Below are 144,179 nucleotides of genomic sequence, written 5' to 3' on the forward strand. Positions count from 1 at the left end.
TCTAAAACTTCTACAGGATTTAGGCCTCTTTATTAAAAAGTCATTTGAACTGATATAAGCTGGCTTGATAAATGTTTAAGTTCTTGTTTAGATCTACTGTGTGTTATGTACGTGTATGTTTTGCTATCGATCCTTTTTATGGATATAAGGAAGCAATTAAGTTGAATTGAATTGTATAGAGTGTCTTTATTGGATCATCAATACAAATGAACTTGATTTTATTTCTGTGTAATCGTGCCATAGTTTTTAATATATGAGAATCAAATCCAAGAAAAAAAATGCCAATTGAAATCTCTGTTTTATATTCTGCTGATTAAACCATTATCAACGAATCGAAAATAAACAACTGACATACAATCATGTTCAACAAATATTCCCTATAATGCATACATGTGAAATGACATCTTCGATATTCAAGGGGTTGCGATCATTAATGATCTCTACACCCCTGGACTATATCATAGTAAAACTGGAGGCAGCAGAACAGAACATGTAATTTAGTCGTTTTATGTACATGAAAAGAGTCGTAAAGATTACACTGTGGTTGACTGTGTGGCTTTGAAGTTGGGCATAAATGTAGAGATTATGTAATGTCTACTTTTCAAATTACATACAAACAAACTTTTCTTTGGACATCAGTATGGATATAGTATATCTAGACTTCCGAAAGCCCTTTGACCTCACCAACACTTAATGCTAAAACTAGGTCAGCTAGGAATCCATGGGAACATAGGGAAATTGATTGAAACCTTCCTTAAAATAGGAAACAATGAGTAATGGTCATGGGTGCCTGTTATATGAGGAGTTCCTGAAGGAAATGTGATGGGGGGCGTTTCTCTTCTGATTATACATTAAAGGCCCTCTACCTTTCCAGAGTAAAATTAAAAGGTTTGTTGAAAACATTTATATTATAAGAAAATACATATCGATAGCCTTAGATGAGGTAATGATACCAAACAAATGTAAAGCCTGCGTAATATATGATAACTATCGAGATTTATTTCGCTGTTCTGCTGTCTGGCGCAGTAACAGTCAACTAACGCGCGGTGTTTAGGACGACGCCGGGAAACATAACACGACCCATGTTATGAAAATTAACTTTCCATTCATTTTCTTTTAAGAAGAAGATGATGATAAATGACTATAAAAAATCATCGACCTCGTTTTACATGCTCATCTTAAAAATTAGAACCCGTTTCGGAAAGGTAGTGAGCCTTTAACGATCTACTCCACAACAGTCATGTTTGCTGACGATATTTAAGTCTATGGACAAGCTTTTTCTCTGGAAGATTTTAACCTGATGCAGAAAGACTTGGATAGCCTCCTTTCAGGGACAAAGGGAGGACAGATCAAGTTAAATACGGAAAAGTGTAAAGTGATGCGCCAAGTGGCCAGTAACCTTCACGCAAGCTGTAATATGAAAGGATGTGACAGTGCAGTGATTCTGGGAAACACCAAGGAAGTAAAAGATTTAGGAGTTATATTTGAACCTTCACTTAAATTCAGTGTTCAAGTATCTCAACCTGTGTTTAAAAGCCAGCAGACTGTTAGGAATGGTACGGAGAGCTTTTACAGTACTCGATAAGGAGATCTTTCTACCTGTTTATCACTACTGGAATATGCAGTTACCGTGTGGAGCCCGAAACAGGTAAAAAGCATGTATGACCTGAGCTACACTGAACGACATATTGGAGAGACTGTGTTACTAAATTCAAGACAAGCTTTTTCTTAGGATGTCGAGTGAGAATTTTGAAGAGCTTTAAGCAAAACTCTTGACATTTTAACTACCATAATGTTTTATCGCAAATGCGCACCGATCAACTATGTGTATTGATGATAAATAAGGGTCTAGAAGCACTAAGTGCTTATTGGACCAAATATCAAGTAAGACAGATAATAGATTCTGCAATAAAGGACACATGATGCGTCGCAAGAGGATGTTGATATTTCAAGTAATACGTACTTACCCGTGCTGCTTTTAGACATGCTTTAAAATATGAAGTATCACATACCAAACGAATTGTACTAAAATTAAATATATTTGCATTTTGCTAATAAGTTAAAATTATATGTTATTTTTTCATCAGTAATCTGAATAGTTGGCTAGACTGGAAAACACCATTAAGATGAAGCGACATGGTACGACTAATTATTAAACCGTCTTTCTCTGGGTCGCCGGTTTGAAGCAAATATGCATGGACAATTACATGTACCATGTACTGACCACATGTCGATGATTTTTCTTCTAGTGATTTAAATTTTCTACCTCATATGCTTTGCACGCTGTTAATTAATATGTTATAGTAAGTATGTTAATTAAATGCAATAACGGCAACCTGATTGTTTTAAGGTACTGTGCCGCTGACGACCGCCTATTTTAGGCCATGGGCTAGGAGGGTTCAACATACATCCCCCCAAACCTCCGAGCCATTATTTTTTTCTGAACCCTTATAACCCACTGATCACAAATCGAAGTGCTAACATTGTAAAAACTGATGTGAATTTCCGGTTATGACGTCATCAAGATGGCCGCCATCTGGAATTGGACTAAAAAGTGAAAAATAGTCACAACATTGACAATACCAAATAATCCAATATATGTAGTGATCTCTACGCAGGAAATAAAAAAAATAAGATTTTAAGCTCAAAAATGGTAATTATTTAGCAATTTTTCAATTTTTTGATTGACGCAGCAAAAATGTTTCCCAACAGCAAACTATTATTTCTAATCCGTTATTTGAGCTCTTATCAATCAGTAAAAACAACAGCAACAAAAATATATGGAAATGCAAAGAATAATTGTTTTACCATCATTTGGTTTACAAAACATCGATTGGTGCGTATACTGGGCAAATGATTTTAATTTTTCGAAATCTAAACCGCTGAACTACAGTTTTCTGGTTATCATAATTTCCTTAAAGCCGCATAATCCGTATCTTTCAGGATCCGTAAAACAAACAATGACAAGATATGGTGTAATAGCCCTAAAAAGTTATTAACTTTCCCCAAATTACAAGTCTAGAAAGTCAAGAGGTCCAAAGATATAAATATGCAAAATTTTATTTTAGACTTATGAGCGGTCCGACAGAAAGACAAAAGTTACCGCCTCCAAAGCCAAGAAATGCTACTTTGCGCATGTCCGGAAATAAAAGTTGTTTACCGCAATGAAGCGAGCTTTGCAGTGAAAGCTCGCCGGCTTAGAATCAACTGCTGATTCGAAGTGAATAAGGAGATTATTTAAACTTAAAAATGTTGTGAATTGCTGAGAATATTATATGGAAACGAATTCGAGCTATGACAACAACTATAATATGTGAATGATCTACCAAAACCACATAAACTGACTTTTCTCCGTCTCAATAAGGTGAGTGTCAACAGTTTATATTTATGTGTTTTGTCGCTTTTTGGAATTGGTACCATAGTGAAATAGATATTAGAAATCAGGAAAAGTGTTGATAAATTGGGGAACATATAACATATCTAATTTTGGATTACAACAGAAGCATACATAGAGTAGTATTATACGCGTTTCCCTAAAAGATGATCGCATTCTTCAGTGTTATGTACGATATAGGCCTACATGTAGCTACTGTTACAGCGTCAGGAGTGTGATATCTTTTCCGTTATCCTATCTGCTGGTCTTAATTATATAAAATTCATACCAATGCATCACAAGTGGTGTAAGTAAGGAATAGTAATTGGCTTTTTACAATATGTTATATATACATTGTATTATGTCCAAAACATTTAGGCTACATAAATTCTGGCACTAGTACTATTAGTACCATTATTCTTGACATGAAAATGCCTTGACCTCTGTAATTAAGAAATGACTCAATAGTATCTAGTGAGGTTTGATTTTGATAAACTTGTATTCAAAAGATTTGTAATTGTTATAAATTTGTGTTTGACAAAAAAATGGAACTAGTTTGTTTTACATGTAGGCTTACACTAGAAGATGAATTTATGTACATTAAGCAATAAACAGTTACCAAATTGTAGTATATAGTCAATATGAATACAATTTGGGTGACAGATAAATAATCATGTCGCCCTAACGGGCGACATTCAATTTATCTATCACCCAAATTGTATTCATATTGACTATAAACTACAATTTGGTAACTGTTTATTGCTTATATTTACATTCAACTATTTTTTGAAGAAACGTCGGTAATAACGCGTTTAAATTTGGCGCTCGTCACATCGCTGACAACAGCGGATATTTTCCAAATATAATATAGTTCCTCAGATTATCATAAATAAACTAATCAAAAATACATTTTGTACCACATCAAACTTTATTTTAGCAATTATACGTATAAATCTACAAAATTATATACACTTTCAAAATATTTATACATTATATCTCTTGATGTGACAGTGAAGATCGCGCAATGTAAATACCCTTCAATAGTAGTGATGCGGTTCCAAATCAGCGCTTGGGGGAGGACGCTGCTGAGGTGATTTTGGCCTAGCTGATGATGGAATTCTATTCCGCGAGAGATAAGATAACAAAGTTATTATTGAAACCACTCATTTTGAAGTAGGATAATGGGATTTTTTTGCGCAACTAGAAAGGTAAGATGCAATCTTATTTTAACCTGACTTTTGTATGATAGTTTTGTAGGATTGAGTTACCTGATTTCGCTTTTTAAACTCTTCTACTTCTACCGGTTTTCGACCTACTTCAACATGGTGAAGATTATGTCGAGTAGTTGTGGAGCATGAAATGAGGGAACTGGAAATTAATATTTGTGTTTTGAGATTGCGGATTTGAATGATGGTACTGTTTCAGAAGATAGAATTTGTGTAGATAGGCCTATCTGTATCTGTAGATAGGCCTAACAGAGATCTGTTTTATTTGTCTGTCAGACATCAGTCGATAACCCCCACTAATGTTTATCAAATAGTTATTGTGATAAAGTAGGTTCTCATTAGCAATGTTGTCTTTTTCTTCGGTCAACATTCGCCGAGCTGTTGTAGAATCTGAGGGTTATTCCCCTTTAATCATCAATTCACAACACTACTGTACGAATCAGTTTCTGTTCTCGGAAGATACCTATGCTTTGTATTACAGTCGCTCCGGAATCTATATTGCTGAGTACATTTTTATGCTGTGTAAAGCTCAAACGATGTGATTGTTCTTAAATTAAGTTGAACATTCCATTAGTTTAAGCTGAGTTTTATCTCGAAATTACACGGCGTAATTCTACTTCAAAAGCTTACCAGGTACCTTGAAAAACTTATATAAGCCCCTAATCCAATAATATTAGATCTCGATATTGAGAAAATTCTGATGTGCAATATCGAGATCTAATGCCCGAACCCTATACGAGTCTTCGCAAGTTCCGCCCTCGAATTAGAGCGGAACTTTGACGCTTAATTACCAAGTGAAAAACTCACCAGAATGTCAAAAAACATGTATAGCGTGAATCAGTAGTTATCCATGAACACATCCTGGTATAAGAATAGGTATGACATAACATTAATCCAAGGAATAATCACACATTTAAGAGCTGACCCATAGCATCGCTGTATAATCTAGGTTAATTCCTATTCAAATTTTCGTCACTTCCGGTTTATCAAATTATAGTACGGTGTATCAAAATGGAAAGATAATATTAATAGTGGTAACCAAGGTTGTTTATATGCACGGAAACAAGTATTTTTTATTAGTTCTGATTGATTATGGAAATATTTAAATAAATTAATGCATTTTAGTCGAAATACTGCAAAATATTTCATAGATAATGATACTTTTACTTTCCGTCACCATTCCGTAATTTGTAACAACCGAGTAAAAATGGCGACCGGGTAGACTTACAAATAGTGGTGGGGGTATAGAAATGTCTAAATTCGGTATAACAGTGCAATGGTGACGTTTTGAATTTTGGATTTAACATGATTTGGGATAATTCTTCCAGGGTATAAAAGGTTAGTGTGAACACAACTTGAAATTTTGAATTTATATCGAGCCCATTTCTGCGCCGTGTGAATCCTGCCTCGATTGTTAGAGGTTAGACACGACGTAATGATCAAAAGTGTCTCGTCGTGCTATACCTCTAACATTGTTGGAGTAATAAGCCCCATGCTGTATTTTTCCTTTTGTTGTTCGACTGCCTCAAATCAAAGTGGTTTTAATTTTCTTTTGTGATCCAGAAGGCCTAACAGACGACGTTCTAAGACGCCGGACGACGTTTTTATGACGTTAAATTATGATTATTTTGTATTTGGAAAGCGTCTACATATTACTGTTCATAACTTCAATATTAAATGTTCTCGTCTTAATTTTCATTTTATTTTCATTAATGCCAACATTTTGAATTTAAAGTTCAATTATTTCAAATACAAATCCTATATGCTGCTAGCTTTGTTAATTGTTTACTGACGGCCATGTTTGTTTTCATTGTTTGTATTCCTATACAAAGACGTCATCACTGTAAATTGCAGATATACTCTCATATACTAAAATATGGTATACATGTATACTAGTGGTATATATGCGAATGCAACATGAAATGTAAATATATATGTATATACAGTATTTATCTCTGTACATTAACTGACATTTACTCCATATTTAATTTCTTTATAGAATGTATGGGACCTTCAACCAGATGACGGAAGTGCAAGATGTGATGGCAGCTCGCCCAAAAATCTCTGAGATCAAAACTGACAGTTAAAAAAATAAAGTGTTTGTAATATACCCATTATGAACCAGAAAGATATGATTTTCAATAAGGAAGGACAGATTCAGACTTGTAGTACAAACCTAGCATAATTCTTTACTACATTATTATCACCAGGATATTTTTAAATAATATATTTCTTCTTCACACAAATGAAAAAGGGAATAATAATGATTATTTCATGTTTACATACCTAGTATGCATAACTTTTGAATAATTTATGAACAATAAACCAATTAAAATAATATATGTCATTTGTCTGAGTTGTTTAATTATGTAGTGTTCATTTTAGAAATGTTCAAATACAGAAAATAAATAGCAAACAAGACTGGGGCTTGATCAAATGTTATTTGGATCAAAAGTCAATGTCAAATCCCAAGCTTTTGGCTCTATAGATATACAGATATCCCTATGTGCACACATATTGCACATATATAAGAATATCCATATATCTGTAGAGACAATAGCCTGTGGTGCCTGTTGTTAAATTGCATTATTCATTATTGACTATTTTCAAGTTCCAAAGTTTTGATTGAATTAGAAAAGGAATAGAGTAAGACTGACAATAACTTTAATTAGTCCAGGTCAATCAAGGTCTACAGGTAAAAGCTCTTAGCAACTCCACTTAACTCACACTAAAGAATTAGGATTGCTTTGAATATATAAAAATAAACTAACAAAATAATCTGATAAAGTTAGATTTTCCACCAGGTTTGACTATATACATACTAAAAAATTGAATTTTTACTGCAATTACTCTGATGACATGAGAATCACATGCTATGGTCAGCTTATTTACTACTGGATGCTATTTTGAACTCCGGTCATTTTTATTGACTTAAAATTCAATGCATAATATGTGTACATGTACACTATACAATGTATATGAATGTGTATGAAAATGATTGTATAAGAAATACCTGAGTCTTTCATTATATACCTGTTTCTGATTCATTTGATTCAAATTCTGGACATCATATAATATGATAGCTATATGGTTCCTTGGCAAGCTATATCCTTTGGACGGCCGTAACGTATTTAATAATTCATTTGCCCCATTTCATGCACCCTTCTGGAGCCCCACTGAGACCGTTGAAAACTAAATACTAGTTTTTTGAAAAGAAGATGTTCATCCCTATATAGCATGTCAATATCGATTCGGTCATTGCATTAGTGACGTCACAAATAAGTCAAAAATTGAGATCTGAAATCCGGATTTTAGTGTGTGACCGGAAACCTGTCGTTGTGAGCTTAATTATCAAGATACAAACATGCAGACGGTCTTAAACGATAGAAGAGATATCAAAGTAAGAGAAAATAGAGAGAAAGGGAAAATGAAGGGGAAAATAGCACCGATTTCAAAAAAAAAAAAAAAAAGTCCCACGCGCAGGTTTCTGCCTCCTATGACCCGTGCGTGGTAACCTTTAGGGGACTTCCGGTGACTGTTTGTTATCATCGTGAAAATGGCATAAGACCGAAATCTAGATGCAAACTGCTTTCATAGATGGCATTTGTAACCTACTATCAAAATTGAGTCAAGTTCGAATCCTGCCGGCCGTCGAAAGGATATGTACATGTACATGTACATCACAAATTAGACCAAGAGAGCTGTCTTCATTATCTAATAATTAATTTTCTCTTTGTTTCTGGCTTTCCTATTCATTTTTTTCATTCCACGATGAAAAAAATCCGAAAATTTCGCCGAAACCCGACGTTATCATGACGTCACAATAGAAACATTGACGTTGCGTATTGATTTGGAAAAAATAATCCCTTGTAACAAATTAATGGAATCGTACGTGTAAACGTATTTCATTTTATAAAGTAGCCTGGAAAATTAATTATAAGCATTGAAGTCACTATTGTTTAATTTCATCGGGTTATGAAATAAATTTTGTGACGCGGATTTCACACAGTTTGCAAAAAAAAATTCTTTCATACCCCGATGAAATTAAGAAATAGTGACTTCAATGCTTAACACAGAAAATATATACATAATTGCATGTTAGACTTTCAGAACCTTTAAAACACACTAAACCGCTTTTCAACCTCAACCCCTATCTTTCTTTTTATTTTTTCTTTAATTTTCTGTATTCCATGAAATCATATAACCAAATGTTTATAGTTTCACCAGAAATTTATCATCATGTTTTTGACGAACATGGAGCTTTTCCAATATAGATATCAGAAATATACATACATGTATAAAGTTTTTTTATCCTGCAACTGCCATACATACTGACGGATAACTACAGCCGGATAAACTTGTGCTTTATCCGTCGATACGAAATGCTTTATCCGTCAATATGATCATGTGAATTTGTTCCACATCCGACAGAACATTTTCTAACTTGACCCCGAACTTTTACCTTTCGGTGAATCGAACGTCAGTCATTCCCGCTAAAAACGTGAAGTCACATTCACCGGGATGATGTCATTTTTACGATATCGAAAATCTCGAATGGCGATGTCGTCTCGTATTGTAAAGTACATAATTGAAATTCTTTGATGGGTGATTATTGTTTTTTGAGTATTTTCATATTGTTTCAGTCATATTACACACTGAATAGAATTACTGGTACTGTTTGTGAACGCGCTTATATATTTCCCACGACAGTGAAAAGGAGTAAACACTCATTCCGTTTAATGAATGAATGTTTTCCTCCGCATCAAAGACGCGTCTCGCTTCGGGCGAAACCAAGTGAATAACTGGCAATTTTCTGCGTTTTGAATGTCATGATAGTTGCAGGATAAACAGAATACACGGTTAGTATCTTACAATACAAGGTTTATTTTGGTGCTCGACACGGAAAGCCGAGATGACTCGGCAAACGTCATCTCGGCTTTCCTAAGTCTCGCACCAAAATAAACCTTGTATTGTAAGATACTAACCATGTATTCTCTATATACTAGTTCATGGCGGTACATCCTAATTTTTTTATCACACATAGATATGTATACATATATACACATATGACTTTGAACAAAATGCATATAATGTCAAGTTTGCTCTCTGTGCTTATGTTACTCGATTTATTAATGTATTTCATTTGGACCTTTATAAAATAAATGGTTATCCAAGGCAAGTCAAATATCGTATGAGATATTTATTTAAAAAAGTATCACCAGAGATTTACATGTAGATAACCATTTTTGTCTCTATCTAGTACGATGTATCTTGTCTATTTAATTAGTTGTCAATACCATTATTTTATATCTGGTACATTTTTGTACAATTCATTATCTAGTCTAGTACGATTTATTGTATCGCGACACGTATTTTACTATTTTATACGAAGTTTAAATACCGTTCCAACAAAAGTCCTTCCGGTGGCCCCTGGAAATTAGGCAAAGCATAGTCAACCGATCGCCGTATTGTAAACACTCAAAATAACCGAATGGAACTGCATGTATGTGTACACGACGATAATGTACATATATTGTTCTGGGGACGCTTTAACTTCACCACATAACCAAACATTCATATGTTCATGATAAGTAACAAGTTCTTCCGTAGAAGTTCTTGCTAACATGAACGACATACTTTTGACTGGGCACGCCATTTCGTTTGGGTCTGGAAAGTCACGTGTATCGTCTAAGCATTGAAAATGGCGCGGTATGCATATTCAAACACTCTGGATATCGAACTTTCAATCATTAATTTCTTTTGAACTCGGGACTTTTTTAGTGTGTAATTAGGGGAAAGTTGATAACTTTTTATAATATATGTACCCTAATTTTCTTTTGTTGATTTACGGACCCTGAAAGATACGGAGTATGCGGCTTTAATTAGAGCATTGACTATTGACGATTTATAAGCGTAAAACATGAATGTACATTTGACAGAATATCTCGGTGTGACAGTCACAGTTTCCTAAATTCAAAATTTCCAAACATAATCCATTTTCATGTTTGTAATTTTGTAGACTAACAGCGTCTCAAAAATAATTATTATAACACAACACCTACTGCGTAACAAATATAACCTAAGCTAAGCCTGTGTTTCCGTTCATATCCTTAACAGGTTTCAAAACGCTTAAGTGTCTATGAAAACGAGCACATCCATTGTTTATTTCCTATGCATATCATAAGCAAAATGGCAGATATTACTAGAGTGTCACATATTTATTTCACTGGTTCTGAATGGTAATCGATATCATTTTGCGTGCTTTCTCCCCTCATTGCTCTATCCACTGAAGTGACTCGGCATGTCTGTTAGCTTGTACATGCGGTCCGAATCGGAGTAATCGAGGTATCAGTATCCAATTCGTCGAAAACCAGAGCGTCTTCGATGTCATTTCGATGAGCTGATTTGACAGTACATTACTAGTGTTGCTCTTGCCTGTCATCTTTCATGACCATCCATGGCCAGAGTTCATATCAGGAACAACGGTTTCAGGGATGAGGGAGCTCTTCCAGATTCGAACATATCATATATGCTGTTTCAGACTTCTCCAGCATAATGGTAATTATACCAGGATCACATTCTTCCAATTGTGGAATTGGTTCTCCTTAGCCGTAGATCCATAATTCGTATGAAGCACTATTTATCAACCTTGTCAACACTCCTGCGACCATAGATGTCACAAGTGATATCTCCTCGAGGCCTTAAATGTTAAATGTTTTACTCTTCGCCAAGCCTGGAAACCACTTGCAGCAAACTATTGAGTTTTCTGGAGAGTCTTCTCTGGTCTGACTTTTCCCACTAACTTGAAGGTGCTGGTTGTGTCTCATTTGGTGTATGCGTAGAGACACCATTAGGGGTTCGCCAGAAAAAAGTTCTCTAAAGTACGTACTACCGAACTTTGCAAAGAGTTGATCTTCACTGCAGATCACATTTATGACTTCAATGAATTTACCTGTGCCATCTATGGTCGCTGAAGGTTCACAAGAAGGAGGAATTGTGCTATATACAAATTAAGGCAACCAACTCAACCCTTCGAAGAATGTGTTTCTGGTGTGTTTTCCATCATGAAGGGGAAGTCTGGAATACCGCATACGATATGTAAATCAATAAGTTGGAAACAGGAAGAGCTCCCAGATCCATGAACCCGATATTCCTGATGTTAACACTGGCCATGGACGGTTGACATGTTAGAGCCACGATGGTAAACCGGTATTGTAATGTCACATCAGCTCATCAGCTCATCAGCTCATCGACATCGCAGACGACACGAGAAAGCACGCACCATGATAATGATTATCATTAAGGACAAGTGAAAGAAATATGTGACCATGTGGTAATCCATCTGATATTTCCTTACGTTATACAAATGAAATAGACACAAAGCGTTTCTGAAACCATCATGATATTAACAGAAACACTGACTTACCTAAGTTTTAATTTGATACCTTATAAGTTGGCGCTGTGCTTAAATAATTCTTTTTGGGACGTTACTTGTCTGCAAAATTTCGAACATATAAAAAATGGATTATGTTAGGAAATTTTGTCTCACTTATAGATATTCAGTCAACTTTAAATTCAAACTTGTTAAGAAATATATCTTCAATAGCCAATGTTATATTCCGGAAATTCTAACATACCAGGAAACCAGTGTCAACGGTTTGGAAAAAAACTAACAATCATATGCCCATTATACGCACCCGGTGATGTTTTGTAAACCAAATGATGGTAAAACAATAAGTCTCTTTTGCATTTCTATATTTTTTGTTGTTTTTACTTATTGATAAGAGGTCAAATAACTGGTTAGAAATAATAATTTGCTTTCGAAAACATTTTTGCTGCTTCAAGCCAAATACAACATGTATGAAAAATTTGCAAAATAATTATCATTTTTGAGCTCAAAATCATATTTCGTCATTTCCTGCGTACAAATCACTACATACATTGGATTGTTTGGTCCTGATATGTATTTGTTGTTCTGTTGTGGTCATTTTGATACCTCATTTGTCTACTTCGGTCGAAAATGTCAATGTTATGTCTCTTTTCCAGAGATGGCGACCATCTTGATGACGTAATAACTGGAAGTTCATCCTAAGCTATGCAATAATAGCATTTGATTTGTGATCAGCGGATCATAAGGTTTCAGAAAAATATTGCTTTGGAGGTTTATGGGTTCTGGCATATGGAACGAAGGGAAATGAAACAACTCTGACAGTCTTATTCAGATTGAAAGTATACATACATATTCTTATATTGCTATAGGCATTTTTTAAAGTTACATGTGCCGTATTTTTCATACTCACGAATCAAAATGAGCTTTTAATATGTAATTCATCACCAAAAATTACCAACTTTTTGAAAATTACAGTGCTTTCAATGCATAGGTTTTAATTTTACATGTACAAATAAGAGCTGAAAATGATTTTTGGCAGTACTGCCAAAAATCATTTAATGTTTTTACATCAATAGTGAAGTGAAATGAGTACATACGGTGAGACCATGAAGCCAAATTGTGGCCTACAATTTCATTACACATTTTTACAATGTTTTTAGTAATTATAAAGTGACTTCTGCAGGTATGTTTTCATTTAAACATATTTAAGGCATAAAAACAACAATTTTTCAATACAAAATTTCTGTGTTATAACTAATGTTTATAAGTCATCTGAAGCCATTTTAAAGGTTTTTACAGCTTTATTCATCAAACCTTATGGTTTTTAATAGATTAACGATGAAAAAATAGCATGTCAAAATTATCGCCTAGTTACGGCACATATAACTTTAACATTTATTTTATTTCAAAAATGTATCAAAACAAGTATTTATTTCTGTGAGACATGGGATATTTTTACGAACATCAAATAACCCCTCAAACTATGAGAATTATGCTTTATTAATGTTTTAATTGTGCATTAATTGATAATTAGCAACATTTGAAATGGTCTTAACATGTCGAAATGAAGTAGACATGTTTGTATTTTTAATACGACATTTGAATAACCGACATTATTCATTTATTTTCCATCCATTGTGTGTACCATTCAGTAAATATCATCTTATGAAACGCCTAACCAAATTTTGGTAATTAATTCATATATGTTCACAATCTCGATCGGTTCCTGTTGTCCAGACGACAAAATCTTTCTTTAGAATGATTGCTACTACCGTAATATTTATGTCAAGCTTCCTAGACTTTTACACATTTACCTAAAACTACCTAGATAAAAATCTGTTAAGTATTGTGTTTAGGCCCTGGTCCGTGTCGAAGTGAGTTACATGTAGGAGACGGTTAAAAGGTAAACACAAAATATATAGGGTACATGTTAGAGGGAACTACACAGGACGATGACTGCAGGTGAGCCTGAGTTAGATTAGGGAAAGGGCTCATAGACAGCGAAACCTGTACAGAACGGATGGAATAATGTTAGGGTCACAGACATCGGAGCCTGTTTACAACGGTTATTATAACAGGGTTACAGACAGGGAACCTGTATATAATGGTTAAAATAATGTCTGGGATATAGACAGTGTAACCTGTGTGTAACGAATGTAATAGTGTTAGGGTCACAGATAATTAAACCTTTGTATAACGGATGTAATATTGATATGGTCACAGATAGTAAAACCTGTATAAAGCGGATAAAATAGTGTCAATGTCACAGACAGCGAAACTTGTGTATTACGGATGTAACAATACCAGGTTCGCAGATAGTGGAACCTGTATTTAACGGATGTAACAATATCGGAGTCACAAATAGGGAACCTGTATACAACGGATAAAATAATGTCAGGTTCACAGACAGTGATACGCGTATTATTATAAACGGATGAAATTATGTTAGGGCTACGGACAGTGAAACTTGTAGTTACCGGATAAATATAATGTCTGGATCACAGACAGAGGAACCTTTGTAAAAAGGGAAATGTATAATTACAGAGACACAGATAGTTAAAATTCTTTATCAGGACAGAAAACAATAAGACCTGTGTATATCGGACACTCATTTGTCAGGACAGAAATCAGACCTATGTATATCGGACACTCCTTTGTTAAGACAGAAATCATACATGTGTATATCGGATACTGCTTTGCCAGGACACAAATCAGACCTGTGTATGTCTGACACTCCTTTGCCAGGACAGAAATAAGACCTTTGTATATCGGACACTGCTTTATCAGGACAGAAATCATACATGTGTATATCGGATACTGCTTTGTCAGGACAGAAATAAGACCTGTGTATATCTGACACTCCTTTGCCAGGACAGAAATAAGACCTTTGTATATCGGACACTGCTTTATCAGGACAGAAATCATACATGTGTATATCGGACACTCCTTTGTCAAGACAGAAATCATACATGTGTATATCGGATACTGCTTTGCCAGGACACAAATCAGACCTGTGTATATCTGACACTCCTTTGCCAGGATAGAAATAAGACTTTTGTATATCGGACACTGCTTTATCAGGACAGAAATCATACATGTGTATATCGGACACTCCTTTGTCAGGACATAAATCAGACCTGTGTATAGCAAACACTCAAAGGGTCCAATGAAATGCACAAAATCAGATTTCAAATGTAAAATCTTTTTTCATGTTAAATCTAACGGATTCACTTCCTGCTGGTATTTCTGTTTAAACGTATACACTTATGGTGTCATCGTGCGCCTGTGTTATTTACCCACTAAGTTAACATTCAAACTACAAATAAAAGAATCTCGACTCTCCATATACAGAAACAGAACAGCTGTAGCGGCACATGTATACAGCCTGGAGTTGGCTTTAATTGGCTGATAGCGCCTAACTATACTTGCCCCTGCTGGGTTGATATAACGCGATAGAGACCGGAGGAACAGATTTGAATTTAATAAGGACTCCAACACTCGAGGGTGACAACACGACCGAAATATGGCGTGTCCGATTTTTTTCAGGAGTTTGTGGGCTTTAAGGAGTATAATCCTCATTGTCATCGCATTTCTTCTCCCAATAAGTTTTCTCCTGGATGGAACGTTGGTAAGTTGTATATTTGTATAAACGCTTGTCTCATTTTTGTTCCCTTATCAGTTAAAGCGAAGGTTAGAGAGGGTGTGTTTTCATAAGAAGTGTATGTCTAGTGACAGTAGTGTCAAGGTCAGAAACACTATACAGACATCTAAAGGCCAGTTCATACTGTAGAAAGTAAATCCCGTTGTGTGAATTAGCCTATTCCTCTTTAGGGCAATCCTTGTGTCTCTCCACCTCTTTGTCGCGCGTTCGAAGCCCATCTGGGGCAATTGCCATATTGACAGGTGGTCTGTGTTTTTTTCCGGGTACTTGAGTTTTTCTCCACCATCAAACCTGGTACGTCATTAAATGACCCTGGGCGGTTAATAGGGCGTTAATTAATAAAAAAACAAACATTCTTGTGTTATAATCCCAGTTTTTGGAATGAAAAATATATTGTTACAGACTTTGATCAGACTGACCAATCGGTGACCAGCTCACAGTTGGTTAGGGATATAGGCATGGTAGTCTGCAACATATAAGCAAAGAAAATAGCTGCAGAGAGTGTGAAAAAGAAGTATTTTTGACAAAAGAACGTATGGGATACCTAATTCATCATTACATATCAAATCAGAATTTATAACTATAAAACAAAGATGGCAGATCAATAGTACTGCACTAGAGAGAATTAACTAACGCGCAGTAATTAGGACGACGGCGGGCAACATAAAACGACCCGCGTTATGAAAATCAACAATGGATTCATTTTAATAGATTTTTTTCAGAAGGTGATGATAAGTGTAGTTTTTGCATTAAGCCTATAACTTTTGAAACTCTACAATATCATCAAGCTCGTTTTATATATTCCTATTTCCAAAACTGTAAGCCATTTCGATCCAGGTATATACATCTTTATATCTTTAACATGCCTTTTTTGTTAGAGAAATATTCTTATACTTAAACCCATGGACAAACGGAGGCTACATAGGGTTTATTATTTAACAAGTTGGCAACATACTATACGATATGATTTTAAAGATGTTTTTGTGTTAACTGTTCCGGGTTGAGTGCACTGAGAACACAAATGAAAGTTAATTGCCATTTTTATTCTGCAAAAATAACTTAAAGTGCATTTTAATCAATGGTAACATTAGCAACATTTTCGTTTGTGAATGGGGTACCTGTAAAAGGTAATTGTACGTGAAGATCGCTAACGAATACACTGTGAATAGTGATACAGGATTTGAAAGTTCGAAAAATAAAAATCAAGGACCGCATCACAACCGGATCGTGTAAGACCAATCAGAACAAACATTTTCTTTTCAATGAAATGCACTAAAGCAGTAAGCGTGTTGATTTGCCACCGTTTTATACTTGGTATCCGCTTTTTCATTTAAGTTTGCAAACAAAATGGATTTCATACCCCGATGAAATTAAAAAATAGTGACTTCAATGCTTATAATTTATTTTCCAATCTACTTTATAAAATTAAATACGTTTCCACTTACGATTCCATTGATTTTTTCCAATGGATTATTTTTTCCAAATCGATACGCAACGCCAATGTTTCTATTTTGACGTCGGGATTCCGCGCCATTCTCGATTTTTTTTTTCATCGTGGAATGAAAAAAAATTATAATAATAGGCCAATCAGAACGCCAGAAACAAAGAAAAATTAATTATTTCTTTTTAAATGTGGAAAAATTTAGTACAATATAGTCACTTGTGTTTGCTATCGACGTCTGTATTGTTCCTTTGAAAACGTGTTAACATGTTCTCAATTTTGATCACATCAATTTCAAATACATATGAAATGTGTGTTCATAACTACAAATTTCAAGTCCCTGTGTCTTCATCTGTAACTGGTATACGTCCAAGTATATATACTAGACTGTACATATAATTTTTAGGTCCCTGTGGCTTAGGATAGATCCAAACACACAAACTGTAGTTGTTATCTCCTACACCTAAAATCTTTATTATTTTGCGATTCTATCCTGTTGGTCCGAAGACGATCGAACGGACTGCCCAACACCCTTTTCAAATAGACAGCCAGTCACCAGTCTCTACATGTAAAATATATAAAAAAATCACTAAATTTTGGCATGATAATTTTTGTCTTTCTAACATGTCTTCTCCTCAAGTTGGGGGCCGCATTGGCCGTGTGTAATATGATAACTCTAGAGATTTGTGCTGTTTTGCCGTCTGGCGCAGTGATAGTCAACTACCGCGCGGTATTCAGGCGGGAAACATAAGACGACCTGCGTTATGAAAATGAACATTTTATCTATTAATGAGTGTAATATTAACTGTAAGCCCATAACTTTTACTGCTCTTCAAAGTTATCAATCTCGCTTTACATTCCAATTTTGAAAATTAAAAGCCGTTTTGGAAAGGTAGTGGGCCTTAATTAAGGGTCTGGTAGCCAGTCTAACTATGCATACGTCGATTGAGAGAGTAGACTTGAACAGAATGATATTCAAGAAGATTTCTATATATCCTAAATAATTTCATGTTTATGTAAAGGATAGATTGGTTCTGCAGGGATCGACTGTATTGGTAAACTGGTTCCCTTCCCTTTTTTAGTTCTCCGCTCTCCGCCGGGCGTACGCAAGGGAGGTAACCGAGGCGGGAACCAGTCTTCCGTATTGCCGGTAATTTTCGCGAGATGATATTTTCGAGATTTCGCGGTAAATTGTTATGTGTGGTCACCCAATATTATCCACAAAATACTCAATAATAGATGATTTCGACATATTAAAAATTATATCGTGTAATTTTCATTTGCTAAAATTAGATTTTTCTGTTTCAAACAAAAATCTGGAAACATATAGATCTATGCTATTTGAAAATTTCCGAAGATTGCAGATCGCAGATTGCAAAATTATCTCCCTTGTTTCTCCTACTATCTAGGTCATTACATTTCTTCAGGTATTATCTGGGGTTTTTTCATTGAGCTAGCTTCATATTCGGTAGCAATGTGATACTCTTTGTTAATTATCTACAGAATAACATGCAGTTTTTGACACTTTTTAAACCTTGTACTGGCATGAGAATAATAAATATGTTATTATAAAGTATTTCACATGTAAAAGACAATACATGTGGTACCCAAAAATATTGTACATGTGTACAGGAAAATTATCTTTATCCGTCATGGACGTATATATAGGACAAGTATCTATATCCGTCATGGACGTATATATAGGACAAGGCTAAGGACTTTTATATAGGACGAGGCTGAGGACCTATATATAGGACAAGGCTAAGGACCTTAATATAGGACGAGGCTGAGAACCTATATATAGGACAAGGCTAAGGACTATATATAGGACAAGGCTAAGGACCTATATATATAGGACAAGGCTAAGGACTATATATAGGACAAGGCTAAGGACCTATATATAGGACAAGGCTAAGGACTATATATAGGACAAGGCTAAGGACTATATATAGGACAAGGCTAAGGACTATATATAGGACAAGGCTAAGGACCTATATATAGGACAAGGCTAAGGACTATATATAGGACAAGGCTAAGGACTATATATAGGACAAGGCTAAGGACTATATATAGGACAAGGCTAAGGACCTATATATAGGACAAGGCTAAGGACTATATATAGGACAAGGCTAAGGACTATATATAGGACAAGGCTTAGGACTTCATATAGGACAAGGCTAAGGACTATATATAGGACAAGGCTAAGGACTATATATAGGACAAGGCTAAGGACTATATATAGGACAAGGCTAAGGACCTATATATAGGACAAGGCTAAGGACTATACATAGGACAAGGCTAAGGACCTATATATAGGACAAGGCTAAGGACCTATATATAGGACAAAGCTAAGGACTATATATAGTACAAAGCTAAGGACTTTATATAGGACAAGGCTAAGGACTATATATAGGACAAGGCTAAGGACTATATATAGTACAAGGCTAAGGACTATATATAGGACAAGGCTAAGGACTATATATAGGACAAGGCTAAGGACCTATATATAGGACAAGGCTAAGGACTATACATAGGACAAGGCTAAGGACCTATATATAGGACCAGGCTAAGGACCTATATATAGGACAAAGCTAAGGACTATATATAGGACAAAGCTAAGGACTTTATATAGGACAAGGCTAAGGACCTATATATAGGACAAGGCTAAGGACTGTATATAGGACAAGGCTAAGGAATATATATAGGACAAGGTCAAGGACCTATATATAGGACAAGGCTAAGGATTATATATAGGACAAGGCTAAGGACTATACATAGGACAAGGCTAAGGATTATATATAGGACAAGGCTAAGGACTATATATAGGACAAGGCTAAGGACTATACATAGGACAAGGCTAAGGACTATATATAGGACAAGGCTAAGGACTATATATAGGACAAGGCTAAGGAATATATATAGGACAAGGCTAAGGACTCTATACAGGACAAAGCTTAGGACTTCATATAGGACAAGGCTAAGGACTATATATAGGACAAGGCTAAGGACCTATGTATAGGACAAGGCTAAGGACCTTTATAAAGGACAAGGCTAAGGACTATATATGGGACAAGGCTAAGGACTATATATAGTATAAGGCTAAGGACTATATAGTACAAGGCTAAGGATTATATATAGGACAAGGCTAAGAACTATATATATAGGACAAGGCTAAGGACTATATATAGGACAAGGCTAAGGACTATATATAGGACAAGGCTAAGGACTATATATAGGACAAGGCTAAGGACTATATATAGGACAAGGCTAAGGACTATATATAGGACAAGGCTAAGGACTATATATAGGACAAGGCTAAGGACTATATATAGGACAAGGCTAAGGACTATATATAGTACAAGGCTAAGGACTATACATAGGACAAGGCTTAGGACGTATATATGTATGACGTACCGTACTCGACCCAATAATCACTCCCATCTCTGTAAGCCCCCTCCCCCCCCTCTTCAGACAGAAAAAATGAAAACTGAGGAAATCATTATTGATTTTATTTGCAAATTATAGATTACTTTTATGAAAGGCTCGTCTAAAGTTGGTTCTTTTAACTGCCCCTTTATTTGTTTCAATTCTTAAACGCCCTGGCGCTTATTGGGTCGAATACGGTATATCAGATTTATCCTCGCGTGCTGTGGTTATGCATGTTACAATGTCTTGGTATCAATGAAAAACTACACCTCCGTGTAAGCTGATTCCTAGTCTCTTCAAACTCCTTTGTTCATCCATGTACTGTGACGAGAATATAAAGAATGCGAATTTTGCTTAGATATGCATTTCACATGCGACGGACAACCATAGTTGTATAGATACGATCAGACAATGACTTACAGGTACATATCACAAGGGCGTATATATAGGACAGTGGTCTGTATAAAGGACAAGGACAAATATATAGGACAGTGACATGTATATAGGACAAGGACAAATAATATAGGACTTATATCGGGACCCAGTTGTTCAAACGATGATTAGGCTAATCACAGTTTAACGACAATTTTTAAATTAAAATAAAACAATTTCTGGAGATAAGAATTTTATAACATTTTAGAAGAATCTTTAGAACTCTATTTTGTACTGACGTGCTGAGTTTAGTTAAGATATAATCACAAGTTTTGCAGTAATTGAGAAATGAAAATTTCACAAATAATGTGATTAAGCTAATCATGCTTTGAACAATTGGGTCCAGATGTCATCGCGTGCAGTCATCTGATTTTTACAATGCATTGATATCAATGAAAAGCTTTGTTATTGATAAGTTTGTTATATAATGTTCATTAAAGGGATTAAGTGAGGCTAATTCTGTTACATAATCACGAGACAAAATATGGCATAAATATATTGTTCTATATTCCTTATGAAACATGTAACATAAAATTTTGACAAAATCCACGTCATTGTTAAAGTGTTTTAATCGATACCGTTGAAATTCCAAATGGTATGGCAAAACGATTAAGCATGTACAATATGTAAGCTGTACCCACACCCGGGCCAAATTAAAGTCACGAAAGTTAAACAAATGCGATACATAACCATCGAGGAGTTGATGAACATTGTTTTTTAGACAGGAGCATGCACCTAATGAGGTAAACACTGCAATAGCGATTTGAGTAGTACTGGACAAAAGTTGCATTACTCCATGAGCAAGGGCCAGGGTTCGGCATACAAGACGTCCGACCACAATGTGCAATGGCGGACGGCAAGCGAGTTTGAACACTTAACACACATTTCACCACCTTGGACTTTTCTGGCATATCACAGTAAAACCAAATTATCTAAATTCCAGAGAACTGGTTTATTTCCGATATATGTGCAAATATTAATGTTCTCTCGGAATGAATTGTCCCTTGAAGTGATGTTCAGACAACAGATAGGTAAATATTATAACAAACACACTATCAACAGATTACTTCTTTTACATATATAATTTAATAGACCATTGTAAATAATCCTTCTATTTTATGTTCTATCATGTTCTACCGTTAATACTACACTCGTCATTATCTTCTGAAAAAAAATAATTAAAATGAATCAAATGTTAATTTTCATAACGCGGGTCGTTTTATGTTTCCCGCCGTCGTCCTAATTACCGAGTGTTAGTTGACTATCACTGCGACAGACAGCTTTACAGCGAAATGAATCTTCACAGTTATAGGTATTTTCCAAGGACGAATATATCTGTATACAGGATTTTTATCAAATATCCTCGCAAGCTGACATTTTATTATTATAATGCATTGATATCAATGAAAAGCTACGTGTAACCCATTTTAGAAATCTTTTCTTGTGGTAAACAAATGTTAAATATTTTACATTGACAGTTACTTTGACAAGACGAAATATTTATCATTCGAAAGAACAGAATTTGACATTGATTCACTTAACGACTGGAGAATCCATCATTGCCTTTGCCAAGGACGTAAAATCCTTGCATTTGCTGATGACAGGGAGCTCGAGACTGCTGGCGATTCTTTCTATATTTCAGTGACCTTGATCACTTTCTTATCATATCCAGACCATCTGACCAGGGGTCAGCTGCGGACCACACAAGGGGTACAATTTAACGAAATGTGTCAATTACAGTCACGCAGGAAGTTATAATTTATGTCCGGCTGAGTTTGAAATGGCGCCCGATAATTGAGTTATTGCGGAGTTCCTTCAGTTAATCTATTAAGAGGTAATAGTATATATTTATTATTCCAATTAACGAAATACTAACGAAAGGAGGTGGGCGAGCGGTAAAGGGGATAAAAAATAATTCCAATTTTCATTACTCAGGTGACCATTAAAGGTCCACAACGTTACCGAAACAAAAATTTAAAGTTTATCGATATGTTAGAATATCTAGTTATGTTGAATGCCTAAAATAAAGTTAAAACACCAAACAAATGCCAGATTAGCTGTGCAATCTAAAGGTCATCCTCGATACTCTAGTGGTTACTACCACAAACTGGAATATGGCATAGCAAAAGTGTTAAAGGAGAAAAAAAACTTTAAAAACTGAAAAAAGGACACAAGTACTTTGGTGTACATAAAAATAATCGAATAACGCAAAAAAACATCTATATATGTTCTATATTTCTATATGTTAGCCTAACAGTGAAACTTCATTTCGCTGTTTTGCTGTGTGTCTCTGTGATAGTCAACTACCGCGCGGTGATTAGGACGACGGCAGGAAACATAAGACGACCCGCGTTATGAAAATTAGTGCAATGTTAACGGTAAGCAAATAACTTTTTCGACTTTTCAAAATTATCAAAATCGTTTTACAGTTAATTTTTTAATTTAAAAAGCCGTTTCGGTTTAGTTACGACCGTCTTGTCAAACACGTGTACAGTCGCATGTCTAGGGGCTATGCTGATGATAGCATTGTGGAATGTTTGACATCTTTAATAGCCTTCCCAAGGACATTTACAATATAACAAACCTAGATATATGATAGCGCTATGATACACTCGACCTTGATACTTGAGAAGCCAAATATGTATAATGAATGAGTCAAAATATAGCTCCTTTACCAGAGGGAGAGGGTCAAGATTTCTTCTCCAAATTGTATTTTATGCCTTTGTTTGTTTGTTTGATTAAAGGATTTGTGCAGCCAAACTATTTTTTTTTGATAATACGTCAGGATATTGCTTTGGATAAATGAAAAATTAAGTCCCACCCAACGAATCGCCTAGCTTTTAGCGCTATCGGTTGGTTTTGGTCGTGATTTACGGGTAGTGTCGACTAGGTTCAGAGATAATGAGCTAGGTGGTCACGTGGTCTTGTGATGTCACACTAGTCCGCGGTTACACAAGGTAAGCCTATAGCACTATACATCTATACAGCACATACACGTATATGTTGGATCTACAATTGGAGTTTTTTGAGTAAATGATTATTCTAACTTTATGACGTCCTATTAACAGCTATGGTCATGTAAGGACGGTCTCCCATGTATGCGGTGTATTGCGTGTATGTTGTGCGAGGTGCATGTTTTGGGAGACTGCGGTATATTCATGTTGTGTCTTCTTGTATAGTGGAACTTGCAACACATCCCACCTGGTCACATTATACTGACACTTTTATGCCTGCACTACAGTTTATATAAAAGGCGCAAAAAAGGAAAGAAAGAAAAAGAAAACTGATTATAATATAACAAGTGTTGCTAAACCTGTTCTAACGCTGATTCCTTTCAGATATATAGCAAACAAATAAAACTACTTTCTGTCTAAAACGGAAGTAGGGTCTACGTGTTTGAATTATTCTGAAGTGTCAGTCATTTCCTTTGATATCCCAGTACTTGAATCTAAGTCAGTATGTTTAACAAGTAATCATAAATTCATTATGGAGTCTGGAAGATGGATTGATATGAATTATCAAGATAGAATTTGTACTTACTGTGATACTAATGATAAATAATATAAAAATAATGAGAAAATTATGTAAATTTATCAAAGTTAAAAAAGTCATATAATTTGTCCTCCTATTTTGCATTTCTTGACTGTTGTAAATATGTTTCTCTACACAATATATTTTGTAAAGAGACTAATAAAGTTTGAAGTTTGTGAAAAGCTGGTTTATTTTAATGTCCTATAAACAGCTAGGGTCATTAAGGAATCATATGTCATTGTCTGCAATACGTCGTGTTTGTGAATGTCTATATATTTTGGGAGGCTGCGGTATATTCGCTTTGTGTCTTCTTGTGATAGAGAGATTCTTGTACTTTTTGTAGTGCTGTCTCACTGAAGCATACCACCAAAAAACCACACAAGCCCATCCCACCGGTCACATTAAACTGACAACGGCAATCCAGTCAAGTCTACTGTCTTTATGCTGAGCGCAACGCAGGAACATAAACTGCCACATTTTTCATACAAAGAAGTTCCTTTCACTGTCGTTATATCCACCTCTAACAATCTCACAGTAAAATTGAAGGCAGTTCAGTAGAAAAAGACTGACCAATCACAGGCCTGAATAGATTTACTGTTAAGATAACAGAGAGGGCGACGCCCGAGACAGCCAACCACAGTGTACCGTTATGTAATTCCTTTGATGTATATCTAAGGACCAAACTACCTGTTTACTTGTTGTCAAACACAGAGCCTTCAGATATGTTATGATATAGTCCAGGGGTGGATAATGCGACAGTGATAGTCACCCCTGTAGTATCGAGGATGCCACTTTTGTAGAGAGCTGCATTGGTTACTTCAATCTCTAGTATTAACAGTACATGGCAAAAATAATAAATAAAAAATAAAAATAATAATAATTACAACAACAACAACAGGACGAAGATGTTTGGATTTCATATTGTTTTCACACATGTACAATAATGTATAGCGTTCTGACTAAAAAGTTCAAGGGTTATACATACCCAATGTGTTTTGATAAGTTTGGGTCAATGACTCACCAGTACATAAAACTATGGATTTAAAGATATAAATATAAACCAAGGACGTGAATATCTCACAAATACGTCATTGATACAATATACACCATAATAAAATCATAAAAAACAGTTAGCTTATCCTGAATCATCGTCGGAGACACAGCGACTTGTAATGCGAACCAGAAACATACGTATATACATAGAGATTGGAAACTCCTTCTTTGTCTTTGCTGATGGCAGAGGGACCTCTGATTTATGGGCATTTTCCCATGGCTAACTACTTTTAAGTGTAATTTTTATCAACTTCGGTAGCCAAGGGTATTTAGTCTGATATTCTCCCTACAACTAAATACCCTTGGCTAGCGAAGTTGATTCTTTATATACTAAGGCCAAAAAAAGTAAAATAATAATAATACGTCTGTTGAGGGTTACATTCGCTTTTTTAGTGTCTTTCACTCTTAAATAATGGCCGGAACCAGAGTCTGAGATCGAAATCCCGACTTTTGATTTTGTTTTTGAAGAAAACTGGGAAAAATAGGGTCGGGGGTAAAAATTAGGGTCGGTCGGGTAACCTTAAACAGACACATTATTTTTTTGGCCTATGATATGTTTCTGTGAGATCTTATGGATATAAATGTAACACTATTGGAAATCACATGACCACAAAAGCTTTCCATAAATCCAATATGGCAGAATCAACTGTAAAACAGGAAAATCAAGATTTAGACGATTTCTTGTCTTTGTTGATATGTTTCACAATGCCGAGCACACCCTGTGACCAATACCGATATCATAACGTGAATTTGTGATAGAATTAGATAACTTTACGTCACAAAATGAGTTGAGCGTTTTTCCCAATAATAGCATCAATGGATTGACTCGAATTTTGTTTTTATTGGTCAATGTTTACAAATTTACTCTATTTACGCCAAATATTACAACTAGTGATGTCAAACCTGCTAGTAGTGGTGATGTTGATAGCTTAGTTCTGAAAAAGAATCTTATTGAAAATGTTACCATGGGTAAATAAACGACAACACGTTTTGCTTCCGGGACAGAGGTTGCCGGAGTATTATAGAAGTCTTCGTAAATTTTCTATTTTTGTCCTACAGGAGGCACGATGTGCTTACGTCATGGTATCCATGGCGATCCTTTGGTTGACAGAAGCCATACCTATCACAGTAACAGCCATGATACCGATGTTCCTGCTCCCAATGCTGACAGTCCAACCGGGGAAGGTGGTGTGTGGAAACTACTTCAATGTAAGTATAACCATGCTTAATAAGTACAAGTATACTATATTTGATAAATGGGATATTGCCATGGCGACTGGAGGATGTGTGACGTTGTGCGATGTTTTAGGGGCAAAGATATATGCGATGTTGTGAGCAATGATATTTTTAGACATGGTGATCAGTGTGTGACGTGTAATTTTGTCAGGAGAATGTGTGATCAGCGTGATGTTGCTAGGGAGACTTATCGCAGTGTGAGGTTGCTAGGGAGACGTGTCGCAGTGTAAGGTTACTATGGAAACTGATCGCAATATAAGGTTGCTAGGGAGACTGATCGCAGTATGAGGTTGTTAGGGAGACTGATTGCAGTCTGAGGTTGCTATGGAGACTATGATCACAGTAATATGTTGCTAGGGAGATTATGATCGCACTGTGGTGTTGCTAGGGAGACTGATCTCAGAATGATGTTGCTTTGGAGACTGATCGCAGTGTAAGGTTGCTAGGGAGACTGATCTCAGTGTGATGTTGCTATGGAGACTGATCGCAGTGTAAGGTTGCTAGGGAGACTGGTCACAGTGTGATGTTGCTATGGAGACTATGATCACAGTAATATGTTGCTGTGGAGACTTATCATAGTGTAAGGTTATTATGGAGACTGATCGCAATATAAGGTTGCTAGGGAGACTGATCTCAGTGTAAGGTTACTATGGTGACTGATCGCAATATAAGGTTGCTAGGGAGACTGATCGCAGTGTGATGTTGGTAAGGTTACTATGGTGACTGATCGCAATATAAGGTTGCAAGAGAGACTAATCACAGTGTGATGTTGCTATGGAGTCTATGATCATAGTAATATGTTGCTAGGGAGATTATGATCGCACTGTGGTGTTGCTAGGGAGACTGATCTCAGCGTGATGTTGCTATGGAGACTGATCGCAGTGCAAGGTTGCTACGGAGACTGATCTCAGTGTGATGTTGCTATGGAGTCTATGATCATAGTAATATGTTGCTAGGGAGATTATGATCGCACTGTGGTGTTGCTAGGGAGACTGATCTCAGCGTGATGTTGCTAGAGAGGCTTATACAGATATGTTGCTGTAGAAACTGAAAGGAACTGCAAATGAGAAAAGACGTGGCCGTAAATCATCGAATGATCTTGTTGGCTTTGAGAGGGTATGATCTTGCTCTAGTGTATGTTTTCTGGATAGTAAATGACAATGTTTTCTGTTGCTAGGATACCAGTATGCTGTTTCTAGGGGGACTGATTGTAGGCGTGGCGATGGAGGAGGTCAACCTACACAGACGTATCGCCATGGGGATCACCATGTTACTCGGCTCAAGTCCAAACACGTGAGTGACGTATACATTACTATGACATCATATTATATCCAGTATGACACTTTAACGCAGCACCAACTTTATGTTTCATTTTGTAATATATTTTTGTGAATATACCACACATTGGCTTTAAAGTTAAATATACACGTGTATTATGTGTAATTTTATGCACAAAGTACTACACAATTCTTCAAGTTTTAGTGCTTTCAGTCGATGTAATATATTTATGTACAAACGCCGTAGAAGAGTATGCTACATGTATAAGTTGCAACTAGATAGAAACTTGATATGTCTAAAGACTCGAACGACATAGTTATCGCACTGATGTTAAGGTAAACAATTTTCCGTCGGTTATAAAAAGGACTTGACATGGTGCGTCGACACACATTGGTTTTGAAGTTAAATATACACATGTACACATGTAATTTGCTTACAATTTGCATATTCATTGATGCTGTATTATAATTTTTCGACTTATTTTTTCTTAAATTGACTGTAAATGCTTAAATAGAAAGCATACATTTGAACGTTCAGCACAAATACTACTACCATAAAGTTGTACAAAATTTTCGAGGATAATTTCGATATTAATACGGCACTTTGTTGTCGATGAGAAAATTAAGGCCACACAATATTATTAATTTAACATAGTGAAAGTTAAATTATATATGCATTATATGTATATCAATATTATTAAAATGAACACGAAAATTTTATTCGTTCAGATATTGTCGTTTTATATCAAAATCTAATTTTTGACTCTCGAAAATATCGTGCCCTTAACATTTCTCCTTCCAGAATGATGCTCGGTCTGATGCTGCCCACGTGGTTCCTGTCGATGTGGATCAGTAACACAGCAGCGACATCTATGATGCTCCCAATCCTGGTCGCAGTCTCCGAGCAGACGTTACAAGTTGAAAAGGATAGCGAGGCTGGTGGAACAACTGAGCGTGCGTTTGTGACATTCAACTTTCGGCAGTTTCCGTACACGAGAAAAGTGTGACATTCCCTTGAAATCCCTTTTCCATTTAAATAATGCAGAAATTGGTCATCCATTTCTTTTTACCTTGTTGATAAATTTAGCTCGCCTGTTTTGTGAAATTTCAGAAATGTATAGTATCCCTGGAGATACAATTTGATATATACATGTATTTATAAACAAATTTTTTTTTTCTGTAGCAAAGTCAAATGGAAGTACAGATGTCCAAGACATCCATCTCAAAGAAGTAGAAAATAGCAAATCAAAATTAGATCCACAGTTTGATGACGCAAAAAGGTAGGTATACAAAACCGACACTAGTACATGCTCTCAAACTGGCACAGGATGTACTGACTCTGGCAGTCTATCTGAATTTCGCACGAATTGATGATTTTTGTATACTTTTTTTATAACCAAGCTCTCTAAACTTGGGTCCATTCTGCACATTTTTTATAACGTGAATTTGTAAAAGAAAGCTTTTTTGCAGACCAAATAAGCATTTATGTATTTGTTTGATTGAGTACAATGTATCAAAAGTTAATTTTAACATTTGCTTCTTTTTTGCATACTGGCCCTTGCATACTTTAGATTTCAAAATAAAAGAAAATAATAACTTTTTATTTGTTTTCATACTAAATCCTACTTATGACTGGCAGATAATTTTTCTTCATGTACTGTAAAGAAAAAAAATCTGATAATGGCGCGAAAACCAGACGTTAACATGACGTCACAAAAGAAATGTTGACGATGGGTATTGATTATTTAATTCCATATGTTACACTCATTTCTATTCGTTAGATCTTTGAGGTTATTTTTCCATATACCGAAATAATTGTACATCAAGTATTATGACGTCATACATACAGAACGGTTTCGCGGGAAATTTTAAAAGCGGCACAGTCATTGGCCAAACTGAATTATTGGATAAGATATCAATGCGCCTCAACTCAATTTGTTTTATTGTAAAAATAGCCTAAGTGAAATCACGAAAATTCGCGTCTATGAAGATTGTCCATCTGTTTTTTGTCTATGACTTCAAAACCCCAAAAGATACTGAAAATAATGCGTAAATAATCAATCATTCGGAAAGTCAATCGAATCGTACGATTAATTGCATTTATAAACATTGATGTAACTATTTTTTAACTTTATCGGGTTATGCGGATTCACACAGTTTGCAAACAAAATTTCGTTTATACCCATATGAAGTTAAGAAATAGTAACATTAATGCTAAAAAATGTTCATTATTTATTATTTGACTCATTTACTTTTGAAATCCTTAAAGTATATTATGTTCGGTAAAAAAATACGGAATTTTCCTAACTTTTGCTACACAAATAAATATATGGTTATCTTTGCCGTGAACAGTAATACTTACCGAAATGACAAATGAAGGGGAACAACTCCAACTACCTTTCCCAATTTGCGGAAGAATGGTGTGTCGCTATGCAGATAGCAATAACATACACAAAAGCTCAAGGCTCTTTACTATACTTATGTGAATAGTTATTTGGTTGTTTGATTTAGATATAAACAGCTAATGGCTCCACTGTATATGCAGTGGGTTGTGTGTGTGGATGCCTATGTTTTAGGGGGCTACTGTATATTTCATTTTGTCTCTTTGCAATAGTAAAAACTCTTATCCATTTTACAGTGCTATTTGAATGAAGCATACCGCAAGAGACATCACACAGCATGCACGCAACACAGTCACATTATACTGAAAACACCAAAACCAGTCATGATATTTATACATTATAAAAGTAACAACCATGCCGAACGTCTCCATTGACACCACCTCACTTTTAGCCTTCGGTTGACCGCTCGCCTCTGTGAGGAAATATCTGAGTTCTGTTTCCTGGCTAATTTCTGTTGCTGCATGGAGCGAGTGGGACGACTGGTTTGTTCGTTGTCACTACAAAGTGATCGCATTGGGTTTGTTGCTTGTTGACTTCGGGGGCATTCTGCAGTGGAATATCACCATAAAAAGACATTGATGATATTCCTTGTTTCTTGACGAATAACACTTATATTTCATTTTACTGGCATTCATCAAGAAACATGGACTATTCTGTTTGTTACAATTTTTCTCGCTTCTATTTACAGAAGACCATCACAACTAGTTCCACCAAATGCTATTCCGCCATTTTTTACACAGTTATTTGCCCTTGCGATTATAACGTCGTATTTTTGTGAGCATAACGTCATATTTCTACACAAAATATGTTCATTTCGCGCACAAACTCATCACGTAATAATCCAAATGATATTTTCACTTATATTTCACTGCGAAAAATGTAATAAAATAGTTTCTTCTGTTAGAAGAACAAGAATATACCACAGTCTCCCAATATACACACAACGCACGTCACATATGCAACCCATCGCGTACATAGTAAGCCGTCCTGAAATGACCCTGGCTATTTATAGGATGCGTACGTAAATCAAACAAATAAGAATTTCTGGAACTGACTACGCTGGGGTCTTTGTCCCTTTGTTACAGTGGATCCCGACTACAGGACAGTATTCGACTGAACAAAGGCTTTACTTTGAGTGTGGCATACGCTGCGAACATTGGTGGGATTACAACACTGACGGGAACGCCCCCTAACCTAGTGCTACAAGGACAGGCTGATCAGTAAGTACTGTTAATAAACTTATTTTCGAGGGGACATATTCTCGCAGTTTTATGCCTTAAGATTTTTATAGACGTCTCACAGCCATAGGTTCAATGGTGCTTGTGCTTTAAAAAAAAATTACGGCCATTGATTTTTTTAGATTTCTAAATTAGTTTTACAATGAGAAACTGAACAGTACATTATCATGTATGTACTGTTAATACATTTATAATTGCGGAGATATAAATTTGCGATTTCGTATATCAAGAATTATCAATGCGATTAGATTTTCGCAATTTAGAGTTATGTGTTCAATAGTGCTTGTGCTTTAATAATTTCGTGGCGGGTAATTTTCACGATTTCTAATCTAGTGTTACAAAAGACTGAACAGGACGTACTGTTGATAAAGTGTATTTTGTGGAATTATAATCTCGCGGTTTCATGCCTGAAGACTTTTAAGACGATTCGAATTCGGAAATTAGATTCAGGCTGGGTTTCACTGGTGCTTGTGCTGTAATAATTTTTGCGAATTTTTATTGCACATACATTTTAATTTAATCACGTTTGAAAACAAGAACTCTTCATCACTTTGATATTTTCATTGTTTTGCCATGAAATAGAATTCAGATTATTTGCAAATTCCTAACGTGTAGCTGACATACTTTTAGCAGCCACGCATTAACATCTGACAGAAAGATACCGCCTACTCAGCATACCATGAACTAGACCAATGTCTTTATAGCTACTGCTTTGCCATTTGGGACTCAACTGCGACATTATTAAACAGGTGGTCTTTATAAATACAATGTAAGTTAAGTGGTCGCTAAAGCAGGTTGTATATACTGTAACTCAGCTTTCTTTCGCGTGCAGTTTACATTTGCGAGATGTTATTGCCGCAAATTAATACTACATCACTTATATTGATATTCATTCAGTTTTTAATTACGCAAATTTTAAACTTCGCAAACTTGTTTTGAAGAGAAAATCGCGATATTTAGTAATCGCGAAAGAAAGTTGATTTACATTATCACTTTCCTTCTGATTTCAGACGTTACCAAGACGCCGGGGCGCCCGACTCCGGGATAACATACGCTAACTGGATGGGTTTTGCCTTCCCGTTGTCTCTGATAATGGTCGTCCTGGCCTGGTGCTGGCTACAGCTTGTCTTCATCAGATGTGGGTACGTATACAATTATTAACCTTTTTCAATATAGATACGGTGAGTTATCAACCCGAGGAATTGGTATACCCTGTGACCGAGTGTAAAGTATCGGCTAAACATAAAACAGCGAAACCACCAGTTATATATGTAATAATACACGCTATTTGTTTTAGTATGGCTATATGCATTATAATGCAAGCAGATAATTATTAGTAATGCATGCACTTTGTATTTAGTTGCTGACCATTTTCAAAAGCAATGCAAGGCAACAATCATTTAGGATATTTAACAAAAATGGACCATGTCAGCGTATTAAGGCATTCCATGAGACAAAAACTGCTTAACTTCTGAGTCATTTTTGTTTCCATACACAATGTATTTTGCATTTATTTCATTGAAAGGACCTTCGATTGGATAAATCCTTTTCACATTGTGCAAGTGACGCAATATTTTTTCCGTATTAGGTCACTAACAAACTGTAACTTACATTTTATAGACATGATATATAGATTGTTATCATTGAAGGATGGAAGCTTGTTGCAAACTGTGCAAATACTTGTTGAAATAAGTATATAGTTTTTATTGTATACTTTTTTCCCATCAAGGTGTTGTAAGACAGGTGACAAAGCCAAACAGAACATGATGAAGGCGATAGTCAGACGGGAGTACCACAAACTCGGACACATCAAGTATGATCTTACACTGACTAGGAGAGTCGTTGGGGTTGTTGAATATGGTATTTATTTCACACGAATCAGTTTTTTTTAAAGTTTCAAAAGATAACGACCGAACCAGTCATGGAGTAGAGTTAGGCATTCCGTAGTTATGCCAAATAAAAGAACAAGTGTGAAAAAACTCATATCCAATAACCCCGAGTTGTGTGTCCTGTTTCTACCAAAAGAAATTAATCTAAAAGAGATAAATGTTATTTATTGTTATATGCAAATAAAGTGTAGTTATATCTTCATAAGCAAAAAGGCACTCATTAATATTAAAAAATCGCAAAGAATGTATAAATAGCTTTTATATAATGGTCTAAGAGTGAAATAATGGGAAAATAGTGTTAGAGTTACGCTAGTTCAATGTATTTTGCCTATGCTATTTGATTATCGGATAGAGTACTTAGGTAACGAGAAAATGGAATTGATACGTTAGTGTCAATGTAGTCGAACTCGCTTGGATGGAGAGGGTATAACCAGAAACATATATATAGAGATTGGAAACTCCTTCTTTATCAATGTTGACAGGCAGAGGGACCTCCGGTTTATAGGCATTTCCCCTTGGCTAACTACTTTTAAGTGTTTTCTTTTATCCATGACATTTTTGCATCAACACAAAGTTTAAACATTATATCATGGTTTGATATGATCAGTTTTCCTAGATGATGTTATTTAATGTGATTTTTGAGAGTATGAAAATCAGCAATTTTATCTGGTTTTTCGAAAATCAGTCATTCAAAACCGGAAGTGCATTTTGTTTTATTAATATATAGTTGAAATATTATTTTTTCTTTCCCAAAATTGTACTCAAACCATCTGAAAATAACTTAACGTTTATAACATACCAAAATTATTCTGCTGTATTTAACTATTTAAGAGTTTATCTAAAAGCCCCTAGGGACATACAGAGGTAACGCTGCCGATCGTTAATATGGCGAAGTTGCCATTCTCTATGTATATATGTTTCTGGTGTAACTAGGAAAACGGATAGATGAGTTAAAGTTCCTGTAACGGAACTAACTTTTGCTTGCAGTTATATCATTTATTTCGAGGTCATTTACAACTTACAAAAACTGAAAACCGCAAAATGCTTTTAATCACGGGGAGCGTGGAATGTGAAAAAAATGATCAGGTATGAAAATGTAGAATTTGCTTTATAATTGCTTTATTGTTCTAATATCTGTGACAGATGATAGATGTAAGAATTTTTGGAGTGTTTTTTATGATATCAAGTTGTAAAATATGGATGAAACTGGACAAGGTGTTAAGGATGTATTCTTCTGAGGTTTTGGTCCCGTTGAAGTCTCGTTTCAACATAGACCAAAGAAGTTATGAGATTTTCAAATATAATTTATCAGTATCTGTAGCAAGTTGCCAGATGCAAATTTTGTCAAAAAATTACATTTCTATTTTTAGTAGATTTTTTTTATACGGGGATTTTAAGAAATGGCCCATTTGGCGGCCATTTTGAAATTGTGTCTTTTTTTGCTTCAAGTAGAGCCACAGTTTTACCATTTTTTACTGAAATTGTTTTTACTTAAATCATTACTGCGCCGGCATTTTTAGCTGTATTTAGCTAATTTTTGTTGCAAATCGTTACTAGGTTCGTAGTAATTAAAATATTGAGCACTAATATGTGAAACGATACACTTTTGTGACTTTATTTTTACATTTAATGGTAATTTGGGCACTTTTATTTTTTACTCTAAAATAATGAAAAATAACAAAAATTCAAATGGGGCAAAAAAGTAAGCACACGGACCCCCAATTTTTCTTCCTGATTTAGAAAGAACAACCGTTTCCCTATTGATATGCAAAATAATAACAAAAGTTTAATACCAGAACTTTTTTTATAAAGGGTTAAATTTGGCAAAAATGGCTGAAAATGGTGCATTTGGTAGCACAAAATTAAGGGGTAGGGGTAGCATAAGTTGTTATTCTGAGAAAATATATTAGTCTAATTGATCAAAACTGGTATATTTTTAAAGAAGACTACTAGAAAATGAATTCTACAAACATTCATACATGTCAAACACCTCATTAGGAAATTATGGCTTTAATCTCTATCTTATATGGTCAAAACGGCAAAATTCCCATAAAATCCAATATTTTGTCAACTAGGTGTCTTTGAGTGACAAAAGCTCAAAAACGAGCACACGGACATATGTTTTTTCTTTCATTTTCTTTTATGGTATGAACTCCTTTGTCCAAAAATCTATATGAGAAAAAAAGTTTAATACAAGAAAATTTTGACTTCTCAGAGGTGTACATCCTTAAGATAGACATTTATCCAGCTAAACACCGTCAATTCCCGATGGTTGTTTTCATACCTCCTGTTTTGTAGGTTTGGAGAAATCATGGTCCTCATCTCCTTTACAGTACTGGCGTTACTATGGCTGTTCCGGGACCTCCCAGACGTCGGAGGCTGGGGAGACGGCTTCATCGACACCAAGGGGTACGTAATGCGAGTTCTTTACTCTTAACCTACTATTGTGGCACTCTCGCAATTTACGTAAAGAAGGTGGATATATTATGGTAAAAATGATATTTTCAAAGGGAATGCAAGTAGTGCTGAGTATGTTTTCCATGAAAAAATACATTTTGTACTGACTTTCAGACAAAAACAAAAACAAAAAACTTTTGTATACATTTGCAATAACTTGTGTATGGGAATATTTTATATTCATATTAAAGTTTAATGATGTTCCATATTGTTTTCGTTGGGACTTGAGAAGAACAAAGAATCCAAGCAAAAAGCTGAACTCTGAATACATATTCATCACAAAAACAAATAATTATTAATGTTATATTATTCTATTGTATATTTCTTAAAAAAAGATTAGGACAAGCAACTGAACAAATTTTAACCAACCTATTCTTTCTTTCGTACAGAAAGAGTACTGTCAGAGATTCCACGGCGTCCATACTCGTGGCTTCGCTATTGTTTGTATTACCGAAACAAGTACCTAATGTGCTCTGCTGGAACAAAAGGACAGGTATGTAGAAGCTGACTTTCCATTAGACATCTCCAGTTATGAGCGAAGAGTACTACATGTATTCCGAATTTGCATATTACAGAGTTATCTGCCCTTGCGGGTAGGTATTAATTGTGACGTCATGTGTTTGCGAGCGTAACGTCATACTTTTCGGAGAAAACGGCGTGAATAGCGCTCATAAAATAATGACTTAACAATCGAAACCTACCCGCAAGGGAGTTAACTCTGTAAAAAGCAAAGACGGAATAGTAACAGTATTGACAGTAATAAGGAATATGTACATCATATTACTATATGTATACCATATTATTTCAGCTAAACAGCTAAATAGCACAATTTCTAAACAGGTTTTTTTTATTATACAAATGCTAAAATAAGTACATTCACACTATCGAAATTATTTTAGCACAAATATAATAAAAAAAACCTGTAAATTATAATTTATTGGCGCGATATAAATCTGTGCAATTCGATGGTTCATTATCGGAAACACCCTTTTACAAAATTTGGTGTTGTACATGAATTAGTGCTTCATAGACAGCGCGAAAAGTGCTTAGATAAATGTATTATACATTATCGATATCTTGCATAAGGTTGGGAACCGTGTTGGTACAAGGAATTTTAATAATATTCTTATAGAGTCCGGAGTGTTAGAGATCCCGAAATATACGCCAATCCTCACGTGGAAGGTAGCAGAAAAGAAGGTTGCTTGGGGAGTGCTTGTGTTGCTCGGAGGGGGCTTTGCTTTGGCTGATGCATGCACTGTAAGTGGATATAAAACAATGATGTTTTCGCATGTATGGGGTACATTTGTGGGAATTATCGCCCCTGATTTATAGGTGGCGCGCGTCACGTTGCGACCCCGGAAGTAATATAATGTAGATATCTATTAGTTGACCTGCAGTGCCTGTATACTGTTTATATATTTTCTCAGCTGCAATTACATACCATATTGTTTCGACGTCAAAGAATTAAAGCAGAAATTCTCTTCTTTGATACACTTGAACGTTTCAAATAGGACGTCATGCCAATATTAATCTATTAATAGTTGATTTACCTCTAAAGATTTGGTATCGAATGTGTATATTATGGTCTACATTATCACATTTCTGCATTATTTATATTCTAAACGTAAACTTAATGCAAAGATCGCAAACAATATTTCATGACTTGGAATTAAAAAAGAAGCACAATCAAACGTGGATTTACTGAAATGTTGAGGACCAAATGTAGATGTGAATGCAGGTTTCCATTAGACGAAAGTTTGGTCATCATGGTAAATAAGTCACTATACAAAGTTTTGGGGTTTCATAACCAATATCTCATTGACGCTTGGATCACTTTTATGGTAACACACATGGATTTCACAATTTGACAAATGTCAACTGCATTTACTATGGAAGCAAATTAGAGGCACAGATTACTACCATGGTCTCAGATGCGGGATCAGGGGTACAGTTACAGTTCTAGTTAAGCATGGAGTAATGTTTATGATGTTGTTCATAATCCACAGAAATCTGGTCTGTCCCGGCTGGTGGGCTGTGAGCTGAGAATTCTGAAAGATCTGGATCCTTGGGTGTTAAACATGGTGTTGTGTTTTATTGTTGCGGGGGCTACCGAAATCACCAGTAACACGGCGACCGCCTCCCTTCTCATGCCCATCATGTTCGAACTGGTAAGTTGCTGTAAGCCAACCCATTGTCGCCTCCTGCCTATCATGTTCGAACCTGTAAGTTGCTGTAAGCCAACCCATTATCGCCTCATGCCTATCATGTTCGAACTGGTTAGTTGCTGTAAGCCAACCCATTGTCACCTCATTCGCCTCCTGCCTATCATGTTCGAACCTGTAAGTTGCTGTAAGCCAACCCATTATCGCCTCATGCCTATCATGTTCGAACTGGTTAGTTGCTGTAAGCCAACCCATTGTCACCTCATGTCTATCATGTTCAAACTGGTAAGTCACTGTAAGCCAACCCATTGTCGCCTCATGCCTATCATGTTCGAACTGGTAAGTTGCTGTAAGCCAACCCATTGTCGCCTCATGTCTATCATGTTCGAACTGGTAAGTTGCTGTAAGCCAACCCATTGTCGCCTCATGTCTATCATGTTCGAACTGGTAAGTTGCTGTAAGCCAACCCATTGTCGCCTCATGACTATCATGTTCGAACTGGTAAGCTGCTGTAAGCCAACCCATTGTCACGTGAGATTAAATCTCGCGTATTTTGTTGGCAATTAGAAACAGACGAAAAATCGCTCCTAAAATGTTTTAAATACGTGTACATTATATGATTCTAAATACTGCATTCTTGCGAAAACACGAAATTAAATATAAGTCGTCGTAAAATAAGCTGGTTATACTTTTAACTGATTTTCACGATGACTTTTTTCAAAGGTGTGAAATCCACATTATGCGCGTGAGATTTCCCATTTCAAACTTGTCCAAGATTCAAAGTTGCCTCCCTATATGTTCTTCATGATATCCCTTTTATCTGAAGTTTACAGATTTCCATCAGCTATTATTTCAGTTTAGGTTAACACTTCGTACAAAAAAGGACAGAATAAAATCTGCGTCATCACTAACGATATGCACATAATATTGAATTGATTTTGATTTTTTCCTGCAGTCATTAACGATGGGGTTGCATCCTCTGTACTTAATGATATCGACCTGTATCGCCTGCTCATTTGCCTTCATGCTGCCAGTGGCAACACCTCCTAATGCCATAGTGTTCTCAACCGGAACTGTCAGGATACCGGATATGGTAAGGGGAGACAACTCAATCTTAAAAGCAAAATTAAGGATGGAAATACGTTGCATTATATTTTTTTTAATATATACGAAATACGTTTACGGGAGATAACTCGATCGTCAAAGCAAAATTATGGTTTCAAATACGTAACAGTTTAATATACAGGATATGGTAAGGGCAGATAACTCAATCGTTAAAAAAAATTGAACTTGGTAATATGTAGCAGTTTAGTAATATTATAAATTACTTCCACGAAAATATTTGTTCTACGTTATTGAAATATACCTCCGTTTTATTTTAACCTACTTTTATCTTTGTATTCTTCCCTTTTTACAAATCAAAGAAAGATCAGTTTTTTTTTTTATTGGATTCTGGATAACAACGAAAGAATCAATAAAATCGAAATATTAGGTATGACAAATCTCATCAGCTAATACAATTTGTCCGAAATCCTCGTGTAATTGATAGATCTCATTATATTTGTACAAAGAATGCACGTCAATTTATAAAAAAATAATACCCAATGAAATCTTTAAAGTATGAAATTTATATATGGTTGTGAGTTGAATGAATCCCGTACTATCCCATAAATTATGAATAAAATATGATTTTGTACATGAAAAAAGAAACTTACATTATACATGGATAATCTCAAATATAAAATTGTTGACATTACAATTATGATATCGTTCTTTATCTCTGTTGCAGGCTACGACGGGTCTTGTACTGAATATAATAGCAGTAGGGGTCTTGACCCTCGCTATCAATACCTGGGGGTCAGCGATATTCAAACTAGACACCCTTCCGGCTATCTTCGTTAATTCAACATTGGCCTCGTCATGTCCTGGCGCCGTAATAGTCCCGGAGGCTACTTCAACGGCAGCTTCTATAAACACGACATTGTCGGTACTCACATCTAGTACACCATAGAAAATTTAAATGGGTACATACTCTGGTAACTCTCGATCAAAACACGCCTTAGCAAAAGTTGCTAAAACCGTTCTTTTTTCTTTAGCAAAAAAAGAAATGGTTTAGCAGAACACACCTAGTGCCCAACAAAGTCACTTTTTTGTCTTTAAAAATTATGATATACACAATAGTGCATAGGGCAAAATTTGCAACGCTTTTAATTGCTAAATGTATAAACTAAGAAAATAACGACAGAACAAGAAATTTTCATACTATTCCACATATCCCTCCCTATTCCTCAAGGCCACTGTTTTTTCGGTGTAACACTTGGAATAAAAAATGTTTAGGAACTTGAATTCCATCTTAAATCATATGGATTTGATAGCTCAGGTATAAAAAATGAAATTACAAATTCAATTTCTTTCTTCAGACAAAAACATGGCGTAGCAAAAAATGCTAAAATGATTATTTTTATTTTAGCAATTAGTGTCTTCCATAAGCAAAATGCCCAAAATGCTATCCATATAGTGAGCACAGATATACTGTATTACATCATGGACTATAAATACGACATTGTCGGTACTCATATCTACTGTGGCTAGTACTACAACATAGACAATTTTAATGGTCACATATACTGTTCTACATCATGGGCTATGAACACACAATTGTACTCATACCTACTGTAGCTAGTACAACTCTTTAGACTGTAATGGATATGCGGTACTATATCATGGAGAATTCAATCGTGAATACAACGAATTTTACTGTACTTGCATCTTCTCGAGAGAGCGCTACTCTATCAGCCTTTGGGATGGGATCAAATACAACGTTTACTCTACTTACATCTACTCTAATAGCTAACACGTATCCATGGACTAGTATGTATTAACGTTAGCGGTACTCGGATATACTATACAATGTACGACATTGTAGACCTTTGGGATGAGTATAAAGAAAACGTTAGCGATATTCACATATAATATATAGCTAGTACTGCCCAATAGATTATTGCGGTGGGTATCAAAAGTAGCCTGTACTTTAGAACATTTCAATGGATGCATACATTGTACTACATCATGGATTGTTAAAATGCGATTGGCTCATATCTGCACTAGCAAACATCAACACATGCCATATACGTTTGGGGTGTGAATGAATACAACGTTAGCACTTTTACTAAAGCTTGTAATATACATGTATAGTAGTTGACGAATGTGTCTTGGACACAAACACTACTCCTCTAAAAGCACTGGTTCTATGACCAACTAAATTGTCGTGATGATGTAGTAAATGTTTGGTGCTATTTGTTAAGTTTAATCATTAGCTGCTAGCTCTATAAAAATCATGTGTTAGTTGCTTTATGCTCAACACATTCCGTTCATCCAGAATCTCAGCAATTAATTCTTTTTATGTCATTTTTTATATCATTATGTGAATTCGGGTACACTTATACAGATGAACTTCTATTTTTTATAAAATGCTGATATTGTTTAAAGTATTTCCTTTTAACCATGAATGTTCCTGCGCGGGGACCGACGTCCAGTTGATAGCTACCCAATGTGTTCGGTAATTAATTAATTTGCCTAATTCTGCGATGTTATAAATTGAGATAATTATTGGGTTAATTTGACTTAAAATATGTGTGGAATTAGTGTGCACCGACGAGCTTTCACTTTTATTTTGATAAAACGCTCATATTTCAAATATTTTATTTCTTCATCCGTGCTGGATACACCGATATCAATAACACCTTACTAGGAAAAGTCACTATCATATATAAAGTCTTGGTCTCCAATTGTATATAACTATGGGTTGATAATGATACATGTAACAAAAACAAGTCAAATTCGATTTTCCTTAGAAAGGAGCTAACAAAGAGGAGTTGTTGAATTCCATTGAACCTTAAAATTAGAGTGTCTAGCATCGCTGTTGTGTCAAAACGTAATTGCAAAGTACATTTGTCTACAGGAAGAATAAGTTACTGTAGAAAATAACTACAACCATAGATGTTTTGTAAATAATTATAGTATATGAAGTATTATATGACTGGGATCCCAGTTTTATTCGACGCCATCGATTCGAACATGATCTAATGTGTGTAACTGGTGTAGTCAGTGGTATTTTCCTGCTTCTTATTAATCCATGTGAAGAAGGATAAGTAATATTTCTGTTAAACAATTCCGGGTCATTTGCAACCATTTAATATGTTGCTGACCACAAGGTCATGCCAACTATTTTGCTTATCACTGAGTGGTCGCAGAACGGCCCAAATCGATACCCCCTCCAAGCTTCTGTTTCACTGTTCAAAACTTTAACTCTCGAAAATAAGCGGTTATACCTATATTGACGTTATTTTACTGCTATGTGTGATATTAAAACAAGCTGATACAACATTGAAAATCCACATACATTGTATTTCATTTCTGAGTATTTTGATTTTTTTTTTAAAGATTTTTTTTGTATACACGTCAGCATTTTTTCATATGGATGTGTTATTAATGAGAGAATGAGATATATGTGTAAGTCATAGGTCGGATAAATAAATATATTTGTATACAATTATGAATTGGCCAAACATCTATTGTTTCTACACGTACAATATATATTTGATTTGATGTAATGTAGAAAATTTTGAAACAGTGTGATTTATATGATCCTCATACAAGGAACTTCATGCAAAAATTATTTAAATGACCTCTCCTTCAATATAAGGTATATGTAATACATTCTGCCATAGGTTTTATAATACTGTTATAGTAGTATTATTTGCGATGAGGAAATTTTCGCTTCTATCATTTTCATCATATTTTAAACATATGGTCACCTGGACATACACTTGTGTATATCAAGAGATTATCCAGATTGTTTTGTCATACATGAGTGAAAACTTTTTACAGTAATAAGCAGAAAATAATCAATGCTTTAATACATTTGCAGAGTAACAATTATTAGTATTCAAATGAAGCCAATGTATAGATGTATACATATATCGGGTAACTGATATATTCTGCAAATAATACATAATCAATCTGTTTTTATGGCAACAGGTGAAAAATAAAAAAATATTTTAAAAATATCTGCAAAAATTATGTTTTCATATGTTATGCATCGACGTCTTTGTTCTATGATGTATTACTGTTTGGCTCATCTGTTAGGAAGTCGGACGGATGGTTTACCTGATGTTTGGTACTAGCTTTTGTTTATAGGACGTTAAATCAACCACTCCAAACACATTACTAGTGGCATGTAACGTAATAAGAAACATTGACTATCTAAGATAATTGTTGGAAACCTTAATAAATTTAAGTTATTCATAATGACTTGCAAAATGTATCGATACTAATATCATAACACGAAAAAGCATGAATTTTCATCATCAATAAAATAATTATTTATGGCTGTAATTTGGAATTAGTGATAGCGATATGGAGTGACATTAGAACATAGACTCAAACGTATCAGTGGTAAAATTATCGCACGAAAAAGCTTGAATGTTTTTGAAAGGGTTCAAAAATGATAAAGACTTATTGTCGTAAGTTATGGCGCCTAACTTTAAATATGTGGTTTGGTTTGTTAAGTTTTACGTCCTATAACAGCCAGGGTCATGTTAGGACATGCCAGGTTTGATGGTGAAGAAAAATCGGAGAACCCGGAGAAAAATCACCGATCACCGTTCAGTACCTGGTACATGTAACTGGCCCACATGGGATTTGAACACGCGACCTGGAGGTGGGGGCTTGTGGTAATACGTTGGTAATACGTTGCGACCATGGCCCCTAAAATCAATCTTGCTACAAATCCTCACTACAATACAGCACAAGCAGTGTGCTATTGAAAGACTTCCATACTTCATGATTGAAAGACACTGCTATCTCTCGATGCCTCGCACTTTAAAAGACACGTATACCCGGACCCGGGGTTTGTATGGAATGTCAATCCTCACCCTGGCCAACAGATCACCGCCTCCATTGTACCCTTTGTTAAATTATCACCAATCAATTTAATGTGTAATTAATTTTCATTAAAACGCGCTGAACCGCCCTAGTGAACAGCGGGCCTAAATTGATGTTATCGGCCTTTATATAAAGGGGTAACCGTTCACGATTTATAAAATTGTAAAATTTTAACATTGCTGTAATCATTTTGTCACTACACATATGTATAAATATCGGTGTGCTACTTTTGAGGAAGTTTTATATCAAACTTATCGGTACAATATATGCGAGGCGAGGTGTTTTGAATCAAGATTTGAGCGTCCATTGTCTTTCATAAATATCTTTGTTGATACATATAAACCAAACGTAAGACGCGTGATAACTAAGGTTGATATATATGTGAACAGTTGTTAAATGTTGATTTTTACCTTTATATTTTAATAATTCATATCATAACATCTGCATTTGCTAAAATATAATTTAATCAGCCCATATAGGAAAACTGACGTTGGCTTTTGTAACGTCGCTTCTGATTGGCTGCTACAACGGCGTAATGATTTCATAGAGAATATAGTACCACAATAAATTTGAAATGTTGGCGATTATGTATTCATTGTAGATTAATTATTTTAATATATAAAAAATATGCGTATACTCCATCATAACAGTATACACTAAGTTTGTTTTGCTATATCTCTATATCGCACAAGTTAATGAGATACAAGTTAACAAGTTATTCAAGTTAATCATGAACAGTATACCTTAAAAATCTGAGATTTTTAGATCAAGGAACTAAACCATGTTTCTTTGATCTTCAAAAGAGTTGACGACGAATTGATTTACTCATCTCTCGCGTCTGAAATTTGTATTTGTACTTTCCTATATCACGATGCAATTGGTATTATTAAGACAAAATCTATCATTGTAAGATTTTTTTTTTTTACATTTTTTTTCATATGAATTTCACGTGATTTTTTGCCTGTGTAAATAAAGTAGATTTTGGGAAATTAAGTTAGCCTATCTCAAAAGAAGCGTTGATTTTTATACTGAAACAGTCTATTAAAACACGAGTTAATTTAGCCAGGGGAATGCATTTTTCTTGAACTCCAATTTAAACCCGTCTGTATGTAAACATGGATAAGACACAGGAGTCAATAGCTAATTCAAGAGCCCACCCCTCGCCAGCCCCAATACACATATAGACATATGTAATAATGGTCTGGAGTTGAATGGTTCGACACTTACTCGACTGGGTCCATCCCTTGGTAACCGGCCTGGCTATCCTGTGTTTATCGGCCGACTAGATTGAGGATAAGATGGTCGTCGTAATCTACAGATAAATCCACGTTGAGAGATACAATTCTAATGTTATGGATTTGAAGTGAGAAAAAAATTCCCATCGCAGGGTAAAAAAGATGCAATAAGACTGTCACAGTGCGAATTTGGTGAATTGTGAATGTGTGATTTTTATTTCAACATTTGGACGGATTTTATCTCGGAATTTTAGCTAACATAAAGAAAGGTAAGTTTAAAGAAGATTATATATCACTAATATTGGTTTAATGCCCAATATTTACATTTATGTATATTATAAAAACTATCTTATATGCTGTAAATCAACTTTCTTTAGCGTGCGATTTACTTTCGCGATTTTCGCAAAAAAAAAGTAATATCGTGCAAGTGTTTTTCCGTCAATTGAATTTTTACATTCGTTTCACTTATACTAGAAGGAATTTGCATGGAATTTTAGAACAGTTCGAATACATTTGCAAAATGGTTTTGAAAGGGAAATCCCGAAATTGACAGGTGATGGAAACGTGTGTTGGGTACAGAACTAACAGGATATGATGAACTATCATAGGATTAAATTTTAATCATTGAAAACATGAAATGTACATGTAATACTATTCTGATAATGTTTCATATAACATATATAAAAGAAAACTTCAATACATATAATATTAATTATCAACTAAGTCACAGTTCCCTTTTTAATGAAAATCATATGAACAGAATGCGTTTCTAGACTACCAAGAATGTTTCCTTTCAAAAAACCAGAACGGCAGCTCATAATATTTATGATCATCATTGTCATTAAAACTATAGATAAACTAGACACTGCTACACAAACCTACATGCACACATATGACTACCATATTGTATAAAAAGGCTGAATCATCTCTTAAACAAAGGATAGTTTTTCTTAATAATCTTAATAACTTGAAAATGGGAAAAACGGCAAAACAATATATAAAAAATCTCATAAAAATTCGATTATACGGGATATTAAAATCATGGTTCGAAATTTTGTCATACTGTGTGTTTTATTTAAATTTAATTGACATGAATACATATAGTAATCTTTAATGATGACAATTACACATTTGTCACAATGTCTCTAACAGATTGTACTATTGTTATAGCCGTGTCATACTATCTCACCTAAACCATCATAACAGTATGACACACGGAGACGAGATAGGTTTGTAAGTGTTGTAATAGACTATTCATTGTTAACTAGGAGATACCCCGCATGTCTCCTGAACCAGGGGAACACCAGTCAAAAGGACAGTCGTCACCGCCATAGACGGCGTTAGTATATAATGTGTTATACTGCCAACGAATGGTTTGTTTGATTAATGAACGTCCGATTAACAGCTATGGTCATGTAAGGACGGCCTCCCATGTATGCGGGTGTGTTGCGTGTATGTTGTGCGAGGTGCTTGTTTTGGGAGACTGCGGTATATTCAAGCAATAATAATTCTTATCTATTAAAACAAGAGCAAATTTATGTTTTTCTTCAGTTACAAAAGTTACTTACATTACACTATAACCATCATAGAATGGAGGCCGTCCTTACATGACCCTGGCTATCAATAGGACGTTAAATTAATCAAACAAACAAACTTCTCATTTTACATCAATATAAAAGTACAACTTATTGCAACCCCAACAAATGCATGGTAGTATGGTCACTATGGAATGATGAACTGATTACAAAGACAATTTTTGTGTTAAATATACACATGCGGTGGAACATCTTTCTCATTTCGCCTTTGAGTCAAGTAGCATTAGAATTTTCAAATACAACAGTTGCCCTTAATGGCTGCGATTCTCTGTGAAAGCCAAAAATGTCCCTTATGACCAGATGTAATTTACGTTTTTAGGAATTAGGGGTTCATGGCAATAGCGGAAATGTCAGATCATTTTTAACTTGGGTCTTCAAATTATACCTTTCTTTTTGAAAATTCAAAATATTACTCCTCTTGACTTAATACCCGATTTCCTCCTAAGTTAAGTAGATACATGTACAATATGTAAGAACAAAAATTAGTAGTCTGTCGAAATATAATGGCGTGTAATAAATATTTGATCTGTTATATTGCAATATTATACAACCAATACCATGGGCGGATGAAATGTATTGAATCAGTAATTAAGAAATGTGGATATTAAGTATTAAAAATTATCATTACAGACAAATCGGATAACACGTGATATCGCAATACATCTATCTGTCTGCCGTCGTCCTCTGTGATATAGGATCAAAACACGATACATGATGGTGTTAAAGAATCTGTATAGAATATTTGCACGAACAACTAAACTATGTAGGTCATTTAAACCTTAAAACGGCACGCGTCAAACCTAACGGTATTATTTGTATTCATGATGCATATCTAACCTGCAAGTCAGTATGTATTATACAGAATAATATCAGTTATGCATATGATCATATTCTATAAAGACGTGTTTCAATACAATTCTTATATCACAAATTTTAGTATATTTACCATCACACGGCCGACTACAATGTTACCACACAAATCTATCGCCCGTATTTGTTTATCAATTGTATCATTGTGAAGTTAAATGTTCCCAGGAGCTCAGGAGATCTTCAAGTGGCAGATAATTCATTCTTATCTCGAGTTAACCGTGTGAAGTATGTACACCTCTTACGCCTATGGGCAACACAAACCGATCTTTCAAACACATTTATCTCAAAACAAAAGTATTCAATCAAATTTGCCATACACATTATGCGGTAATGCTTTTTATTGTTTTTAAAATGCATATTAATTATGTGGAATGACGGTTCTTTTTAGACAACTTTAAAGTGTTTCATGTAATGTAGGAACCTTTTTAGTAATATGTTTTTTTGGATTTATAAAACATCATGGATATGTATATGCATTTGTGAATGCATATCCTATGTAACAAATAGCTATGTATGTTCTATTAGAGTATACGTGTCCGACCTACTATACCTTTCGATCAAAAACAATATCCACCGCAAAAGTCTTTAAAGGTACAATATCGCAGCTAATGTTGTGTATACACCGTGAAACATTGTAAATCGTAGACTTAACCTTGGTTCCACTTCTAATAATCAGAGTCATAGATTTGAGTTTAACGAAAGTACAGACTAAGGTACAATATAAATAAATAATCAGTATCGATACATCGTTAGTAGTGACAATATTCACTTACAACGATGTGGATTGAGCGAAAACACATTTGCAAAAATTTGTTAATTTAGCTAAGGTACATATAGACGTGAATTATGGTGGATTAGTCGGTTCGTTGGCCATTACGCCCTATTCAAGCTAGGGTCATTTGAGGACACCCGCTATATGGATTGTGGTGGGCGTGTTATAATGTATGTGTGTTTTGGGAGACTGCGGTATACAATGTATTTGTGTTGAGTCCCGTTGCAATAGTTAGGTCTCGTGTCCTTTGTCACCAAAGATATCAAACATCACACCCCATCCGTCACATTACGCCGACAATGGGTAAACCAGTCGTCCCACTCCCTTTATGTTGAGCGCTAAGCAGAAGCTGTCATTTTATACGGAAGGGTATACGTATCTCGCCCAGGGAGCAGAACACAGAGCATTCACATTGACGAACGTTCACCTCCTGAGCTAAAGTTAAGCGGGAAAAGTACGTTTCGAAAAAGATCAGATAGGACTGTAAATTTAGTCGCCTTTTACGATCATGTAACTCAATATGGAGATGTGATTAGCATTTTGAGCACCTAAAATAACGTCTATGATACACGATCCCTAGTTTAAGAGAAAATGAACTAAACTTTATAGTACATTGCATTTCACAAGATTATGGAATTGAAATAATACCTACGTTGCCCCCAATTAGAGTCGCATTCTGGGTTACGAGACCAGTGCTCTTACCACTGAACTATTGGAGCTATACATTTATGTAAATTCTTATCTTTATTTTGTGGTAACATTTCGAGATAAAATGCTAAAACATTAAAGAATATGCCCCCAGTGAGAGTCGAACTCACGACCCCTGGTTTACGAGACCAGTGCTCTAACCACTGAGCTATAGGGGCTTTAGCTGTGATGAAAGTCAACTAGAATTTGATGATAATATTTCCATGTTAAATGCTAAAACATTAACTTGAATGCCCCCAGTGAGAGTCGAACTCACGACCCCTGGTTTACGAGACCAGTGCTCTAACCACTGAGCTATAGGGGCTATAGTTGTGATAAAAGTCAACTAGAATTTGATGATAATATTTCCATGTTAAATGCTAAAACATTAACTTGAATGCCCCCAGTGAGAGTCGAACTCACGACCCCTGGTTTACAAGACCAGTGCTCTAACCACTGAGCTATAGGGGCTTGATATTATTTAGATAGTCTCCATCTTCACAGATTATCGTAACAGGTATGATGAGGTATTATGCCATCTATATTAGGTAAAACATCTTCTTGTTCTCTATTAAGAAGTGAACATCAGTCAGTCCTAGATAAAAGAAAGCCATACGGACTTATCGATACATGTCGGTCGACTATAAAATGTGCGACTATAAAAATGTGATATAAAGAACATTTATTCTCCGTAAGTTAAAAACAATTGTCTTTCATTTGTCATACGTGGTAATAAAAGGAGGAACAAACTCAACAGGTATCATAAATATCTATGTTTAGTAATATTATGACAAATACATAATTAGAGTATGGTTGATTATAAATAAACACAGAAAAATACATTACGACCAATAGTTTATATTTCTTTTGCGTCTCTTGCAATAGTGATGACTTGTGTCCTTTCTATATTGCTCACTGAATCCTGCCACGAATGACAACAAACAGCACATCCAACTCGGTCACATTATACCGATGATGGGTAAACCAGTCGTTCCACTCTCATTATGTTAAGCAGGGGCAAAAAAATTACCATATTTAACGACTACAATTTGTATATCGGCCAGAAAACAGACCACTGAGCCTTCTTCACTTGAGCGAGCACTCGACTCTTGATCTTGAGGCACTGTCAAGGGAGACGTTAGAAAGTACAGATAAGATATAGTGTCGTGAATTTAGTCGCCTTTTACGATCATGCAATGCGAAGGCAACGGAACATGGAGATGTGAATAACATTTGGAGTCAACAAAAATAGCATCTGTGGTGTATGACTCATGGCTTCAGTTTGAGAGCCACCGGCCGACAAAGACTATTTAGTATATCATTAGATGAACATTTTACAATATAAAGGAACTAAAATAAATACGTTGCCCCCAGTGAGAGTCGAACTCACGGCCCCTGGTTTACGAGACCAGTGCTCTAACCACTGAGCTATAGGGGCTTCACAACAGCTAGGTAGATTCTATATTAGTATATTTCTACTAGCAGGTGTGACTGTTAACTGTTCTCTTCTAGAATTATTTTAAAATGTATATCTGTCAGCCCTAGAAACTTATCGGTGCGTGTCAACCAAAAAATGTACGATAACAAAAATGTTTGTAAAAGAACATCAATTCTCAGTAAGTCTTGTTCATTCGTAATACCAGTTAATTAAAGTAGGTACAGGTCCAATAAGTACTAAATTATTTATGTGCATCAATGACCACGAAATACTTCATTAAAAACTGTCGTTATATCTTTTCGTTTAATATTTGTACTCAAGCATGATATATCAAAGCCCTATTAGCGCAGTCACAATTACTTTTCAGGCATCATTAGTTAGGTCAAATATAAATTTGTAAGGAAATACGTCTATTAATTCACTGTTTTACTTTCGCTTTCATTTTGACAATATTAAGAAACATTACTCACATCAATACAAACGAAACTTATTATTTTCGGAATTGCTCATAAACACAGAAAAAAAACCCATTACGACTAATAACTGATTTAAACTATTTAATTAAGAACCGTCAACCAAATTCAATTTAGTAAAATTATGAAAAAGATATTCATGTCCATACTTCGATTAAATTTGTGTATTCTAGATCAAAGGTATGTTAGTGGCAGTTATAAAACCGCCCCTTGTCATAAACCACATTAATACTTTAAATATTACACGGTTTTTATACGCTGACCGATTTGAATCAAGATGCCTGTAAATCAACACTTTAATTAACGTTTCCTCGTGTACCCATTCACCGCTCACTCACAGTTAGCTTACATTGACTACAGTATCTAAGCGCAGAATAATATGATTGCGATGTAAAGATTCTACATAAGGAATGTGAAGTTACACAGTTGGAGCGTTATTCGCCGTTCGCAATAACGAATAACTCAATCGGAACTCCTCGGGCATTCTTCAAAGAATACATAGTATTTTCTCGTTTACGGAAAGTGCCGAAGGTTCCCGCTTGACGAATAACCCTGTTTTGTACATGGGCAATTCCTTCCTTTTTTTGCATTTAGGTAAACAAACTCTATGTTTTTTGTCAAAGGAGTAAAACTTTTCTCTGGCGACCAAGAACGATAAGCATTATTTTTTGTTAACAGTGGCTACAGACATCAGGATTTGGCATGTGATTAAGGTCAGGTCGGAGTCCCTTGTGAGTTATGGGAATTTAACAGGAGAATCAATTTTCTGTGTCCAGTTTTTTAGGGACTAAATCATATATTTTTTGAACTATTTTGATAAATTATAACGCATTTATATGTTGAAAAATAAAACATTCTGGAAAATATAACGTATTGTTAAAATAGACAAATTGGCATAATTTTTGTAAATGTCAATTATGTAAGATTATAGTTTATCTGGTGCCATGATATACCAGAAAAATGTTATATATCATATCAGATTCTATTGAGCAATATATTTGCATGCTATAAACTTAGGCAAAGAATGTTATGGATGGGGTGGGATCGGGAGGGGGAGCATGGTGGGGGATGGATGAAGAAGAAGGATTTTATAAGCTTTAAAACACCAAAAGCGAAAGCCAACTTATTCTAAAATAACGTGCGGTAATTAGGACGACGGCGGCAAGCATAAAACGACCCACGTTATGAAAATTAGCATTTAATTCATTTTCATCAAATTGTTCAGAAGGAGATGATAAGTGTAGTATTAACATCAATCTAACAACTTTTGCGAATCTATGAAATTATCAAACTCGTTTTACACTTCTATTTTAAAAGTCAAAAGTCGTTTCGGAAAACTAATGAGTCTTTAACCTTTAATGGCACTCTGGTGGTCAAACAGTAGTCTGAATTTAGGACAAGTCATTTTGAAGTGTTCGACACAAACACGACGGTGAAGCGCTCACGTTTTAAATGCTTTGTAAACAAAAAAATAATATCTGAATTAAACATTTTAAACGGTAAACATCGGGTCTCTTAATAAGTCAATATAAAAAGGAAATAAATTTACATCATAAAACGGAATATCACCTTTATATCAACATTTTAGTCCGGCAGAAATCATAAATTTTTTTTTATCTTCCATGGTTAAAAAATGTTGGTTTAACTTTCCCTAATTTCGCTGATGCTATAATTAAGGATTTCGTCGCTCATTCTCGACAGCCAAAGCATACCACTTGACACTGGCTGGACGTACGGTTGTTTAAGGTTAAGACCTAGGCTGTGACGTCTACTCAAGACTCAAGTTAGTAACTACTCGACATTGTATGCTTTTGGTATTATGTAAGGGGAAGTAACTGTGATTTAAGAAAAGTAAATTGATAGATTTCTGATAAATATGAAATATAATGTATGAAAAATAAATTCGTAAATAAACTTAATTCATCTTTAATTTATTCATCTTTATTCTTTTCTAATTAACTTACATTGTACTTTGCAAGCAGTGTGTAAGCAGTTATGAATGTATGCATCATCAAAGCTACAATGTCCCATTATTGGGACATTTCTAGCAGTGATTTTGCTTCGTCATTCTTATATCTACTAATTTGTCCATAAATATTTGATATCAAACAACAAAGCCAATTCAAAACTTTTATATATTTCCATTTTTCCACTCCGCATAGATCCTTTGAAAGTAAATATTTATTTTGCGCGATGAAAAGTACATTAAATATTGACACATTAACCACTTATAAGGATTTAAATGATTTGTTTAGTGTCATACATTTAATAGAAAGTGTCTAACTGATGTCAAAGTTATACAAATGTTTATTCAAAATCTGACATCATAATCTGTTATTTATTCTGTAACTGTTAGCTTATTAGAAAACTAGACGATTTATATATATTCATGTAGTTAGTCAATCGAAAACTTCGGTACTTTCCGTGCACAAGAAATAATTGTTCACGGAAAGGTCCGAACATTCCCGTGTCAGTACTGGAGAACGATGGATAGTTTTCCCTGCGCCGGTTTTATTCAAGTCGCCTTAGGAATCTTTAACTCTTATTTTAATCATATTTCTTTTATTTCATTATTTGTATTTATTATATTTTCCTCTGAGTTTCAAATCAAAGTTATATGTGCCGTAACTAGGCGATAATTTTGACATGCTATTTTTTTCATTCGTTAATCTATTAAAAACCATGAGGTTTGATGAACAAAGCTGTAAAAACCTTTAAAATGGCTTCAGATGACTTTAAACTTTAGTTATAACACAGAAATTTTGTACTGAAAAATTGTTGTTTTATATGCCTTAATATGTTTAATATGAAAACATACCTGCAGAAGTCACTTTATAATTACTAAAAACATTGTAAAATGTGTAATGAAATCGTAGGCCACAATTTGGCTTCATGGTCTCACCGTATGTACTCATTTCACTTCAATATTGATGTAAATAAATGATTTTTGGCAGTACTGCCAAAAATCATTTTGTCAGCTCATATTTGTACTTATAAAATTAAAACCTATGCATTGAAAGCACTGTAATTTTCCAAAAATTGGTAATTTTTGGTAATGAATAACATATTAAAAGCTCATCTTGATTCGTGAGTAGAAAAAAATACGGCACATATAACTTTAAGCATTTATTGAGTGTTTTCTATTCTTGTATGCGATATATTGGACAGTGACACCAGAAATCAAACTGCTTCTTTCAACCGAACACAGAAAATTAAATACGAAATATAATATATATCTAATACTAGAATATATTTCTACCCAACTCTACTAAAGATATTATTTTCCTATGTTCGAGAGACAAATTAAAATTTGGAATGTACATCTTCAAAATAATAACTATTTCCGTGGATCTTATTGAGATGCTTTTTTTACAAACATTTCTTGGATGAGTTCATAAAAATAAATTCATGCAACATTGAAAAAAACTATAGTAAACTGGTCCCAATTATCAGTACGTTTTAACAATTATTATCAAATAAAGGGAGATAACGCATATAGTCCGTGATATCTATCTGATGTATACATGTACATGTGTACATTTTAATCACAGGCTTTTGGTTCTATAGAAATACGAACACCTCTATATATGCATATAAACTGTGTCACTAATACATATATAGTTTTGTCTGAATATCTATAAAGCCAAAAAGCCTGTGTATAACTTTTGACGGCTATCATCGCCAACGTGAAAAGCTCGTTAATATAAAATATAAAGTCATGGCACAGCGACTTGACTGATCCCTTAGAAAGTTAATCCATAGACGGATTTTCAACAAAATTAACTCGAACACTTGGGTAAATCTGGATTTATCAATCAACGCGCAGTCAAAACGAGGGATTAGCCTGGCATAGTCCGGAGAAAATCTTATCCGGGTCCGTCAATTGTAATATCGGATATTTAAAGAAAAGGCGTATAAATCCAATCTGATACGAGTGTAATGAATGCGTGCCCACATGTCCAAAACAGAGAGACTCCGGTTTAAGATTTAATCTGTTTTAGAAGAAATTATGTCTCAGTTTTTGAATTTTTATTTTTTATTTTCTCAACTCATTAAACTTTGTTCCACTTCGCAGCATTTCATTTCTTCTATTCGTTGTCTACGGGATGGTATTGTAATTAGACCTTTATCAGTTTTCTAAATATTGCGGTATTCAATTTCGACGATAATCCCCTGCTTTAGTGCCCCGTATTAAAGGGATTAAGACAGGAATAATTGACAACAAATAAAGATCTAACTTTCGTTCTATTATTAAATCTTAAGTTACATGGCACGTACAGTGATTTCCGTAACCGCGAAATCGACATCTAGAATTTATGTTTAGTTTATTCAGACATAGTTTTGAATGGTGATGAAAGAAATATCATCTTTAATTCAAGAAACAATACCTATTTTGGATTATGATGTTGACTTTGTGGACTACATTTTAATGCGAAGGTCGTAAATGACCCGGATTTGATGTAATGGTATTGGTGTGAATGCATGTGTTATAAGTATATTTAATATTTATGTCAACAAACAAATCGGAATCATGTATAACAGAAAACAGTAAGGTCACCGTATGTACTCATTTCACTTCAATATTGATGTAAATAAATGATTTTTGGCAGTACTGCCAAAAATCATTTTCAGCTCATATTTGTACTTATTAAAATTAAAACCTATGCATTGAAAGCACTGTAATTTTCCAAAAATTGGTAATTTTTGGTAATGAATAACATATTAAAAGCTCATCTTGGTTCGTGAGTATGAAAAAATACGGCACATATAACTTTAAGCATTTATTGAGTGTTTTCTATTCTTGTATGCGATATATTGGACAGTGACACCAGAAATCAAACTGCTTCTTTCAACCCGAACACAGAAATACATAAAATATAATATATATCTAATACTAGTATATATTTCTACCCAACTCTACTTAAGATATTATTTTCCTATGTTCGAGAGACAAATTAAAATTTGGAATGTACATCTTCAAAATAATAACTATTTCCGTGGATCTTATTGAGAATGCTCTTTTTACAAACCTTTCTTGGATGAGTTCATAAAAATAAATTCATGCAACATTGAAAATAAACTATAGTAAACTGGTCCCAATTATCAGTACGTTTTAACAATTATAATCAAATAAAGGGAGATAACGCATATAGTCCGTAATATCTATCTGATGTATACATGTACATGTGTAATCACAGGCTTTTGGTTCTATAGAAATACGAACACCTCTATATATGCATATAAACTGTGTCAATAATACATATATAGTTTTGTCTGAATATCTATAAAGCCAAAAAGCCTGTGTATAACTTTTGACGGCTATCATCGCCAACGTGAAAAGCTCGTTAATATAAAATATAAAGTCATGGCACAGCGACTTGACTGATCCCTTAGAAAGTTAATCCATAGACGGATTTTCAACAAAATTAACTCGAACACTTGGGTAAATCTGGATTTATCAATCAACGCGCAGTCAAAACGAGGGATTAGCCTGGCATAGTCCGGAGAAAATCTTATCCGGGTCCGTCAATTGTAATATCGGATATTTAAAGAAAAGGCGTATAAATCCAATCTGATACGAGTGTAATGAATGCGTGCCCACATGTCCAAAACAGAGAGACTCTGGTTTAAGATTTAATCTGTTTTAGGAGAAATTATGTCTCAGTTTTTGAATTTTTATTTTTTATTTTCTCAACTCATTAAACTTTGTTCCACTTCGCAGCATTTCATTTCTTCTATTCGTTGTCTACGGGATGGTATTGTAATTAGACCTTTATCAGTTTTCTAAATATTGCGGTATTCAATTTCGACGATAATCCCCTGCTTTAGTGCCCCGTATTAAAGGGATTAAGACAGGGATAATTGACAACAAATAAAGATCTAACTTTCGTTCTATTATTAAATCTTAAGTTACATGGCACGTACAGTGATTTCCGTAACCGCGAAATCGACATATTGGAATTTATGTTTAGTTTATTCAGACATAGTTTTGAATGGTGATGAAAGAAATATCATCTTTAATTCAAGAAACAATACCTATTTTGGATTATGATGTTGACTTTGTGGACTACATTTTAATGCGAAGGTCGTAAATGACCCGGATTTGATGTAATGGTATTGGTGTGAATGCATGTGTTATAAGTATATTTAATATTTATGTCAACAAACAAATCGGAATCATGTATAACAGAAAACAGTAAGTATATGTATCTTACCATTTGTTTACGTAATAGTAGTATAAATTTATATTTGAGTGTAATTGATGATAATATTGTATATAAACATTGTTGCTATGTTTACAATATAATGTTTACATGTCAAAAATGAAACTGAATATTGACACACATTCATATGATCATAAACAGAACTATGATTTTTTTTTCGTGTTTTACTCAAAAATTTATATGTTATCACAATTAAATTTTTGAAACAATCATCTTCCAGAAGGAAAATAATTTACGTTTCAAACTATATAAATATATCTCCTTTTTTCAACTGTTCGGACTCTAAGCCATATTCTCAAGCACAAAAAGCAAAAAACAGCTCCATATGTATGTAAAATATATCTTGAATTACCTCATATCAAATATTATATAATCTTAACCCATTCTTCAACAAATTATTATCTTAACCAGGGACACATGTCCCATATAATTTGTCGTTTGGGCCTTGTTAAAGGTTGACTGATTATTTCACACTGTTTTTAAACGGCACACATTTCTAGAAAAAATATCAGCTTATTAACCGAAGGTTTAGTGTCTCTTTCGCTACAGAGTCAATATTATTTCATTTGAATTTTACCTTATACTTTTTACATGATACTGATATGAAGCTTTGAAATTCACACAAATTCCATACGAATTACAGGCGAATAGAATTATTTGTGAAATTTCACTTTTTATTTCACGTAAAATTTACATAATTTTTCACATGGAATTTATATATCTATAAGATGAAGATAGTTCAAATGTCATGCTTATCGGTCATCAATGTTCAACAAGTAAACATCGACATACAGACATCTTGATTTTGAGTTGCATATATTTAATATAGTGTCTCTTTCCTTTTCTTCAGATTCGTCAGGATGCCCTTACGGGATACTTATAAAGTCCAGCTAAAGCGGGTCAAAGATGGAATAGATAAAGAAAAGGGCAAAATCCCTAAAGCTCCACCTAAGTAAGTAGTAAAGGATATCACTATACAGGATTGACAAGGAGCCAGTATATATCCCTAAAGGCCCCCATAGTAAGTTTTAAAGAGTGAAACTATATAGAATAGATAGGGAGCGAGGCGAGATCCCTAAGACCCCTCATAGCAAGTAGTAAAAGGATTAAACAATTGGGATTACATAGGGAGCGAGGCGAGATCCCTAAAGCCCCTTCTAAGTAGGTAATGAAGGATTAAACAATAGAGAATAGATAGAGAGCGAGGATAGATCCCCTAAACCCCTGCTTAGTATGTACTGAAGGTTTAAACAATAGAGTATAGACAAAGAGCGAGGCGAGATCCGTAAAGCCCCTTTTAAGTATGTAGTGAATTGTTTATCAATAAAGAATAGATAGAGAGCGAGGACAAATCCCTGAAGTCCTTCCTACGCAGGTAATATATCTTCAGGTCAATTTGGCCTGGAAAAATCTTGACCTGAAATTGACCTGAATTTAACTGGAGATAATATGTCTGCTAGACAAAAGAGAATAAATAGGGAGCAGGGCGAGGTCCCTAACGACTCTCCTAAGTAAGTAGTGAAGGGTTAAACTATAGAGAATAAATAGGGAGCAAAGCAGGATCCCTAATGACCCCCATAGTAAGTAGAAAAGGGTGAAAATATATAAAATAAATCAGGAACAAGGATAGATCTCTAAAACATTTCCTTGTGAGTACTAAAGGCTAAAATGAATGTGGGAGGTATCGATCAAGGAAACACATTTGGGATCCCTCCTCATTTAAGTGTTAAGGAGAATGATGTGAAATCAACAAGGACCAAGGTGTTATCCCTAAAGGGACCACAAAACAAATTATTTCCCATAGACGACAATATTAACGTTTGCCACTGTCCAGGTTAAATTACAGTTTCAAGCCGGGTTATTAAGAATGTATTCTTCTTAGATTTCAGTTACGTTGAAGTCTCGTTCCGACGAAGATAAAAAAAAGTTATGAGATTTTCAAATGAAATCTATCCATCTATCCATATCTATAGCAAGTTGCTAGTTGCAAATTTTGTCCAAAAAAGTTAAAAAAAAAATGTTTCTATTCTTAGTAGATTTTTTTCTACGGGGATTTTAAGAAATTACTCATTTGGCGGCCATTTTGAAAATATACCCTTTTTCGCTTTGAGTGGAGTCAAAATTTTACTATTTTTTTGCTTAAATTGATTTTACTTAAATCATCACTGTACAGCATTTTTAGCTGTATCGAGCTAATTTTTGTTGTTATTCTTTACTTATTTCTTGGAAATTAAAATATTATGCGTTACTGTGTGAAATGATACGCTTTTGTCACTTCATTTTAACATTTAATGGTCATTTTAACACTTTTATTTTTTACTTTAAAATATTGAAAAAATAACAGATATTGAAATGGGGCATAAAAGTAAGCACATGGACCCCCCATTTTTCTGCCTGATGTAGAAAGAGCAATCTTTTCCTTATTGCAATGCAAAATATTTTCAAAAGTTTAATACCGGAATTTTTTCTATAGATTGTTAAATCTGGCAAAAATGGCTTAATATGGTGCATTTTGTAGCTCAAAAGTAGTAGGGATAGCATATGTCGTTATTCTGAGAAAAAAATGTGAGTCTTATTAATTATAACTGCTATATTTTTAAAGAAGACCACCGCAAAATAAATTATGCAGACATCCATTCAAACACCTCAACAGAAAATTATGGCTTTATTCTATGATGTATATTGTCAAAACAGCAAAAGTCCCATAAAAGTCAATATTTAATTAGGTATGTATGAGTGACAATAGCTCAAAAACGAGCACACGGACATATGTTTTTTCTTCCATTTTATTCTTTAAGTATGAATTTGTGAGGAAGGCTCTGGGTTCTGTCCCCTGGCCGAGACACACCAAAGTCTATAACAGTGGTAGTTTCTGCTCCTGCTTAGCGCTCAGCATACAGGGAGTGGGATGACTGGTTCGCCCGTTGTCAGTATAATGTGACCGGGTGGGGTGTGTTGCTTGGTGTCTTCGGCGGCATGCTCCAGTGATATAGCACTATAAAAAGGGCAAAAGTTCCACTATACAAGAAGACACAACATGAATATACCGCAGTCTCCCGAAACACGCACCTCGCACAACATACACGCAACACACCGCATACATGGGAGGCCGTCCTTACATGACCATAGCTGTTAATAGGACGTTAATTAAGCAAACAAACAAACAAACAAACCAAAAATCTGTATGGGAAAGAAAGTTTAATACAAGAAAATTTTGACTTCTCAGAAGCGTACATATTTAATCAATAATTTTGAGGAAGTTAATCTCACACAACTGTGAATAAGAATTGTTAAAGAAGTAAAGAAATCTTTGCCAAATATGACCAAAATGTTCATAGAATTGCAAAAAAAAAATGAAAAAATTCTCTACTCATTTTACATCTACATATGTATTGTCAAACATACACATCAACTTTTGATACTGATGCACCCTGAACCGAATCCCTTACCGGCAGGCTATATAACATTCACATCACAATGAAAGCTTCTGTCCATTCGGGGAGTTTTATAAATATATATTGGTGTGATTCTGCGGTTCCTATAGAGGATAAAATAATAGGGGATCCCCCCAAAAAACCTCTTTTCGGTTCTGCGCTTATTGTCGAAGCCAGCACTTTGACTTAGATTTGTAGATAACACAAATATGAATTGTAAACTTAGGTCAGGCAATAATTTTACAATAAGATTGGCTATTAATCTGTCAGGTTTCCAAGGCAAGATACATTGATGGACTGCTCTTCTTACAAGAAAATATTGTATTAAAACACATTCAATGAATGATAATACTTTTACACGAAGACCGGCTATTAGGTCCCCAATGGAAGATACATTGATGAACTATCCACAAAAAGTACAAGTTTACCTTTCTTCAAGACAATATTTTATTAAATTCTTTATAATTTTGGTTAATCGAAGATATATTTCTTTCGCAGAGTAAGTTATCCTATGTTAAATCTATTCAATATCTGTACACCTCTCCTTTTTGTTTTTGAAGGGTCGACAACAAAATTCTATTTATTAATTATTTAATTTTCTGACGTATCCCATGTTCACTTTCAGAGAAGGCTATAAGCCGTTTATATGGAACAGTTTGGAAGGCTATTATGACACGTCGGTGCCAGAATATGTCATCAACTGCGTAAGTAGATAAAATACGTCATAATTACGTCATCAATTGCGTAGCAAGTATAGAATACGACATTTAGTATTCCCTAGGGTTTATTTTTCGAAGATAACATTTTCGCTTTTAGAACAAAAATTCGCTTTGTTTTTACTTTCAAATTGGAATTTAATAATTTTTAGCACTCTTTCTCGTTTCTTACACAGTATCATTGGCTCGATGTACAGATGTATATACGTAGACTATTAATAATGAGTTTGATGCTTTGTTTTAGCCAAAAGAAGACATGCAGCCTCAAATTCCCTACAGCTGGGTAGATAAGGACGTAAGTGGAAAAAGAAAAAAACAAACACAAAAATGAAAACAAATACTGATATCTGATAACAAACCACAGATTTTTAAAATATTATGGACAAGAAAAGTGGAAATCAGAGCTTCGTAATTGATTTGTTTTCAAAGAGTGAATGTCAGACTCATTTTAGAATTATAAAAAAGTAAGGAACCTTCCAAACCTGTTTAATGCTTTCTGATGGAGAATGTTAAGATATAGAATTTCTTAAAAGTTAAGGAATGTTCGTGAAACTGGACATTGTTTTTATTTTTTAAATTTACTATTTAACTTTTTCCTCAGTTTGATGACTCCCTCATCGATGTATCGACAAGGAAAACAACACTAAGGCTGGTGGACCCTCTTGAGGATTTCAATATGGCGAAAGAGATCCTCCCAAAGCTACGCGACAGCAGGCCTTCTACAAAGAACTCGAACTTCCGATCCAGTCAAAGAGGAAGTCGACCTCCAACCAATGATTCGGCCGATAGACAACGGTCAGTATTAGTCAAGAGTCAATTCTTTAAAAGAGGAGTCAAAGTTGACACAACAGAGGACATTATTATATACTGAGAGGTCAAACGAAGCATAATGCAGCAAATCATGTTGTTTCAATCTGTCAAATGATGAAATTGGGGCATGTTTTATATCGTTATCTTCATCTTCTCAACTGCTTTGCAACATTGCAATAACATAAATGATAAAGACAAAAATATCAATTTATTTACGTTGTAATATATATTTGTATATAAAATATTTGTAATAGTGTGAGCTGCCTGGTAGAGGAAGAACCGAACATCGGGTAATTTTCACGAACGCTCAATAAAGTATCAAAAATGACAACTTTATTCGCTATTAATTGACAGGATTGAACTGTTTTTTTCATGACATAATTTAATGTTCGATTCGTTATTTGCAACGCATATTTATTATGATGTAAACAAATCGTTGAACTATTTGTTTACGTTCTGAAGTCTGCAATGGTAGAAAAAAAAATAATTTTCGTTCAATATGCATCTCGTGAAAGTAACTCAATGCACGGTATTATGTTTGCATTACACTTATTGAAATGTTGAAATTGAAGTTTTTCTGTAACTGCTGTTGAAATATTGTGCAGGTGACAGTTGTTTTCTCGACATTGTGGATCAGATTTTTTTGAAAGTGTTGTTTTTGTTCATTACGGGAAAGTGTCATTTTGTAAAGAAACAGCTCCATTAAAATCGCCCATACAGAGTGTTCAGTCTTGTAATTGAAACGATGTGATGACAACGAAGACGTTATTTTCAGTCAAAAGAATTAGAAAATAAATTAAATAACAAATATGAATATCTGTCACTTTATCTGGCATTTTATATTACTCTTATACAATTATTTGTTTCGTATACTGATGTAGTTCTGATACTCTTAATGGATGCTTTAAGACCTCTCTTATCATCTGCAGATATCAATGCATCAGTAAACACATATATGATAAAATAAATCAAGAAATCACTATATCAATTAAGTCAGAAGTGGAGGATATCATATATACTCTATGGACAACAAAATGACATTTCCTCATTGAGTGCTACAAAAGTTTGAACCTCTACGAAGGAAAGGGGAAGAGTAATATTTTTTTTATTAAAATTTACACATTTTCATCTTACTGGAAACCATTTGTATGATAAAGAATATAGCATACCCTTTTAATGCCAAAAATACATCCCAAATATTTTTAATAATACTTATATTGTTGTGTAAATTGTATGGAAGGTTTCTATATAACTATTAAATGAAAACTATAAATATGACGAAGTTGTATATGATCATTAAAAGTTGAAAAAATGCTGCTTTTTACCATTCGATGCTCTTCTCCTCTCGTCTCGTTACTTTCAACCTTTGGTGTAGAGTGACATTGAAAACATATGACGTGCCAGGAAACCAATGGGTCATGAATGCAGATTGATTGAGTTGAAATACTTTAATCAATGTCTAATTATTACTTTTTCTAGGATTTGGGAAAACATGAATTTGAGATTGCCGAAAGTGTCACCCGAAAGGTATACTTAATGAATATAAAATGTAGTAGAGTTTACCGTATAGCTGATGATTTTCGCAGAGATGATATTATATTTGCAATTTGGCGAGACAAATTTGCTTTGGTAAATATATTTTCTCATCTTTTCGTATTAAGTTAAAATTGTGAGAATTTCGTATTTATTGAAAACATGCTTTTCTTTTCGTTTTAAGTCAAAACTGCCAAAAAAAAGTTTTGTTAAAATTTCTGTTCTTGTCGTGTGACATTAAAATCGCGAAATTCTAGACACGTGGAAATGACCGGCTTTACGGTATTGTATGTAGAAAATCTGTATTACGTAGTAAAAGTTCATCGTAGTTAGTATTAACTCATTTTATTGTAGTTTTTCACAAAAGGTAAATCAAACACAGTGTAGTATTTTGTCGTTTAACAACTAATACATAACCCATACAACTAGTAATTTGGGTATTTTAATGGAATTTGGGTTACGGAAGATAATAATGGGTGATTGGGATTCTGGTGAATCGAAATGACGGGAATCTAACAAAATGATTTTCATTCTGGAATAATTTAACGCAGGTGCTACGGTTGATAGTAGAGATCGATGGTGTTTGACAGTTTTGTAACGTTCAACTTAAAAAGTTAATCATAGAAAAATGAAAAAGTAAGATTTTAGGTCGATAAAAATGTTGATTAGATAGTATTAACAGTGCTAATATTTGTTTGAATACTAATTATTGCAGAGGAAGAGATACCGGACGAACAGCACAACACGGGTAAGTAAAGGGATATAACTCTAGCATAACAATCATTAAATAAAATAAGGATGTCAGAGTTGAACTCGCGGCGTCTTGTTTTTGTGATAATTCCCGAGGCTGATGAAATATATTAGGGCATAATTATTACGTTTGTTTAACCTAAAACGGTAAAATAATATCTTGGTTGCCCCCAGTGAGAGTCGAACTCACGACCCCTGGTTTACGAGACCAGTGCTCTAACCACTGAGCTATAGGGGCTATATCTTAAATGAAAATGAACATTTCGATTTTCTATTAAGGAGAATTTTTCATAAAATACCAAAACAATATCTATTCTGCCCCCAGTGAGAGTCGAACTCACGACCCCTGGTTTACGAGACCAGTGCTCTAACCACTGAGCTATAGGGACTATGCATATCGATTGAATCTGATTATTATTTTGACGGTAGCATTTCCATGCAAAATGCTAAAACATTAAGAAGTATGCCCCCAGTGAGAGTCGAACTCACGACCCCTGGTTTACGAGACCAGTGCTCTAACCACTGAGCTATAGGGGCTGTTAATACCTCTCGGTATTCGTAATGAATATTCAATCAAGCTGTTAAAATCAAAATTCTGAAAACAGATACATGTTACTATATCACTATTTATAAACCTTTCTAACCTTTTATGATCTTCTAATATCACTACAGTTTGACGATTTTAATGAACCCTGCATAATTTAACAAAATTACACAAAATATCGTAATGTAAAATGATTTCCAAACATCCTACCCATGATATTGAAAACAATACCTAATTCTGAAGATTGCTTAAAAATCCTCCATGTTATCATAAAGTCTGCACTGAAAAGTTTAAAATCATTGTAAAGCTTAATGTATGATAAACTATTTTGTAATCTACGCAATGTAATTATGAATAACCAAATTATTTTTTTTCCACAAAGCTGATATAATATGATGACCTTTTTGTTTGTGGTCACTAGTTAATTATGAATATTACAATTGTTATTTTGTAGCGAAGAGGAAGGTCAAAGCAAGCAGCGACCGCAGTCTTACAGGTAGAAAAAAATGTGTGGTTTCAATTAACATGTAAATTAATATCTTCTACAATTCATTGCATACAGTGTACCATCAGCTTGTTACGATTATTATGAATGGTTAACTTAAGGTACTCCCATCCTTTTCTAATGTGATGAACCCCATCTAACCTGTTAATTTTGACATGTATATTTTGCCGCAGTTACCGCCAAAATTGAAATAAAAAGATGAAATAAGGATTGACTTGCACAAACGCATAACGAAAGACTATTGAAACATTTCCGAATTCAATGTATGCTTAAAATTATAAACCTGTGTTATCATAGTTATTTGTTGTGAAAAAATCGTGTATCAAACTATCAATGAACAACCAATTTGTTGTGTTTAGAGTAAAATGTTCGTTGGTCATGACTGTCTTAGGTAAAACTATATATATTTCAAACAATGAAAACGTTTCCTACGCGTTTCTGTTCAAGACAAGTGTATAGCTGGTTTCAAAATCAATCCACCTTTGATCTCTTTACTCAGCAAAATTATGGTTTGAATAAGTCCTTGTCCAAACATTCGCATTCGAACACTACAACTTTTAGACTAGTTTGACAATTTTTCTTAAGCCACGGTTTAATACATTTACAGTAGACCAATTTATTTTCCTACTTTTAACGACTTTTCGACGACAGTTAAATGTCACAATTTACAGTTACGATTGTACTTTTAGTCAAAACCGTTTTCGCAGCGCTGTATGTATGCGAATTCCAGTCAGCTGCCAAAACACGAAATTTCATAGCATACGAAAATAAGATGGTTTATTTTTATGAAGTTAAATGGAAATAATTCACATACCACATGATACCTAATAAGGTTTATAGCGGACTATTGTTTTAATGGTGATGGAATGACGCTAAAATGGATATCCCGCGCAAACGTCATTTCAGCAGGATTAGTACGAAGAAATACGTTCTATCACCACTACTAACGCACAAACGATATTGGGTATCACGTGATGCGGAAATTAATCCCATTTTTTATGTAATATATCACTCCTCCCTGTAACCACACGCCCTTCTTTTGTTTCACTGTTTTCCCTGTCACCTTCACAGCCAACTAACAGAGGAAAATGTTACCGAGGCAAACGTTCAACAGGAAAGTAAAAAGTAAGTTGATGATTATTCAGTGACGTCCACTTTCTATATCTTCACTTAAAAGTCATGTTGATCATCTCAACACCTTTACCATTGTGTTACACTACACGGGCAATATTTCCTCACGTGGATTTCATGTGAAAATGTTCACGTGAAATTCACCTTTTTGCCTCGGCTTACGTATAATTTGACGTGAAATTAACATGAAAAAATATTGCCTGAGAAAATTTTCACGTGAAATTCACCGTTTCGCCTCAGTTCACGTGAAATTCACGTGAAGAAATATTGAGTAATATAGTATCTTTTGAACACCCACCATCGCAATATATTGATGTAATTTTTATTTAGGTAGAACTGAAGATGATGTCGTTATTGACAGGTTGTTACCAATACTTTATTGAATAAGCTTACCAAATGGTTTATATTACCTTGAATGTTGTGGATGTCCTTTGAATTTTTTCTTATGAGTATTTATTTTGTGACTAACTTTATGTGCAATTCAATAATCAATATTAACAAACGAGACGCGTTACAATTTTCAGACTTTCTGATCTATCAGATTTATCTCCCTTTGCTTCACTCCGTCTGTGAGTAAATGAACTCAGAAGTAGTTAAGCGAAGGGAGGAAACTCTGATATATAATTGCTTATCAGACTTTCGACATTCCGTATTTGTTTTTTCTTGCAGAGATCCAGAGACGAAAGTCAAACTACCCAGAAATCTTTCGGCGAATTCAAAGTAAGTAACCCGGCGATGATTACAGAAGTGATTTCAATGGAGTGGTATCAAATGTTATTTTATCGAAATGCTACAAACACCATTAGTGACAGAGGAAAGCAAATTACACCTGTTGTTGTTTTCATTTTTGAATCTCTATGTAGTATTCAGTATGTACAAATGGAATAGATTCTCCTCTTTTCTATAATTTTCTAACAAATATACATGTACAATAAAATATGGTTCAGATACCACCTCAATAAAACGATTACTTGCTAAAACGTACACTAACCTGTGTATAAAGACCAATTGGCTATACAGACCTTTTTCATAGTCCTCTCAGTAGTCCTCAAAGACAGTGTTTTGACTTCAACCTTTGATATTACGTACATATAAAATGATTGAAAAAGCAGAAAAGAGATTAACATTTCAATACTTACTTATAGACGACGAGACACAAGCCCATACCGAACAGCTTATCACGAGGCTGCCCTGCGGACCTCGATCTCACAACATCAAAGTAGGCATGCGCAGAGACAGAAGTCATCCAAGACATACTCATCAAGGTAAACATAGTACATTAACAAAAACGATTTTTTTTACAGATTTTCAGTCGAAAGTCATACTTTAATCACAGAACACAAAAAGTTGCGGAATGGTGTTTTATCGAAACGGGTTCCGAATATATTATTTTAGGTGACTGTTGGGTAAGATCTGGTTTTTTTTTGCAATGTTATGAAACCTTATCGTTACAAATATAATAAAATAAAATATCAACTATAATATGTACAATGTAGAGTTTGATGTTATATAATGATATCCATCTCTGGTTTTAGGGGAAGTTATTCTCCAGAGAGAGGGCGAATTCTACTTCCAGAAATACATAAAGTGGAGTTCGATGTGGTTAATGATAACGCTACCAAGGAGTTCCCATACAGCGGAGTGCCTCGATTCAGGTACGTCTGATCGAATTTACATGTCAATGTTTTGCAAGCCAAAATATAAAATAAAGTTTGAGATATCTATATCGACATCTCAGACCCTTATTTAGGTCCTGTTAGAATATATATTAGACTGTCAAGTAGACAGGACTGTGCCATCATTAATGTAATATTTTGGCTGGTCAGCGAAATGCTTGCCATGTGTTTGTCAAGCAAAATATTAAATTGATTGAGATATCTATATTGCCATCACAGACCCATATTCAGGTAAGTCTCATGATTTTCACATGAGACTGTCAATCAGATAGTAATCGCTCATCCATTAGTATAACATTTTGGATGGTCAGCGAAAGGGTTGCCGAGTGTTTGTCAGCCAAAGTAATAAATGAGGCTTGATATATCTTTTTCAAATCACAGACCAATTATTAGTAAGTATTCTCCCATAATAAAAGATTTTTATTAAGTGAATGTATGCCCCTATGATGTAGTGGTATATTAAGTGTGAGCTGTCAAATATCTTCCATTGTGTGAAAGAGTATTTTTCCCTAGCAACCAAGAGGTAATCATGTTACAAGTGGTAACAGAAAACTTGTAATAGTCTTATAACTTGAGAGACAAGATTTTATAAAAATATGCATCTTAAGTAAACGCGGTACCAATAAATACATGTTAATAATTCATTTTTGTTTCACAATCAGTGTATACGTGCTGAAAAATATTTACCTTTGAAATGTCATTTTCTCTTACAGAGAAAAAATGCATCGAAAATATGACATAGACACTCCAAGACGAATTGACGAGGATTACAAGAAAACAAAGAAAGATTTCTACCTAATGAAACTACACAAATTATCAGAAGTCCATCCGTCAAATCGGTCGGGCATGCGCAAAGCCTACTTTGCGTACCTCCAAAATAATCCTGGATCGAAAAAAGCCGTAAAAGATTGCGTCAATCAGCTGGTATCAGACGAACCACATCTTCAAAACACATCTCCGAGAGCAGCATCGACGTCTCCTGTTCGGACAGGTGCAAATTAAGCTATTTTGCTAGGACGACAGGATCTTAGACCAATCATTTAGACTATATTGGTTCAATAAATATTCTTATTTTAATAAGCGTATTGAAAACCAACTTTCTTTTACGACTACTATGCTTCGCTATTTCAATGTCAATACAATCTCGCGAATATTTTAAAAAAAGTGGATGAAATTACATATCAATATAAGTAAGGTGTATGTACATTCGCGAAGATACATTTTTGCGAGTTCACTGTCATCGCGAATTTCGCGACGATGAATTGCACGCGAAATAGGGAGTTGGTTTGCAGTATTTGCCATGGATGTAATGTGTAATAGTATCGCTGATGACTCATCAACTTAATCTAGTTACTTGTACCCGGTTAAACTTTTCATTATGACATCTCGAAATTTATTCAAGAATCGCCACAGTCGAACGTTCTGAACTGGTTAATCTCAGATTTGTGTCACACATAGCTAGACTATATATGTAATGATTAATCATGATGTACTAATTAGTTTAAAATACCAGTATTTAAGTTATAGCTGATTTTTTGCATGTACACCAAGTCATTTACATTCCCGTGCTGGAGTTACTCAAATATAATTTAAAAGGTATATTCCCTAGAAGAGGTGATTAAATACAGATATTTCATCAGGATTTGATTCTTGTAGTGAAATATCATTTATGGTTGAAATCAATTTTTTAATAATCCCAAATGATAAAAGTGGTAATTTTGTATGAGAACACACAGACTGGTCCTAAGTTGGCATCACTGTGACCTCTCCGCAAATGTCTACTATCAGTGGACAGTATGTACAACGTCAATGATAACTCTTTCGTACCGGTAGTGATGGGGTATGTCTAGAACTACTCAAATCGCTTTTTTTTGTTGCTGTTGTATATCATACGGGAATCCGGCTTAGAGTATAGCTATATTGTATGAATTTCAACAATATCAATAAAAATCACTGACATTAGCGAGGCATTTGTCAATATATATTTGTTTATGTTTTCACAATTCCCAGGTGGCTATTTGTTGCCTTGATGATCACATTACGGAAATCCTACTACAGCGGAACAGTTTGATCAGCTGTTGGTTAGAAATTGCAATTGCATATCAATTAAAACAGTAAACAATGGTGCGGAATTTATCAATATTTTTAGTTTAATTTTTCATAATGGCTGTAAAACAATAGTGTTATGTAGCATTTTGCTTCGTTGTCATGTGGCAGAATATATTTCACCGAAATATTTAAAATATTGGATGTATATATACATATCCCCAGATATTTACAACTATACATCTTATATCTTACCTAACACATTATTGAAATATATTATATAAGGAATACAGAAAAGTGTTATATAAATTTTCCAAACTAAGATCAACGTTATTTGAGTAAAACATTAAACTAGGAATTGCATTTTGTATATCTGTATCTCTTTTTCAGTGACATTGTTTATTGATTTCGGTGCCTTTAATATTCATTAATATATCATGTTTTTACAGATGATAATAATTTGTAACGTGCAACTTTTTTTTCATTTTTTTTTCTTCATCCGATATTTTAGTTTCGATTTAAAAAAAGTTCAAAACAAACACAGCACATGTACAAAATGTTTCTATCTACCTTTTTTATTCTCGCCACGGCAATACTTGTACTTGAATAAGAGATATTAGATACTTGTGAATATCACAATCTCTTGTAATGTTATCTTATTTTTGTGTCTGAATATTTGCGATTACATCGAATGCAGAACTGTAAACTGTAAATTTCGCGATTTGTATGCATAAAAACTTCCCCATGTATTGTTATTGATTTATCAACTTTTATTCATACACGTACAAGATATTACGCGCGGGCGAAAGACACACAATTAAGTGATCTTCGCGTAATAAGTGTAAATTTTCCCTCGCGTAGACTTCCACGCTTACAGCATATCATATATATATATATATAGAAACATGCTAGTCTTTTAGGTGTTACATTTTGATATGTGCGATTAAAGGAAATTTAGATTTCGTTTTAAATGCAATGCAGCAAAATAATGACTTCCTGTTTGGGTAATTAAATTGATTCAATGCCATATTCGCATGTAAGCTTCCAAATACTCTGTGATGTGAAAGTTTTCACGATGTGAAGTATTCAAATGTAAAACAAATCACATACAGGTATTTTCTTGCGTAAATATTTGCGAAGGTTAAATAAAAGCGGAACAAGCAAGTCTTCCTGCCGTTGATATTATCGCTTTCATGGTGTTCTGGTCGACTTTGTTGTTCATCTTGAAATATTCGAATAGCGAAAACATGATATCATATGTTTTCTTTATTTCATTTTTGGAATAAATTTTTTATTGTTTTATTCGATCTTTTAAAGACTTTCAGTAAAAAATTTTGTAATTTCTGATGAACCTGAGGGAAATGTATATTTGTCATTATTTGTGCATCTCCTTCATGCGTTTTCATAAATGAGATGAATTTAATTAGCATATAAGTGAAATTGTACATATTGATATATGGTCTGGAGGCGATATTATATCATAAAAATAAAATGTTTAATCTTTTCCGTCTCTCTTTGCATTACAGAGCTATCTCCGTTACGATAAAACGTCGTTTTCTCCGGAAAATTTAACATTATCCTTGCAAACACATATTACCGTGACTAATTCCTGCTATAAAGGCAGATAACTCTCTTTAATATGCAAAGACGGGACAGATACATCAGTTGTTTTTATTTTATTTTATTTTATCTGCAGTATTTTACTGTAAATATTTTGTTGATATTTATTTAGTTAATTGATTTATTTGTAATATATATGTAAATAGAGATGAAACTGCAGTGAATGACTGTTAATACATTCAATAAATACATTTCAGACGTTGAATTTTGTTCTGTGTTATATCTACCTTTAGGCTATATTTGTGTGTTTTTCTGTTTTGTATCACCAATACGCCAACCTGTTCTAGATCGCCTCACTAAAATTTGGTTGCGCCAAATAAGTGATACCTCAAAAAAGTGGGGATATAGTTTCCCATTTGCTTTGCGGCATATATCAAAACAACTCTCAAATATAATGAATAGGGAAGTTTATTTTCGTCGCTTACAACAAAATAAAAACTTGTCATCATAATGATATTTGGGTTAATGTTTGTATACTCAAACATCAGCTATCACATTTGCTTGGGCAGTCTTAAATAACAAAAGGAAGTATACATTTATATCGACAGCAAAACACTTCTTCTCTTACTCTTACAAAATCTTCATAGTCTTCACCATTTAGGTATTATGCTATATTCTAACTGTTCTGTTCCTTAAGTAACTTAAAAAAAAGAAATACATACAAACTATCTAGGGACAATACCAAAGGACGTCTTACTATAATAGAAATTCATAATTAAATAGCACAATGTGAATAAAAGCACTGGTTATATATATCTATACGGCTAACCACCTTTCTTTTGCATTTGACTTACTTTCGAGATTTTCGCGGATCAAAAAATAAATTCTGAAATATGTTTTTATGTGAATAAATATTGATCTTACTTACATAAACAACAATGCTATCCAATGTCCATTTATAAAAAAGTTTGTAAGTCTGTAATAACTAGAGGCATCATCAGTAAGGCACATTTACTAGTGGGTATAGGCTATGTATTCAATATACTGTAAGCCACTGTATTTTCGCGAGACACGCATTTTTGCGTAATTTCCCAAAAAATCCCAATTATTGTACGGAACGTAGCTACAGAGCGAAACTATATTGTAATTTAACAACTCTTGGACGCAAATTTATGAATTTGCAAATGTGTTGAAATTAACATATAACTCGCGAAAATAAAGTTGCATACAGTATACAATTATTATAACAATAAAACAAAAAATCATAATGTTAAAATATGAACAAAATATTTTATCAATTTGTTCAAGAGCACGTTGTACATTTAGGAAAAACACTACAGTGAAGCATACAAGTTGTGCTTTAGGCTGGGCCATAATTGTGATTTTCACAGACGTGCTATCTTTTGTCATATAAGCAAAATCATTACATCTTTTACATGTTATCATTGTGACGTAATTACGTAATGCATGTTACATCATATATACGTGTGCAAAAAGTAATGAAGTAAAAATCGATATCGGAATTTTCTAACATAAAATATAGGATACATATCTGAAAAGAATGTTTTGGTAACTTGTTGCTTTTGTTGATATCATTTAAGTCTTTTTCACGGAGTTTCATTTCGTTAACATGCAGATGTTATTTCATAACAAGATTTTCGTTCCATCAGTCGTCCAATCGTTTTCCATTTTCTATCTCCATTTCATGAGGGTGATTGTCAATATCTGTTATAAATAACTACAATTGCACATAGAAAGTGACACCTGGAATAAATAATGAAATGAAACGATTAAAATTCCATTGATATATCTTAAGAAAACTATCAATAAAGTTAACAGAATATCAAATTAAATTCACTAAAATTACAACTAATTATTCTTTTACAAAGATATCTTACTAACAGTCACCTAGATTTGCCACACATATTAGAAAAAAAGTATTGGAGGCATTCATTCCCTTTTCAAGAAATTTATAATATACATGCACATTACATTTTTTGGCATTTCATTATACAAGTATTATAATTTAAATTATGGACGGCACAATGCTTGGGAATTGAGAAACACACATAAAGGTGTGTTAATATAAATATTGATAAGGGATAACGCTTGTCTATGGGTAACACTTATACATCACTTTCCGTACCATATTGTCTAGAAATTTATCCATAAATAAAACTCATAATGGGTGTTACTAAAAGCAACGACGTCATATTATATTTGTAGTAATGACGTCATATAATGCTCATAGAAACTTATCCATAAACTCATGTCATATTGTTTTGTAATTCAAATTAATGACGTCATGATGTATTCGCTGTTAGAGCGTCATTAAATCCTCGTAGAAACTTATTCACAAATATACATAAACTAATGTCATATTGTTATATAATTTAAATTAATGACGCCATGTTATATTCGCTTTTATGACGTCATGAAATGTTCGCAGTTACGATGTTCACTGTCTCAATTTTAACAACAATTATGAACCATAAACGTCAGCAATAATGTTGTCACGTGTGTGTAAATGTTAATGACGTCAGATTATCAGTTGGCTGCCACAGCCTGCTGTTGTTGTGTTTCATCTAAAGCTGGAGTTTCCTGTTGTTGGTTTTCTGTTTCTGTACCCTCCTCGTTCTCCAAGGTTTTCACACAATCTTTTATAGCCTTACGAGATCCCGGAGTGTTTTGGAGGTATGCAAAATATGTTCTGCGCATGTGCGGCCGATTGAGTGGATGAATTTCGTCTAATTTATGAAGATCCATCCGGTAAAAGTCGTCCTTTGTTCGTTTATAATCCTTGTTGACCTTCTTCTTTGCGTTTGAGCTGAATCTGTCTTTCAATTCCGTCCTGCCAATATAAAAATAATATTGTCTCAGAAACAATACTTATATATGATTCGAAGAAAATGCATAAAGATACTGCAAACTATTTTTCCGAGTGATTTTATTTTTGCGATTTAAGTTCCAAATCATGGTTTGAAATACTTTCGTATGTATCGTTTACTTCAATGTTTTCAATGAACGTTGGTGTGAAATGTTTCTGATTAAGTAATCAAGATATCAATATCACAATAAATGAAACTGTTCTAGCGTTTTCACAAAGCATACAATCACAAAGAAGTATGTGTATCCAAAAACCGAAGTGGCGTATTAGAAGAACAAGCATATACCTGAATTTCGCCACTTCATTGTAAGGGAACTTCTTGGTAGCATTTTCCTTTCCAGAATTGAAATCAACAACTGGGAACTTAGGGAGCCTTGTACTTCCTTCTTTAGGGGCGGCATCCTTCTTTTTCTTATGCCTGATAAAAGATGATATATCTTTATTATTATACTGCAATGATTGCATTAACTATTTACTGTCGTCAGTGTCCGATTTTCACTGGAAACGTACATTTTAAGCGATAATCAACCATGAATGGAAAATAGATGTCTTAATATTATACGATTATATATTTACATCTTTGTAAAATGTGCGATCCTAACGCACGAAACCTTTGAATAACAACATAAGCAGGAAAACTCGATGCATTCTTTCTTTAGCGCATTCAGATTGTTTAGACCTGGTTAGACCTGGTGAGATTTTCTTTTAATCTTTCAAATTCTGTTTATATCATTATATTAAAAATTAAAAGAATTATTACGATTTAGGTTTTTCCCGGCCTTGTCCTTTTGGTTGTTCTAACTTTGGTAGTACATTTTTGTCCATACGAAGGTCAATCCAGGGGTCACATAGTCCTATCGCCGTACTCCTGGTGGTGTAGCCTTGGTGGAAATCGTCCCCTTGCTGCCAACAAAAATATCATACATGTGTATAACTTCTAGCTGACACCCCCTGACAAAGGCTTACAATTCGTCTGTTTTTCATGTTTTAGAAAACGTGGATAATGAGTGTTTAAATGTTGAAGATATACTGGAAACTTCTAAAAAGATTTTCGTTCGTTTTTCGCGTCTGTTTACCGTATAGACGTTTATTTTTGGGAATCAAATTTTTTGCAATTTTGACAATTTAGAAAATTAAATTTAAGCGAATTTTATTTTTTCGATTTGTCTCCAAGAATATAATATTATATAACTCAACTGTCTCTTAATATTTGATTTCTCGAAATCACGAAAATGTCATCATAACCGAGTTTACGATATATCTAATATTGATTTATCGTAGAGCATTAAGTAAGATAGTTTTATGTGTAAACAAAATAAAACGGTTTTTTCCCCAATAAAATGATATCCACACTTAATGAGATATTATCGTGGCTAAGTAAGGGGAAGAATGGCGAGTAATACCATTTAGCTAAAGGGAAACATCGTAATGTAAGTACAGGGTTATCTAAATATATAAAGGGAACATCTAGGTCCCAAATAACTACCGTTCTTATTTGATTTACTGACCATTTTTTTTTTAAAAAAAAAAGGCATCTAGCGTGTAAAACCCATACGCCTTTTAAAAGGAGATACTGAACAAAATAGAGGTAAAATAGTTAGTAAACTACATCAGAAAGAACAATTTATGTGAAAACAACCCAAAATGGTTTTTAGTTTAAATCTAGCGACATGTTAGAAACAAAACAACACCGCAATTTAATTGTCCGGTTCACACATACATCTTAATCTAGGGAACGAAAAACATTATAGAGACAAATGTGAAAATTCCAAACACTATGCCGTTTTTACATATTTCGGAGTTCCCTCCCTTTCGGATAGGTAATCTGATGTCATAATTTTGTGACGTCGTTTTCTCTGTAAAAGTATGACGTTAACGTTAGGCCCATAAACACATGACGTCATAATCAATATGTACACGCAAGAGCAGATAACTCTGTAATATGCAAATTTGGAACACTTCACATCAATGATCTCACAGAATTATTGGATTCTTTACGTGCTAATGAAAATGGAGATTTAACTCTTGAGTTACTCATATAATGGATAGGCCCTATTACTATAGATAAATTGACATCAAAGAAGCCCTGAACGTCTTGTAGATTTGATCAGGACAATGGAATATGACCTTCTACTTGGATACAAATAAAGCTAAAATGAAATCGGGTAAAAGAGAACTTTGATTAGTGATGGTGTATTATACGTGATTTTCTGCAGCTCCATTTGGAAAACGAATTATCATGGCTTTACAAATGGAAGGTGAAATCATTGTTGGTGTAAATAGAAAATACTCGTGTATCTTTAAGAAATCTAACACATGGATAAAAAAATCGTGTTAGATTATTGGTGTTTTAAAAGAGGTGAATAAGGGAGGTAACTCGGTCCCTAAAAGTGTTTTAAGAAAGAGTGAGGAAGGGAGATAACTTCGGTCCCCATAAAGGTAACCCATTGCCAGGAAATGTGCTGGAAGGAAATGTAATATTAGTGAACACATATAAATGTACGTCAACAATTAATAAAAAACCACATGGGATATAATAACGAAGCTGAACCAATTAACTTTCTCTCATTGATGATAAATCAACAGCAAAAGTATGTTTATCTTAGGAATGTCCAAAGTCCTAAAATTCTGAATAGCGACAATTTGTCAAAATTTGCATATTTAAAATCAATAACAGTTATAAACTTTTAACTTGAATTTTAAGCCTAGAAATTTGATGTAAACAAATGGTTTAGCGATGTTACATAAAATTCTACATTCTGAAAGTACAGGGTATCTAGTGACCCGTCAATTTGTTATTTTGAATGCGTAAAATCTTGCTTATTTCAAAAGTAATCGGATCATTTAACGGGGCTGGAGTTCATTGATAAAAGCTTTACGTTCAACAACCAACTGCAAACAAAACCACAACAGGAGCAACTTTACTTTGCCGGTCCCCTGTTACTGTATAACATGAAATTTTCGTTGTGTTAAAAAAATCTTTGTTTTCATGGTTGCATTATTTTTATCGTTGTTACATCGTCTTACCACAAATATTTTATAAAACGAAAGGGTTCGAAATATCCAAACCTCCAACCCACGAGGAAAAGAACACAAATACGTCATGTTATACAGTAGGCACCTATATTGTTTTATCACTGCTAAGGGCGCAAGAGCCTTGCAAGACCGGCAAAGTAAAAACAAAAACCTCAGCAAGCATTTCTAACGGAAAAGGGAAGACAAAGAGCAGGAAACCCAGCTTACAGGAGGACGGCCACGACTGACAGGCCTCTGGGGCTGGAGTTCTTCATCAGGCTACAAAGATAAGTATGGAAATAACAAAACACCGTATACCGGAATCCCAACGTCAAGGTATGTTTACATCAACAACATGCCGCGTACCCTGGCTCCAATTTACGTCAGCAGCGTACCTCAAACCCCGAATATAAGCGCCCATAAAAAGCATAAGCAATTACAACGTAATGTCAAATTGTTTCCAATAATGTTTTATGATTAAAGCATTGTTTGACACCAGAACCCCAAAAACAATGTCAGTGCAAGGAAAAATTCAAAATACAACATTCTAAATTCTGAAATGCATTAATGCCTTTCGTGAACATTTCATTGAAAGTATGTTTTACATAACATTTTTCTCCCTTTTTGATGAAATATAGATTAACTGATAATTCAATAATAATAACATAGCGAGCAAGCTAAAAAAAGTTTTGAATAACATATGGTATTAGATAATACAATGCATATGCAGTATATGTATAGTCCTGTCACGTAGCTCGGACCGTACAAAGTAGTAGCAGAGGAATAGAGATGTAGATACATTAAGCATGAAACTTACATAAAGCTGATTATTGTGATTTTAAGTATTGTCATAATAAATTCATAAGGAATAAATAAAAAACATCAACTATATATTTTAGTCAGGTTAAATACTACATATATGTCATAAGAGTGAGAGGAACAGATTAAGGCATTTATCCGAATTCCCATTGTAAAAAGATTTTAAATTCAAATATTTTTAATGAGAAATATTGCTTTAATAATAAGATTACAATCTATTTGGTTAAACCAGTATAGTGTTTAGGTAGACTTTCAACGGTTATCTATATAACCAGATATTATCCCGGCTGATTTCGTCGTTTCATATTTCAGAATTAGCTCCCTTGCGGGTAGGTATATTCATTGTGACGTCATTATTTTGTGATCGAAACTCTTTGAAAAGTGTGACGTTACGCTCGAAAACACATGATGTCAGAATCAATACCTACCCGCAAGGGCAGATAACTGTAATATGCAAAAGCAGAATAGTTTAATAGAATAATACCACTACAGGAGAACAATGCATTATCTACTTACCAGGTTGATCAGGTAGTTAGGTACGTATGTATTGTAGTACGGCTCCAGGCTCGTCCAGACGAACGGCACGTGTTCTTTGCTAAAAAAAAAAAACTCTTCTTCAACGGTGATATTTACATGTATCAATCAAACCAAGTGATTCTTAATATACCGAAAGGTCGATATGTTTAATCTTATAATCTATGTACTTTCAAACACATTCGCTAATGTAATGAAAACAACTATGTCTTCCTTTTACCAACTGATTTGTGCGGGGACGTAATTTCGAATTAATATGGCTATAAATTTCTTCACTGGGACTCAATTTCACGATTTATATATATTCAAATCTACTGTACTAAAAACTGGAGATTTTAAGACAAGATTTCGAGAGTTCTAATCAGTCTAAAAATCAGCTAGTTGATTGTTTGGTTAATTGGCCTTAACGTCCTATCAACAGCTTAATACAGCTAAGGAGAGCCTCCCCTGTATATGATTTGTATGTGTAAATGTTTTGTCGGTTGACTATGCGTATTTTAAAACAGCCAATATCTTTGTCTTTTAAGGATGACATCCTGTGTATGTATATGATGTGTTGTGTGTGTGCATATCTATGTTTTGGGTGGCTCTGATATATTAGTGATGTGTCTCCTTGCGATAGAGACATTCATACCCTTTTATAGTGCTATCTCACTGAACCGCTATTATTTCATAACAATCACCTCCTTTTGTGATAACGAAACTTACAATTGAGGTTTCTTAATGTTCTCTGCTTCCTTTCCGAGTCGTACCCGTAAACGTCTGAGTTCCTCTTGGAAATAATCTCGCTTCTTGTTGCCATCTGTGGAGAAATAAAGATGTTCATTTCATAGGAATTTAATTTCGCTTTCTTTGAAACCACATAAAAGGTTAAATGTTAACGCTTTTAACACAGGTTATATTAAACAATGAGGGATTGAAAAGTATTTTTCGTAATAACATCACGAGTAAACAAGTGAAGAATATGTTTTCGGTACATGATGACCTATCCTTATTTGATTCAGTTTATATTTTATAAGCAAAAAGGAGAAAATATCGAAAATTCAAAACTTTTCATCTTCAGAATGAGTCTGCTATCTTTGTTGTTGAGATGAATTTATTATACGTATCATTTATTAGCTTTAAATTTTGCCATCTATGATTTTGTTGTTGAATACAACGTAATTGATTAACATTGAACATATTGCAGTATTGATTTTTTCCTCAAGTACAGATATATATCGAATCCAAAGTTCTAAACTGTCTAAAAATTGATCATTGATGGCACCAACCTTCCGACATTCTCTGTAGTCCGGATAGTAATTGACATGTCATTGACATGTTATTGACATAGGTATGTAATTGACGTTATGTAAATAGGTATTTGGCAAGCATTAGACTATTAACTTATCACCAAGCTTATCTAAATCTAGGATGGGATTTGGATTAAGATATAAAAACTGGAAAAACAGGCATATGATGAAATATATTTATGACTTGTATGAATATCGATTATGTGATTTATATACACATGTATAATTAATATCTAAAATCTAATGTCAAATATAAGTTGAAATGTTAATTCCAAATGTTACATATGTAATAAAAATCTGGATTAATTTCACTAAGAATTTAAAAAAAAATTACAAAAATGTTTTTTTTTTCTGCCCGCAATTGAGGTGATTTATCAATTTGCTAGTTCTGGTGCTCATCTGTGAACTTTATGCAATGTATATATGTGTGTGTTTTGGTGTCTTATATCTATAATATGAATATTGTTATCTTTCGAGTTTAAAAGTAAATGAAACAGACAAAATATGAAATGATAATGAAACCACAAAATGAAATATAAAATGATTATAAAATTCACAATGTAACGTTAGCAGCGAAAACATAAAACCATGACATATAACTATAATGATATATATTGTGTGGTATTAGTAATACAATGTATACTGATAATAGAATAAATATAAAGATAATCCATTTTTCTACAAAAAGCTAACTAACACATATACATACAAGATAATAGATATACAGGACAATACATTACAGAAACATATTATGATTTTCCGTGTATATTTAAAAAAAAGTAAATGTGCATTTCATATCTTTAGTGGAACTAACGAGAGGCACCTTGGTGTCAAAGCTATTGTACAAATAACATAGTGTTTTCCTGAAAACAATCTATGAAATTGTGAAAAATAAATTCGGAAGTTGTAAAATTGTTATCCTTGGTCACTTGGTCATATAAGCTCACATAAGTTTGTTAATCTAATACTTTCGGGTTAACAGGAGGATATAAACCATTACGATATGACAAAACACAATTTATCGAATACAGTCAATACCATGACATCTAAGGTTGTTTTTTTTCACAATTACATTATTTACATATTGTAACTCTACTGGAAGTGCGCGAATCGATCATTCCGCTAACAAGTTCAAATCGATTCTACTATTCATTTTGAGTCCTTTCACAGTATTCTTATGATATCCAATAATTGATAGTGAGTTATTATATTTGTATAGAAACTTTCAGTCATGAAAGATATGCAACACCATACTACAACATTATAATCAAATAAATAAATCGTATTATCGCATGACTTCAACATTAATTATTACATATGACCTATAATAAGTTATAACAAGTTATCTCCCCTTTGTAAACTAAAGTGTTACTACAAGACGCATATCGTGGGTAGAAGTATATGCAGATGCGCATGCATTATCTACCTTTGCCTGTTTTGGTATATTATCGTGTGATTTTAACATGAACTAATAATATAACCTATAACAAATTATAACAAATGATTATAAATTATCTCCCTTTGATAATATAAAGTGTTACTACAAAACGGATACCGTGGAGGGTAGTATATGCACATGCGCATGCATTACCTACCTTCGCCTTTTTTGGCGGGTTTGTTCTTCTTATTGTCTCGTTTTTGTCCTAGTTTGTTTAAGAAAACAAACGAATGAGGCACCAGAAAAATGGTTTAGTTCAAAATATACATTACTGTTAAAACTGGGCGACATCAAATAAAATTAAGCACAATGGAAAGCAACAACAGTAAAACAAATAAAAATATATTGCAATTCGATGATGAAAGACAATAATAACGGTATTTGTTGCGTGATAGCTCTCCTATAATTCAATAATTAACTTTCTTTGCCAAGAATATCAAATACAAAAATTACTTTTTGATGGCTATATATTATACTATATCTAAGGATCGCTAAGTCTTGACAACATTTATAATCGATAACTATATTGAAATAATGTAAATGTATCATTCTGACAATAGCAACATTCTCTTTAACAAATACATTCTTTTGTAGCGAAATTGAAAATACATGCAGGTGATTCCATTCTCAAAGCAAGCATGTTTTTACATTTGTTCATTCAAATTTCTCTCGCACACGTAAATATGTAAATATGACAATATGTTATTTCATATATGATATGTATATCACTAAATATGTGTTATATAGTGATATTAATACGGTATTAATTCTAAATTACTACGCATGCTATATAGTGAGAATATACAAGTGATTTAATCCTTATCCTCATTTAGCTGAACCTCTTATTTTGTTTACATCATTTGTGAAGGTCCTCTACCTTTCCGGAGTAAGATTTAAAGGTTTCTTAAAAAACATTAATACCATAAGAAAATACATATCGATGACCTAAGTTGAGGTCATAACACCAAATAATGTAATGATTCCTGTGTAATATATGATAACTGTTGATTCATTTCGCTGTTCTGCGGCTGGCGCAGTTATAGTCAACTACTGCGCTGTATTTAGGACGACGGCGGGAAACATAAGACGACCCGCGTAATGAAAATATTACTTAAATTAAATCAAATGAATGAATACTGCCTGGTCTAGGGCAATACACTCATGTCGCCTGGGGCTGTAATTGCATGGCTACTCATGCAAAAAAGCATTGTAACACCACAGCGTCAACAAAATTACTATTTTCTAAGTACATTTTTTTCAGAAACAAGGCAGTGTTTACTTTAAAAGATGCAAACAATGAGATTTACTTTGGAAATATCAAACATTTTTCATGTATGGAGATTTGACTTACAGTCGCGTTTTTTCCCCAATTTATCCTAAAATGGCGGAAAATGAAAGTAGTGAAATTGCCATAAAACGTCTAGGTATGAGGGAAAAATACTTCCTACGTAGATATGACGGATAGGGATAAATTATTCCTACGGTATCACAAAATGTTGTAAGACCGTCGGCAAGCCTCAGCTTTTACAACATTTTGTGGCCCTTGAATAGAATATCCCTGTTTTCACGAGAGTATCGTGTGGCAAGATTGAAAGGGATACTTTTACGATCACCAGATCTACTTGTTTGCCTCGAAATTTAATTCATTAAAAATAATTCCTATATATATATATCATGACAAAATTCTATAACGTCTTTTACATATTGTTTCAGTGAAAATCGCAAAAAACACTCCCAGCTATGCTGTGTAGCCTCACATTTGTAAGTTACGCCTGTTGCTGTATGTAAATTGTTTTAAGTGATATGTTTTCACCTTCTTAAGGCTATATCATCAGTTAATGATATATATCCTTGTAGTTTTACTTGCACTCTTTTTAGTTGCCCTATAAAAGATAATTTAGATGCTTCCCCGTATTATGACCGCATTAGTTAATAATATAAACCTTGTTTAATTACATGTACCCATTTTAGTTGGCCTTCAAAAGAGACCGCAACAAACCGTCAAAAGCACGATAACAACAATAGCAGTTGACATGTTGAGAGGGTTAGTGAAAGCAGTCTAAAAACAGAGCTATCTAGTCAGCAACTGTGAGTGTAAGAAAAGCAAAAAGCCATACATTCCTATAAAAAGAGTTCATGCGAAAAGTATTTAGTTACAGAGGACCATTTCAGACTGAATGCGTGCGCATAAAAAGACAGGAAGTGGTGTTTGCAGCGAGAAAATCTATCGGAACAAAGAATGTCGGAAGGCATTTCGGAATCGTGTTTTGGGAATCCATGCGGTATATAAAGAATTCAGGCAGAATAATCACCTCTGCTTATCATGCTGCCGGATTGAGAGGTCTTTGGACGTCTGAGAGAGACAAAGGAAGTAGACTTGACAGTAGTTTCTGGTTTATGTTCGGGTCTTCTAAAGGGTGCACTACGTGAAGTAGTTCGAGATGCATGCTTACGTGCTGGCGAGGATGTGTCGGACGTCGTATGCTTACGTGGAGTAGATGAAGAACTGGACACAGACGAGGAATTGGTGTTACCTTTGGTTTTCGTTGCGTTAGGAGGAGCTTTTCTTGTCTTAACATTATCATCCATCCTTACACTCTTTCTAGATTGCTGTATCTGAGTTTGATTATCAGGTTTTGGTTTTTCTTTCTGATCGCCAGTTCTTTTGTTGCTCGATCTAGAAGACATGGAACTTGCAGATCCGCGCGATTTCTTTTCGTCGTCTTTAGTTTCTCGGTACGTTTCGTCAGGTATTTCCTTGTGTTCTTCAGTTTCGCTATCATCTACCCCCGAGTCCCTTTCCTCAGGTTCTTGTCTAACCTGGTGTTGTCTTTCAGCTTCTTTATCGTTCGTCTGCCGTTCATCTGTATTTGAAACTGTCGTCTCGTTTGTTTCTTCGTACGTCTGGTCCGGTTTATTATCCTCTTCATCGTCGTGTTTCTCCTGTTTAGTCTCAGTTGTTTGTCGTTCTACGGCTATTTCCTCTTTTTCATCATCTCTGTCCGAATGATCCGTTTGGCCTTTCAGTTCTTCTGATGAAACATTGTCATCGTCTTGTTTTTCCTGCGAAGGTATTTGGATAATTTCTTTTTCAGTCGTTCGTTCATCAGAAGTTGCCGGTTCTGAATAATATTTCTCATTTTCTTTAGATGTTTCCTCTATAAAATAGTCATGGGATGTTTCGGAAACATCGCGATTATCTTTATTGTTAGTATCTTCCTGTTGCTCCATCATGGCGTGTGATTTTTGCTGATCTATAACAGTGTTCTGATTATCTGATGAATGGGATCTGTTTCTATTCTCGTTTGTCGTCGAAGATTCAAGATTATGTTCAGAATCAGATTCGGTTTTAATAACAGATTCTTGATTATTTTCTCTATCATTTATGGAAGTTCCTGATTCTTCTTGTTGACCGGAAGTATCAGATTGCTCTTTAGTTTGAACAATGGGAGTGTCGTTATTAGAATCCTTCTTTACACTTTCATTCTCTGTTTCACTCACATTAGTCGAGTTTATGTTTGCTTTTTCTAAATTGTCATCTTTATCAGAATTCTCCACTTCTGTGCTACTTTTCTCGTGTGGTGGTTTATTAGATCCAGCCTCTCGATCATGTGATGTATTGTTTCGCTCCTCAGTTTTAATGTTTTCACTCTCTTTGTTTATATCGGATGCAGCTTCGTTTGTGGTTTTAAAATTTGCAATTTCAACACTCTCAGACGGCATAGTCATTTCTGCAGTTTCAACAGATTGCACTGGTTTAGTGTCAATTACCCTATCCTCTTCCAAACCCTCTTTGGGTTGTATTTCATCAGCTTCTTTAGATTCAGCATAAAAATCTTTAGTTTTTTCGTCAGAGTCTTTTTTCACTGAATCATTTGTCAATTTTGTTTCTTCTTCGGTGCTTTCCTTTGCTGAATTATCGGATTTTAACTCCGATGCATCTGCTGTTTTTGTCTCTATGCTTGATTGATTTGTTATTTCAGTCTCATCTGGTTCTTCTTCAATGCGTTCATTTGATCCATGTAGCTGTAGTTTTTTGCTTACTGCCTGAAGTAGGTGATCTGTATTGAATTGTCCTAAAGAAAGATCAAGATCTGATAACATGTTTGTTCCATTCTTTCTCATATCTATTTATAATCAAAAACGAAAACGTATACAATATTAGTGTATAGAATTAAACCAATGTCTCCATATTAGGTGTTATGCGTAATATGGCGCCGCCCCTAAGATCACGTGCGCTTCAAATCCTTATTAGGAGTGTTACTAATTGATGACTCCATCACCAAGTACCGTACACTGACCATTTAGTATCACTCACATGTTTGTTTCAAGCATATGATATTTCATAAAAACACATTTCACGACCACGCATTGAGGAAATATTCAAAAATAAAGGTTTGAGCTTGCTTTTTAATCCCACGCATTCAATTTTTTGTACGTACATATATCGATATATGAATAAATGATGTTTAAAATAAGATATTTGAAAATGTTTACTCCGCACATAATGAAAAATTATATACTTTGAATGTTCCGTAATTAGGAGTAAATATTACCCATTGTACAGTGTATAAGGATGTTCATTACCAAATTATATAATTAGTAAGTGATGATTCAATTTCAATTGTGGTTTTTGTATATTTTAAATTCAAAATATTCCTGAAAGACCGTTTAAAACTCAATAATATATACAATGCGCCAACCTTTTCTGTTGCATGAATGCTGAATACACATATTATATGAATTGTAATGAGGAAAGTGCGAATTGTTGATGAAACACTCATTAATCTTTGTAGTTTAATGCAACAATGTGTCTTAATACTTACATAAAGTATAGGTGTTGTGAGATTTAAAAAAAATACTACATTAATAATCAGTTCATAGGTAATTACCCATATAAATACAAATATGTAACTCATTATCGTGTGTACTGTATAGCAACTAATACTAGCGAGGTTTTAATTTCGCTAAATTCGCCTTTCGTTATTCGATTAAATAATCTTAGTAAGAAATGTACCAACTCTCAAATGTCAAATCAAATATTTATTTTTATTGATAGGTAAATACGGATAAACAGTGCTTTAAGTTAAATGTTTTGTGCCCAATAAAATATGTAAAAAGGTGCATGTGAAAATAATATATATGAGAAGTGTAATTTTGTGGTGTTGAATTATTGCATAAATAGAGTTTAAGCATATATTAAGCCGTAAGCGATTTCTTGTATATTTCAAGCGAAACAGTTTTGAAAATGTTGTTAAAATCACGAAGATGATAACGTAAAAAGTTTTGTATGTATCTTCTAAGTGCTATGTAAAAAAACATAAATGATAGTTTTTATTGAAAAATGAATATATAGTTTTCTACATACTACGGCACACATATATAAAATATTTAACTTCTAAACTAAATTAAAAGTATACGTAAAAGAAATTATTCCATAGTATGTTTAAGAAATACTGATTCCTTTGTAAAATTTAATGCAAAGTGAAACATATGTTTTGTATGAATTTACGAATCATAATCATAACGATCGTGACCGAAAAAAATTTCCAACACAAGATGATAGTCAAGAAATCCTTAATATGTCGCAATCGGAATTCATCGTAAATAATATAATTTCATGCAGTGAAACGATATCTGCATATGTATATCCCTAATGGAATGTTTGGTTAAATTTAAATTTGGTATATATGCATGCATTTTTTTCAAATGTTGATGACGTCATACCTGCATCTTCGTCATCCTGGTCTGGTTCTGTGTCGGCGGGCTTTTGTTTTTCTTCTCGTGGTGATTTTACTTCCTCCTGTTGTTTTGTTTTACTGTGTGTTGACTGGGCGTCCTCGTCTCCCTAAAACAAACAAATAGATAAACAATTAAATAAATATCTATAGGATCTATATACCAAAATGTATATAGGTAAGGTAATATAAAAGCAATGAATTAATTTTACGAGATAAACAATCACTTATATTTCCATAGGTGACGTCCTTCCCCCCCCAAAAAAAAAAAACAACAACAAAAAAGAAATATTATAAAATAAATCAATAAACAAAGTTATAGAATTTGCTAAATGAATATTCACTAGCACTTCCAGAAGTATCAGAAATGTTCTATGGAATCAAGTTTGATATTTAGTCTTCGTTTTGCCTTTCGTAAATCTTTGAAGAATGCTTTTTGTGACAAGTTTCCAGTCGATGTTTTATTTACAAGTGTCTTCTTCGTACAGATATCCAAATTTTAAGGTCAAACGTAAAAAAATAATCCAGCAAAATTGCATTCTCTCTCAGATCTAGGGCACACTCCTTGTCCTTGTTCACAGTCCTAGCGTAGGTCTAAATCGAAAATGGTAGCTGGTATCTAACAACGGTCTATTATACCAAACCATTTCACGTATACATATGTGTTTAACGAATCAGTGTCCATAGCATGACGCATTGAAAAAGGATACGCTTTTGATAACAAATGAATAACCTATATAATTTTCTGTAGACTCACAAATTATGTCAATTATACACAGTAGATATTCTTCGTCAGTAAGCTAGGGACAATGCTGGTCAAATATTTAAACTTTGTAAAAATAAATCTAAAGAGAAATAATTGTTGTGAAAATTCTAAAGGTTTCCAAATTTTCTTTCGGGATAATATCTACAGTACCCCGAATTTACAATTTAAACAACACCATGTTTAACTATATATTCATTTACAGTACCTCTACAACAATAGCTTTGAATGTGGTCAAGAAAATTGATTTATCAAAAGCAAAAATTATCAACTTTGAGAAGAATTTAGGGCTCGTTTGATTAAAGTTACTGGCATAAAGGGAAGTGTGTTCCCGAAAAACAGTATACTGGCAAAGGTTATTCCGATTATAACCTAGATAACATGCATGTATTGATGAAAAAAGGTGTTTCTGATTCTAATTCACATTTTTTTTATTATTTTGTTAATTATCAGCCCATATTAAAAAAAGCGTATTTCCTAATGAGACGGGACGGTATCCTATGTTATAAAACATATCTATAAAAGTCACCAAAAGGGTATTATCAAATGTCCTTTATAGACAGGTGTCCTGTATACAGATGTCAATTATAGAGTAAATTTCATCACATAGAGCTGGTATGTCTGCCCTTCATAGACAATCGTCCTTAACATAGAGGTGTCTTTATAGACAAATATCCTTTATAAAGAAGTATCCTTCATATAGGTTTCCTCTATACACATGTGTTCTTTAGAAAGAGTTATCCTTTATAGACAAGTATCCTTTCTATAGAGGTTTACTTTATAGTAGATTTGACCTATTTGTCCTTAATACATATATTTCAAGTACCAAAAGCTAATATTCTACTGGGTATTTCAAATGGGTACATATATATTCTAGTAAACCATATCACATCTATTGGGAGTCTACTAGAGTCTTGTGTATTTGATTTTGTAGAATTCCGTACGTACTGAATGCTCATCGCGTCTCTAATTCTCGAAAAAAAATTAATGCATCTGTCAACTTTAGAATATAGCAATGACTTACAATATACTACATGAAAATCCTTAACAAAGGACAATATCCTTGAGAGTATACTCTTGTGTATATGATTTTGTGGAATTCCATATGCAATGACTGTTTAGTGCGGATCTAATTATCGAAACAAATGACTCCATCCGTCCACTTAAGAAAACAGCAGTGACTATTATATAGAAATCATCAACAAGGGAAATATCTATTGAGAGTAAACTAGTATTTTGTAGAACTACATATCGAATGGGACAGAAGACGTATTGACATAAAGTCCTCTCGGTGGCAATCGACTTGCGCTTTCTCTTGAATTACTGACGTGTGACTGGGTTATTACCTTTTATCCACAGTTTATATTAACCGTTACATGGTTATGGAGCATTGATAACCTCTTAATGTCGATTTATATTCAGACGCACTCAATAAATCTATCGACGTGTATATTTTTATGTAATTATTCTAAATTATTTATCATTTACCACTATAATCAGACATATTGGCGTCAATAGGCAGCATGTAAATTTCTATAGCTATGCTATGTTTATATAAGTTAAAATTTATGGGTTTTTTGTTCTATCGATTAATGTATAATTTGAATTTATATAAAACGTACTTGTTGGACTTTCAAAGAATATTTTAGGAATATGAATGTATTGAATATTATTTATTCATTAAATGTGGAATATATATGATGTTCTACGGTATCAACTACCCTGTGCTAAAAATACATTCGTTTGTTGTCCGCCCGTCCATTTTCAAGAATCAATATAATCATCCATTCATTCATTCATTTTATCAATTCATCAATCCGTCCGTTCACCCATCCATCCATTCGTCCGTCCGTCAATAATTCATCCATCTCTCCATCATCGATACATTCATACACCATCATCCAACCGTCAGTCCGTCCGTCTGCCCATCATCCATCCATCCATACATCACCCATACGTCCTTCCGTCCGTTATCCATCCATCTATCCACCGTCTCATCCATATTCATTTCATTCACTTAATCATTCATTCATTCATTCATTCATTCATTCATTCATTCATTCAATCATTCATTCAAAGACGCCATCATCTTTTCATTTACCCAAACGAATTCGTATGTCGTTCATGGTTTTGTAGTTTCCACCAATACCTATTTCATATTTCCAAATCCCCAGCATTGATCATCTTCCCGTCGTTATAACATTTGCCCACATTCACCTGAACACTCTGGCCTGTAGATATAATCGATACCACACACAACAGTTGTAATGAGCTCGTTAATGCTATGTAAGCTCATTTGTTTTACAAACTCTAAGCTTCCTCGGTATTGATTTTTTAATATTTCCTTTTTGGCTTTGTTTGGCGTTACGTGTCATTAGTAAATGTTCATATCATGATCATATACCGATTTTACAGGGGTGACCTTGTATCATTGCTTTGACGTGTTGAACAATGAAGTAAACAATGTTGCTATGCAGTGTGCAGTTTACGTGTTTGATACTGCACCAATTTTCTGTCACCACTCACCAACTTACATCGTTTCTATGAATATATTTATGATGAGTAATAGAGAAAAGTACTTCTTTGTGATCAAAATATCAGATTTCTCTTTTCAAAAACATATATAACCCTTGATATTGTGGGTCTGACACTAGACGTCGACATTATGACAGATAGATGTTACCATATATATATTTGGCATACTGTCTAGGTCTGGTGTCAGGACCAGCGTTTCTCGGACTAATCTTTATGCTAAAAATATCAGATTTCTTCTTTTCAAAATTAAAGTTCCCTCTTTCAACCGACCCTCGATAAATTGGCATCTTAAACGCTAAGAGTTTGTCTATGAATTCGAGTGTACAAAATACGTGTTTTCCGACTCTAAATTATACTTTACTATCCACTTCTATTTGCATGTTGATAAAACACGGCGGAAATGTGTCTGTAAGCAATTAACAAACATTTAATAATTGCAGTAGCACTTATGCGTTTGTCAACTATATATTTTTCCACAGACGTAGGATAACATATATTTATGGTTATAAAATACTGGTATACGAGGGGATGTTCCAAACGTAATGTCACTTGCCTTATTTCTCCAAAACTGTGAAAGTTTTAATCATTTTATGTTTCCCTGTCCTTCAAAATATTCACCAGCTGTCTGAATACACCTTTCAAACTGCCAATAAAATTTTGAAAGCATTGTTCATAGTCTTTAATGGGCACAGTCATAAGAAACTGATAAACAGCAGTCATAAGGGCATTTCTTGACTTATATCTCTTGTCCTGACAGTTGACATAGGGTACGATTTGCACGAAGTAAAGTCTAGATGGCATTATTTTGGAACACCCCTCAAAAAACTTATTGTTTGTAAGTTTTTTTCCCTGTTTTCTTTTTTAATGTGTTGACCTGGATATGTTGCGATCTAGATATATTGACTTATCTGGAATCAGACCATGATCATGTGATAAAACGATAACTAGTAAAACATGCATTCAATATGCATAAGTCAACTTCGTCTGATTCAATATTCATAAGTCAACTTCGTCTGATGTATAAATAATGAATCGAGATAAGCGGGCGGTAGTTATGTAGTTGTTTACATTCAATGGTTTATTACCACGGCATCAAGTACTTTTTTAAGAGATGAGCTCTTCATTAAGTGGAAGACTATATAGTTACTTAACAACATTTTCAAAATTAGTTTTACAGAGAAAAAAGTATGCTAAACATGGAATATCGCTAAATAAACCAAGCACATGACATACAGTAACGATTACGAGGACGGATTATCATACCATGTATATCAACGATTTATACCAATGATGATAATACTCTTAATTTGTTTTTGAACAGTAGAAGCATTGTAATAATAATTAACATATGCATTAACATTAAGTATCACCAACAACCAAAACCATTCATTTCCATCATCATCATCATCATCATCATTTCCATCATCATCATCATCATCATCATCATCATCATCATCATTATCATCACCAGCATCATCATCATCATCATCATCATCATCATCATCATCATCATCATCATCACCATCATCATCATCATCATCATCATCATCATCACCAACATCATTATCGCCATCATCATCATCATTATCATCATCATCATCACCACCACCATCATCATCATCACCACTATCAATATAATACTATCATTACAGAAAGTGTAATAATTCTTAAAATCTTTAAAACCATTTTAACATTGTAAACAAGTGTAAATGTAATATCTCTATATAAAGAGACCAGGTAAACTGAAACACAAGTAAACCAGTTCTTAAAAAATGTAATTGAAAACTTAGAAAAAATATGATAACACAATAGCATTTAAATAATTGAATACATTAGACTCAATCTACATGTTGATAAAGTTGTGTATCAACGTGTCTAGTAACGTATGCATTTACACATCAATTGATTCTTATATTTACACAACAATTGATTTTCCCATTTAAATTAAACCTCAAATCCATTCGTTGCATATAAGTAAAAAATGAAATACGTGTTTCATAGTTAACGAGACAATTCAGAACAAAATGGAGAAGTCAATACACGGATTGTTTTAATGTTTTGTACCAGTTGCTACGCTTCCGCATTGTTGGCATACGGTACTGTGTGTTTGGGATAAGTTTCCAATAGCTACAAAAGGCAATCACGTACAAAATATAAGTGGTATATTGTTGTATCTGTATGGTATATTAGTGTTAACAGTTGTGATAATCAATATGGAGGTAAAAATTGGCGAGAATTTCGACACACTGATAACAAAACGACATTTTTGAAATGAACAAATAACCATGATGAAAAGAAAAACCTATTATAGTTCGTTATTAATTTTAAACGGCAATTTGTTCTTGTTGTTCTCATGCATCAGATATAAATCTCAACTTTTTAATGACAATGAAAATGATCGATCGGAATATGTTCAAATAATTAGTAAAGGTAATTAACATTACAAAATAAGCACAACTAGCGCAAGGAGCCTCCAGAAACACAAAAAAAACCAGGCAACATGTTGCATACAGGGGAACCGTCCTTTTAGGACGTTAGCTCTGTTAATTGGACGTTTAAGCTAATCACACAATCATACAACTAATATACATTTTCTCGTATTAACCTTGATCAAAGTTAATAATTTAATATTTCTTTTACACTAAAGTGATAAGGTCATGAGCATTTATTAATAATGACAAATCTCATATTCTTGTATTCGTATGTAGAGTAAGAAGTTTTTTTCCAAGTTTAGTCATCATTGGTACAATAAGGATGATATACATCACAACCCTAGTTTAAACCATCAAACACAGATTTCATTGATCCCGCAGATTTACCAACGCGAAAAGACCAACTTAATGGTAAATGGCTAAAGGTAGGTTGGAAAATTCGCCGTGAACGTTTGTGTAGGCCGGTGGCCTGTATCGATGTGTTGGCACGCAGGATTGTTCAAACCTATCCAATTAGAACAAATGAATATACACACAACAAACCCATAGGGTCACTCTCGTTAGGGCGTTAAAAGTTTAGTGTCCCAAAGGCCGAGAATATTCCTAACCTTTAATAGTGCTACAGGGATTTAAATATACGGTTGTCGATAATCTGCTAAGCGTAAGCAAGTAAAGACCTTTTTCATATATGTTCGCAGTTACAACCTCACATATGTGTATAGGTTTTTACTACTCAAACGCAGTTTATATGTATTTAAGTATCGGTTTAGAAATCTCTATATATACCTAAATATTTTCACTGTAGGTATTAAGTTATAAAATGGTCGGGTCGTCTCCTTTCGCAGGTGTTTTAATTGCAGTTTATATATTAACCATTAACAATTAAACCTATGACCCCAGGCTAAATTACAAGTAATCAATCCGTGTATTTCGTTATATTATTTATTGATAATTATGATATTTGATGACTGGAAATGGCACAAAAAAGTGTTCTGGGCATATTTCAAATAACGAAACCTAACACAACCGTTAGTTCTTTACAGAAATGTACTATCAAAAGTTAAAAGGGTCAGATTAAGTATCGACGGGCGTTCGGTATGAGTGTGTTAGTTTGTAAAATATTTTAAGCCGTCTATTTGTTAAAGCAATTAATTATACAAACGTTTTTCTTACAGATTGATCTAGTCCAAAGGGATAAGACGACTTGTATACATATATAAATATAGACCCTGCCTGTTGTCAAATTCAAATTGACGCGAACAACTGCAAAAAATTCTCAATGTTCTGAAATATCAACGCACTTGAGTATCTTCAAAACAACATTTGACCATTTGACAACATTTCAGCCACTGCTCGCTCGTGTGTTTACTTGAAAAATCCTGCACGGTGTTTCCGATATCCCTAGCACCAAACTCGGACATTTGGACAGATAAAGTCTTGGATTAGCCTGACGTCCCATTAGCTTTAGCACCACACTTAAAATTCTGACAGGTGAAAAAACAAAATCACGTTCATACAACTATTTTGCACATACACCGATAAATCCTGCAGGGAGCAAAACAGACGGGCCAGAGATAATGTTATCTTTAACACATGTTTGCTGAGTTATAAATGTCAAATACTACAATGCAGGGATAATAAATTTACGTAACATGCAATTGGAAACGTCTTGGTGGTATCGGCAAGGTGTTGACATTGCCCCTGCGTGTTATGTAAAGGTCAACGCCCTGACATTGGTGCTCAGCGATATGTCTGTCCTGTCAGCGATAGCCTGTCGCGTCGCTGGGAGGGGGTGAATGGAAGCTTGACGTGGACTGCGGGTACTTCTAGATAGTGAGATGCACAGATTAACAAATTCATGGGTTAATGGTGCTTTGTCATTGAAAGTGGTGTACGGTTTGCATTGTAATGAGCATGCGCGTTAAACATACGTTAGTTACTACACCATGGAATGATGTATTTGGACTGTTATAGTTCAAAGCCTTGAGCAGTCCAATTTGTGAATTTGCATTGGTGAATGGAAGAAATTAATGCTATTTATTCAAGAAAAAACTATTAAAAATACCGCTTCATTAATTGAAATAATTTTAAAGAAGTTACAAAAATATCATCAATTTGTTACACTCTCTAAATTTATTGGTAAGCATAAAATATAATGATCTGAAAACTGTTATAGTGTATAAATGCATATGCAGCCTTTTTCTTCTTTTGTTGTCTGGATAAACACACCCAAAATGTTTCATTTTGACCATTGACGCCTATATTGCCAATTGCATTATTTATCCTACACATAAATGACAGTTGATAGAAGGTGTACGCCGGATATATTTCAATTTGAATTGATTGACATCAAAGTGTTGAAAGTTATGCAGCATTGCATTGTATACATGTATCAATATATCAAAAAATTGTTAATACAAGTCTGACAATCGTTTCATGATTTATTTAAATCTTTTAAGACTCTCCTAAATTGTTTTTTGTCATTTCGACCAATGCTATTATACTACTTATATTTTCTAGTTTTGATTTTTATGTATTGTTCTATTATTCATGTAGTTACCGGGAGAGGGCCAACGCAGTGATTATCTGTTACCAAAGTCCTATTGTATTACCATTTTACAATAAAATATTCTGAACTGAAATAAAGCATTGTATCCAGATTCTATATCAAACTAGAAAAGTGACACATTAAGGACGTCACATATGAAAGTAATGTAAAGATCTACTTTCACTTTCAACTTTAAAGCTTTACTTATGTATATTGGCATTAGGACACACAACATGTTTCTTTTCTATCATGAACATATACATCGATATTGCGAAAGTAGTTTATCATAAGTGTTGGCAGAGCTTAACTTCAAATATATCACTGACAGAATTTTTAACAGGACGGTAGAAAAGATTTAAATCGATCCGATTATGAACACCTTTAATTTAGACATATAGGGCGGTTTTAAATCCCGCTGTAATGCATACAATGTTTATGCATGTGTTACCTGAGTGAAAGACTGTCGGAAAATATGTTAATAGGACGTTATACATACCCAGAAAATCCACAAATTATCAGACAGTATTGTCGTGCAACTTGCCGAGGTTTTTGGCATCTTCGGAAATTATGACTAAATCTATTTCGACGAATTTATATATTATGTAATTTTTCTGTAATGTGATTTTTAATGATCCAACAATATCCCTTGATAACTACCCTTTTCTATATAACATTTCTATACTCATTTTAGATGTCCTAAATAATAAGATATTGCTTACAGTATTTGCCTATTTCTAGTAATACTAAACATTGTAGATGACGGAGTGTGGTGGTAAAATACTAAATCTCAGTAACAGATTAGTAGAACCATCTTGGGGTAATGTGAATATTTCTAGGGGTTTCGATGAAAGTAAAAATTGAAGAAACAGGTGAAATATATTATCTTAAAGAAATTACTCTGGATAAGGTAGGGGGGTTCCCCTCTAGATTCATACTGAACCTTGCAAAATTCTTATCGAGAATGTAATTTATATAAAGACTAATAATAAAGGCAGAAATCTGTACTCCGTTAAACGGCAAAACACAAATTGACAAAGAATAATTAAACGTTCCAATGTTCGTATTACGAAATACGAATTCAGAAAGAAGGAAGAAATTTGTACTCCGTTTTACGGTAAAACACAAATCGATGAAGATTAATTAAACGTAACAATGTTTTTATTAAGAATTAAAAGAAAGACGGAAGAAAATTGTATCCCGTTTTTCGATGAAGATTAATTGAACGTCCAATGTTTGATTAAACTGAACTACATGTCTATCGTACACATAAATAGGTCCCGTATAATGGGATGCACACATGTTATTTACACTGGCTATAATTAACTGTAGGTATATAGCGAACCTCTGTGCTTGATATTGGGTGATAGATTATTCCAGACAAACAAAGAACTGTCGGTATCAGACATGAATGCCAATACATACTGTCTTATATAGGACTAAGGTGTAGAGTATAGTTAGTCTGAATCTTTGACAAATATTGCGTTTTTGACGAGGCTAATGCTATACAAGTTAATGTTATAAAATATCTAGAATTATTTCAAATGTCTCTAAGGGGTTCGCAGAGACGGGCATGTTGTGGACAGCACACAACATACCCCTTTCCCTATCCTTCCCATTTTTACTTACCAAAACACTGGGACAATTGGGCATAAAAGCTACCTTAACACAAAGTTGTCTGATTTCTGAAACTTTCTCCATTCTTAATGACTTTCGGACAAACAAAGAAACGAGCAATTGTGTCTTTTCAACTACCAGCAGATAGATAGAATGATATAGAAATATATTTATCAAAGTTAGAATAAATAATCTATAATTAACCCTAGCTGGTAGTAGTGAAGTTGTTATAAAAACTGAACCAGACAGCAATGTATTCCTACAATTTACTGTATGTCAATTTCAATGTTAGAAATACACAATGCTTTTGGACCTAAATTTAAATTCTGAATTACATGTTTGCATAGCGGTTCTTCTCTCGACAAAGTCAACATCATTATAACGTACAGAAATAAAACATAACTTATTGTTAATATAGATCGCTCAGGCACTGACATATTAAGATGATCTGCTGGTTAAGATATAAAATCAACATGTAGGTTAAGTTTGAATTGTCCCGTAAACCTTATGATTAGGTTATTATTTCATCAAGAGCAGTACGAATTAGGAAGATTTTGTAAAAGTGGTGAATGTGTTATTTTGTCTTTTTCAATGATATAATCTATAGAAATTGAAAATGTAACACGATTGGATCACAATCAATACTGTGATACATGTAAAATAAACAAAAGTCTATTCATACACATAACTTTGTACAATAACGATTTTACTAAAGAATTGATATAAACTTTGGTTTGATTTTTGTTTTTACCCAAAAATATCTTTCAGGTTTAAGTGTATGATTTATAACTTTATAAAATCATAGTTCTAAACTCATAAGTCAGGAAAATCCTCTTGATATGATCTTGTGAAAAGGAACGGGCACACACTCGTTATGGGGTCTCTTATTATCACAATGTACCTCTGTTTTAAAGGTTTTAAGATCTGTCACTTTATATGTATATCTTCCAACACAGTTAACAATAGAATTCCTTGTTAATTGTAGGTAGAGTTTCATGGAACATTGGTACCACTTTCTCTACAATACAGGTAAAAATGTTAAGAACTTTTGGTTCGGTCTATGATACAAGAGAAGCATTGTGAATTGAATTTTGCGTTAAAACATTTCCTTTTATCATCCATTAATCAACAAATGAAATGTGCAACACAGTAGAGAAATTAAGATGGTAGGTTTTTCTTTCCATAATTTCGCAATATGATCAAAGGTCTTTTTGAAATTCTGAAATTAGTTTTTGGAAAAAATGAAATATCTATTTGCTTACTAGACGACAATGTTTTAGAAAATCAATTAATTCTATAGGGGTTTTAGAAGTTTTAACATAAAGAGTATAAAATATTTTTATTAGATAGATATTTTGTTGTCAATCTGCAGTCTCATGATAAACGTGTGTCTTATCTCTGTCTGTCAGACCTATTCACACGTTTAAACCCTTCTAATTCAAAGGCTCGAACAGTCTATTATGAACTTTCAGGGGTGAATGGGTCAAATTACCGAAGATGAGTCTGATAGCTATGATAGACACTATCAGTCGATCACGTGCGATAATGTAAGTATAATACTCTTGTGTGTTACGTTACACAAATAAGGAATGTTCATGTAGCCAGGCGCGAAAACGATCATTACAGTGTAGATATTACTGCTCGCTCGTGTGTTTACTTGAAACCAAACAAACAATCTAAAGGAGTAAAAGGGGGGGGGGGGGGGGGTGTAGGAGGCTGAAAATCATATCACAAGACAAGCAATTTTTAATTGTGTTATTCAACTTAACTTGATTTCACAAAAGCAAAAGGCAATGTCAACAACAAAAAATTTGGAATTTTGTAAGATTCTGCGCTATTTATCACGTTATATGTTTGTATTCTTATCTATTATACCTGGTATACATGTATAATTTACAAATATAATACTCTTGTGTGTTACATACACAAATAAGGAATGTTCAGGCAGCCAGGCGGGAAAACGATCATTGCAGTGTATATACATAACTGCTCGCTCGTGTGTTTACTTGTAACCAAACAAACAATCTAATGGTGTAAACAAGGGAGGGGGGGCTGGAAATCGGGAACACAAGAAAGCTATTTTTTAATTTTGTGTTTCAACTAAACTTGATTCCGCTAAAACAAAAGGCAACATACATTAGGAATTTTGTAAGATTATGCGGCATTTATCACGTTATATGTTCGTATTATTAATGATACCTTATTAACAATTTACCATATACGTAAATACACTGCTTCGTCCATTTTATTTTCCTTTCTTTTTTAGTAATCATTCTTTCTTTCTTCTGTCTTCTATCTTTCATTTTACTCTTTTCTCGCTTTCATTCTTCCCTTTGATTGTTCTTTCTACTCTTCTTTCTTTTTTTTCTTTCTGTTTAGTGTCCTTTATTTCTTCTGTTCTCTTTCTTTCCTACTCTCTTTTCTCTATTTCTTTTTTTCCTTCTATTTAGTGTCCTTTCTTTCCTTCTATCTTTCATTTTTTTAATCCATTTTCTTTCTGTCTTTCTTTTTGTTTCCTTTCTTTTCTTCGTTTTTATTACCTTATCGTTCTTTCTATGTATGAGCGAGAACACCAGTTACGTTATTTTATATATTATAAAACCGAGTGTATACAGAATTGCAAAGCATCCACATTTGTTATGAATGAAATATAAATATTGATATCGTCCATAATTGGATTAGTATGTCAATAGATAAATAATATATAAATGAAAGCAATCAAGATAAAAATTGGAAACCTAGAATAAGCATTAATATTTAAATAGAAATACATCATTTCTTATACGAAACTATTCCATTTCACACATTCAATGAACTAGTGTGGGTATGACAAAAATTGATTTCTAGATCAATTTGCATTTTAAAAAAACATTGCACTTATAACAATAGATACATTATTAACTTCAATATTCACCTGTGTACTGTGTCACAGAATACGGTATAAGTATTTAAAGTTTATAGTGGAAGTTCACCTCTCAACGAATAGAGCTCTCGTGACAACGCCCAGTTCTTATCCTAACACGTTTGTCTATTTTACTTCTAAGTAATCAAATATTTAAAATTAAAAACCCATTCGTCCCCAAAGCAAACATTGAACTCTCCTATATCATGGTCTAGAACTGAAATTAATTGTTTGTTTGGGATTGTTTATTAAACTTTTTGTTATCGCAGACGACACTGCAGAGACTTGGAAGGTAATTTCATTTCCGTTGAGCCACCGGGGAGATAAACTACAGACATACTTCACAATGTCGTATTAAAAAAAACATATTTTTATTTTGGGGCCAAGGCTAATATTACAGGGACCTGAAAACAAATTAGATTTAGGAGTCTGGTTTACTTATCTTCTATTTTGTGAATATTGTTTATATTTGGTGTATAGGTTTTATGTGTATCATGGGTAACAGGACAAATTGGATTTTAGAACTATATCCAATAGCAGTTGAGTAAAATGCACCGATCATATTCCATTATCATGTAAACCAGACATAGTTTGGAACATGATAACAATGATATTTTTTTGTTATCCTGGGAACAAATCACAATTAAGGATCTTGGGAACCAATCATATCCAATTATCATAAGAACCAGCCACAGTTTGGAACATGAAATCCAATAACATTTTTTTTTGTATTGAGAGAACCAATCGAATTTTAGGATCTTGCGACCGATGAGACATGCATGGTATTTCTTTCTGACTTCTGTAAATATCTATCTGATTTGCAAAATCATAATTAATGACGGATTTTTGACCTTTAAGACCAAGCATCACTTATTGTAATACCAATAATCTGTCACAATCAACTTCCATTCTCTTTATTAACCAATCATATTTGAGCAGCCGTTCTGACTCGGTCATCTTTTCCCTTCCAGAATCCAATCTTGATCTATAAATTGTCATCATTTCCAAACTTTGACTTTTTGATCAAGAAAACCATCTCTCTAGCGAAATACACGATAATCAACACGAGTTTTTTTTTATCCTTTTATCAAATCACTAATCACTATTATTTGTAACTATCCTCTTTATAAACCAATCATTCTTAGGTAGCCTTATGAACCAATCATATTTCTTCGTTCAGCCGCCAATCCTGACCAATAATAATTCGCCTTTTCCCAATCTGATTAAAATACAGATCCTTATTATCCCATAAGGGGTCATGTCCAGGTGACCTTTGGAAATGGCCAATGAAATTGCTACTTGCAAAATTTTGACAGTGAATTTTAGGGACGAAAAAGTCTGAAAAAACTGTCAGAATTCTTTTCGTTTTCGTAGTCATCTCGCCCAAAGAGCACTAAAGCTAATTGTATATGTATACTGGGACGAAATATCGTTAACAATGGATGTGACAAGGTGTAGAAAATGTATCTGATATGAAGACCACGTGGTGTAAAGGTCATCTGGACGTGACCCCCTACGGGATATTGTCAGATCCTTTATATAACGGAGTGGTTATAAGGATCTGTATTTTAATCAGATTGGCCATTTCCAAGTTTCGGCTCTAATTTCCAGAAAGTTTTGATGGAATTTGATTTTCGTTAAAACATCAAACACCTGACATTTTTAATTATAACTTGCACATCGATATTGAAGTGTCTCATATAACTCTAAATCATGTCATCAAAGTAACTGACATCACTTCAATAAGCGTATAATCAATACCAGGAGTTCAGAGAGCTTTTTTTACTATAATAAATAAATTTGACATGTCGACGCTTTAAGTGTGTATTGTACACTAAAGTTGCGTAATAATTTTCCGAAATCAATATTGCATATTTAAGAAAGTAATAAATACATAAGACTGCCGTTATTGAGGTACCAGTGCAAATATTACATAATTTTAGTGAGGTTGTCACATTACTTTTACTACGAGTATCATTTTACCGACCCGGATACCGGTATTCAGTATACATATGAATATATTAATGCTAATATAAGAAAATTGGATATTACGATGTATTTCAATACTCCAAATATCACAATACCGATCCAGATATTCTGAAATCAGTACGGATATTAACAGTTTGTGTATTACAATAGAAGTTCGGACATTTTGATATCAGCGCAGGTTGTGTCACTCTAGATATTGCAATATGTAAATTCGGATAAAATCACTCCGGATTTTTTAATATAAGAAAGGATATTATGATATCATTCCGGATTGTACCACTCTGGATATTGCATTATATATAAGTTCGGATATTATCATTCCGGATATCAAAATATAAGTTAAGATATTATGATATCATTCTGGTTTGTATCACTCCGGATATTACAATATAAGTACGGATATTATCCTTGATAATACAATATGAGTTCGGATATTAACTTTAAGATATTTTAATGAAAGTTATAAATTATCAGTCCGGATGGTATCGCTCCCGTTTTTAAAATATACTTTCAGATATCACAATGCCATTACAGATTTTGTTATGCCAGTTTCTTATCAGTATGATTGGATGTGTTTTATGGGTGACCTTGACACTTGCGATTTGTCGGCAGTTTTAATGAGGAAGTATAAATATGTTTCGTGCGTGACAACAAATAAGTATGGTATTAGGTTTAGACAATTTGTTTACAATAAATACTTAGTTTGAAGTAACAACAATTCATTCACATGTAATGCTATCAAGACAGGGATTGAGAATACGAAAATGGCGCAATTGCACTACTCTCCAATCAGTGCTTGTTTAGTTTCCATTTATATCTACACTGTACCTATCTCGCTAATTGTGCTTTTGTTTTCTCGTGTTTCAGTGAGTTCAGCTAATTGGACAAAAAATTAAGATAATTATTAATTGATACAAAAGCATTTTATTTATGTACCTACGCGTTGACAGAGGTAGGTAAAATACATAATTGATTTATCAATACATCAAACATTTCCATCTTGATTGCAAAACAAAAACAATATAGGTTAATTATTTACGGTAATATAAATGGTCTGAACGTAGTCATTTTACGACACGGGGCAGGACATAGCATTAGTGAAAGACAAAACGCACGTCAGTCATGTTCCTAGCTAAAGTCGCAGATCCTTTGTCAATAACTGTGTCATCGACGTAGCGGGCTATCATTTGATCCCCACTCCCTAAATCAACAGCCCCTTTCCGCCGGTACTTTAGTGTTAGAAATGGATAACATCTATATTGTGTAACTTAACCTGCCTTTGCGACCTCCTTTGAATAATGATAACTTCCTTTGTATTTAAAATGTTATTTTACTATCCTATAAACTAAAGCCTGCCTTAGCGACCACCTTTGCATAAAGACCATTTTCTTGAGAAGACCACTTCCTCTGAATATACAAGGTTTATTTCACTACATTTGACCATTTGTATCAATATCACTTGGCTATTAAGAACATTTTCTGTGTCCTATGGGTGGTCTTTAAAGACTGGTTTGACTTACAAGGGTCTACTCTCTCCAGAAAAAGCAGAAACAAACTTAAAAACTTCTCACAATGCAGAAAGTCTTGCGTATTCCACACCTATTTCTTAGTCACCACACAAGTAAATATGTGTGTCCTTAAATAATCTATAGCTCGTTGTTCTCGGTGGGGGAGAGGGTTACGAATTTTTAAACACTTACGACACCGAACACTTCACTTCATACAATGGGTAGTTAATAAAGTCCTACTCCCAGGTAAACAGAACTTTACTAGCGACGGCGGATTACGGAATCACAAACCCTAACGTTAGCTTTAATTTTATATTAAAGTAGATTAGTCGACAAACATTGGTCGTTAAATTTACGTACATTTTATATACAGGACGATCTAGATTATTGAAAATCCACAAATGTGTTTGGTTCGATTGATTTCATTTTTACGGATTCGTGCACACTAACTCAAGCTATAATTACATTATATATTGATGTGTGGATACATTTACCAAAAATTAGTGCACAAACATGGATATAAAATTTATAAATATGTCGGGCCTTTTTATTTAAAAGTTACAGACGTTTTTAGTTTGATCAATTTCAAATAAAATGTATAGTGTTCTTGGACACGTGGCCCGAGTCAATATCATTCCTATGCATTCCTATGCATGGTCGCGTCTTTGAATACAGTGTATGTAATTTTACGTCTTAGCTTAAAGCACAGGTGTTCCGGCTTAGCAGGTGTGTATACTATCTCGTTGTATAGATAGACAGATAACAAAACAATTAAAATACATATCATTCTATTGTTGTGAACTATTACATATTTTATACACACCTATATACATATGTATACCTACCTATGAAAAATAAATTACAGAAACAAAAAATAATACCATATAATGATAATAAAACTATATAAATCTGACTAAATAATTAACTTACCCCTTTTGAGGCCATCCTGTCTGTGTTTTAAAAATCCTGTTGTGTTTTTCAGTGTCCACTATTATTTTATGTTCACTCAATTGAGCTAACCTCTGGTTAGTGGTACACACGTATAGGTGAACACATAGATAGACTATAACTGTTCATTCAGGCGGCGTCATGTCGTCATGGCGACACACACCGGTGCGACCCGAAGAAAACTCTCGGAGCGCGACAGTGTGTATTCCGTTAAACATCTCACAAGGTGGGATACTCATCACGCGTACTGAATTTTAACGAGCAGACCGGTTATACAGAGACTACCCAGATAATTTTGTGCTGTGATATGGCTTCAATAAATGACTTTATATTTATAACGTAGTGATAATAAGGATTCGATTTTAATCAGATTGTCTTTCATAGCAAATTAATTTCCTTGGTTGCGACATTAAGATTCAACACCTGTCTTTCGCGTTTGCTTTACTTTCGCGATTATCGCTTTCGAAGTAAATTCGCGAAAGTTTTATATCCATGAACTAATTGTGAATTTAATTCTAATTTCAAATCCGTGAATGTTTATTTTCATTAAATACTTTTGAAATGGGGACCACGAAATGTATTAACTGCGAAAAAAAGGATGGTTTACAATGCAATAATGTTGTTATATATGTATCGGACATTTGCTCTCACTATCATAAGGATATGAATATGATAAGCTTTTCAAAATACACGTATATCACCAAAAGAACGCCCGGCGAATTAAGATAAAATAAAGCCAGTAAACCCGTTATGTTTATATGTTGACTCCTGCGAAGAGACATTAACATTTTGTGAAATAAAATTCTCTTTAGATTAAACCGTATTTTATTCAATCCAATACATAAATAACCGTATATCTCTAGAATTGGGACATTGTAGAACAAGTATTTCAGTGGCCTCATTAAATACATTTTCGCTATGACACTTAAATCACGCAGTAAAAGTCAGGCATGTCTATATATAAAAGATATTCTCTGAATCCCCACATACGGGGTTCGATATAGGCCTATAGCATATCGACTCTGTTTCCATTTTTAGAAACATCAAGTCAATATTCCTATAGTGATGTCACAATCGGGTCGATATTGCTCTTGTGGACTCTATTACCCATTTATCTGCAGTCTTCTGTCAATGAAACTACATATAAAATATAAAAAAAATTCAGGACCCTCGATTCGGTCTATACGATATTATACCTTTGGTTTGATTTGGTTTGTTTAGTTTTACTTCCTATTAACAGCCAGGGTCATTTAAGGACGTGCCAGGTTTGTTGGTGGAGGAAAGCCGGAGTACCCGGAGAAAAACCACCGTCCAGCGGTCAGTACCTGGCAACTGCCCCACATGGGATTCGAACCCGCATGTGGAGGGCTTGTGGTAATATGTCGGGACATCTTAACCACTCGGCCACCGCGGCCCCTAAATTATATATTATGATATTATACTGCCCTAGTAGAATATGAAATAATGATCTCGGCACACACCGGCGATCATTATTTAAATCTGCCATGGTGATATTAACACACCATATGAACCTTAACAAAGTTTTACAACCGTATCCATATCACCCTGACTGTTTGTGTGCCCCTTGCGACTTGTCCATATCCAATCTAGTGGTTATGAGAAGGTTAAATTAGACACGTTAGTCAAGCAAAGCATATCAAGACGAAACGCCAATTACTCGAATAAAATGTCTCCCCAGCTGTTACAGTCCCCTTATGTGGTTTTTAAATGTCAAAGCCCGGTTGACAGACGGAGGTCGGCCCGAGGATCATTTCTTTCGAAATCACCGACACAGCTTTTATACTGTTGTTCGATTTATAAAAAACGGAACTTAAATACCGCTAATCGATTTCTATAATTAATATACAAATAGCCAGACCGCTCGTAGGCATGCACTCAGGTGGGCAATCTAAATGGCGGAACCGGACTACAGAAATGATCCGGAAATATGTAAAGACTCCTTCTTCAAATCGATATCTCATTTTGTGTAGGTACGTGCGTGTGTGTATGTGGATATGTATACGGTTTTGAGTAATTGAGAATAAGCTTATTTGGCCAAGCTTGATTAATTATCTTTGAGAAAATCAATTTCGTGTTAAGGCATTTATGTAACTATAACGTGCGTAACAGTCGTGTACAAGTCCGATAAAATATCTGTACTAATTCTGCAGAAAGTATATTGAACCTTAGTTTATTCCTTTCGAACATTTTAGATTCATTAGTGCATTATTGCTATGTCTAACACCCTATTACATGTTATTAGCCAAATGTACATTGTGCTTGCGGTTGGTGATTGGCAGGGAATGTTTTCAATCCTTCGATGACTCCGGGGGTTCCGATCGACTTTACGACCTTCTTACGCATATCACTGGGACTATAAACAAAGTTTAAAACAGAGTGAACATGGATGCTATGAGGATTTTAACTGGCAGTGAGAATAGTAGCACCAATGAAAGTATCGAAGGATGCACTGTGAGACTCTGCCTAAGTTACTCATTACTTGTTTTTTTGTTTTAGATTGATTTTAAAAAACGTTCCTAAGTTTAACCGCTATGGTCATGTAAGGATAGGCCGTCCATTGTTAATCGTGGTGTGATTGCTTGTGTATTTTGGCGAGATGCGAGGGTTTGTTGTGAGAGACTAAAGGTTTACCAAAATACAGTAGAGGACACTACGAACATCGCTCAACAGACAAGAAAAATTAGCGAATTTTCAAAACGTTGGTTGAAAGTTAGAAAGGACATTTTGCTTCGGCAAGAGACTAAAAGTTTCATCTGTTTATGAACTCTCAGCTATAGCCAAAGGTTACGCTAGGGTATTCGAGGAAGGCAAAGGAAAGAATGAAATAGTAAAAAGAGAACACAATATCTAATATTACTTCCATTGTTAGAACAATGATTTAATTAAACATGATTTTTTATGTTTTTATTAATTTCATTTCGGCACATATTTTTACGGGTAGAAACATTCTCGATACTCCAAGGGTTACTTTTACTGTCAATATATACAAGCGTGGACTATGTCATATATTCAAGCATGGACTATGTCAAGCGTGGACTATGCCATAGGAAGTAAAACCTTATGGTACTTATAGGGAGAAATAACTGACGCAAATTTGATATGTCAGAGACCCGATCCTTGAAAGAAATTTTATGAGAAAGATGCCTACGTTAACAAATGACCAAGACATGATGTACCGTTGATCTAGCTCCAAAACTTGTCTTAGTCTAAGGTTGGATGACAGGTTTTAGTACACCCGTATAAATATATGACAATGGAATACCCAAGGGAAGATATCTTAAGAGCTTAAATAGCTTGAATGCTATTCCTTCAGATTGTCCATATAAGAACCAAGTTTACACGAGAAAATATGTATTATGTTTTTGTATATGACTTATTATCAACTGTTCTATAAAGCAGCATTTGGGTCATTGTCTAGGAACCGGCCTCTCCTATGTATGGCGGTATGTGTTGCGATGTATGTTTTGCGAAGGATGAAGTTAGCATAATTCTGAATATAAGAAGCAATATAATATAGAAATTTAAAAATTTGAGCCTACCATATGGACTATCTATGGTAGCTAGTACACAGGGGAAATGAGGAGCCTAGTATTAGGTCTAGACAAAAGGGCAACTAAGTTCAGTAAGTGCGATGGGATGGATCGAATCGGTGGATGCAAAGCGTAAAAAATAACTCTAAATGGTATTGCCATGGTAATTATTGAGGTTATCGCTACAATTAAGTAAGGGGATCCGAGACAAAATATTCATCTGCAAATATTGATTAAATAATCGATTACAACATACCCTCATAGTGTGGGATTGTATATAATGATCCGAGATATTGTTTAACTGATTAAAAATAGATGATTTTTCCCAGAGTTTATTGTAAATAAAAAACGAGCGATGGTAACTTTCGCGGAGAAAATATCCGTGTTTCTACTTGTATCACATCATTTGAATTATACCACATTAATGACCTAAATACGAGAACAACACTTACTGGCACTTCAATACACTACAGGAAAATTGAGCCGATGGTTTTTAAATAAGACAATTTAAAAATGCTAAGGGACAGTAAGGAAAATGATAAGAACAGTTTTAGAGGCAGCAGCTGGTAAAAATGTGGTAGGCACATGACTAACATAGTTAAACGTGTTTTGTAAACCGTACTTACGAAATGATCTTGTTCAGCGTTTTCAAGCTTTGAACCAAATTACGTCCAGGAGAATGGCACAATGTGGATAGCAATATCAATGAGGAAGTTGAAAAAATCATAAAAGCAACCTCCTTTTGAGTTCGAAATTTCGATCAGACAGATAAGATTCTTAAGTTGTTAAATAGAAGACATGACGAGTGTCTGGTAACTTAGGAATCTGACCCGAAGGTTGAGATCTGTCTCCCATCATCGCTTTGTAGGTGGTCGATCCGATGTTTTTCTCTTCCTTTTTATACATTAAATATCTTATATTGACATGTCAGCTAGCTATGCAAGCCGTGTGATTCACATTATGTTTATGATCTATCATCGCCTTGTTGTCATTTAGTCGAATGGTCTTCGGTATACCCGTGTTACCGTGCATGTGAATTCAGATCAATTTCAAAGATAAATTGATCCAATGTAAATAATTTGACCTGAAATTGATCTTAATTTCAGATGAAAATATTACCTGAATCCACATAGATGTTTTTTATGTCATTTGAACCAGGAATTCACCTGAACACGATATAACCATTTCTGTATGTAAAATTGACCTTACTTTCATGACATTTTTCATGTTAATCTCAAACCATACCTTTTACAGGTTGGATTATTCCTTTGTAAAGTTTTATACCGACAAATCGATGGATAATGCTTGTCCGCATTAAGAAATAATATCAACACAGTTTAGGGATTGAAACCCCATAGTTGTTAATAGGACGTTAATTAATCAAACAAAGAAACAAACAAATGGAAAGGATATTTAAAGGTTTATCATTTAATTGAAATACATCACAACATCTACTCAGCTCTAGAACCCCCCAAAAACCAAAAAAAAACAAAACCAAAAACAAAACTTGCATAACTTATATTTCAAAAGCCTTCGATAGGGTTTGGCATAGGGCTTTGTTAATAAAATTGCATAGTTACGAAATCAGAGGAAATATTCTTTCATGGCTAAAAGACTATCTACCGAACAGAAAGCAACAGTTATGTTAGGAAATACTTTTCCATTTATTGGTCATTTAAAGGCAGGTGTTCCCCAGGGTTTTGTTCTTGGTCCCTTTTTATTTCCTTTTTCTATAAATGATATACTAGATAATATACTTTCTCTTGCAACAATATTTGCTAATGACACATCTTTGTCTTTTTTCTGTTAATAATGCTTTAGAAATAGAACATGTAATGAATCATGATTTAGCTGCAATTCAAGACTGACCTGATATGTGGAAAGTTAATTTTAACCCCTCAAAAAATGATCCTCTGGATAGAAATTTGATATTCAACAAGACACGACTACATACTTCATCAAATCACAAGCACGTCGTTTGGATTGTGCATGTGAATTTTAGGATGAATGCAATAGTTATAGTTCAGACAAATTAGAAAAAATAGAGGCAGCAGAATTGTGACTGGTCTCCCTATTTTTAGAAGTCGACAAAGTTTATATTACGAAACAGGATGAGAAACATTAAGCAACCACCGAAAGTCTAAAAAATTAACACCATTTTACAAAATACATAATAACCTTACTCCTTCCTATTTACATGACCTTACGTCTAATCCAGTACAGACCTCATTTATAGTTTAAGCAATCTTAACATAGTTCCAAGAACCAGATTTTTGAAAAATCACTTACACCTCATACAACAAAATTTTGGAATAATCTCGATATCCAAACATTCTTGTTATTCTAATTCAACGTTTAAAAACAAAGTTTCTTATAAAGGGGAATGTGCTCCCTATATCTTCTCATTCGGCAACAGAAAATTCATACTCGACTAACGCATAAATGTAGCGGACTAACGCATAAATGTAGCGAATAAAATTCCTAATTCCTATTCTTAAGCGTGTTAACTTAATACAATCTCCTCTATATAAATGTTCCCAGGCCATAGAGACTGTTGAACACTATTCATTATTATGTTCATTATGTTGCTTCTAGAAACTTATTGATACATAACCTTTTACATGACTCGAACTTGATTGATTTAACTTCAGATCGGTAACGGTACTTTTTGGTTTCATTAGTTCGTGATTCTATTCGCCATTCTGAACGCTTTGATTGAATACAATTATATGTTACGAACTTTTAGTTGATATCGTGGTCGGTTTGACACAGGATAACGCTTCTGCACTCAGCAAGGAGCCCTTAGTTCAGATTTAGCAAAGCATTGAGTTGCAGTGTGGTTCAAGCATGAAAAGAGTCGTAGACATTATATGGTGCGATGCTTTTATGTATTGAGTGCTTCCGAAAGTGTTATGTAGACTGCGGTTTTCTGTGTCAACCACCGACCTCCCGTTTGTCTAATTTTTGATCATTTGAATATGTTTTTACACATTTTGATAACTTACTAACAAGCAGTTAGTATTTTTTCATTTCTGATATACTAGAAGTTTACTCAATGGATCCTATTTAAATTTACTATTGGACAAAGGTGTAATTTTTGACATTTTATTCATTTATTAAAACATAGTTGTGATGTCATCTATTGTTGTTTCTGTCCTTTAACTCCCGGATTATGGGATCATTACCTGTAACCGCCCTATATGTTACCTTTAACTGTCTTATATGTGACTCTAATATAAGACAGTCCCTTATAAGACAGTAAAAGGTAACTTATGGAAGAGTTACACAAGACGGGTGAGTATATGTGTCCGGGCATAATCCCATAATTATGTTAACACACAACTTACTGCATACTTCTAACCTCTCACAAAGGAAAAGTGTGGCCAACAAATGTCTTTCTACCACAGTTGACTCCACAATGACCTCCTTTAATGGCCAATCAGGATTATTAAATGGCCATGAAAGGGGCTGGTGTGCAGTCGGCCATGGTAACAAATGTTGTAAGAGAGGGGAGATAATCATTACTCACACTGTTCCTCACTTTTTCTAATGATTAAAATCAATAGACCAACTAACCAATGCTGACAAGATTTTTTTTAAATACAATACAATAAGAAAATAACATTTATTTAAATGTACATCACAAAGCTTCATTAATTATTACTTCAATGAATTCAAGTATTATATGTTAGTGACTCTGTATTGTTAGAAAGTTTTAACTCTTCAGGAACCTTTATATCTATAGGCATTTTATCATTGACAATTAAAAGCATAGATGGAATTAATTTTATATAAAATATCCTTACATTAAAGTTTCCGACACTTTCTTTTTTCATTTACTTATTTTTCTTGCAATCGCTGAACAGAGCTTGATAATAATCCAATTATTTCATGCTATCCCCCAAAAACATTTTGATGCAGCATTTCCCAGAATCAAAGTATTTATCTCTACACATGGCAAAAATCCTTGTGCTCCTTACGATGGATAATGACAAACTCATTATTAGCATTGAACAAAGAACCCCTAATACTGAAAAGTACTCACAAGCATAATAGGTACAGCTAAATCATAGATAACAATGGGAGAGTGGGGGTATAGGGATGGAAAGGTGTTTTTTTTCAATCAACCTTTCCTTTTGGTCCAGGTTAAGAAGAATGCAGTAAGTCAGTTATTGCATGATTTCTCGTCACTCGGGACTTATTACCCCCTCGATTCGAAAGCCTTGCAATAACCTTTACACACAATCTGCCGGAATATTCCATATTTTTTAAAATTCAAATAACGAAAAAAATCCCACACAATGAATTGATGCAGAATTAAACACATCCGCTGAATTTCTGTATATATCCCAGATCGAGTTTTCCTCCTTATTATGAATCCACCACTTATCGGATCAGGGCTTTGGTCTACCAAGCAAGATTTGGCCTCTTTAAGTCCAATGCTGACAATACTGATAATTCTTCTCCGAAGATAGAGAGCCATGTTATTCAAACATGCTCGCTCACTACGCCATCAGAGCCTAATTCTAAAGACTTGGACACAAGATGGTTCCATTGTTATTCGTTGTACTGATGGTTCTAATCACAAAGTAACCAAGATGACTCAGTTACTTGACTTAGCTCCGGAAGTTTCCTGGAAGTCTACTCATGATCTGTTTCCAGAATTGCCTAGCTCTTCACAATTAGCATCCGCTACTAAGTCCAAACCAGCGTCATCCTCGAACTCTGGTTCTCGTGCGGCATTTTCTCGTGTCAACACTAACAGTCGGGACGATTATTCACCCCATGATGTGAAGAAAGCCAGTAATGCTACTAGACATAAATAGTGTGCTTCCGATAATCTATGCCAGGCTTCAATGCCTGGAACTAGTGCAGCTAACTCCTCCTCAAAGATTTTAGGGTATTCACCCGAGGAGAATTAGTATCTCTAATCTAATGTTTCTCTCTGTAATACACGTGGTTATGTCAACTGTCAACACTTAGATGTGTATTGCGCATGTCTGATACTCTCTAAATATTTGTTTTAATTAGTGTTTGACTCTGCTCAAATTATTTATATATTCTTTATTGCCAATTGTCAACCTACTATTTATAAATGCATATTTAACAACCATAATTGTTAAATAAATCAAATCTGTAAATATCCAGGATAATGTTGATATTTTCTTAATTTTGATAATCTCGCTTGGTAAGCTTTACCACTGTAAATGCTATCCAGTTAAGTCAAACAATAATATAAATATTTAATAATGCGTAACAAACAATGATAATATTTTTGTGCTATTGTGTGTGATAAATACTGAGCATATATATATATATTTATGACTTCTATACAGTTTTAAAATGTCCCGATTCATAATTGCTCCATAATTCAGAACTATTTCCAATATTGTAAATATTGCCTTATCTTATCGCTGTTTCAACCTTGCTTTACAAGCTTCTATTTGATTGTGACAACCTTAAATCTTTGCTATTTACTCCTATTTTAGAAAGCACATTAACACATTGTAGGATTTGTTTGATTAATTAACGTCCTATTAACAGCCAGGGTCATGTAAGGACGGCCTCCCATGTATGCGGTGTGTTGCGTGTAGGTTGTGCATGTTTTAGGAGACTGCGGTATATTCATGTTGCGTTTTCTTGTATAGCGCAACTGTTGCCCTTTTTATAGTGCTATATCACTGAAGCATGTCGCCGGAGACACCAAGCAACACACCCCACCCGGTCACATTATACTGACAACAGGCTAACCGGTCGTCCCTATCCCTGTATGCTGAGTGCTAAGCAGGAGCAGTAACTACCACTTTTATAGACGCTGGTGTCTCGGCCAGGGGGGACAGAACCCAGAGCCTTCCTCACACGGCCGAACGCTCAACTCAAAGCCAAAAGTTAGGCAGTGCCAAGGGATGCATTAGGAAGGTAAAGTCAGTTAGGAAGACGAGAAAAGAAAAGATCTAAATTTAGTCGCCTTTTACGATCGTGCAATAGAGGCAGCAGGTACAATTCTAACGCTCTACCCGCAGGGCATACCTCAGATATAAAACTCAAGTTAAGACCCTCAACAGGGAACAGGACTGGTCCAATTTTCGATTAATCCGTAATGAAACTGTTAGTCTTATTAGGGAAGCTAAAGAAAGCTATATCCAAAAAATACAAAATGAACTGTCTGATAAGTCAACTTCCCCAAAGAAATGGTGGAATATTGCTAAGTCAATAATCAAAATAAATAAATCTAACACAACCTCTAATCCTCTAAAAGTGAATGGTAAAATACTAACACATCATCTTGATAAAGCTGAAGGACTTAACAATTTCTTTACTAACATCTCGTCAGATATCACTGAAACAAATCTTCCAGAATTACCTCCCTTATGCCCTTATGAACTTTCTGTAAATAACCTAAATAATTACAGACCAATTGCAATTACTTCTATATTTATTAAAATGTTAGAAAAAATTATTTTTAAATATACTTTTAATTATATCACTAGATATAACATGTTGAGTAAAAATCAATCTGGATTTCAACCAAAAGATTCTACTTCTAATCAACTTGTTGATATTTTTAATATTATTAGTTCTTTTATAATAAGCGAAATGATGTGCGCTTTGTTTTCTGTGATATAAGCAAGGCATTTGACAGAGTTTAGCATTCAGGTCTTTTATAAAAATTACAAAAAATATGGCAAAAAAGGTAAATTACTTGACTGGTTCAAACTTTCCTTATCTGACAGGAAAAAGGAGTAATCATTGATGACTATAAATCAAACTTGAAATCAGTATATGCAGGAGTACCTCAAGGGTCTGTTCTTGGTCCTTTTCTTTTTTTATTATTCATAAATGACATCACAGATAATATTACATCCAATATAAAATTATTTGCAGATGATACTTCTTTATATGTAATTGTTGTTGTTGATGATGATGATGATGATCTTGAAACTCCAGCAGACACTCTTAATGATGATCTCACTTCTATTTCCTCTTGGGCTGATCAATGGCAAATTCTTTTTAATCCTAATAAAACTGTCAGTATTACCTTCTCACGGAAACAAGCAGACCTACATCCCACTCTTATTTTTTATAACCAACCTGTATCTCAGCATGACTTTCACAAACACTTAGGACTAACATTTAATAGAAAAGGAACATGGCCAGCACACATATCAAATATCTATAAAAAAGCATCATCCAGACTCAATATCTTTAGAATTCTTAAACATAAACTTGATAGAAACTCTCTTAAAACACTATATATATCTTATATTAGGCCAAGTTTAGAATATGCTGATATTGTTTTGGGTAACTACAAAAAATGAGGCTGATCTTTTAGAATCAATTCAAATAGAAGCTATGAAAATTATTACTGGTTTAAGAAGAGGCACTTCTCATCATGTTCTTTACTCTGAAACACAACTTGAAACATTGCAGAATAGACGACATCAGCCCAAACTAATATTACTATATTAAATCCTAAACAACCTTACCCCTACTTATCTATAAGATAATATACATCCTCCCTACATAATAATAATTATGCATTTAGAAATGAAAGGTTCTTTAACTTACCACACTCAAGGACTAACAACTATAATAATAATTTTTCCCAGCATCTATGAAACTTTGGAATTCACTCGATCACTCTATCAGAGAATCTTCTTCTATTTCTTCCTTTAATTAAAATTAAAAACAACTTTTTCATCTATAATCTCCAACATATTTTTGAATTGTAAACCAAGAAATTTAAATATCCTTTTATGCCAATTGCGCAATAATGCCGGTGACTTAAATTATGACAAATTCTCTGATCATTTGACTGATGATGGTTCATGCTTATGTGGTGCTCCAACTGAAAATTCCGAACATTATTTTTTTGATTGTACTCATTTTTCTGATTTTAGACATCACATAATCTCTATTTCTAATCTTTTGGGTTTTGTTAATATTGAAATTCTGTTGTCTGGGTCTATTGATTTTTCTAATGATACTAATGAAATGATATTACTTCATACAAGTAGTTATATTAAAAAACTAAGAAATTTCAATTGTACAAATAGTTTTATGATAATATTAAAATATATAATATATGTATAACTTAATTAATTTATTGTCTATAAAAGAGATTGCCTATTTATTACCTATTCATTTAAATATATATTTACTTATTTGTCTATCTGTTGTAAATAGTTATTTTCTTTTCTATGGCCCGCTTGGGTATGCTCCTAATATTATACACTTTTCTTTTCATTTCTAATATATTTATCTACTGAGACAACACTATCTTTATTTATTTATTAATAATTAATTAGTTTAGTAAAACCGGATTTCTGGAGAGGACCTATATAGGCTTCGCCTGTTGTCTAATCCATTTATCAATACAATAATATAATATCTTTCACTGTAACTCCTGTATAACTTGTATTGTTTAATAAAATATTTTGAAATGAAATTATGAATTCACCATTTAACACTTATCTACAGGATTATCTCCAATTAATTGCAAGTCTAGTTTCATATGTCATTTCTTTACCACATCAGACATTGGAAAGAAATGTCCTTTTAGTAATATAAGTCACCAAAGTCATAATATAATTATTATATCGCTTAAATTAAGAAAGTAATATCCCTCCATTACTGTCGGTGGACATGGTGAAAGTGAATTTACAGATAGTTGTCCAACCCAAAAACATGCTTCATGCATTCCGTTCATGAATGCTATTCATCACATATAGCACAGGCATTGCCATTGTCAATATTCGATTTGTCATGGTTGAATGCACCTTGGTAGAGTTACCCGAGTTCATAGACAAAGGCAAAAAACTGGCTTATATTAGAAATAAAAGTGTACTTTATTAACACAAAGACTTGCTACGTTTTAAGTTAGAGATAAGCCGAAAACTGTACAATTTGTTGGAGAGAGAACAGATTGTACAGTTTTCGGCTTATCTCCATAACATGATGGACTAGAGTTATTTAAAAAATTATTCCGTATTTTACAGTAATAATATTTTAATTAGACATGCGAGTACAGAGGAATTTCTTCATGCTTGAACTACATTGTATATTTTTTTCTTAAAACTAGTTTAATACGTTATCTTATCGTCATTTTGATTAATATTTGCGGTCATATGTATATATCATCATTATAATTTACGGGAGAGGACGGCTTATAAGTTTACAACTTGTGTCTAAACCCATTTGTATAAAATGTGCGAATAAATTTTGTTTAAATCAAACCAATCAACGTACGTTCATTGCGATGATTGATAATTAATAAATAACGAATAAGTTTAAAGGAGTTGCGTCCCTTAAATTCACAAACCATATATGACGTACGTTCTTATAATTACAGTATTTACATTTGTAGTGCCTCCTGAGGACAAACGCCGTGATACAATAGATATATGGTAGAGGATCACTTCCCGAACACCAACTCTGGTTAATACAATGGGAGGTGTTTATTCAGGGAACCCTTTGCAGTTTAGTTATTGTCTATTTCAAACTCTATCACCAACTCTGGTAACTTTTCAGCCAGGTAATTTTTATACTCATACCGATGATAAGATACATCATAAGATATACTACAGTTTTATTAATTAAGTTGAAGCACTCACTAATATATTTTATAGTATTTATTATATAATTATTATTAATTTTTAAATCATCATATATAAACATACTGTACAATATTTATAAGAGTGTCACACATATTTTACAATTGTAATTGATTGAATTAAACAGAATGTGTATTTTTAATAAGATAGTTTAATTGGTATATATTTTACAGTAATCAAAATATCCTAGCACTCAGGTGATTCAATGTTTTCCAAAATAATGATATGATGATAAGAAATTATCAAAGTGTCGCATATATTTTAAAACAGTAAGTAATTTACCATTAGAGCATGCTCATATGCAAAATAGTTTCTGCCAATTTAAGCAAGGTGCAGCAGCTGTGACGCTGATCATGAGTCGGCATATGTCATCGAGTCAATGGTTCCATTCTGGTATCCCAAATAATGTCTGTATATTCTAAAATTGGCCCGATATAGGAGAGATATAAAGTTCTTGGTGAATATAAATCTAGTTTATGTTTCAATGTTCGTAACAATTACAAGTTCTGTTTGATGAAGTTTTTTTTCACAAATATTAAAGATGTGATCCAACCATGATCCTTTTTTGTTAAATGTTAAACCTAAGTGTCTGTGAAAATGATGTTGTGATATTTGGTGATTATTAAAAGTGAGTGGTGGGTGAAGATCTGTATGTTTTCTTGTAAATGTTAAGGAAATTGTTTTATTTGGATTAAAAAGAATTAGCCATCGATTGATTAGCTCACGAAGAAATTGATGATATCATATGATGTTCTAACGGTATCACTACCCTGTGCTAAAATACATTCGTTTGTTGTCCGCCCGTCCATTTTCAAGAATCAATATAATCATCCACTCATTCATTCATTTTATCAATTCATCAATCCGTCCGTTCACCCATCCATCCATTCGTCCGTCCGTCAATAATTCATCCATCTCTCCATCATCGATACATTCATACACCATCATCCAACCGTCAGTCCGTCCGTCTGCCCATCATCCATCCATCCATACATCACCCATACGTCCTTCCGTCCGTTATCCATCCATCTATCCACCGTCTCATCCATATTCATTTCATTCACTTAATCATTCATTCATTCATTCATTCAATCATTCATTCAAAGACGCCATCATCTTTTCATTTACCCAAACGAATTCGTATGTCGTTCATGGTTTTGTAGTTTCCACCAATACCTATTTCATATTTCCAAATCCCCAGCATTGATCATCTTCCCGTCGTTATAACATTTGCCCACATTCACCTGAACACTCTGGCCTGTAGATATAATCGATACCACACACAACAGTTGTAATGAGCTCGTTAATGCTATGTAAGCTCATTTGTTTTACAAACTCTAAGCTTCCTCGGTATTGATTTTTTAATATTTCCTTTTTGGCTTTGTTTGGCGTTACGTGTCATTAGTAAATGTTCATATCATGATCATATACCGATTTTACAGGGGTGACCTTGTATCATTGCTTTGACGTATTGAACAATGAAGTAAACAATGTTGCTATGCAGTGTGCAGTTTACGTGTTTGATACTGCACCAATTTTCTGTCACCACTCACCAACTTACATTGTTTCTATGAATATATTTATGATGAGTAATAGAGAAAAGTACTTTTTTGTGATCAAAATATCAGATTTCTCTTTTCAAAAACATATATAACCCGTGATATTGTGGGCCTGACACTAGACGTCGACATTATGACAGATAGATGTTACCATATATATATTTGGAATACTGTCTAGGTCTGGTGTCAGGACCAGCGTTTCTCGGACTAATCTTTATGCTAAAAATATCTGATTTCTTCTTTTCAAAATTAAAGTTTCCTCTTTCAAGCGACCCTCGATAAATTGGCATCTTAAACGCTAAGAGTTTGTCTATGAATTCGAGTGTACAAAATACGTGTTTCCGACTCTAAATTATACCTTACTATCCACTTCTATTTGCATGTTGATAAAACACGGCGGAAATGTGTCTGTAAGCAATTAACAAACATTTAATAATTGCAGTAGCACTTATGCGTTTGTCAACTATATATTTTTCCACGGACGTAGGATAACATATATTTATGGTTATAAAATACTGGTATACGAAGGGATGTTCCAAACGTAATGTCACTTGCCTTATTTTTCCAAAACTGTAAGAGTTTTAATCATTTTATGTGTTCCCTGTCCTTCAAAATATTCACCAGCTGTCTGAATACACATTTTAAACTGCCAATCAAATTTTGAAAGCATTGTTCATAGTCTTTAATGGGCACAGTCATAAGAAACTGATAAACAGCAGTCATAAGGGCATTTCTTGACTTATATCTCTTGTCCTGACAGTTGACATAGGGTACGATTTGCACGAAGTAAAGTCTAGATGACATTATTTTGGAACACCCCTCAAAAAACTTATTGTTTGTAAGTTTTTTCCCTGTTTTCTTTTTAATGTGTTGACCTGGATATGTTGCGATCTAGATATATTGACTTATCTGGAATCAGACCATGATCTTGTGATAAAACGATAACTAGTAAAACATGCATTCAATATGCATAAGTCAACTTCGTCTGATTAAATATTCATAAGTCAACTTCGTCTGATGTATAAATAATGAATCGAGATAAGCGGGTGGGTAGTTATGTAGTTGTGTATAGTATATGGATTTTTTACCACAGCATCAAGTACTTTACAAAGAGATGAGCTCTTAATTAAGTGGAAGACGACTTGACAACATTTTCAAAATTAGTTTTACATAAAAAAAAATATGCTAAACATGTAATATCGCTACATAAACCAAGCACATGACATACAGTAACGATTACGAGGACAGACTGTTGTACCATGCATATAAATGCTTTATAACAATGATGATAATGCTACTAATTTGTTTTTGAACAGTAGAAGCATTATGATAAATAATTAACACTAACCATTAACATTTATTATCACCAACAACCAAAACCATTCATTTCCATCATCATTATAATCATTACCATTATCATCATCATCATTATCGCCTTCATCATCATCATCATCATCATCATCATGTTCATCATCATCATCATCATCATCATCATCATCATTATCGCCTTCATCATCATCATCATCATCATCATCATCATCATTAGTATCGCCATCATCATCATCACCATCATCATCATCATCATCATCATCATCATCATCACCAGCATCATTATCGCCATCATCATCATTATCATATTCATCATCATCATATCATCATCATCATCGTCAGAAAGTCTAATAATTCTTCAAATCTTTTAAATCATTTTAACATTGAAACACGTCTAAATGTAATATCGCTATATAACAGAGACCAGGTAAACTTAAACACATTTAAACCAGTTCTTAAAAATGTAATTGAAAACTTAGAAAAAATATGATAACACAATAGCATTTAAATAATTGAATACATTAGACTCAATCTACATGTTGATAGAGTTGTGTATCAACGTGTCTAGTAACGTATGCATTTACACATCAATTGATTCTTATATTTACATAACAATTGATTTTTCCCATTTAAATTAAACCTCAAATCCATTCGTTGCATATAAGTAAAAAATGAAATACGTGTTTCATAGTTAACGAGACAATTCAGAACAAAATGGAGAAGTCAATACACGGATTGTTTTAATGTTTTGTACCAGTTGCTACGCTTCCGCATCGTTGGCATACGGTACTGTGTGATTGGGATAAGTTTCCAATAGCTACAAAAGGCAATCACGTACAAAGTATAAGTGGTATATTGTTGTATCTGTATGGTATATTAGTGTTAACAGTTTGTGATAATCAATATGGAGGTAAAAACTGGCGAGAATTTCGACACACTGATAGCAAAACGACATTTTTGAAATAAACAAAATAACCATGACGAAAAGAAAAAACCTATTATAGTTCGTTATCAATTTTAAACGGCAATTTGATTTGTTTTTGTTGTTCTAATGCATCAGATATAAATCTCAACTTTTTAATGACTATGAAAATGATCGATCGGAATATGTTCAAATAATTAGTAAAGGTAATTAACATTACAAAATAGGCACAACTAGCGCAAGGAGCCTCCAGAAATACAAAAAAAAACCAAACCAGGCAACATGTTGCATACAGGGGAACCGTCCTTTTAGGACGTAAGCTCTGTTAATTGGACGTTTAAGCTAATCACACAATCATACAACTAATATACATTTTCTCGTATTAACCTTGATCAAAGTTAATAATTTAATATTTCTTTTACACTAAAGTGATAAGGTCATGACCATTTATTAATAATGACAAATCTCATATTCTTGTATTCGTATGTAGAGTAAGAAGTTTTTTTTCCAAGTTTAGTCATCATTGGTACAATAAGGATGATAAACATCACAACCCTAGTTTAAACCATCTAACACAGATTTCATTGTTCCCGCAGATTTACCAACGCGAAAAGACCAACTTATTGGTAAATGGCTAAAGGTAGGTTGGAAAATTCGCCGTGAACGTTTTGTGTAGGCCGGTGGCCTGTATCGATGTGTTGGCACGCAGGATTGTTCAAACCTATCCAATTAGAACAAATGAATATACACACAACAAACCCATAGGGTCACTCTCGTTAGGGCGTTAAAAGTTTAGTGTCCCAAAGGCCGAGAATATTCCTAACCTTTAATAGTGCTACAGGGATTTAAATATACGGTTGTCGATAATCTGCTAAGCGTAAGCAAGTAAAGACCTTTTTCATATATGTTCGCAGTTACAACGGCACATATGTGTATAGGTTTTTACTACTCAAACACAGTTTATATGTATTTAAGTATCGATTTAGGAATCTCTATATATACCTAAATATTTTCACTGTAGGTATTAAGTTATAAAATGGTCGGGTCGTCTCCTTTCGCAGGTGTTTTAATTGCAGTTTATATATTAACCATTAACAATTAAACCTATGACCCCAGGCTAAATTACAAGTAATCAATCCGTGTATTTCGTTATATTATTTATTGATAATTATGATATTTGATGACTGGAAATGGCACAAAAAAGTGTTCTGGATATATTTCAAATAACGAAACTTAATACAACCGTTAGATTTTCTAGCAGAAATGTCCTATCAAAAGTTAAAAGGGTCAGGTTAAGGATCGACAGGCGTTCGGTATGAGTGTGTTAGTTTGTAAAATATTTTAAGCCGTCTATTTGTTAAAGCAATTAATTATACAAACGTTTTTCTTACAGATTGATCTAGTCCAAAGGGATAAGACGACTTGTATACATATATAAATATAGACCCTGCCTGTTGTCAAATTCAAATTGACGCGAACAACTGCAAAAAATTCTCAATGTTCTGAAATATCAACGCACTTGAGTATCTTCAAAACAACATTTGACCATTTGACAACATTTCAGCCACTGCTCGCTCGTGTGTTTACTTGAAAAATCCTGCACGGTGTTTCCGATATCCCTAGCACCAAACTCGGACATTTGGACAGATAAAGTCTTGGATTAGCCTGACGTCCCATTAGCTTTAGCACCACACTTAAAATTCTGACAGGTGAAAAAACAAAATCACGTTCATACAACTATTTTGCACATACACCGATAAATCCTGCAGGGAGCAAAACAGACGGGCCAGAGATAATGTTATCTTTAACACATGTTTGTTGAGTTATAAACGTCAAATACTACAATGCAGGGATAATAAATTTACGTAACATGCAATTTAAAACGTCTTGGTGGTATCGGCAAGGTGTTGACATTGCCCCTGCGTGTTATGTAAAGGTCAACGCCCTGACATTGGTGCTCAGCGATATGTCTGTCCTGTCAGCGATAGCCTGTCGCGTCGCTGGGAGGGGGTGAATGGAAGCTTGACGTGGACTGTGGGTACTTCTAGATAATGAGATGCACAGATTAATGGATTAATGTTAATGTGCTTTGTCATTGAAAGTGGTGTACGGTTTGCATTGTAATGAACATGCGCGTTAAACATACGTTATTTACTATACCACTGAAAGATGTATTTGGACTGTTATAGTTCAAAGCCTTGAGCAGTCCAATTTGTGAATTTGCATTGGTGAATGGAAGAAATTAATGCTATTTATTCAAGAAAAAAACTATTAAAAATACCGCTTCATTAATTGAAATAATTTGAAAGAAGTTACAAAATATTATCAATTTGTTACACTATCTAAATTTATTGGTAAGCATAAAATATAATGATCTGAAAACTGTTATAGGGTATAAATGCATATGCAGCGTTTTTCTTCTTTTGTTGTCTGGATAAACACACCCAAAATGTTTCATTTTGACCACTGACGCCTATATTGCCAATTGCATTATTTATCCTACACATAAATGACAGTTGATAGAAGGTGTACGCCGGATATATTTCAATTTGAATTGATTGACATCAAAGTGTTGAAAGTTATGCAGCATTGCATTGTATACATGTATCAATATATCAAAAAATTGTTAATACAAGTCTGACAATCGTTTCATGATTTATTTAAATCTTTTAAGACTCTCCTAAATTGTTTTTTGTCATTTCGACCAATGCTATTATACTACTTATATTTTCTAGTTTTGATTTTTATGTATTGTTCTATTATTCATGTAGTTACCGGGAGAGGGCCAACGCAGTGATTATCTGTTACCAAAGTCCTATTGTATTACCATTTTACAATAAAAATATTCTGAACTGAAATAAAGCATTGTATCAAGATTCTATATCAAACTAGAAAAGTGACACATTAAGGACGTCACATATGAAAGTAATGTAAAGATCTACTTTCACCTTTAAAGCTTTACTTATGTATATTGGCATTAGGACACACAACATGTTTCTTTTCTATCATGAACATATACATCGATATTGCGAATGTAGTTTATCATAAGTGTTGGCAGAGCTTAACTTCAAATATATCACTGACAGAATTGCTAACAGGACTGTAGAAAAGATTTAAATCGATCCGATTATGAACACCTTTAATTTAGACATATAGGGCGGTTTTAAATCCCGCTGTAATGCATACAATGTTTATGCATGTGTTACCTGAGTGAAAGACTGTCGGAAAATATGTTAATAGGACGTTATACATACCCAGAAAATCCACAATATTGTCATGCAACATGACGAGGTTTTTGGCATCTTCGGGAATTATGATAAATCTAGTCTTTTCGACGAATTTATATGTTCTGTAATGTTTCTGTAATGTGATTGGTAAAGATCCAACAATATCCCTTGATAACTACCCTTTCCTATACTAATTTTAGATGTCCTTAATATTAAGATATTGCTTACAGTATTTGCCTATTTCTAGTAATACTAAACATTGTAGATGACGGAGTGTGGTGGTAAAATACAAAATCTCAGTAGCAGATTAGTAGAACCATCTTGGGGTAATGTGAATATTTCTAGGGGTTTCGATGAAAGTAAAAATTGAAGAAACAGGTGAAATATATTATCTTAAAGAAATTACTCTGGATAAGGTAGGGGGGTTCCCCTCTAGATTCATACTGAACCTTGCAAAATTCTTATCGAGAATGTAATTTATATAAAGACTAATAAAGGCAGAAATATGTACTCCGTTAAACGGCAAAACACAAATTGACAAAGAATAATTAAACGTTCCAATGTTCGTATTACGAAATACGAATTCAGAAAGAAGGAAGAAATTTGTACTCCGTTTTACGGTAAAACACAAATCGATGAAGATTAATTAAACGTAACAATGTTTTTATAAGAATTAAAAGAAAGACGGAAGAAAATTGTATCCCGTTTTTCGATGAAGATTAATTGAACGTCCAATGTTTGATTAAACTGAACTACATGTCTATCGTACACATAAATAGGTCCCGTATAATGGGCATGCACACATGTTATTTACACTGGCTATAATTAACTGTAGGTATATAGCGAACCTCTGTGCTTGATATTGGGTGATAGATTATTCCAGACAAACAAAGAACTGTCGGTATCAGACATGAATGCCAATACATACTGTCTTATATAGGACTAAGGTGTAGAGTATAGTTAGTCTGAATCTTTGACAAATATTGCGTTTTTGACGAGGCTAATGCTATACAAGTTAATGTCATAAAATATCTAGAATTATTTCAAATGTCTCTAAGGGGTTCGCAGAGACGGGCATGTTGTGGACAGCACACAACATACCCCTTTCCCTATCCTTCCCATTTTTACTTACCAAAACACTGGGACAATTGGGCATAAAAGCTACCTTAACACAAAGTTGTCTGATTTCTGAAACTTTCTCCATTCTTAATGACTTTCGGACAAACAAAGAAACGAGCAATTGTGTCTTTTCAACTACCAGCAGATAGATAGAATGATATAGAAATATATTTATCAAAGTTAGAATAAATAATCTATAATTAACCCTAGCTGGTAGTAGTGAAGTTGTTATAAAACTGAACCAGACAGCAATGTATTCCTACAATTTACTGTATGTCAATTTCAATGTTAGAAATACACAATGCTTTTGGACCTAAATTTAAATTCTGAACTGCCTGTTTGCATAGCGGTTCTTCTCTCGACAAAGTCAACATCATTATAACGTACAGAAATAAAACATAACTTATTGTTAATATAGATCGCTCAAGCACTGACATACTAGGATGATCTGCTGGTTTAGATATATAATCAACATGTAGGTTAAGTTTGAATTGTCCCGTAAACCTTATGATTAGGTTATTATCTCATCAAGAGCAGTATGAATTAGAAAGATTTTGTAAAAGTGGTGAATGTGTTATTTTGTCTTTTTCAATGATATAATCTATAGAGATTGAAAATGTAACACGATTGAATGACATTGAATACCGTGATACATGTAAAATAAACAAAAGTCTATTCATACACATAACTTTGTACAATAACGATTTTACTAAAGAATTGATCTAAACTTTGGTTTGATTTTTGTTTTTACCCAAAAATATCTTTCAGGTTTAAGTGTATGATTTATAACTTTATAAAATCATAATTATAAACTCATTAGTCAGGACAATCCTCTTGATATTGTTCTTGTGAAATGGTACGGACACACACTCGTTATGGGGTCTCTTATTATCACAATGTACCACTGTTTTAAAGGTTTAAAGATCTGTCACTTTATATGTATATCTTCCAACACAATTAACAATAGAATTCCTTGTTAATTGTAGGTAGAGTTTCATGGAACATTGGTACCACTTTCTCTACAATACAGCTAAAAATGTTAAGAACTTTTGTTTCGGACTATGATACAAGAGAAGCATTGTGAATTGAATTTTGCGTTAAAACATTTCCTTTTATCATCCATTAATTATCAAATGAAATGTGCAACACAGTAGAGAAATTGAGATAGTGCGTTTTTCTTTCCATAATTTCGCAATATGATCAAAGGTCTTTTTGAAATTCTGAAATTAGTTTTTGGAAAAAAATGAAATATCTATTTGCTTACTAGACGACAATGTTTTAGAAAATCAATTAATTCTATAGGGGTTTTAGAAGTTTTAACATAAAGAGTATAAAATATTTTTATTAGATAGATATTTTGTTGTCAATCTGCAGTCTCATGATAAACGTGTGTCTTATCTCTGTCTGTCAGACCTATTCACACGTTTAAACCCTTCTAATTCAAAGGCTCGAACAGTCTATTATGAACTTTCAGGGGTGAATGGGTCAAATTACCGAAGATGAGTCTGATAGCTATGATAGACACTATCAGTCGATCACGTGCGATAATGTAAGTATAATACTCTTGTGTGTTACGTTACACAAACAAGGAATGTTCATGTAGCCAGGCGCGAAAACGATCATTACAGTGTAGATATTACTGCTCGCTCGTGTGATTACTTGAAACCAAACAAACAATCTAAAGGAGTAAAAGAGGGGGGGTGTAGGAGGCTGAAAATCATGATCACAAGACAAGCAATTTTTAATTGTGTTATTCAACTTAACTTGATTTCACAAAAGCAAAAGGCAATGTCAACAACAAACATTTGGAATTTTGTAAGATTCTGCGCTATTTATCACGTTATATGTTTGTATTCTTATCTATTATACCTGGTATACATGTATAATTTACAAATATAATACTCTTGTGTGTTACATACACAAATAAGGAATGTTCAGGCAGCCAGGCGGGAAAACGATCATTGCAGTGTATATACATAACTGCTCGCTCGTGTGTTTACTTGTAACCAAACAAACAATCTAATGGTGTAAACAAGGGAGGGGGCTGGAAATCGGGAACACAAGAAAGCTATTTTTAATTTTGTGTTTCAACTAAACTTGATTCCGCTAAAACAAAAGGCAACATACATTAGGAATTTTGTAAGATTATGCGGCATTTATCACGTTATATGTTCGTATTATTAATGATACCTTATTAACAATTTACCATATACGTAAATACACTGCTTCGTCCATTTTATTAAGTAATCATTCTTTCTTTCTTCTGTCTTCTATCTTTCATTTTACTCTTTTCTCGCTTTCATTCTTCCCTTTGATTGTTCTTTCTACTCTTCTTTCTTTTTTTTCTTTCTGTTTAGTGTCCTTTATTTCTTCTGTTCTCTTTCTTTCCTACTCTCTTTTCTCTATTTCTTTTTTTCCTTCTATTTAGTGTCCTTTCTTTCCTTCTATCTTTCATTTTTTTAATCCATTTTCTTTCTGTCTTTCTTTTTGTTTCCTTTCTTTTCTTCGTTTTTATTACCTTATCGTTCTTTCTATGTATGAGCGAGAACACCAGTTACGTTATTTTATATATTATAAAACCGAGTGTATACAGAATTGCAAAGCATCCACATTTGTTATGAATGAAATATAAATATTGATATCGTCCATAATTGGATTAGTATGTCAATAGATAAATAATATATAAATGAAAGCAATCAAGATAAAAATTGGAAACCTAGAATAAGCATTAATATTTAAATAGAAATACATCATTTCTTATACGAAACTATTCCATTTCACACATTCAATGAACCAGTGCGGGTATGACAAAAATTGATTTCTAGATCAATTTGCATTTTAAAAAAAATTGCACTTATAACAATAGATACATTATTAACTTCAATATTCACCTGTGTACTGTGTCACAGAATACGGTATAAGTATTTAAAGTTTATAGTGGAAGTTCACCTCTCAACGAATAGAGCTCTCGTGACAACGCCCAGTTCTTATCCTAACACGTTTGTCTATTTTACTTCTAAGTAATCAAATATTTAAAATTAAAAACCCATTCGTCCCCAAAGCAAACATTGAACTCTCCTATATCATGGTCTAGAACTGAAATTAATTGTTTGTTTGGGATTGTTTATTAAACTTTTTGTTATCGCAGACGACACTGCAGAGACTTGGAAGGTAATTTCATTTCCGTTGAGCCACCGGGGAGATAAACTACAGACATACTTCACAATGTCGTAATAAAAAAAATATATTTTTATTTTGGAGCCAAGGCTAATATTACAGGGACCTGAAAACAAATTAGATTTGGGAGTCTGGTTTACTTATCTTCTATTTTGTGAATATTGTTTATATAAGGTGTATAGGTTTTATATGTAGCATGGGTAACAGAACCAATTGGATTTGAGAACTATATCCAATAGCAGTTGAGTAAAATGCACCGATCATATTCCATTATCATGTAAACCAGACATAGTTTGGAACATGATAACAATGATATTTTTTTGTTATCCTGGGAACAAATCACAATTAAGGATCTTGGGAACCAATCATATCCAATTATCATAAGAACCAGCCACAGTTTGGAACATGAAATCTAATAACATTTTTTTTGTATTGAGAGTACCAATCAAATTTTAGGATCTTGCGACCGATGAGATATTCATGGTATTTCTTGCTTACTTCTGTAATTATCTATCTGATTTGAAAAATCATTATTAATGACGGATGTTTTAATCCAATTAATTGTCACCAAGCAAATTTCACTTTTGATCAAGAAAACCATCTCTCTGGCGAAATACACGATGTGAACACGAGTTTTTTTATACTTTTATCAAATCACTTCACTATTATATCCTCTTTATAAACCAATCATTCTTTGAGCTGAAGCAATCATATTTCTTCGTTCAGCCGCCAATCTGTCAATAATAATCTTTTCCCCTTCCAGAATCCAATTTGATCTTTAAAAATTGTCATTAGGGGTCATTCCAGGTGCCTTTGGAAATGGCCAAGAAAACCATCTTGCTTTGACAGTGAATTTTATAGACGATAATGAAAACACGAGTTTTTTTTTCGTTTTCGTAGTCATCTCGCCCAAGATCACTAAAGCTATTATTGTATATGTATACTGGGACGAAATATCGTTAACAATGGATGTGACAAGGTGTAGAAAATGTATCTGATATGAAGACCACGTGGTTGTAAAGGTCATATGGACGTGACCCCCTACGGGATATTGTCAGATCCTTTATATAACGGAGTGGTTATAAGGATCTGTATTTTAATCAGATTGGTCATTTCCAAGTTTCGGCTCTAATTTCCAGAAAGTTTTGATGAAATTTGATTTTCGTTAAAACATCAAACACCTGACATTTTTAATTATAATTTGCACATCGATATTGAAGTGTCTCATATAACTCTAAATCATGTCATCAAAGTAACTGACATCACTTCAATAAGCTTATAATCAATACCAGGAGTTCAGAGAGCTTTTTTTACTATAATAAATAAATTTGACATGTCGACGCTTTAAGTGTGTATTGTACACTAAAGTTGCGTAATAATTTTCCGAAATCAATATTGCATATTTAAGAAAGTAATAAATACATAAGACTGCCGTTATTGAGGTACCAGTGCAAATATTACATAATTTTAGTGAGGTTGTCACATTACTTTTACTACGAGTATCATTTTACCGACCCGGATACCGGTATTCAGTATACATATGAATATATTAATGCTAATATAAGAAAATTGGATATTACGATGTATTTCAATACTCCAAATATCACAATACTGATCCAGATATTCTGATATCAGTAACGGATATTAACAGTTTGTGTATTACATTAGTTCGGACATTTTTGATAATCAGCGCAGGTTGTGTCGCTCTAGATATTGCAATATGTAAGTTCGGATATAATTCACTCCGGATTCGTTTAATATAAGAAAGAATATTATGATATCATTACGGATTGTACCACTCTGGATATTACAATTATATATAAGTTCGGATATTATCATTCCGGATATTAAATATAAGTTGATATTATGATATCAGTTCTGGATGTATATCGGATATTCCTATATAAGGGTATTATCCTTGATAATACAATATGAGTTCGGATATTAACTTTAAGATATTTTAATGAAATGTTATGAATTATCAGTTCGGATTTTTATCGCTCCGGATATTATAAAATATACTTTCAGATATCACAATGCCATTACAGATTTTGTTATGCCAGTTTCTTATCAGTATGATTGGATGTGTTTTATGGGTGACCTTGACACTTGCGATTTGTCGGCAGTTTTAATGAGGAAGTATAAAATATGTCTCGTGCGTGACAACAAATAAGTATGGTATTACGTTTAGACAATTTGTTTACAATAAATACTTAGTTTGAAGTAACAACAATTCATTTACATGTAATGCTATCAAGACAGGGATTGAGAATAAAGAGTTTTACGAAAATGGCGCAATTGTACTACTCTCCAATCAGTGCTTGTTTAGTTTCCATTTATATCTACACTGTACCTATCTCGCTAATTGTGCTTTTGTTTTCTCGTGTTTCATTGAGTTCAGCTAATTGGACAAAAAATGAAGATTAATAATTAATTGATATAAAAGCATTTTAGTCATGGACGTATGCGTTGACAGAGGTAGGTAAAATACATAATTGATTTATCAATACATCAAACATTTCCATCTTGATTGCAAAAACAAAAACAATATAGGTTAAATATTTACGGTAATATAAAATGGTCTGAACGTAGTCATTTTACGACACAGGCAGGACATAGCATTAGTGAAAGACAAAAACGCACGTCAGTCATGTTCCTAGCTAAAGTCGCAGATCCTTTGTCAATAACTGTGTCATCGACGTAGCGGGCTATCATTTGAACCCCATTCCCTAAATCAACAGCCCCTTTCCCCCGGTACTTTAGTGCTAGAAATGGATAACATCTATATTTGTGTAACTAAACCTGCCTTTGCGACCTCCTTTGAATAAAGATAACTTCCTTTGTATTTATAAAAATGTTATTTTACTATCTTGTAAACTAAAGCCTGCCTTAGCGACCACCTTTGCATAAAGACCAAGAAGACCACTTCCTCTGATATATACAAGTTTATTTCACTAATTTTTTACCTGTGTGTTAAGGCCACTTGGCTATTAAGAACATTTTCTATGTCCCATGGGTTGTCTTTAAAGACAGGTTTGACTTACAAGGGTCTACTCTCTCCAGAAAAAAACAGAAACAAACTTAAAAACTTCTCACAATGCAGAAAGTCTTGCGTATTCCACACCTATTTCTTAGTCACCACACAAGTAAATATGTGTGTCCTTAAATAATCTATAGCTCGTTGTTCTCGGTGGGGGAGAGGGTTACGAATTTTTAAACACTTACGACACCGAACACTTCACTTCATACAATGGGTAGTTAATAAAGTCCTACTCCCAGGTAAACAGAACTTTACTAGCGACGGCGGATTACGGAATCACAAACCCTAACGTTAGCTTTAATTTTATATTAAAGTAGATTAGTCGACAAACATTGGTAGTTAAATTTACGTACATTTTATATACAGGACGATCTAGATTATTGAAAATCCACAAATGTGTTTGGTTCGATTGATTTCATTTTTACGGATTCGTGCACACTAACTCAAGCTATAATTACATTATATATTGATGTGTGGATACATTTACCAAAGATTAGTGCACAAACATGGATATAGAATTTATAAATATGTCGGGCCTTTTTATTTAAAATCTACAGACGTTTTTAGTTTGATCAATTTCAAATAAAATGTATAGTGTTCTTGGACACGTGGCCCGAGTCAATATCATTCCTATGCATGGTCGCGTCTTTGAATACAGTGTATGTAATTTTACGTCTTAGCTTAAAGCACAGGTGTTCCGGCTTAGCAGGTGTGTATACTATCTCGTTGTATAGATAGACAGATAACAAAACAATTAGAATACATATCATTCTATTGTTGTAAACTATTACATATTTTATACACACCTATATACATATGTATACCTACCTATGAAAAATAAATTACAGAAACAAAAAATAATACCATATAATGATAATAAAACTATATAAATCTGACTAAATAATTAACTTACCCCTTTTGAGGCCATCCTGTCTGTGTTTTAAAAATCCTGTTGTGTTTTTCAGTGTCCACTATTATTTTATGTTCACTCAATTGAGCTAACCTCTGGTTAGTGGTACACACGTATAGGTGAACACATAGATAGACTATAACTGTTCATTCAGGCGGCGTCATGTCGTCATGGCGACACACACACCGGTGCGACCCGAAGAAAACTCTCGGAGCGCGACAGTGTGGTATTCCGTTAAACATCTCACAAGGTGGGATACTCATCACGCGTACTGAATTTTAACGAGCAGACCGGTTATACAGAGACTACGAGATCCCATGTATATAATATCAGCATTTTGTGCTGTGATATGGCTTCAATAAATGACTTTATATTTATAACGTAGTGATAATAAGGATTCGATTTTAATCAGATTGTCTTTCATAGCAAATTAATTTCCTTGGTTGCGACATTAAGATTCAACAACATCCACATGTCTTTCGCGTTTGCTTTACTTTCGCGATTATCGCTTTCGAAGTAAATTCGCGAAAGTTTTATATCCATGAACTAATTGTGAATTTAATTCTAATTTCAAATCCGTGGAATGTTTATTTTCATTAAATACTTTTGAAATGGGGACCACGAAATGTATTAACTGCGAAAAAAAGGATGGTTTAAATGCAAAATGTTGTTATATATGTATCGGACATTTGCTCTCACTATCATAAGGATATGAATATGATAAGCTTTTCAAAATACACGTATATCACCAAAGAACGCCGGCGAATTAAGATAAAATAAAGCCAGTAAACCCGTTATGTTTATATGTTGACTCCTGCGAAGAGACATTAACATTTTGTGAAATAAAATTCTCTATAGATTAAACCGTATTTTATTTCAATCCAATACATAAATAACCGTATATCTCTAGAATTGGGACATTGTAGAACAAGTATTTCAGTGGCCTCATTAAATACATTTTCGCTATGACACTTAAATCACGCAGTAAAAGTCAGGCATGTCTATATATAAAAGATATTCTCTGAATCCCCACATACGGGGTTCGATATAGGCCTATAGCATATCGACTCTGTTTCCATTTTTAGAAACATCAAGTCAATATTCCTATAGTGATGTCACAATCGGGTCGATATTGCTCTTGTGGACTCTATTACCCATTTATCTGCAGTCTTCTGTCAATGAAACTACATATAAAATATAAAAAAAATTCAGGACCCTCGATTCGGTCTATACGATATTATACCTTTGGTTTGATTTGGTTTGTTTAGTTTTACTTCCTATTAACAGCCAGGGTCATTTAAGGACGTGCCAGGTTTGTTGGTGGAGGAAAGCCGGAGTACCCGGAGAAAAACCACCGTCCAGCGGTCAGTACCTGGCAACTGCCCCACATGGGATTCGAACCCGCATCCCAGAGGTGGAGGGCTTGTGGTAATATGTCGGGACATCTTAACCACTCGGCCATCGCGGCCCCTAAATTATATATTATGATATTATACTGCCCTAGTAGAATATAAAATAATGATCTCGGCACACACCGGCGATCATTATTTAAATCTGCCATGGTGATATTAACACACCATATGAACCTTAACAAAGTTTTACAACCGTATTCATATCACCCTGACTGTTTGTGTCCCCTTGCGACTTGTCCATATCCAATCTAGTGGTTATGAGAAGGTTAAATTAGACACGTTAGTCAAGCAAAGCATATCAAGACGAAACGCCAATTACTCGAATAAAATGTCTCCCCAGCTGTTACAGTCCCCTTATGTGGTTTTTAAATGTCAAAGCCCGGTTGACAGACGGAGGTCGGCCCGAGGATCATTTCTTTCGAAATCACCGACACAGCTTTTATACTGTTGTTCGATTTATAAAAAACGGAACTTAAATACCGCTAATCGATTTCTATAATTAATATACAAATAGCCAGACCGCTCGTAGGCATGCACTCAGGTGGGCAATCTAAATGGCGGAACCGGACTACAGAAATGATCCGGAAATATGTAAAGACTCCTTCTTCAAATCGATATCTCATTTTGTGTAGGTACGTGCGTGTGTATGTGGATATGTATACGGTTTTGAGTAATTGAGAATAAGCTTATTTGGCCAAGCTTGATTAATTATCTTTGAGAAAATCAATTTCGTGTTAAGGCATTTATGTAACTATAACGTGCGTAACAGTCGTGTACAAGTCCGATAAAATATCTGTACTAATTCTGCAGAAAGTATATTGAACCTTAGTTTATTCCTTTCGAACATTTTAGATTCATTAGTGCATTATTGCTATGTCTAACACCCTATTACATGTTATAGCCAATGTACAATGTGCTGCGTTTGGTGATTGGCAGGAATGTTTTCATCCTCGATACTCCGGGGGTTCCGATCACTTACGACCTCTAAACCCTGGACTATAACAAAGTAAAACAATGACATAAGCATGAGGATATAACGGCAGTGATAGTAGACCCTTGAGTATCGAGGATGCACTGACGCTGCATAAGTTACCATTCTGTTTTTTGTTTGATTGATTAATTAACGTCCTATTAACAGCTATGGTCATGTAAGGATGGCCTCCCATGTATTCGGTGTGTTGCGTGTGTATTGTGCGAGATGCGTGTTTTGGGAGACTAAGTTACCAATATTCAGTAGGACACTACATCGCTCAACAGACAAGAAAAATTAGCGAATTTACAAAACGTTGGTTGAAAGTTAGAAAGGACATTTGCTTCGGCAAGAGACTAAAAGATTCATCTGTATGAACTCTCAGCTATAGCCAAAGGTTACGTAGGGTATTCGAGGAAGGCAAAGGAAAGAATGAAATAGTAAAAAGAGAACACAATATCTAATATTACTTCCATTGTTAGAACAATGATTTAATTAAACATGATATGTTATGTTTTTATTAATTTCATTTCGGCACATATTTTTACGGGTAGAAACATTCTCGATACTCCAAGGGTTACTTTTACTGTCAATATATACAAGCGTGGACTATGTCATAGTAAAGCTTATGGTACTTTAGGAGAAATAACTGACCAATGATAGGTCAGAGACTTCCTTGAAAATTAACGAGAAAGATGCCTACTATCAAAGCCATACAGTGTACCGTTAGCACCAAACTGTCATAGTCAAGGGTGTATGACAGTGGTAACCCTATAATATCGCCAATGAGTACCCAAGGAAGAAATCTTAAGAGTTAAATAGCTTGAAGCTATTCCTTCAGTTGTCATAACCAAGTTACAGAGAAAATATACATTAATATGAATTGAAACAATATATATATATATATATGGCCTACCATATGGACTATCTATGTAGCTAGTCCACAGGGAAATGGCCTGTATTGGCAGACAAAGATCTAGTTCAGGGATGGACGAAGCGGTGATGCAAACAGTAAAAAAACACAAATCGTATTGCCAGTAATTTTTGAGGTATCGCGACAATAGGTTAGGTCGCAAAAATCATCAGCAAATATGATAAATAATCGATACATCATCATAGTTATATATCGCGAAATTTTAATGTTAAAATATGATTTTCAGATTTTGTAAAAAACGCGATTGAACATTCGCGAAAGTATCCGGTTTACTTGTATCACAACATTTGAATTATACCTCATTAAGACTAAATACGAGAACAACACTTACTGGCACTTCAATACACTACAGTAAATTGAGCCGATGGTTTTTAAATAAGACAATTTAAAAATGCTAAGGACAGTAAGGAAAATGATCAGAACAGTTTTAGAGGCAGCAGCTGGTAAAAATGTGGTAGGCACATGACTAACATAGTTAAACGTGTTTTGTAAACCGTACTTACGAAATGATCTTGTTCAGCGTTTTCAAGCTTTGAACCAAATTACGTCCAGGAGAATGGCACAATGTGCATAGCAATATCAATGAGGAAGTTGAAAAAATCATAAAAGCAACCTCCTTTTGAGTAAGAAATTTCGATCCGACAGATAAGATTCTTAAGTTGTTAAATAGAAGACATGACGAGTGTCTGGTAACTTAGGAATCTGACCCGAAGGTTGAGATCTGTCTCCCATCATCGCTTTGTTGGTGGTCGATCCGATGTTTTTCTCTTCCTTTTTATACATTAAATATCTTATATTGACATGTCAGCTAGCTATGCAAGCCGTGTGATTCACATTATGTTTATGATCTATCATCGCCTTGTTGTCATTTAAGTCGAATTGTCTTCGGTATACCCGTGCTACCGTGTATGTGAATTCAGATCAATTTCAAAGATAAATTGATCCAATGTAAATAATTTGACCTGAAATTGATCTTAATTTCTTTCAGATGAAAATATTACCTGAATCCACATAGATGGTTTTTTTATGTCATTTGAACCAGGAATTCACCTGAACACGACATAACCATTTCTGTATGTAAAATTGACCTTACTTTCATGACATTTTTCATGTTAATCTCAAACCATACCTTTTACAGGTTGAATTATTCCTTTGTAACGTTTTATACCGACAAATCGATGGATAATAAACACAGTTTAGGGATTTGAAAGCACACTTAGTTGTTAATAGGACGTTAAATTAATCAAACAAAGAAAACTAACAACAAATGGAAAGGGATACTTTTAAGGTTTTTATCCATTTAATTGAAATACAATCTCAACATTACTTCAGCTCTAGAACCCCAAAAAAACCCCAAAAAAACCATAAACAAGCTTGCATAAACTTATATTTTCAAAAGCCTTCGATCTAGGGGTGTGGCATATGGGCTTGTTATTAAAATTGCATAGTTTACTTGTCCGCATTAAGAAGGTACGTTCCCCAGGGTTTTGTTCTTGGTCCCTTTTTTATTTCCTTTTTCTATAAATGATATACTAGATAATATTACTTTCTCTTGCAACAATATTTGCTAATGACACATCTTTGTCTTTTTTCTGTTAATTAATGCTTTAGAAATAGATCATGTAATGAATCTATGATTTTAGCTGCAACTTTCAAGACTGATCCTGATATGTGGAAAGTTAATTTTAACCCCTCAAAAAAATGATCCTCTGGATTGAAATTTGATATTTAAACAAGACACGTACTACATACTTCATCAAATCACAAGCACGTCGTTTGGATTGTGCATGTGAATTTTAGGATGAATGCAATAGTTATAGTTCAGACAAATTAGAAAAAAATAGAGGCAGTCAGAATTGTGACTGGTCTCCCTATTTTTTAGAAGTCGACAAAGTTTATATTAGGAAACAGGATGGAAACATTAAGCAACCACCGAAAGTCTAAATAATTAACACCATTTTACAAAATACCTAATAACCTTACTCCTTCCTGTTTACATGACCTTACGTCTAATCCAGTACATACCTCATTTATAATTTAAGCAATCTTAACATAGTTCCAAGAACCAGATTTTTGAAAAATTACTTACACCTCATACAACAAAATTTTGGAATAATCTCGATATCCAAACATTCTTGTTATTCTATCATTCGGGCAACAGAAAATTCAATTCAACGCATTTGTAGCGGGGACTAACGCATAATCGTAGCGAATAAAATTCCTAATTCTATTTTTAAGCGTGTTTAAATTAATACAATCTCCTTCTATATAAATGTTCCCAGGCCATAGAGACTGTTGAACACTATTCATTATTATGTTCATTATGTTGCTTCTAGAAACTTATTGATACAATAACCTTTTACATGACTCGAACTTGATTGATTTAAACTTCAGATCGGTAACGGTACTTTTTGGTTTCATTAGTTCGTGATTCTATTCGCCATTCTGAACGCTTTGATTGAATACAATTATATGTTACGAACTTTTAGTTGATATCGTGGTCGGTTTGACACAGGATAACGCTTCTGCACTCAGCAAGGAGCCCTTAGTTCAGATTTAGCAAAGCATTGAGTTGCAGGTGTGGTTTCAAGCATGAAAAGAGTCGTAGACCTACATTATATGGTGCGATGCTTTTATGTATTGAGTGTGCTTCCGAAAGTGTTATGTAGAATGCGGTTTTCTGTGTGTCAACCACCGACCTCCCCGTTTGTCTAATTTTGATCATTTGAATATGTTTTTACAACATTTTGATAACCCTTTACTAACAAGCAGTTAGTATTTTTCATTTACTGATATACTAGAAGTTTACTCAATGGATCCTATTTAAATTTACTATTGGACAAAGGTGTAATTTTTGACATTTTATTCATTTATTAAAACATAGTTGTGTTGTCATCTATTGTTGTTTCTGTCCTTTAACTCCCGGATTATGGGATCATTACCTGTAACCGCCCCTATATGTTACCTTTAACTGTCTTATATGTGACTCTAATATAAGGACAGTCCCTTATAAGACAGTAAAAGGTAAACTTATGGAAGAGTTACACAAGACGGGTGAGTATATGTGTCCGGGCATAATCCCATAATTATGTTAACACACACAACTTACTGCATAATTCTAACCTCTCACAAAAGGAAAAGTGTGGCCAACAAATGTCTTTCTACCACAGTTGACTCCATACAATGACCTCTCTTTAATGGCCAATCAGGATTATTAAATGGCACATGAAAGGGGCTGTGGTGTGCAGTCGGCCATGGTAACAAATGTTGTAAGAGAGGGGAGATCAATCATTACTCACACTGTTCCTCACTTTTTCTAATGATTAAAATCAATAGACCAAAACTAACCCAATGCTGACAAGATTTTTTTAAATACAATACAATAAGAAAATAACTCATTTATTTAATGTACTATCACAGTGGCTCATATTAATTATTACTTCAATGAATTCAAGTATTATATGTTTAGTGACTCTTGAGTATTGTTAGAAAGTGTTTTAACATCTTCAGGAACCTTTATAATCTATAGGCATTTTTATCATTGACAATTAAAAAGCATAGATGGAATTATTTTTTATTAAATATCCTTACATTAAAGTTTCCGACAATTTCTTTTTTTTCATTTACTTATTTTTCTTGCAATCGCTGAACAGAGCTTGATAATAATCCAATTATTTTCATGCTATCCCCCCAAAAACATTTTGATGCAGCATTTTCCCAGAATCAAAGTATTTATCTCTACACATGGCAAAAATCCTTGTGCTCCTTACGATGGATAATGACAAAACTCATTATTAGCATTGAACAAAGAACCCCTAATACTGATAAAGTACTCACAAGCATAATAGGTACAGCTAAAAATCATAGATAACAATGGGAGAGTGGGGGTATAGGGATGGAAAGGTGTTTTTTTTCAATCAACCTTTCCTTTTGGTCCAGGTTAAGAAGAATGCAGTAAGTCAGTTATTGCATGATTTCTCGTCACTCGGGACTTATTACCCCCTCGATTCGAAAGCCTTGCAATAACCTTTACACACAATCTGCCGGAATATTCCATATTTTTTTAAATTCAAATAACGAAAAAAATCCCACACAATGAATTGATGCAGAATTAAACACATCCTCCTTATTATGAATTCACCACTTATCGGATCAGGGCTTTGGTCTACCAAGCAAGATTTGGCCTCTTTAAGTCCAATGCTGACAATACTGATAATTCTTCTCCGAAGATAGAGAGCCATGTTATTCACAACATGCTCGCTCACTACGCCATAAGAGCCTAATTCTAAAGACTTGGACACAAGATGGTTCCATTGTTATTCGTTGTACTGATGGTTCTAATCACAAAGTAACTAAGATGACTCAATTACTTGACTTAGCTCCGGAAGTTTATCCTGGAAGTCTGCTCATGATCTGTTTCCAGAATTGCCTAGCTCTTCACAATTAGCATCCGCTACTAAGTCCAAACCAGCGTCATCCTCGAACTCTGGTTCTCGTGCGGCATTTTCTCGTGTCAACACTAACAGTCGGGACGATTATTCACCCCATGATGTGAAGAAAGCCAGTAATGCTACTAGACATAAATAGTGTGCTTCCGATAATCTATGCCAGGCTTCAATGCCTGGAACTAGTGCAGCTAACTCCTCCTCAAAGATTTTAGGGTATTCACCCGAGGAGAATTAGTATCTCTAATCTAATGTTTCTCTCTGTAATACACGTGGTTATGTCAACTGTCAACACTTAGATGTGTATTGCGCATGTCTGATACTCTCTAAATATTTGTTTTAATTAGTGTTTGACTCTGCTCAAATTATTTTATATATTCTTTATTGCCAATTGTCAACCTACTATATTTATAAATGCATATTTAACAACCATAATTGTTAAAATAAATCAAATCTGTAAATATCCAGGATAATGTTGATATTTTCTTAATTTTGATAATCTCGCTTGGTAAGCTTTACCACTGTAAATGCTATCCAGTTAAGTCAAACAATAATATAAATATTTAATAATGCGTAACAAACAATGATAATATTTTTGTGCTATTGTGTGTGATAAATACTGAGCATATATATATATATTTATGACTTCTATACAGTTTTAAAATGTCCCGATTCATAATTGCTCCATAATTCAGAACTATTTCCAATATTGTAAATATTGCCTTATCTTATCGCTGTTTCAACCTTGCTTTACAAGCTTCTATTTGATTGTGACAACCTTAAATCTTTGCTTTTTACTTCTATTTTAGAAAGCAAACTAACACATTGTAGGATTTGTTTGATTAATTAACGTCCTATTAACAGCCAGGGTCATGTAAGGACGGCCTCCCATGTATGCGGTTGTGTTGCGTGTAGGTTGTGCATGTTTTAGGAGACTGCGGTATATTCATGTTGCGTTTTCTTGTATAGCGCAACTGTTGCCCTTTTTATAGTGCTATATCACTGAAGCATGTCGCCGGAGACACCAAGCAACACACCCCACCCGGTCACATTATACTGACAACAGGCTAAACCGGTCGTCCCCTATCCTGTATGCTGAGTGCTAAGCAGGAGCAGTAGTAACTACCACTTTATAGACGCTGGTGTCTCGGCCAGGGGGGACAGAACCCAGAGCCTTCCTCACACGGCCCGAACGCTCAACTCAAAGCCAAAAGTTAGGCAGTGCCCAAGGGGATGCATTAGGAAGGTAAAGTCAGTTAGGAAGACGAGAAAAAGAAAAGATCTAAATTTAGTCGCCTTTTACGATCGTGCAATAGAGGCAGCAGGGTACAATTCTAACGCTCTACCGCAGGGCATACCTCAGATATAAAACTCAAGTTAAGACCCTCAACAGGGAACAGGACTGGTCCAATTTTCGATTAATCCGTAATGAAAACTGTTAGTCTTATTAGGGAAGCTAAAGAAAGCTATATCCAAAAAATACAAAATGAACTGTCTGATAAGTCAACTTCCCCAAAGAATATGGTGGAATATTGCTAAGTCAATAATCAAAATAAATAAATCTAACACAACACTCTAATCCTCTAAAAAGTGAATGGTAAAATACTAACACATCATCTTAATAAAGCTGAAGAAGCACTTAACAATTTCTTTACTAAACATCTCTTCAGATATCACTGAAACTAATCTTCCAGAATTACCTCCCCTTATGCCCTTATGAACTTTCTGTAAATGACCTAAATAATTACAGACCAATTGCAATTACTTTTATATTTATTAAAATGTTAGAAAAAATTATTTTTAAATATACTTTTAATTATATCACTAGATATAACATGTTGAGTAAAAATCAATCTGGATTTCAACCAAAAGATTCTACTTCTAATCAACTTGTTGATATTTTTAATATTATTAGTTCTTTTATAATAAGCGAAATGATGTGCGCTTTGTTTTCTGTGATATAAGCAAGGCATTTGACAGAGTTTAGCATTCAGGTCTTTTATAAAAATTACAAAAAATATGGCAAAAAAGGTAAATTACTTGACTGGTTCAAACTTTCCTTATCTGACAGGAAAAAAGGAGTAATCATTGATGACTATAAATCACAAACTTGAAATCAGTATATGCAGGAGTACCTCAAGGGTCTGTTCTTGGTCCTTTTCTTTTTTTATTATTCATAAATGACATCACAGATAATATTACATCCAATATAAAATTATTTGCAGATGATACTTCTTTATATGTAAATTGTTGTTGTTGATGATGATGATGATGATGATGATCTTGAAACTCCAGCAGACACTCTTAATGATGATCTCACTTCTATTTCCTCTTGGGCTGATCAATGGCAATTTTTTTTTAATCCTAATAAAACTGTCAGTATTACCTTCTCACGGAAACAAGCAGACCTACATCCCACTCTTATTTTTTATAACCAACCTGTATCTCAGCATGACTTTCACAAACACTTAGGACTAACATTTAATAGAAAAGGAACATGGCCAGCACACATATCAAATATCTATAAAAAAGCATCATCCAGACTCAATATCTTTAGAATTCTTAAACATAAACTTGATAGAAACTCTCTTTAAAACACTATATATATCTTATATTAGGCCAAGTTTAGAATATGCTGATATTGTTTTGGGTAACTACAAAAAATGAGGCTGATCTTTTTAGAATCAATTCAAATAGAAGCTATGAAAATTATTACTGGTTTAAGAAGAGGCACTTCTCATCATGTTCTTTACTCTGAAACACAACTTGAAACATTGCAGAATAGACGACATCAGCCCAAACTAATATTACTATATTAAATCCTAAACAACCTTACCCCTACTTATCTATAAGATAATATACATCCTCC

General features: G+C 34.0%; 3 protein-coding genes and 7 non-coding genes across 16 annotated transcripts; 2 read left to right on the forward strand and 8 right to left on the reverse strand.

Moving 5' to 3' along the window:
* The first annotated feature begins 15,283 nt into the window (after positions 1-15,283).
* LOC138308532 (solute carrier family 13 member 2-like) lies at positions 15,284-43,263 on the forward strand. Of its 2 annotated transcripts, none has more exons than XM_069249549.1 (14): positions 15,284-15,617; positions 26,593-26,742; positions 27,947-28,062; positions 28,849-29,000; positions 29,230-29,326; positions 31,534-31,668; positions 32,697-32,828; positions 33,416-33,499; positions 35,874-35,984; positions 36,422-36,525; positions 37,165-37,289; positions 38,039-38,200; positions 39,150-39,287; positions 39,984-43,263. In XM_069249549.1, exons 1-14 carry the CDS (start codon positions 15,513-15,515, stop codon positions 40,203-40,205), a joined length of 1,833 nt encoding a protein of 610 aa, XP_069105650.1. In that variant the 5' UTR covers positions 15,284-15,512; the 3' UTR covers positions 40,206-43,263. The 2 variants fall into 2 exon arrangements, with proteins under 2 accessions (XP_069105650.1, XP_069105651.1); XM_069249550.1 differs by lacking the exon at positions 15,284-15,617 and adding an exon at positions 22,282-22,783.
* Positions 43,264-45,327: 2,064 nt separating this feature from the next.
* LOC138309120 (uncharacterized) lies at positions 45,328-72,417 on the forward strand. 3 transcript variants are annotated; one of them, XM_069250269.1, is made up of 13 exons: positions 45,328-45,644; positions 58,285-58,386; positions 61,494-61,572; positions 61,829-61,879; positions 62,186-62,379; positions 63,874-63,921; positions 64,643-64,675; positions 65,676-65,717; positions 66,798-66,851; positions 67,527-67,577; positions 68,003-68,122; positions 68,393-68,512; positions 69,247-72,417. In XM_069250269.1, the coding sequence occupies exons 2-13, from the start codon at positions 58,295-58,297 to the stop codon at positions 69,533-69,535; spliced, it is 1,173 nt and encodes a 390-aa protein (XP_069106370.1). In that variant the 5' UTR covers positions 45,328-45,644; positions 58,285-58,294; the 3' UTR covers positions 69,536-72,417. The 3 variants fall into 3 exon arrangements, with proteins under 3 accessions (XP_069106370.1, XP_069106371.1, XP_069106369.1); XM_069250268.1 differs by lacking the exon at positions 45,328-45,644 and adding an exon at positions 57,176-57,406; XM_069250270.1 differs by lacking the exons at positions 45,328-45,644; positions 66,798-66,851 and adding an exon at positions 57,160-57,406.
* Trnat-cgu (transfer RNA threonine (anticodon CGU)) lies at positions 49,406-49,478 on the reverse strand. Its single transcript has one exon. It is a non-coding gene; the product is annotated as a tRNA-Thr (tRNA).
* Positions 49,552-49,624, reverse strand: Trnat-cgu (transfer RNA threonine (anticodon CGU)). The gene has a single exon. It is a non-coding gene; the product is annotated as a tRNA-Thr (tRNA).
* Positions 49,698-49,770, reverse strand: Trnat-ugu (transfer RNA threonine (anticodon UGU)). Its single transcript has one exon. It is a non-coding gene; the product is annotated as a tRNA-Thr (tRNA).
* On the reverse strand, positions 50,665-50,737 carry Trnat-cgu (transfer RNA threonine (anticodon CGU)). The gene has a single exon. It is a non-coding gene; the product is annotated as a tRNA-Thr (tRNA).
* Trnat-cgu (transfer RNA threonine (anticodon CGU)) lies at positions 64,843-64,915 on the reverse strand. The gene has a single exon. It is a non-coding gene; the product is annotated as a tRNA-Thr (tRNA).
* On the reverse strand, positions 64,994-65,066 carry Trnat-cgu (transfer RNA threonine (anticodon CGU)). The gene has a single exon. It is a non-coding gene; the product is annotated as a tRNA-Thr (tRNA).
* Positions 65,142-65,214, reverse strand: Trnat-cgu (transfer RNA threonine (anticodon CGU)). Its single transcript has one exon. It is a non-coding gene; the product is annotated as a tRNA-Thr (tRNA).
* A 172-nt stretch (positions 72,418-72,589) lies between the features above and the next one.
* On the reverse strand, positions 72,590-105,304 carry LOC138309119 (protein starmaker-like). 4 transcript variants are annotated; one of them, XM_069250263.1, is made up of 10 exons: positions 105,084-105,304; positions 87,852-87,972; positions 84,437-86,200; positions 82,282-82,329; positions 80,103-80,196; positions 79,377-79,455; positions 78,270-78,320; positions 75,787-75,929; positions 75,313-75,444; positions 72,590-74,990 (listed from the first exon to the last, which is right to left on the reverse strand). In XM_069250263.1, exons 1-10 carry the CDS (start codon positions 105,096-105,098, stop codon positions 74,687-74,689), a joined length of 2,751 nt encoding a protein of 916 aa, XP_069106364.1. In that variant the 5' UTR covers positions 105,099-105,304; the 3' UTR covers positions 72,590-74,686. The 4 variants fall into 4 exon arrangements, with proteins under 4 accessions (XP_069106364.1, XP_069106368.1, XP_069106365.1 ...); XM_069250267.1 differs by having other exon boundaries at positions 84,614-86,200; positions 105,084-105,303; XM_069250264.1 differs by lacking the exon at positions 82,282-82,329 and having other exon boundaries at positions 105,084-105,303.
* Positions 105,305-144,179: the final 38,875 nt, after the last annotated feature.

The sequence above is a fragment of the Argopecten irradians genome, chromosome 15 (genome assembly GCF_041381155.1).
Source record: "Argopecten irradians isolate NY chromosome 15, Ai_NY, whole genome shotgun sequence".
NCBI lineage: Eukaryota > Metazoa > Mollusca > Bivalvia > Pectinida > Pectinidae > Argopecten > Argopecten irradians.

What these genes read in the sequence shown, in the direction of transcription:
- LOC138308532 (XM_069249549.1), top strand. Translation starts at nt 15,513, where the DNA reads ATGGCGTGTCCGATTTTTTTCAGGAGTTTGTGGGCTTTAAGGAGTATA. An exon ending in CTCGGCTCAAGTCCAAACAC is followed by an intron (nt 28,063 to 28,848) that starts GTGAGTGACGTA and finishes TTCTCCTTCCAG; the next exon opens with AATGATGCTCGGTCTGATGC. An exon ending in CTGTCAGGATACCGGATATG is followed by an intron (nt 39,288 to 39,983) that starts GTAAGGGGAGAC and finishes TCTCTGTTGCAG; the next exon opens with GCTACGACGGGTCTTGTACT.
- LOC138309120 (XM_069250268.1), top strand. An exon ending in ACAGCTGGGTAGATAAGGAC is followed by an intron (nt 61,880 to 62,185) that starts GTAAGTGGAAAA and finishes CTTTTTCCTCAG; the next exon opens with TTTGATGACTCCCTCATCGA. An exon ending in GATTCGGCCGATAGACAACG is followed by an intron (nt 62,380 to 63,873) that starts GTCAGTATTAGT and finishes TACTTTTTCTAG; the next exon opens with GATTTGGGAAAACATGAATT.
- LOC138309119 (XM_069250263.1), bottom strand. An exon ending in CCAGGATGACGAAGATGCAG is followed by an intron (nt 86,201 to 87,851) that starts GTATGACGTCAT and finishes ATCTTTCTTTAG; the next exon opens with GACAATTCAATACAGATCAC. An exon ending in AACATTAAGAAACCTCAATT is followed by an intron (nt 79,456 to 80,102) that starts GTAAGTTTCGTT and finishes TTTTTTTTTTAG; the next exon opens with CAAAGAACACGTGCCGTTCG.